This window comes from Cydia fagiglandana, chromosome 2 (assembly GCF_963556715.1).
Source record: "Cydia fagiglandana chromosome 2, ilCydFagi1.1, whole genome shotgun sequence".
In the NCBI taxonomy this organism is placed as follows: Eukaryota; Metazoa; Arthropoda; class Insecta; order Lepidoptera; family Tortricidae; genus Cydia; species Cydia fagiglandana.
The window spans coordinates 20,511,422-20,655,600 of record NC_085933.1 but is presented as its reverse complement, the minus strand read 5'-3'; the positions used below and the strand labels follow the sequence as shown (position 1 = coordinate 20,655,600).

The window sequence follows — 144,179 nt, the reverse complement described above, 5'->3', positions numbered from 1 at the left end:
TCAAAAAAAAGTTTACGGCACAGTGTGTATAAGTTACGCTATGGATGTTTATGGTTTACGATATGCGCTAGCGCTGCCTAATATTGCAGTAATACCACCCATTATTTATGATATAACCCAGATAGACAAAACGCGATATCTTCTGAATAAATAATCCCATCAAAAACATAAATGTAAAAAAGGAGAGCCAAGTTCAATACAAAAATTATGCTTGGCTGTGGGGTTCGCCGCAAAAAGAATGGAGATTTAAATGAGTGCCAAGTTCTATGCAAAATCCAAATATGTATTTATAGGAACAAAATAACATTATAAACAAGTATTAAACTCTATTTCTTTGCTTTATTGGATACCTATAAGAGTTGCTGTTATTTAAAAAAATGCGAGATCTTAAAGCAGGTTAGATTTGACTTGGCCAGTTTTCATTACATCAGTCATTTTATAAAGTTATTCAACATATATAGTTTGTAATTCTGATAAAAACTGGCCAAGCCAAATCTAACCTACTTTAAGATCTCACATTTTTTTTAAATAACAGCAATTGTTATAGGTATCCAATAAAGCAAAGAAATAGAGTTTAATACTTGTTTATAATGTTATTTTGTTCCTATAAATACATATTTCGATTTTGCATAGAACTTGGCACTCATTTAAATCTCCATTCTTTTTGCGGCGAACCCCACAGCCAAGCATAATTTTTGTATTGAACTTGGCTCTCCTTTTTTACATTTATGTTTTTGATGGGATATCAATACTTTTTGTAAAGAAAACTAGGCAGGTATTGAGATTTAATGTTTTTTCTTGTGTTTCCGCTGCATGTTTTTTACTTCTGTTCTTTGTATTAATTATGTGGTGCCGCGCGCCGCCAACGACACACCGTTGGCCGGTTGTTTAGCGCGTATTACAGGTTTTTTGTATGGGGACCCCCCCTATTTTTTAACTTTTTTTATTTTTAGATTTTTTCCTACGCTTACACACAATTACCGAGCTGGATTCCAAATTTCATCCTTCTAGGTCATCTGGAAGTAGGTTAGGTTTAGGTACTATATGTCAGTCACAATAAAAAATAAATTTGTATGGGAACCCCCCCTATTTATTAACTTTTTTTTGTTTTTAGATTTTTTCCTACGCTTACACACAATAACCGAGCTGGATTCCAAATTTCATCCTTCTAGGTCATCTGGAAGTAGGTTAGGTTTAGGTACTTATATGTCAGTCACAATAAAAAATGTTTTTTTTGTATGGGGACCCCCCCTATTTTATAACTTTTTTTAATTTTTAGATTTTTTCCTACGCTTTCACACAATAACTGAGCTGGATTCCAAATTTCATCCTTCTAGGTCATCTGGAAGTAGGTTAGGTTTAGGTACTTATATGTCAGTCACAATAAAAAATGGTTTTTTTGTATGGGGACCCCCCCTATTTAATAACTTTTTTTAATTTTTAGATTTTTTCCTACGCTTTCACACAATAACTGAGCTGGATTCCAAATTTCATCTTTCTAGGTCATCTGGAAGTAGGTTAGGTTTAGGTACTATAGGTATGTCAGTCAGTCTTAAAATTTACGACTTTTTGACCTTCATATCTTTATAACCGTTTGAGCTAGCTTCATGAAATTTGGGCTTCTAGATGTCCTTATGGATATAATTAAACACACGTAGTTTTATGTGTTTACGTTAAAGATGTTTTGAGTTATAGAAGGGTCAAAAGTGGCACCAAGTGGTTCGTGTAATATTACACTTGGCGCTGGCTAGCCAGTTCCTTTGCTTGAACTTGGCTTGACACGCTGCCGCGTGTCTAGATATAAAACAATTCCGTTATTTAGACAGACAGACAACGCACAGCCTATTAAGCCGTTGACGAAGGTATAGGAGCTTGCAATTTGAAACTCGTATTCTTCAAATGTCTATTGTCAGAGCGCCCCTAGAAATATTTTTATTGGAAATTAATCCTCTAAGGCCCACTTGCACCATCCCACTAACCCAGCGTTAAGCGGTTAAACCGTTGACCTAGAGTCAAATTGTATGGGTAACCATGGCAACTCCAGGTTTAACCGGTTAACTCCGGGTTAGTGGAATGGTGCAAGTGGGCCTAAGAGAGTGAAAATAGGGATGATGAATAAGATCGTAAGATCAACCTTAACAATTTAATCAAAGTCGGCTTTCTGGAATGCGAGGTCTAGGTATATAGGGAACATGAAAAGTAAACAATTCAGTCTGCGACACGGCAGCTTGCTGCACCTTTCTCTGTTTTTCTAGTCTATTATTAAATAGGGACGGGATGAAGTTATCGATATATCATAACAAGTGTGAATATTTTTTTTTAATGCGGCATAATGAATGATATTGCATTGCGAGGCCTGCGTTATCCAAGATAGATACGTCTCATCATACAACCACGCGACCACTCTGTCAAGAGTGAACGACTGAGGAGGAGGAATGATGATAATTTTAACAAACTTTTGAGTTTGTGTATCAAAGCTAAATGGGAATATTTTGAAGATAATACATTCAGATTAGTCAAATGATTGTAATTATTTTCAATGACACTTCGTAAAAGACATTTATGTAAGAAAAATATTTCTAAAAATTCTTTTTAAACGTATTTTTAAGACCACTTATTAATAATTGATTAAAAGTGAATATACTTATTAATGTCAAATGACAAAAATTACGATTCCATAATTTGTGATTTGTGTGAATTTGTGATGATAATTGATTAAGTTTATCAAGAAATGCGTATTTCGTAAAATACTATTATAATTGTATTACTAAAAAAATATTAAAATAATCTGTGGGAACCATTAATTGTATAAGTTGTAGTAGACTAACAGAAATATTACGATTTGTTTCACCGTTTCTTTGTAAAATACTACGATTTTTCGATCTAGTGATCGGTTTCTTGAGCCACAGAATAAATAATAGTACTAGGTACAGAAGACTCACTCTCTAACAAAACGCGTCTGTTACGATCAGCACAGATATGGCCGCTAGGTGGCGACAGCGCCACGCGCGGCTTATGGCAAACCCCAAAATTGGGGTCGAACGGATGCACTTTTAGCTACCTGTAGCAAAGCGACGAAATCGCGGAGTGAGCCACGCCTGCTTGAGCCAAATATATATAACGTAGTTAAAAGCTAAAACATTGTTAAAATAATAAGTAATCGACTTTCATAGCAATCGATATGGATAAACGGAATAAATAAGTACATCCCTACACAAAGGAATAAAGCTTAGTGAGTATATTCCAATACGGACAAATACCGTGAACGAAATAACCTTCGACTTAGCAACAGCATTGAGGTACAAATTGAAAAGCAATGAGAGAGAAAATAGTCGCTAGTTTAGATTTAAATTTAGAGTTTTAGCTAGATTTTGACGACCGGTCTGGCCTAGTGGGTAGTGACCCTGCCTGCGAAGCCGATGGTCCTGGGTTCGAATCCCAGTAAGGGCATTTATTTGTATGATGATACAGATATTTGTTCCTGAGTCATGGGTGTTTTCTATGTATTTAAGTATTTGTATATTATATATATCGTTGTCTGAGTACCCACAATACAAGCCTTCTTGAGCTTACTGTGGGACTTAGTCAATCTGTGTAAGAATGTCCTATAATATTTATTTATTTATTTATTTATTTAAACTGACTTTTGTTCTCTTCGTTTGTGGGGATTCAAGGAAGGAACCTCAAAGCAATCTAAAGTACAGAAACGTCTAACTAAATTAAAGCATTCTTTGTCAGTTAGGTAGGTAAGCTTTATTTAGAAACACTATTCAATCATAGGTAGGCGGGCCGATTTTTATTGTCTTTGTCGAATAATATTTTTTCGTCAGATAACGATACAATTTGTTTTTCACCGTAGTTATGCCCTAAAAATTTTCCACTGAGTTACAAAGGAAAAGACGCACATTTTCAGGACGGTTTGTGTTTTTGTCTGGAAAATTGGTTTTAAATTACGTTTTAAAAAAATCACCATGATATTACAACATATTTATAATTATATGTTAATGTTGTTCTTAATTTATGTACACAAAATCTCTGCTGACAGTAAAACGTATCATACTTTTCATATCGAAACATAACTCTAAACTTATTCTCAAGTATTCTCTTCGAGGCCAGCCTGGCGATCAAACGAACATAATCGCCAACAAACTCCCAACACTCGTAGAGGGTTGAAAGTAGTTGAAACATGCGTTGTGCATGGAAGTTGGGCCGATCAGAAAACTACACGCGTTGCGCAGCCAATTCAGGCGATTCCGTTTTATGCGCCCCTCTGGATATGGACCTACGCGTGACCATGAGTTTTAATTTTGGTGGCCAGATATGATCAAATTTAGCAGCAGTCTTTGTTAAATCAATGGTCAAATTTAATTAACGTTAATATTGCCTATACCTATGCCAACCCTTTGGCTAGTGAATTAACCTCCAGCCATAGCGATTAGCTGGTCCGAAGACAGTAGTTAGAAGAATACAAGATCAAGTATAGGGACGAGAGGACAAATCCAATCTCGATATTCATTAAAAAGGTGTCGGAACGTTTGATAGGTGTCTTCTTTGCGCAGAGGTTGAGTCTGGCGGTGCAGAGAGGTAATGCCGCCAGCATTCTGGGGTCTATGCCAGAAGCAGGGGATTTGGGGGAGGTATTTTATATTTAGTAGTAGTGTTAGTTAGTTTAGTTTTAGTCCCTTTAGGTTTTAAGGTATTCATTTTGTATTTTTTTTTAAATATATTAATGTATTTTTGATTAATAAATAAACCAATATTATATATAGAATCTCGATATTTCTTATTGGTTTATCAAATCGAAAATTTTTATTACAATTATAGATCTAGCCGAAAAAAAATGTTAGATTTTCCTATAAATAACGTTCCTAGAAGGAACTAAGGGAAGTCACATCATATATGATACATAAATGGACTGTCACAGATAGGACAGTCCCATTCCGGCCCGGAAAGTCCCGCCGTCTCAGAAAACGCAGACACCCTATCAATGAGGGGTCTTCCGGAGGAGAAGGACCCTAATAAATATTTATGTAACATCGACAAAGTACCTATATTAATAGTTGTGTATAGTTGGATTGTTTGATGTTTTATGAATTTCCTAACTGTCCCTTCAAAAAAATTTTGGACCGAAATATATTGATACCTACTCATCGTTTGGGCCATTGGAAAAGTTTCGTATTAGAGTAAGCTTTCTCGGTATGCTCAGAATGTTTTACTAAGAGAAACGATTTTTTTTGTTTACGGTAAATACAATTATATACGTCTGCGAGCGATATTCCAATTTTATATTAAAGGGAGAAACGGAACCGGCTGGACTCGAACGCGCAACCTCCGCAATCCGTGCGTTCGGTCTAACCAAACCAGTTTGCAGTGTCGGTTTGGTAGGCTTCCGTAGCTCAATTGGTTAGAGCACGGATTGCGGAGGTTGCAGGTTCATGTCCTGCCGGAAGTGTACATTTTTCAATTTTTTCCTTTTTATATAAAAATTTTAATGTAAAGTTGCTTCACAAGCACCAAAAATAATATATTATCTTTTCCTGCTTATTTATCCCGAGTTTACGCCTAAACCGGAAACGGGACCGTTTTGCCAAAAAAACCCTTAACACGCTTAACCCCATAATTTCTCGCCAGCAATATGTAATTTTCCATATTTGAAACAACAGCATAAATTCACGTTAATTATTTCATTCCACCTTGATCATCGGAAAGGTTTCCAGTACTATAATTATTGTAAAGGAATATCGGCTCCCAAAATTTCAGTAGTTCATTATGAAGATATCTCGTATACATGCGTTCCATGAAAAACTATCTTGAGCTGTAGGAAATAGAGCTGAATTTGCCTTCCAACATGTAGATTTATACGAGGTTGTGTAAGTATCATATATGTAATAATAAAGTTGTGCCTCGTTAGGGTTTTCTTTAGGCGTAATATTTTAATTAGTTGGTCCGGTCGTATGTGGGACGGTGTTCAGCGGTAATGAACAAAGTTCTATAATATTAGGCACAGCTTACAATTTAGACCTTATATCAATTTAGTTTAGTCGAATACAGATGTCTCGGACCGAAAATCTTAAGGGTGGCGTTACTTGACCGAGTGACCCTTCATACGGTTAATTAAATCAGTTCTAAGGTGCCGGGTTTAGGGGTCTGAACCGAAAAGCCGATGAGGAAGCGTTATTTCGAGGATGATTTACGGTATACCGTTGCAAATCCGAGACAAGTAGGTATCAGCCAGTTTTCGGTCATTTCAGCCTTTAAGTATGACTCACGCTAGACCGGGCCATGCCTAGGCCGAGGCGTGTAACGTGTCATTTTCTATGATGGCTGATCTGTGACCACGTGGTGCTTTCCATAGAAAACGAAGTGCTGGAAGCTCCGGCCCGGCCAGGCCAGATCTAGCGTGAATCAACCTTTAAGGCCCCTGTACATATTGGGCCAGCGTGGGCCAGACTAAGGGACGCGTTTATGCATTAGAGGGAGCAAGTGATATTGCGATCTTAACTTGTCTTACACGTCTTCAAAGTCGTCTATTTAAAGCCTGAGTCAGGATTAAAAATGTTTTTTTTTTTGACCGCCTGTTGTGTTTGATGCAATCGACCAGCAACGCACGCGTCTCAAATCTCAATACGGCTTAAAGGTCACCTTTTAGCTCTATTTACCAAAGTCTATTAGCCTATTTTCTAATCAAGTCTGATGGGCTTTGACCTATTCAATTTACTTTCTTTGATATTTAAATCAAATATACTTAACAGATTGGAAAGCCAAATATTATTTCAACTATTTTAATTCCAATACCTACGAAGATATTACGTAGAGAGACAAATTATTTATATATTTTATGAAATCTAGAAATGGTCGAGTCGAAAACACATTAATTAGGTACGCTCTGTATTTTACATGCCCATTTTTTTTTCATAAGTTATCAAAGGCTCAAAGCGCCTAAAATACAGAAATAACCTGTTTTAATCAGCTTCCAATTAATTAAGAACGTATCTTGAAAGAATCTGACAAAATAAGAAAAGTTTCCTGCTCACAATCTGAAAAAGCATTTAAAGACCTCGTTAATTTAAAAATAATCCGCCAAAAATATAATCATGCTTGATTTCCTTCCGTGATTCTGTTTCGGGGTAATCTGCTTATCAAATCCTTGTAAATTTAATTTTCTTTTGATCATATTCTTTATAAAATAATCACCTACTTTGTCGAAAAGCTTCACTATGAAATACTAAACCCTGTAAGATCATGATGCGCATCCAAGGACGAAGAAGGCAAGAAAGGTGTATGAAAGTGCGTCAGGTTGCCTAACATTTTTATAAAACATACGTATATTAAAAGAGGTAAAAAAGGTGCAAACACAGATTCATCTCACAACATCACGCATGGGAACTAGCGATAGTCATACTAATAATAAAGTCATGTCTCCCTGTTTTGCATTGTCTTTGAAATAAAATGAATAACTAGAATTTTTATGGGATGCTAGATGCTAATAAGCAAGGAATAGTTCGAATTAGAAAATCGGAGGGTAGATATTGTATTTTTCAAACTCGATGGGTACGCTGACAGATGTCATCTCAATACAATTTTAGATGATAAATTATATGGAGATGATACCTGACATTGATCACGCTTACGTGACGCTTGATGCCCAGAACTCTAGGCCTCTCTTACGCCTCTCGTAACACGCCACGCTCACGCCACTGATTCGGTCAAATTGTGTTTTTTGTAAAACTAGTTATAGCCAGCCTTTTATGAATGTAGTATGATACCTTAGGCTATGGAGCTTTACGCACACTAGCGTCCCTGCCCCTCCCCCTGACGCAACCCCCCCTTTTTGCATGAAATATGTCCCGCTTCACGGTTTTTTAAATTTTTTGGGGAAAGTATACATTTCAGGAAAAAAGTGTCAATGAAAGAAATGATCCTTAATAAATTCTTAATAAAAAAGGTCATATTAATTTTTTTTATATGATGCACCATATTCATGTATTAGCTTGTCAAAATTCGAAATAACATAGTTTTCTACTTAGGGTTCGAAACTCATTTATTATACACGGTGTAACATGAGGAAACCGAATAATTTTAACAGCGTATTCCTGATCATATTTAGAGACAAAAATGTCCTATAAACTTTTTTTAAATTCGGCTAGTGTCAGAGTTAATACCAATTAAAAAAAAAACGAGTTTGTATTGTTACATAGTGCAAAACGCCTTTTTTATGGCGATGTTGCTACTATGGGACGTAGTCTAAATATCTTTATTGATAGATGTCAAAAAGTGACAAGTAACACTTTGCAAAAACTAACTTTTACGAAAAAAAAACGTAAAGATTCATTTTAACTGACAAGTTTACCAGTAACATTTACTTTTTATGTACAAATATATACAAAAAATTAAAAAAAAAACAAACAAAAAATTTTTATTTTGCGAAATTGACCTAAAATCATATTACATTTTTTCCTTCTTTTGACCTCATATATACATTTTAGGAAAAAAGTGTCAATGAAAGACATAATCCCTTATTAAATTCTTAATAAAAAAGGTTATATTCATTTTATAACACTTATCAACTTATTATACAAGGTGTTCTTAAGAAATGCGAAAGATTTTATTTCTGAGGCCAAAAGAAGGAAAAAATGTAATATGATTCTAAGTCAATTTCGCCAAAAAAAATTTTTTTTTTCATTTTTTGAATGCATCATATAAAAAAAATGAATGTGACCTTTTTTACTAAGAATTTATTAAGGATTATTTTCCTAAAATGTATACTTTGTTCAAAAAATGTAAAAAACTGTGAACCGGGACATATTTCATGCAAAAAGGGGGGGTTGCGTCAGGGGGAGGGGAAGGGACGCTAGTGTGCGTAAAGCTCCATACCTTAAGGTATCATACTACATTCATAAAAGGCTGGCTATAATTAATTTGTCTTCCCCATACATTAGAACACAATTTAACCGAATCACACGCTGACGCGACGCTCACGCCTACCTACGCATCGTGTGTTGAGTGCTATACAATAATAGGACAATCTCTTGAGATTTTCGCAAGGGAAGAAATTATGCCCAGAGTTCGTTCAGAACGTTAATACTTACTGAATGAGTTTTATTAACATAAATCCCAACTTTTAAGATTTGAATCTTAATGATTGAAGCTCAATTTGCATTTAAACGGGTGCATCCTAGTGCATCTTAACGCCGTTAGTTCTGACTTCGCTTCACTGTAAATGACTTCACTGGCGCGATTGTACTAGTAAGAGGCGATCGGAGACCCTATTCAAGACGCAATATGTTTTAATGATGGAATGATTTCACCAAATTTATTTATTAAAGGATGACGTTAGACCGGGCCGTGTCCGACCCAGAGCTTCCGGCGCATCGTTTTATATATGGAAAACATCACGAGGTCGCCTGTCATGTCATAGACAAGTAAGCGCCAGAAGTTCCGGCCCGGATACGGCCCGGTCTAACGTGAGTCATCATTCATTCTTATTACCGTTCCTGAGCTAAATCAGTTTTATCTGGACAACCTGGCATAGGTCCAAGCACCGGCAGATCAACCGTAAAAAAGGAAAAAACTATAAGTGGACACCCGGGAAAGAATATAAAGAACAAAAGAATAACGGCTACAGGTGGGTAAGATATCTACCTAAAAAAGTTATGAGAGGACCACCGACACGAAATAGGTAAGTATTACTACTAGAATAAAAGTAGAAGAGATTTTTTTACTCAGATAAAATCGCTGAAACCACGTCTTAAATAAAACTGTTAGTAGGGATTCAAAACGTTTAAAGATTCTGTTTTGATAGACTGAGATCAATGAGAATGATAACATTCTAAGAACGTTTATGCCAACTGAAATGTCGCTTAATAATCGCGATAGACCGCTTGTAAAATGTCGAATCTGCCTCTTTGTGTGAGCAGTAGAATTCTGCAGTTACCTAGTTTTCAGAGAGGATTTACTATGAAGAAACTTGTGGAGCTTTTGTTCATCGATTTGAGTTGAATATTGAAACTGGAATTCCTATAATATATATCATAGTTTTACTCCATTTTATTTAATAACATTTTTACAACTTTATAACAAATCACTAAAACTTATAAATAAAAAATTTGCCCTAAGTCATGGTCCGTAGGTAGGGTGCCCAGAAGGCTGGCCGCATTGCCCCGCTGGATGGCAATGCTGATCCTTTGGGCAAAATATAGGCCAGCCCTCTGGTCACCGGAGGCCTCTATGAGGCGCTTTGATAACTCCCCATAGAGGCGACGCGCGCTAGGTCCCCACGGCCCCAAGGTTTCCACACCAAACGCCGCAAATATGTAGCTACTACCTAGTGTGACATATTTGCGGCGTTTATTTAGGAATTGAATTAAATTTAGTTCCATATTTCAGGAATTTCACGATTTGGTTTGATGATGAATTTCAATTATTAACATAGATAAAATTGTATCATTTCCACAATGACCATGTATATGATATTTAATTATATATACAGTATCAGACGTGTGTTACTACAGCTCAATATGGGTCAAATTTATTTGCATCAATTTATTTTATGATGGGCTGTACGTTCGACAGGTTAAATTTCAAATGTGATAGGTACCATATGTACGAATCTAGCCTACGTAGTACTTGTACTATGTACACATATTGTATTTGAGTTAATATATAATATTAGAGTATGTATACCATATTATATTCTTTGATGTATACTTCTTAGTCGTTTTTTTATTTGGAGATTCAATTTTTATAATACAATATTAATAACAAACTTAGAATAAAAAATAACCTAAAATTAAAATTACCTACAAAACTAAAACTAATACCTAAAAAAATATAGATCTACCTATATTAGAGTTAATTTAGTAAAATCCATTTTGAGAGCCATATTTTCATTCAATACCTACGAGTATTAATATTTTATTTATTTACATAATGCATATCACCGTCCACGTTTCACGTCGCTGCATTTTTGACTGGCGGGCAGGGGCTCACTAATTTGTATATTTTATAATTACAGCAGTGGACTCTCGGGTGCCAACTAGGCGCTTCTGGCAGCCCTTAGACGTATACGTTGCCATTTTTAACCGACTTCCATTTCATAGAAGGAGGAGGTTCTGTATTCGGTTGTGGCAATTTTTTTTTTTTTTTTCTATGTACGTTCACCGATTACTCCGACATCCGTAGTCCGATTTGAGTAATTCTTTTTTTGTTTGAAAGGAGCTACTTCCGAGTTGGTCCCATTTTAATTTGGTTCTGTTCTGATGATGGGATCCATGAGGAATTGAGGGGACTCCTCAATTTTTAAAGGCACATGCATGGTGATTTGGATGTTTTCTTAAGCAACTCGAGCATTTTCTCCCGAAAACCACCACTTTGATGAAGTAGACCTGATGATGATGATTGTTTTGATGATAATGATGATGATTTATGAAATGTAGTATGTTCAGCGATTACTCCGGCACCTGTGATCCGATTTGAGTAATTCTTTTTTTGTTTGGAAGGAGTTGCCTCCAAGGTGTTTCCAAATTATTTTTGGTTCTGGTCTGATGATGGAATCCATGAGGAATTGAGGGAACTCCTCAGTTTTTAAAGGCACGTGTAAAGTGATTTCGGTGTTTTCTATAGTAACTCGAGCATTTGCTTCCGAACACCGCCAATTTGATGAAGTGCAAGTGTAGCCTTACCACGAGTTTGACATTGACATATTCGCTAAGTTAGCGACGCTAATGTCTTCGTAACTTACTTTTTATGCATCTCGCTCGCACTAATATACCAGTACGAGCGAGATGCAAAGAAAGTAAGTTACACACACGCTAGCGAATAAATCAATGTCAAACTCTTGGTAAGCTGGTAAGGCTACTGATCGGGGGTTAGGGTTAGGAGTTAAAGGGGTCGAGTAATGGTGGTTGAAGGGCGTGAGGGATTGGGTCAGTGGCGGGGCGGAGGATGGATTTAGTGTAGTGACGGACTCGAGAAAATTCCAGATTACATATTTATTAAAGTAGATACACGAATTTAGTGTTAATCATGATGTTGTTTTTCATTCACGCGTCGCGGTATTAACAATGCGTTAAAACTAAAAATGGAAAAATAAAAACTTTTTACAAAAAAAAGAAAACCGACTTCAAAAAGGATGAAATAAAATATTATCCTTTTTAAGTCTATGCGTTACCAACTGATATGTTTGAAGTCGGTGCCAAGCCAAGTAGTAAAGAATACCCGTCAAAAATAATCACCTTTATGACTATAAATCCCATTAGAACTGTACCATTAGAACTATTATAAATGTGTAAGTAATTCTGTCTGCCTCTTTGTCGCCTTTTCATGGCTAAACAACTGAACCGCTTTAGGTGAAATTTGGCAAGAACGTAAATTCCTTGAATTGTTTTATATTTTGAAATGTAGTCCTCTGAATAAGGGACGGGAAATAACTTCAGTCCCAATCCCACGCTTGCGTGCCGACAAACATGGTACGGACTGTGCCAAGAAGGTTTGATCGTGTGTTCTTAGGTACAGTCGACGTCAAAGATATGTATTATACACTTTTGCACCTTACTCCTTTGTAATAAGACGAAAAGTGTAAACATATTTTTAACGTCGACTGTACCTACAGAAAGTACGTTCATTGTCGTCGTGTAAGGCAATCCAACGTACATCCTTATCGAATCGCACCTAAATCATGGTATGCTTCAAAAGTTGGCTTGGCACCGACTTCAAACATATCAGTTGGTAACGCATAGACTTAAAAAGGATAATATTTTATTTCATCCTTTTTTTGAAGTCGGTTTTCTTTTTTTTGTAAAAAGTTTTTTATATTCGTTAAAATAGGCCGTGCTAATTGGGCCATAAAGAAAACGTAGTTACTTCGGAGTTATTAGGTAGAAATGTGTTCCAGTCATAATCTTCAATATTACTGGTTCGTATAAGTCCGTAAGGTACTTAAGTATTAATACAGCTTACTAAGCTTATTGCTTGTTCGGGCTTTATTCACTGGATTATAGTATACATAGGTACGGGTAAATAAATTACGAAAGAATAAAATGGTATACTTAGTAATAATTTATTCATCAATTTAATCATATAAGTAGTAAATGTCATAGTTCATTTGCTTATACATATGTATATCGTGTAAGTTATTCTGTATCTGTAGGTAGTTAAAACATAAATCATCTTACAACGAGAAAACACGGACTCCATAAATGTTATTTACTATATAAAATGAGTCTGAACTGTCTCTTCCGAAAATCGTTTTTTCCAGATTGAGATTTTTGCCATTCGCAATTTTTTACCATTTTACATAACACACTCCTCCTCGCTTCGCTCGTCGTCGCACCTATCTATTTTCTGTCTTCCGTGATTGTAAACAAATGAAATATAGTCGGAAATTATGGTTAGAAAACCTATTAGAAAATTAAGCTATTGGAAAATTTAAATAATGGGAAAATATGCGAATGGTTAAATTTATGATTTCGGAAAAGAATGCTATCGAGAAAAAGTAAAATGGAAAAATTTGCGAATGGCAAAAATATCAATCTGGAAAAAATGATTTTCGGAAGAGACAGTACACACTCATTTCTACAGAAATATTGATGAACTCCAACATCATCGACCACTTCGGTCGTTACTATTTATTTTGATGTTGACTGTAGGTACCTAAAAATTTCTACAAAATTCAAAATCCTAATGTATGTTACAGTATCTGTCAACTGAAACCTGGATGTTCAAGAAAGTACCAATAGCCGCAGCTAGCTGGACTTCATTAACCGCATTCGAGAAAGAGCTGTCGCATCTCGAACGCAGGATTGCGAAGTGCCAGCGCAGCGATAAGTCCCGCCAATCGAGAGGGATTAAAATAAAATGGCGGACACCAATTAGAAGGAGATTATGAAATACTGGAAATATTTTTAAAAGGAATTACGTTACGGATAATTTACGGCAGGTAGAGCTATATGTGTGCCATGGGAACACGAAATTAATTTTGGACCGACCGAGCAGGGTTTTACCGCGTCTGTCTGTATGTATGTGTGTACGCGATAAACTTAAAAACTACAGAAATGATTTTCATGCGATTTTCATCTTTCAATAGAGTGATTCTTGATGAAGGTTTAAGAGATAATTTGTTTAGGTTTTGTGTAACCCGTGCGAAGCCGGGGTGGGTCGTGAGTTATAATAATTAAGTATTTTATCAATGAAGTTAAAAATAGTGTACTTACTGTTATTAGAAAACGCGCTCGTGTACGGAATATCTCACAGTTTATTTTGTTATAAATAATGCAAACTAATGACTAATGAAATAGTTACAATTGCTACTGTAATAGGTAATTCTTAGTAACCAACTCATTCCGACGAAGATGTACTACTGTAGGTATTCTTAGTAATTACCTGGAGATAAGATTTTCCGAGAAAATGGCTCGCGGCCAAATATTACGCTTAGTCGCCTACTCGTACAGTTGCTATCAGATATACATGAGTGGCCAAGGTGCTCATAAATAACTGAACACCCTTCTATTGCCAAGATCTTGCGGCTCGCATCCACGAAATTCGTTTTCGGTCCGAAAGTGGTCGGCAAATCTGACCTGGTTGGGATTTCTCGCCAGTACTTGCCAGATCTCCATAGATTTTATTTGATGTTTTATAGCGTGCTCCATTACGTTGCACAGTCAAGCTGGCACAGCAAGAAGACTCTTAAGACGGAAGTCGGTCGGTCAAAAGATAATCTTCTGAGATGGGGAATTGGGCGACAAGGTGATACATCCTGCGTGTGTGGAGTCAGTGAGACAGTGTTCTCTGTGCTCCACGACGTGCAGTCGTGCACTGAGGAAGATCTCCTGAGAACTACACCTTAAGGGCTAGAAGTGGCAAAGCATTGGCAGACAAAAATTTAGTTTTAAGAAGTTTGATCCCACACGAAAAGAAGAAGAAGCAAGACCGGCAACGTCCGATATCGGCAGAAATGGATACAGACTGTCGTTCGAACACATATCGGCATATTACTAGGTTTTGGACGTGTGCCGTGAGCGATAATATAACCAAATTATGCAGGGTCATTTTTGGACCGTTAGCCATATGGTGCGAGGTGATTAGGTAGGTCATACTTAACAACTTTTTTTTTATTTGACCAACTCCGAAATCACAAAATTGTTTTTGGCCGTTTCATACATTTTGGTCGAGTGGATGTTGACGTTTTCTATGGGAAGGCCAAGATTTTTTTGAGATTTCGGGGTTGGTCCCATAGAAAAAGTTGTTCAGTATGACCTACCTACCGAATCACCTCGCACAATAAGTATGGCTAACGGTCCAAAAATAACCCTGTATACATAGTTCGGGCCGGGCTTTGGAATTTCTAGCTGAGGAAGTGAAGGCCGTGAGCCTCACCGTCCACCGCGCTTGGGCGCATGAGGGGCAAACGGAGCTCTTGTATCCTCCTCCTGTATATACATGAATCTCTTGCGTGATTTAATACACTTCATTTGAAAACCTCATTGTAATATTAAATTGGTTAAAAATACGCCTCTTCCGAACAGACAGAAGTTGAGGTAAACTTACAGGTAAGTTTGGAACGCAGCCAAGCTAACAAGAGGTCGCTTAACATTTTGTATCGCATTCTGCCCACCATTGTCTTCTCGATAATTGGCCAGCACTTGCCAATAAAATAAAGGAGATACATCTTCCGTTGGTAGGTACTGTTTTTATTTTTTCTTAAACATGTCCTCTATCGCTCTGAAAGTTAAAAATTTAGGTTAATGAACCAGTTTATAGTCAGTTAAAATATGAAAGGCTTGGTTTATTTTACCACAACGTGGCACGCTAATGCCATTGTTTGTCGAGCTTTAGCATTTTTTTTAAATCAGGTCTACCGTGAGTAATCCTTTATTGGCCAAGGAAATTCTCTTTATTTTAATAATACTTAATCCTTTCCCTGGTATAAATATCTCTAATTTTTAGACTTTGACTTAAAATAACATCTCGCTATATTCGTTGCATATTAATTACATAAATATACAACATTTTGAAACTTGAAAAGCCCGCCGAGGTTTTCAAATTGGCTATATTACAACAACATAGAATAATTTAGAAACCTATGAATATTAATTTGCTGCTTCGTCTAGTTAATTAAAGTACCGATAACATGATGTTGTGGAAATTATAGCTTCCTGTGGCCTACTTCGGGGTGCGAATTATTTCGCTCGGAGATTCGATAGACACACCTAACCTGAGGGCCGATTTTTAAATTTCGAGCGCTCGATTTCGTCTAACTGCCTTCAATATATTATCTCTTTTACTAGCATAGAGTAATATAAGTAAAGAAAGATTGGTAACTCCAGACCTCAGTTTTCTTACAAAAAAGTTATTGCGGAAACAAAAACCGCATGCGATGACTATGAAAAGGGTCCATATTGGGTCGCATAATAATTGATTGTCCTAATGTAATGTTACGCATAAAACTCATTTCGCATAATTGTTATTGTGCTGGAAATATTAACATTTATGAAAAAATATAACACAAACCTAACCTAACCTACCCTATTCTACATAACCTATGCAAAATATTTTCGAAAATACTTTCTGTTTCAGCTGGAGAAAAAATATGCGAAAAGAGATTTATGCGTAACATTACATTATGACAATCAATTATTATGCGATGAGATAGGATCCCCTATGAAAATCGTTGAAAATGACATCATGTTAGACAATATTATGTAGCCTGCATTCTCGAATATAATCTCCATCGATGAACAGCTGCCAGAAGACTTCTGATGAATCCAGTAATAAGGATATAATATAGCAAACTAATTGGTAAGTTTCGTTGCTCTCATTATCATATACTTACCATTGTCCGGGGCTATCTCCCCGTCTAGTACAAATAACAATAAGATAAGAGTCTATGCGGAACCAATACAAACTACGACTCTTTCCGCACAGACCAAAATTAAATATTCATTCGAGAATAGCCCTATAGGTGTACCTACATTAATGTCTGTACCCTTCATGAGTAGGTGTACGAGAGATGTGAATTCATTTACCTAAAAGCCCTTTTAATCCCACGCATAAAATACGTAGGTAATAAACCGGCAAATAAAACATGCTCGGAGCTGTCAACAAAATAATAAAAAGGCTACGTCGTCGTAAGAATACAAAAAAACATCTCAAGTCTAGCAAACGTTTACGCTGGCTATAAAAAAACATTGTACCCAACTAGGTCATAAAGCGTAACTTTTAACGTTAATTTCGTTAATGATTCGTTTTTAACGGGACAACTCTAGCGCAACGGGAAATGGCGGGAAATCGAGAAACTTTTTACACTTCTAAAAAGGTTTTCTATTGCTATAACAAAGGAAAATAGTCTTTATTCTTAGCCGTATAAGGCTTTATTACTACAGTTTTTAGGTGGATATTGAACGCAAATAAATGTTGGGTGGAATTTTATGAAAGCAACACTGTTTACACACGGCGTTGAATAGTTGGTGCTATTAATTAGCCTGTAGGTATTTTAAATACGGCAGTTTGCAAAGTTCCGCCATGAAATTATATAATTAAACGAGTGAAATTAAAATAAGACTTACGCTACGTCTTACGTAGGCGAACAACGCGCGAACGCGGCGCGGCGCGGCGCGGCGAAATCAATCCTTTGATGCCCATAGAAGTGTCCTACGTAAGCGATCTCGTTGCGAACGCGGTGCGGCGCGATTTGCACGCGAATATCAGGCGGCGCGGCGCGGCGCGGCGCGGCGGCGGCCGCTTTCGCCGCGCCGCGCCGCGCCGCGTTCGCGCGTTTTCGCCTACGTAAGACGTAGCGTTAGTTTCTCTCATTTATAAGCAACTTTCAAAAAATGATATTTATTTGTTTGATGTATGCGTCGGATAAAATTTATTAACAGGCCAACACAACCGGCGACTTTGTGCGTAGAAGTCGTTAAAAATATTCAACCCAATTTTCAACCCCCTTAGAGATGAATTTACAAAAATCCTTTCTTAGTGGATTTAAGTAGTAGGTACCTATACAATAATAAGTAAAAAATTCAAGACAAAATTTAACAAAAAGGTTAGGTTGAAGTAAAATACTACAGTCAGGAAAATCAATTTTGTCAGTAGAAAAAAGCGGATGAAAAATTTTGCACACTTCGCTACTGACATTAGTTTGCCAGGCTACGCTTATTAATTAAACAGAACTTCGTCAGTAATATTTATTTTCTACATTTTACCTTTTGCATAAAACAAAGTAAAATGTACATATTAAGGGTTTAATGACATTGACATTCTCTACCAGTCAACCTTTATTTAGTCCTTAAATTAATTATAGTTGAAATTCAATTGAAATTAGTCAAACTGAAACATATTTAGTGTGCTCCGAGCTTAACTTATTACTTTACATTGTACTTACACGAGTAGTTGGACCGTATTTTACATTGTTATTGCGACCTCATCCAACAATATCTCTATGAAAACTAATAACTTGAGGTAACTAAAGTTACCAACTCACGGGAAATAGTTTTGTTTGCTACTAAATAATTAGTCCTGTAACTTAGCTTACATTCAGAGACATCCTTCAATACATACTCGTGTCTAAAAGCGAAATTATGTTTACATTGAATATAACTTGTAACAACATTGTACTGGCGCTTAACTTATTATTTGTTTTTGCGACAGTTCGCATAGGGACATGCATTTCGCATTTCTAAATCCTCAAAACCCGCACCATATTTTGTTTAAATGAAATGAAACCGAGACTATATGTATTAGATAATATATACAATACACTGACAATTGCACATAATCCGCCTAGCTAAACTGGACCTAAGTTTACAATACAACATTTCTGTTAAATTTCTCCACATGCAAGGTGAAAATACCGAAAAGCAGTGTACTTACCTTTGTATAACTCCAGTAAATATTACTCAGGGATGTATTTTGCCTCCGACTTAAATCATAACTCGTCGATCTTAGTCTGTAAAATGAGATGCCTTACGAGTATGTTGTCATTGTACAATTTACGGTTATAACACTTTAAATCCTCAAACAGACTGACACAAATTCTCGCAAACTTTCCACAATTACGTTGCAGGTTCTAAGTTTCCACGAGTGCAATGCGATCTCAAAATCGAGGGATTCCGGTCCGCGAGTACTACGATTAGACCACTCTACGGTTGACCGCACTACGAATAGAGACCGACGAACCGAGATTCCAGTGCAGTGAGATTACTTAGAACTGGCTGTGTTTAAGTTCACATGGCTGGCGAATGCGGGCCTATATATATTAGTTCTTCAACGAAACAATGTAAAGAGGACTTGAAGCACCATCACATTAACCGCAAGTCTTCCTCTAATAAATAAATAAATAAATAAATAAATAAATATTATAGGACATTTTTACACAAATTGACTAAGCCCCACGGTAAGCTCAAGAAGGCTTGTGAAGGCTTGTGTTGTCTAACTAATGGACTTACGGCCTGGCCACGACATTGGTCTAAGGCGATCGGCGGGGCGGCGGGCGAGGCGGAAAACGCGAGCGACCACCAGGCATGCCACGTACTTTCAGTAGCGGCGGCAGCGACTAGGAGCGGCTGGTACGTAGACGTATTTAAAATCATGTTTTTTTTTCAAAAGTGCTTAAAATATATTTCATTGTTTGTCAATGGGTGCATGGGCTAAATACAGGACGACAAATTTATCTAAATCTAGTTTAGTATTTTATGTATTGTATATATAAAACACCCAAAAAAACGAGTACTTACACAAGAATAAGTGCGGAGACGTCACAACATACTTAAATACGCGAAAGTACATTTAAAATTTCAATAATAAACCCTTCCATCTCCATGTCGCTCGAAAAAAAAAATGTTTTGTTCCGCATCGCCCCGCTCGATCCGTCGCACCGCCTAGGCCGGTCGCACCGCTCTTTAGTCGTGGCATCGCCCGCGCTGCCCGATACAAATGTTCGAGTCGCGCCCCTCCCCGCTCGCCGCCGCCGCCGGTCGCCCGGTGCACGCCGCGCGCGTTGCCGCTCAGCGACAAGGCTCGTGGCATGCATTATCCGTCGCCGGGTTATTGTTTTTGCGACTTACCGCCGGTCGCCGCCGCCGATCGCCTTAGACCAATGTCGTGGCCAGGCCGTTAGACTGCCCATGTCCGACCATTACCTGCGATATTTTCAACGTTGTAGGTAGACACTAGGCACTAGACACTTGATGGAGACCTTCCGCTGTTGCGTTTTCAGGCACGCGCTGGCCACTCAAGAACCTTATTGAACGGTGGTCAATAAGCAACCGTCCAAATTACAAACATTATGCCCCGCTTTGGCCCCTTTTCATGACCCTTATCTAGATATGCATAGCCGGACTATGCCCCTGATTGGTGTCCCCAACACTCCAATAATGCTGGGCCGATAGTGATGGAGATATACGACTTCTCATAATTCTCATTTATTTGCGGTGGTCTAATCTATCGACTCATCCGAGCTCGTGCGATTGGAATGACAATCCCGCAGACCACGGCTCAAATTAACCAGGAACTCGCGTTATTTATTTGTAGCTCTCAAACAACTATTCTAATTGTAGCAGTTCGGTTGAATTGAACTAAGTTGTAACTGGAAATTTATACCTCTATAGGTATTTACTCGAACGTATATTAAAGGCTAGCTATATTAATTTCACCAGTGCAATGTGTACGTTATTGAAATGCAATTAAGTTGATTCATGAAAGAGAGCAGTGAATAATTAATGTGTACGTGATTTACCCGCTGCTGTTAAGTCCCATTATGCTCTAGGTCTATTAATTACTAATACACTATAGATAAGGTGCAAAATTATCTGAGCTATACAACCTAACTATTGCATTGTTCTGATTATTTTATTCACTGGGTAAATGAAACATGAAATGTCATTTTGAAATTGTCATAACAATAAATCAAGCTTACTTTCTAACAAAAATCGTAATTATTCCTATACTAACAAAAATTGTACTTTAAGTAAAAACACAAATGTTTCACATGTCTTAATGGAAAATCAGGACGAGTCGCATTGTCCAGAAAAAGAAGATACACTCGAACAACAAGAAGATGATGCAGATAGGAAAATCAAACTCGTGCTCGAAGACGATGCTGGACCTTCACAAACAAATGATCTACCTGGAGCAATTCCTTTTAAAGCTAACCCGCTAAAGCTGTCTAAGTCCGAGCATAGCATTAGACAAATATACACAAACAAAGATGTAGCACCACGTGACTTAACATCTCTAAGCTTCGAGCCACTAGCACGCGATGTAAACATAGCCAATACTAAAGATTTAAACGGGGAAGAAACAAATAGAAACGATTCCATGTTTATAGACGTAAAGAATTTCATGGCATCGTATTTTAGAGTCGATAGAGAGATCCATGTTGCTGTAAGTGAAGTCCAGAACACAGCATTGAGTGCTGCGGGTATGCAAGATGACACCAAGTGTGTCACGGACGCTCAAACGGAAGACAAGTCATCCCCAAGTCATCCACAAGCACCCGCAAATGTGATAGTGACCAACCAGCCTGCACCAGACCCAAACTTATCGAAGTCTGGTTCGGAGAACAAGAAAAAAACTTCGGGAACTCTGTCTGAGAAGTCTGGCTTTGCAGTTGTGCAGAGGGACTCGTTGTCAAGTATTGGATCAAACGTTTGCAGGATTTGTATGACTCGAGGCAGGGAAAGGTTAGTTGTTAAACTAGCTAGAGGCATGAATTAAAACCATTCACGATTAAAGCTAACAATTTACTCTGACTAGTACCAACCGCCAGATTCGGAAAAGACAGTCTTCTTTATTTACGCTATCCTTCACGCATTTTACTTCTCCTTTTCGCTGCGTGCCGCTGCTTGACCTTCAAGCCAGTATGTCTGTGGCATTGGCCACGCCATCTGTAAATTATTATAATATTTGATTCCAGGTTGATATCACCGTGCAACTGCAAAGGTTCCCTGGCGAACGTGCATTTGACTTGCCTGGAGCGATGGCTGAACCAAGTCGGGAGAAACCATTGTGAACTTTGTGGATTCAGGTATGACATCTTTTACTATCCGTCTAAGCTAACTCGGCAACGATTTTGAAGTGTCACTATAAACTGCCACTGTCACGGAAAAGTTGTTGCAGAGTCAGCTTGGTGGTATCCAAAATCGAATCGCCGGATTTTTGTTTCGCCGGATTTTCTTTAGGACGTCACAATTCACATTCCGAGTAATATAAGAGAATCCGATGGATCAAGAATCCGGCGAATCGGGATCTAACCACAACAGCTAAACATTTTCATTATAATATATCGTCTGACTTTCCACTTAATATCCGTACCTGTATCCTTAAGTTAATAAAAAACCCTTTAACAAGAGTCAATATTTATTTAAAGGCATTCGATGTGTAAGCGTATAACATATATTGATACCTTTCCTACACCTCCCAATTTTCATACACATTGAAATCAAAAGAATTTCGGAGTAATACAAATACAACGCACAATTCAAAACATGCAACTTTTATATTGCCCTTAAATAAGTTTATTTTATAATACATTTCGTTTCAAATCTTTACAAATTAGATTAGGTACTTTCAGATATAATGAAACTGAACTTGAACGTGACTTTGACGCAAGGCTAAAGAGAACATTAATTTTGCTCGGCTGTAGTTATTTGCTAAAATCATGCTGAAATTCATCAAAGAGAAAATTATCAAGAATATAACGTTTATTATTTTTGATTTCATAGCGTTTTATCTATTTTAATCATTTTCTTAAATCGATTTTCATGTATAGCGTTCAGACTGCAAAATGTACTATTAAATCATTTTCACATGTTCAAATACCTACCCATTAACAGAACCACGTCTCAAACTAAAATGCTAAATCACCAATATGCAATTTCGCGTATCAATGCACGTTGGTAAAGTTGTTACAATCCTTTCTCTCGCCAAACTAAAAGGACTTATTAACATACCCTGGACCTGTACCATTACCAAGCCGAACGGGCAGGTACACCAGTGTAGTGAGACCTTAACAATAACAACGATGCCAAATTAGAGAGTACTTACACATATACTGGTTGATTTTAGAATTTAACTCGCATGTATCATCCTTAACTGAGCGCAGGCGAGCGTCTCTAGCAAACCATTTTTATTGTGATTTCAAGACCTTTATCAACTGTTTTTAAAGAGATCGCTATTACATTGGTTTAAAAGGCGATGGCTCGCTTGCTCAATGTAAGCTCTGTGGCGTATGCGGTGTTTTAGAATCACCACATACAGCCTTAATATATGCAAGTATGCAAATCGCCTAAATGAAGACAGCAGCGACACCTGTGGGCTTTGAGCCGTTATGTTTTTATTAAGCTTTGTGTCGTATAGACGTCTATATGGAACAAATTGCTTTGTAAGCGAGTTGAGAAAGCAATAAACTAAGACTAAACTAGCTAAGATCTGCTCATTTGCTTCTGAAAAATTATAATAAAAAATATGTCTTGAAGTTTATGGACTTTAAAAAAGCAGTATGTAGGTACTTAGACGAAAAACCATAAGTAAAACAGTGAAACGAGGTGCAAAAATTGTAAACCCGTTAATTTCAACATAATAGCTTAATCCACGCTCGGATATCTCCCCGTTCACACCTGAATACAAATCCAAAAAATTCAAATTGGAATTTTCATGTAATCAAATAAAGAAATGACTGACACAAAATCTTTCACAATAAAATATGAAACACCCATTCGTTGCGATTTATGAATTCATTTAACAATTTTGCGTTCCATATTGTCGGATTGCGTAACGGTACGGTGTATAGAATTCAATTTAAATTCTTTTTAGGGTATCGTGCACAATATGTGCGTATCTATAGGTAAATAAATCTGTATTGTGCACCATATAGCTGCAGTATACAGTTAAAAATACGCAGGAAATTAAATATAGTTAAAAACTAGGTAGTTACAGGCGGTCTATAAACCCTCTTCCAGACAACCTTTGGGTACCTAGCAGGACACTAAGAAGTAAGAACTTACAACATTAAACGGATTGTGCAGATATACATAATTATAATGCAACAAACTGAAGACATAGACATTTATAGATTTTACAATAATAAATCAATACTAATACAATAAAAATAAACACATAGGTTCTATACTTAAACAATCATAAAATAAAGGCATGTTAAGGCAGCGACAGATAATGTGATTTTAAAATATCGCTCCTTGAGAAACACAGTGTCATTAAGCGAAAAACGTGTTTTTTGGGTACAGAGCTTTAAAATTTTCGAAATCTTCTAACGTCTTAAACTGCCGTACTAGAGATAAAGGAAAGAGTTTTTTGCTATATTTTGTTAGATTTTAAACTAATCTTGTGAGTCATTTGAGTAAACTGTGTTTTTAGGGTTCCGTACCTCAAAAGGAAAAAACGGAACCCTTATAGGATCACTCGTGCGTCTGTCTGTCCGTCTGTCCGTCTGTCACAGCCAATTTGCTCCGAAACTACCGGACCAATTAAGTTGAAATTTGGTACACATATGTAAGTCTGTGACCCAAAGACGGATATGTAACCTCAATCAGGCGTAATGTACGGCCAAGATGAGTTTGACCTGATAATGTAACAGCTGTATTGTACGTAGTAAAACTATACATAGTAATTTATTGTAATGTATTCTTGACTAATTGCTATCTTTGTCTTTTGTATTCTTATTACTATCTTTGTCTTTTGTATGTATTAATTTTGTTGTTAATTCTCTTGTTATTCATGTTACCTGTCGTGATTGTTTCACCGGATGGTCTTATCGGAAGATCAGCGCTGGAAGTCGCCAGCAACATGCTGAGGTGAGACCATTTCGTGGCACTTTCTCTTTTTTATGTTTCTCTGTTTAGTATAAGTTTTTATTTTGTGTTTGTGCTTACGAATAAAAAAAAAAAAAAAAAATAATGAATTTTAAACATAGGGGCTACTTTTGGGGGGTAAACGATAAAATTAAAAAACAAAGTTTTGAAAACTATATCGTGTTACATATCAAACAAAAGAGCTCATTTTGGGAATCACAAATATATTTTTGTTATAAATTTAGGATAAAAAAATTTAGAAGTTATTCAAGAAAATAGACAAAAAATTACCATTCCCCCCCCTCTATCTCCGAAACTACTGGGTCTAAAATTCTGAAAAAAATACACAAAATAGTCCTTTACCTAAAGATGACAGGAAAACCTATGAGAAATCTAGAGTCAAGCGTGAGTCGGATTTAAGAACACAAATGCGGTTAACGTTTTTTTAGGGACACAGCCGCAATGGTTTAAGTGAAACGTGATGTAGACAGCTATTGCGAAGGCCATAGGCCGATATCCGCATAAGGCCGAAGGCCCGAAGCGTCCCAAAGTGGCGTTCCTTTAGCTTCAAGCGTGAGTCGGACTGAAGACAAAAAATGCGACTAGGCTGTAACTGGCACATAGCCGCAATGGTACTTGTAGTACAGTCAACAGCAGAAGTTGCTAAGCGGGCGAGGTGTTCAAAATTACCTTGACATGCTCTTATTGTCTTAACTATAAAGTCGCGTCCAGGTCATTTTAAACCACTCACCAGCTTAGCAACTTCTGTTGCTGACTGTACTGATCTCGGAGTAATTAACAACGGAGACGCCATGTCTAAAATTTTCGGTACAAAATAGTCTGCCGTTTTTTGCGGGGGAGGGGCACATCAAATGTATAGGTACGTCATGTCAGATAAACGTCAGTCCATACATATGGTTGACCATTGGCCGCCTATTTTCGACAGAGGGAAATGCCTGTTAATGGCGGCTCCATTGTTAATTACTCCGAGGTACTGATTGATTAGGTTACTATTGTTACGTGTTTTAAAAAGCACTAGGTATACAGGGTGGCTAAAAAATAAACTAAGTGTATTCCCGTTGCCAACGTGCAACCCTGAAATCGCGAGGAAAAATTTGGCTGTTTCATACATTTAGGCTGGTCCGTTTTCTATGGGAGGATACTTCTTTTTTCGCGATTTCGGGGTTGGTCCCATACTAAAAGTCGCTCAGTATAATCCCAAAACCTCCCTGGCTACGGAAATACACTTTTATTTTTGGCCATCCTGTAGGTATTATCTCTCTTCGGCCTTCGCTTTTAAAACACTTTCTGAAGTTGTAGGAAGCGCGACCCGTCGGACGCTCGAGTTTTCACTGTTTTCAGCTCTACGCATTTGAACACTTGTACTATTGTTCGGCATTTAATCTTCAGAGATGTAAAGATATAAGCCACCACGCCAGAAAACTTTATGTTACATCTGGTTTTTGATTGACCCATTCGGGTTTTTCAAGACGTTTCACATACAAAAAAATGTTGAAAATTATGTGATGTACGGAACCCTTGAAAGGCGAGTCCGACTCGCACTTGACCAGTTTTTTTTGTTTAATTTCTAAGATAATTCAATTAAAAGAAAATTGTAATGTCACTATTCCGTTTAGTTTTGCTTAATGTCACATGACGACTTCGCAATATTGATTCAATTTATGGAACAGTGACACTATATCCAGTTATTTGATATAACTTAACGTTTATTTCAAAGAAAAAGCGCAAATAGAATCATTTTACATGGATGTTAATTAATATTTACTAAAGTAAGCGACTTTCAGTCTTAAAAAATTAGCAAATATGACTAGTTTTTCTTTAAAACTAGAGTATTCTTAGCTTGTTTTGTTTGGCTATATTTTTACGATCAAAAATTACCAAAGTAAATAAAGAAAGGGGAGGATAATATTTGGGGGATGCGATGCAAGGGGCCCGAATGTCATGTAACGGACCCCAGACCAGCCTCTCCTGCACGTGGTCACCCTGTGGAATACCAAACAAGCCTCTGGCGATCCACCAACCCGCACTGAACCAGCATGGTGGGCTTATGGCCCAATCTCATTTGACATGTACGACTCCTCGTTACTGCGCTAAGTACCCTGTAAAAGTGGTGCTAAGAATCCCCGGGCGAAAGATACCCAAGTCATCATCATCCTGCTAGGCCTTGTTCTCATTTACTTGGGGTCGGCCTTCCCTGTTCTTTTCCTCCATTCTGCACGATTGAGTGCAACGTCGGCGTCTATATTGAGGTCTTTCAGGTTTCGCTGAACCGTCGTCAGCCAGGTAGCAGGTGGTCTTCGACGTCCTCGCTTCGTCGTTGAAATATCGAGCGCTACCTTAACCATGTAGTCTACAGGACGCCTCTGTACATGACCGTACCACCTCAGAAGTTTTTCCGTTAGCTTTTCTGTTATTGGCGCTACTTTGAAACTACCCGGCGGAAGATACCCACACGCTTTGTCGTCAAAAAGAAGTGGCAGGACAACATTGTCGGATTATCAAATTACTCCGACAAGGTGGCTGTGTTGACGTTAAGCATATCCCAAATCCCAAAGCTGTATACCTACCTTAACCGCAATCAAAGCCTACGCATCAACATCTACACATTGCGATGATAAGATTGAAGAGTATTACGAGATTATGACCCTCTAAATAAATCTACTGATGAAAAGCAGGAAACATGGACCATTGTCCTTGGTGAAGTCAGATTAAGCACACATACATAGTCGGACCACATATGGCCTTGGCAGCAGAAACGACCGTAGTTCTAGGTCTATTCCATTTGCCTTTGGTCGAAACATGAACGTAGATAAGTAATTCCTTCTTTCTCAAAAAAACTTCAAAGTCGCTGGACCTGGACTTCGCCTGGCGGAATATCACACACGAAATTGACTACTTATATAATAATATTTTCATCTGACAAAAGTTTAATTAGATATTTATTTATGTAGGTATTAGGTACATCAATAGGTTTAAATTTAGTTCCGATCACAGACCCGTGAGAGCAAAAATAAAGTTTAAGACTTAAATCCACCGTAAGCAATTAATTCATAAATAGGCAAAACACCTAAACAGAAACACACTCTTATTTGTAACCACGATCAGTTTAACTTAGAATTACGAAGTAATTTTGACACCTTACAAGAAGAGATACCACAAATACACATTCAGAAGTTCAAATTCAAAATAACAACATTATAAATACTTTAGAAACAGCCAGTAGCAAAATTAAACCAACCCGGAAAAACAACAAAAAACTCACAAGCGACACATTACGTTATTAGAACTAGCTCTTCTGAAGGAGGTACGAATTCTTCATCATCATAAGTATTATCTTTATTAACAGTTTCAACTAAAACAGTAGTATTAACTTTATTAAAATAGCTTTAAACTTTTTTGTCATTCAAGACACATTGAGACATTTTCTACTGTAAGAGAACAATAGTTTTATGGGTAATTAATAGGTAAGTACCTACCTAGTGATAATAATAATTAATGTGTGTTTTGTGTCACCTTGTCAGAAATAAAATTGGAACATAACAGACATCACAAAAATAACTTGCTAATTTTGATGAATGAAAAAATATCACACAACACATAAATAATATTCATCATCATCATCATCTCAGCCTATATACGTCCCACTGCTGGGCACAGGCCTCCTCTCGAGCGCGAGAGGGCTTGGGCTATAGTCCCCACGCTAGCCCAATGCGGATTGGGGACTTCACATACACCTTAGAATTTCTTCGCAGATGTATGCAGGTTTCCTCACGATGTTTTCCTTCACCGAAAATTTTTATATTTAAATAATATTATATTATAATGAATAAATATGGGAATCTTACACATACCAACCTAGTTCCACAGTTAGATCAATAGGGCTCGTAATGTGGCTATATCTATCTAATTATAAATAGTCGTCTAGTAGGTACCCATAATACAACTCTATTATGAACCTTATAGAAAAAATACAACACAGTGACATTAAACAACGAGTGACATTCATTAACCACACCGTTATAAGCGTTCTGTACCAGTTGCAGTGGCTTTAAGCTTAAAACGACATTTTTCACTTAAGCATGCCAACTGTCGCTATGGTAAACTAAGCTAGCATATTGACACTACACAGATAATGACGATCGACCTGCTAAAACTTCTGTCAGCTTCTTAAAATCACAATGTCACTTAAAGTAAAAGAACAGTACGTTTTTATTTTTAGTCAGCATTATGGCTTTAAGTTTTAAGCAAAACCGTCATTATAGGTATAATGTCACTTTACTTATTTCAAAACGTTATTCTATTCTATTAAATTCAAAAGTACAAGTGTCCTTAAAGGGAAAAGTACGATATTGCTTTAAATTGAGTTTTGATTTTGATACCATATTATAAGTTTAAAGTGACATAGTACGTATAGATACACTATTTCTTATGTAAATTGACGTACTTACCATTGAATCTCATAGAAAACCGTCACTAAGCAAAAAAATACAATTTACTTCCCTTTAATGACATTGTTCCTATGAGACGGGCACCTATTCCCTCTATTCGCCATAACGACATTAGCGCCCTCTGGCGGTTCTAATAGAGCTAGGGCGATAGGTGTCTTCGTATTGCGTGCGTTACGATCATACGAGCTAGATGGCGTTATTAACTCAAAAACCCCATTTTTTGGATAATGACGTTATGTTTCTCAAGGAGCGATATTTTTTTTATAATGGAAAGGGATTTAGGATAGGTACCTGATGTCTACCGGTAACGACAAAGCATTAGAAAAGTAATTCGATTCGGAAAATGAATTAAATCTCTACTAGACCTCAACATGTTACGATATGGATAATTTAAAGATATTTGTAAGATAGATATGTCAAATTTGACGTTTCCGCGATTCTGGAGGTCTTCTTGAACGATTTCGACAAGTTATGACTTAGATATCCAAGTCACATCTAGTCGATATCTAATGTAAATCTAGTTGATCTCTATATCGTCTCTAGATCTTGTGATTATCTCGTTTCCCGAATACGCGTGATAGAATTGTTATACAATTTTGATGAAGAAGAATAGTTAGCTATCTCAATTTACTTACAATTAAATTACAAATTATGTGCATACCCTACAGGCCTACAGGAAACCTAAAACAAGATTAAGTTTCCGGAGTGCCCTATTTAGAACCCGTCAGTTTGAAATTTTTAAGCCCATTTTGAGATTCCGGCTATTAATTAGGCAAGGTGGATTTGTCACTGTTCAAGTTTAAGACTTTCAGACAAAAGAATTTTTGATGCGGTAAAAATGTTAGACCTATAAAAGTGAGGTTTTAGACACAACACAAAATTTATTTTTGTACTTAGTTCCAAACGGCGGTCATTAAAATTCATTTTTCAAAAAGGTCGGACACAAACATTAAACGCCTTTTAATAGTTTTAATCCGTTATACCGAAGTACTTAGTACCTACTTAATTTTTCGATTCGACACTTTACCTGACTTTCCTCCTCGCATTCAAAATAGTTTTCATTAATATATGTAACTTGCAACTGTAATCTGCACTGGCGACAGCTACTCGTAGGTAGGTAAATCTGTACGTGTGTGTGACACTTAACCGTTCCGCAGCTACCCGGCCATCCGCACGCCTCGCTACACGGTCCTGCAAGCCCTACGCCTGTGGTTCGGGAACCCGCGGAACAGGAGCCATTTGCAGGTGAGACTAGGCGTAAGGCACGGTCTGCTTTTACTTCGTAAAATGTCAGGTAAAAATACTTGATAAAATACTAGGTAATATTTTCATCCGTCCATCCGCACGCTGCGCTACACAGTGCTACAAAAGCCCTGCGACCGACTGTGGTTCGACAACCCGCGGAACAGGAGGCAATTTTATTGCAGGTGAGATGAGGCATATGCTACTATCACGCCTATCACTTAGTAAGTATATGTAAGAATAAAAATACTTAGCAGTGGTAATATTTGATTAATTTTGGGAATAAGATGGGATAAGGTTCTGGAGAAGGAAATGTAGGTATTTTTTCTTGTAATGGTTTAACTATAGGTACACCAGCGGTCGGCAACAGGCTATCACTTGCGGCCCGCGAGCCTCCCTGGCTATTTTGTATGTAATTTTGACAAACGACAATGTCTGATAAAGTTATAAATATTAACAAAGTGCGGCCCGCGTCAACTTCGTTTACTAGGTATGTGGCCCTTGGCTGCTAAAAGGTTGCCGACCGCTGCTACACACCTATACACCTTAAGTAAAGTATGTACCTGTTTATTTTACTTCCTCTTGTTATATACCCCCATCTCTACACCGACATCCATTTGGCTGCGGCCATTTGGGTCCAGCGGACCATCAGGCGATTCGTCTTCACATTTTTGCCCCGATTTTCAAACTTTTTTGCACATTTTTCGACGATTCAAAATCGGTGCGCGCTTTTAAAGGCCCATTTGGGTCGTAACTGCTTGTTTATTACTCCCGTGCTGGTCGCGGTTTATTGTTAACTTGTGCGAAACTTTTCCGCTGTATTGCTCAAAGAAGTTGCCATTTTCTAGCAATATCTATGTTCTCAAGTGTTAATTAGGTTGTTCAGATGGGATTCTTATTTTTCAGTCAATAAATTAATGGTGACCTTTTTTCTTTCCTAATTCGGGTTGTTTCCGATCACTTCTGTATAAATTTATCTGTTAAGTACACGCATATTATTGTTTATTAGGCGGTATTATGCAGTTATTGTAAACGGTCATTTAGGTAATTGAATGATGGATAAACGCATCGTTACTATTTAAACTATCCCTACCTTATATATTCACATACCTATCTACTCGTCTTATGTAGGTGTAGCCTTTTTCTTTTGTTTTTAATTAACAATAAGTAGGGCAGGGCCCAAGCTGCCGGTGGTCAGGGCCGCAGGGACTATCCGCGCCGTGTCCAAGATCACCGCCTTCTGCATCTGACCCTTGATCCAACCACCTAGCGAGAGTCTCTCGAGATGTCGGTCGAGACTCTTCGCTATTAGACCGTTCACTATTATTTAAATATTTGTAGGCAGTCTACACAACAACTAACTAAAATTCAATGTACCGAAAGAAATGTTTGATCACTTTAGAACCTAAATTGTTATTATCCACCTTCTATTCAATATTTGTTTAAACTCCGGATCCCGGGATGATTGGGCTGTAATATTTGTATAATATATAACTATTGGTTACCTACTGAGCTCAATATCCCAAAATAACTAGAAACATAATTGTGTGACCTCTAAAGTTCGTATAAATTAAGCCAAACTTATATGATATCGTAACCAATTAACATACTTACCTATTCGCTAATTCGTAACTTCGGAACTTCAACTCAATTAAAACTACTTTGCTAATTAATTGCCAATTAGTAACACGATATAATAATATTGTAAAAGTTCACTCTATAGAAAATTAAATCGAAAATACAATAGATCATGAAAATACATATTTTACAAGCTTTTATTTAACTTGCCTTGTTAGTACCTAAATATAAATTTGTTAGTTGGTTAGTTAGTGCGTGTCATATCTTTAAAGCTTTTGACCCCTTTCTCGATTTCCGATTGAGCTGAAAATGTTCATACATTTATGTGAAAGTCGGATGACAATACAATATTATGGTACCATCGTGCTGCTCTGATGATGGAGACAGGAGATGGCGATGAGTATTAGTTGCCTGTGTTAAGAAAAGTACAATCAGCGAGAAAAACTTGTACCAAAAATGTTTTATTTCAGTTTTTAATATACCTACAATACCTACATGTATACATCTGTCGATCGTAAACCTGGACGCAACTGAGGGTCTACCGCGAACCACGTTCGACGTGTTGCCTCTCTGCTGTCCGCTTGTAAATTTGTACGTAAGCTTAATGCCTACGTTATGTAGCGTTAGAATCTAAAACGTATATATATTTTCCCTAAAAAACGTTGTAATATTAAAATAATGAGGAAAACGGAAAAACACTCGAAAAACTCGAAATAAAATTCGATTGAGCCGTGTGTAATTGAGTGTCGAATATGTGAATTATTTTGCTTCATTTTGTTTTCTTTCTTACTTTATCGCCTTTCCTTTTAAAGGACCTTTTTGCCTGTAGTCTACTAAATCCCCTTTTCGTTATGCGTGTTTTGTATAAAATATAATAAATTACTGGGTCTTTTGTGTTTTCAACGTTGGCGTAAGATGAGACGACCCGTGTAAGGTTTGCACGAGTTTGTGTTTTTATCCATCTGCCACTGTACAAGACGAGAAGGTCATACGTCATACCTAATTACCCGTGACATTACATGTACGTAGAAACATGGGTGTAGGTATTTTCGATTGTCATTTTTAATGCCTAACTTTATAAGTATGCTAAAGTGAGCATTGAGCGCAGTTAAGGAGTATAACTTCCAAACTAAAGGTTTCAAACTCTGACTTGAAGTAACTCATTGGAGTTACTCCAAAATCATAATATACTTATGGTATTTACCGGTAACAACGGCATTAGACCTTTTTTAGGGTTCCGTACCACAAAAGGAAAAAACGGAACCCTTATAGGATCACTCGTGCGTCTGTCTGTCTGTCCGTCTGTCACACCCTATTTTCTCGGAAACTACTGGACCAATTAAGTTGAAATTTGGTACACATATGTAAATTGGTGACCCAAAGATGGATATATTTTTTTTTAATTTTAAAATACATAGGTTAGAAGTTATTTAAGAAAATAGCCAAAAAATTACCATTCCCCCCTTTATCTCCGAAACTACGGGGTCTAAAATTTTGAAAAAAATAATCAAAATAGTTCTTTACTTATAGATGACAAAAAAACTTATTAGAAATGTGCAGTCAAGCGTGAGTCGGACTTATGTACGGAACCCTAGAAACGCGAGTACTACTCGCACTTGATCGGTTTTTTTAAGGGGCTCCCCTACGCCAATGACCTTCGATCTGAATCCCTTAGTTTTCTAATGTTTTTTGCAGCTTATCATATTAACAGCAACGGCTTTAAGCAATATAGTATCCCATATTTACTTTAAAGTTCATTGTCTTCGAGATATTTGGCATCAAAGTTGAAAAATTTTAGGCTAAAAAGCTTATTTTCTGGCCATAACTTTTGTCTTAATTAGTTCAAAATGAAAACCTTGGACACGATTTTCGAGACTTCAAAGACGAACCCAAATATGTAGATTTCGTACATGTAAGATCCTTCACTGCAAACTAGATACGAAAAAAGTGTTTTTTTAGACAATGTTTAAAAAAAATCATAAAAAAATAAGTATTCATTGTTTTCGAAATCCGGTGGACAAAACCAGAGATAAAAGATTGAAGAACCGATAACCGTTTGTCTTATAATTTTATCTGTAGTACAAAAAAAGGAGCTACGATTCAAAACTTGTCAAAAATCGATGAAAACCTCGGGTAGCCCCTTAAGTAAGTGGCTTAGGTTCTATGTCGTTAAGGTAACTTCAATCGATTCTAAGTACAGTCAACAACAGAGCTATGAATACAGCCAAAGTGTCAAAAATATGTATACAGTACTTTATTGCCTGTACATTAAGGTCGTGTATACATATTTTTGGCACTTTGCCTGTATTCATAGCTCTGTTGTTGACTGTACTTCTGTGTATAACATCTTGAGTAATATTAACAATTAACCTTTTAACCGCCATAGATTTTTTCAGCGAGCGTGCTGGTGTCGTCGACAGTACGAAGTTACACGAAATCTTGTCTTATTTATCAGACAGCGGCAAAATTTGCCCGATTTTGTACGAGGGGCACACCGAAATGATCGGGAATAGAGTACTTTAAACTGAGCTACATTAAATCTTTTTTTATCACACGCGTACTGGCAACTGACAGTCACGATGCCGTTTTCACAATTTAAAAAAATAGCGTCATATTTTTTAAATTCCATTTTCAAATTGACAAGTCGCTGGACGAAATGGAGCTCACCCGTGAAAATTTTCGTGCCATTATTTATCACAACTTTCGCCGAGGGTTATCTCCAGATAACTGTCTTAATGAGCTTGTTTCTATATATGAAATGGAAGCACCGAGTCAAACGACTATATATCGTTGGTATGCAGAGTTTCGACGGGGTCGTGCCTCTCTCAGCACCGTGCCTTCAACAGGTCGGCCGAAAACAGCGGTGTCGCCTGAAAACGTCGCGGCTGTAGAAAAAATACTGAAAGAAGATAGACATGTGACATACGAGCAGATTCGGGCATCCATAGGCATTGGAATGACTGCAATCCACACGATTTTGCATGGTGAGTTGGGTGTCAGAAAATTGATTTCCCGGTGGGTACCCCATAATTTGTCAGAAGAGCAAAAGGCGGCTCGTGTCGATTGGTGCCGATCTACTCTAAAACGCTACAATGGAGGAAGGTCAAAAGCCGTTTATAACATTGTCTCGGGTGACGAATCCTGGATTTATTCCTATGAGCCTGAAAGAAAGCACCAGTCGGCAGTTTGGGTCTTCGAAGACGAGGTCAAACCAACGAAAGTTGTGCGTTCCCGCAGCGTGTCGAAGAAAATGGTGGCTTCGTTCGTCTCAAAAAAAGGACATATTGCCACAATTCCTTTACAAGAACAAAGAACGGTTACCGCTGATTGGTATATTACAGTTTGTTTGCCTGAGATGCTGGCCGAACTTCGCCGAGGGAACCCCACACGACGTGTCATCTTACATCACGATAATGCGAGCTCCCACACCGCCCGTAAAACAAATCAATTTTTGAACGAGGAAAACATTGAGTTGATGTCCCATCCTCCATACAGCCCTGACCTGAGTCCAAACGATTTTTTTACATTCCCTAGAATTAAAGATTTATTGCGTGGTCAACGGTTTGAGAACCCAGAAGCCGCCGTCGAAGCCTATAAATCGGCCATTTTGGCAATGTCGAGTTCAAACTGGAATTACTGTTTCAATGACTGGTTTAAAAGAATGCAAAAGTGCATTGATTGTAACGGAGAGTACTTCGAAAAACAATAAAATATAATTTATATATCTAGTGTACTTAGTTTTTTAAATTTCCGAGCATTTCGGTTTACCCCTCGTATGTCTTATATATCAGTTTACGGCGGATAAAAGGTTAATTAATATCGGGTTACCAAGATGTGGGATTACTGTTAAATGTTCCGTGGCTCAAAGTGTAAGTTTTATCCAATTTCCCGGCCCGCGGTGTCGTGTTGGCGAAGCTAACGATGTGTACACCCACGGCGTCGTTTGCAGACGCCGTTCTAAGCCAAAAAGCTATAGTTTTGACATTCAAGCCTTATGCAAGAAACTAAAATCCATAGATTCTATATTATGCCACGTTATGCAGAATATTATGCCACGTTATGCAGAATAAATATTATGGCACGTTATGCACGTCTTCTTTCGTCGAATCTTTTCTCATCAATGCCAAATTTCCTGTACTTGCATATTTAGGACGGATAATGACGGCAATTAGCGTCAAAGTTTAATTGTTGAACCAGCAATAAGTTTATAGTGAATTAATTGCCTGATTATGCTTTGCTATTTGTCAGAACTAGCGTGGGGACTATAGCCCAAGCCCTCTCGCGCTCGAGAGGAGGCCTGTGCCCAGCAGTGGGACGTATATAGGCTGAGATGATGATGATGATGATGATGATTTGTCAGAACGTTTACTCTTATCTCAAACTCGCCCTTAACAGTCTTCTAACTCCTACTCTGGTACCGGAACTAGTTCTAACTTGGACTTCGGTTCCGATTTCGACGCCGATAAATTGAATTTTAAAGTTCCGACATCGAAAAAATGTCGACAAATCCTTTTCCGTAACATCCCTAATTGTTACCTTTTCTTCTAAAATATATTTTTGCCTTACACGCGATTGCAGGAGAAGAGGAAACCCTTAGTCGTAAGTGTTTATTTTTCTATTTTTGGAGTCTGTTGACATTAAACATAAACAGTATTAAAGATCTGGAAGAATATTTGTTGGTAAACTTAACTTGTTGTAAGGTATATTAGAGTTATTCCGTTAACGGGATATTTTCAATAGTATAGACGCCATATTTACCTACCTACCTATTTGACTACCCGTCGTTCGCTCGGTCGCTACCAGCATCATGTGCTGTAATCATAAATCCGAGCCAACCAATTGTTTAGGTACAGTAATGGCTCCAAAGTACCCACGTCGCGTCGTCTTACTAATTGTATAGGAAAGTAGATACCTACCTACTTAGCTTAGAGCACTGACTACCTTACAAGATAAGAAATATGTTATACAATACACACCTGCCTTATGTTTTTTAAACACGAATATTTTATTTACCCAATGATTTTTTTGGCAGTACTCTCATAAAGCGTTAAGCGATACGATATTTCGAATTAAACAATAACTTCATCAGTTTTGATGTGTATTAGTTCGGGTGGATTACAAATAACTTCCCAACGGCAGATCATTCCGAAGATTCTCCCGTTCCATCATATCAGAGTCCATTTATTCGGAATTAACCGACATTCTTTGATTCGGTATTACTCGATACACCTTTATCCTTTATTCAGGCAAACACTAAGTATATATATAAGTTTACAGTTCGTAATTTTTTAGCATTAGAAAGAACTTGGAAGAAGATAAGTGATTTTGACATGTCTTTTAATTCAAAAACGCTTTTTAAAAATCAGTAACTATTACTTATGGAAGCAAAAGTACATAAATGATCGTATTAGATTCATAAATGTTACAATTTTACCGTAACTTATTTTTAAAATGTGTTTTTCAATTAAAAGACACACCAAGATTGTTTACCTTATTTCTAATGCTAAAAAAACGAACTATACAGCCATGACACTTATACTGATAGGGTCAGTATCATAAAATTAGTAGGTACACGTGTATTACACATTACCTTAAGCTGTTTTCAAGTCTAACTAGTGAGATTTATTTTATCTGAAACAAATAGTACCTATCGAAATATCCCCAATGCACTTTACTTCTAAGAAAGGTAATATTAAATATTAATAAAAATAGTCCGTTTTTTTTTTTTTTATGAATGGGCTTACTCATGGCCACAGACTAGCCGAGGCGTAGACGTGGCCTACGATGGAGCGAGCTCGCCCAGAAGGTGCCTGTTCACTCTTGATTTGAAGGTTGCCGGGTTATAAGAACACGGAAATATAGACGCCGGCAAGGAATTCCATTCCTTGGCAGTGCGCATAAGGAAAGTAGAAGCAAAGCGCTTCGTGCGAATTGGTGGAATATCTACCAAGTAAGGATGGAAATCGGCCGTGTTTCTTATCTACACGTGTTTCTTTTCTTCTTCACGATTGACATTCTACAAAATTTATTAGCAAAACAAACAGGTATCATAATATTTACTGCTGATAAATTTTGCTCACCTGAAGAAGAAAAGAAACACGTGTAGATAAGAAACGGACTATTTCTATTCATCATCATCATCATCATCATTCTTCTTCAGGTGAGCAAAATTTATCAGCAGTAAATATTATGATACTTTACCTGTTTGTTTTGCTAATAAATTTTGTAGAATGTCAATCGTTTTTATTTAGTAGGTAGGTAGGTGTTTGCTACAATGTCAAGGCGGCGAAAAGGGATGTGATATTTACTTATTATGGAAGTGGGTTATGAAAGTGTTACTCTCCGCCAGATGATGTTGAGGGCAGAAGTTAGTTACCTATATTATGCTATTACTGCTATTAGTTCCATAATAAAGTGAGCAAGTAGGTTGCAACCAATACATTTTCGGTCAAATGTCAATAGTTGAACATCTTCAAGGTTTGTCAATGACAAAATATATTGCTTGAAACACGGAATGTGGCCAAAATTCAATCAGTTGTTCGTGCTGCGACGATATTTCAACGGCGGGACTGACCGCAAGATGCTGCTTGCCTTTTGCACTTTTGTAGGATTGGCAGGGTTCTGTACTAAAAGTTGCTCGTAAGATAAAGATAACTGTACCTAATATACTTACTATACACTTCGTTTAATTGACTTTTTCCAGAGTTTTCAGTATATTTTCTGTTTTGTTAGATATCTTTTTGCATATATGTTGCAGTGATGATTGATGGTGAATGATGTTACATGACGATGAAACAAAGGTTTTTTTTTTATTAAGTACTTAGAATGACTGAAAAAAACTCGTGATTCTGAGTACGAATACAAATGAAACAAATCTAGAGTACCATCACCCATACTGTTAACTGACAGTTCGTAAACCTTATTACAAAAGGCATAAGGTCCACCAATGGACTGTTAAGAGTGTTGCTGTTTGTAGGTACTTGGTATTGTAATACTCTGTTGTAGGAAGTATTGTGATTATATTAGCCCAGCTTGTTTAATTCTATTTATAATTTAGTAGTATACCTACCTGTTTTATTCATCTAGTCTATGTTCGCAAGTTGTAGTTTAATTATTAGAAAACTTATATGCATCCATTCATGTCTTCTACCTATTACCAGACGCCTTAATCCCTCAAGTCAACTTTTCTTTGCAGAACCGTTATAGTGTCGATGGGTACCGAGGGCTTAATTAACATTCGGTGTTAATACCGAACATAAAATAAAAACAAAAATTGTACCATAAGTTAGAGACCGTGTAGCCATAAAGGCTACTTTCTATTATTGAATTTTAGAAACCTCGATATCCAAAATGTGCCTAAAAGGTATAGTTTAGATCCTGGTCACGGCACCAAAATGTAAGGTCCTAACCACTAGATCAGCGGTCGGCAACAAGGGACCCGCGGGCCGCATGCGTCCCGCGAACCTCTCACTTGCGGCCCGCGAGCCTCCCTGGCTATTTTTATGTAATATTGACAAATCACATGTCTGGTAAAGTCCAATGTTTGATAAAGTCATAAATATTAACAAAGTGCGGCCCGCGTCAACTTCGGTAACTACTATTTGGCCCTTGGCTGCTAAAAGGTTGCCGACCGCTGCACTAGACAATCACTGCCGGCAAGGATCCATTAGGAAGCTTTCCTTCGCCACTAAAATGTTAGTTTTAGTATTGAAAAATGAAAATAGTTACTATGTAATAGGCATTTGGCCAGTCACAACTGGCAATCCAGTCAATCCCATGCCGATGCCCTAACCGCAAGCGTCACCGTTGGCGTCTTGCGTTGACAAGACACGAGCATATTGGATTTCTGTCACTTATTGAGTCACGGTGAAACATGGCCCGCTATTATGGAGGTAACAAAATTAATAAAATGTAATTCCCTTTACCGGGAATATTACTTCCTGTTCATTTTGTGACGTTATTTTAACTCGTTGCTGAGCATGCTTGTGTTAATTAAAGGTTTATTCAATAAAATGGAGCGGGACACGATTTGATTTACCCTTTAATATAACTTTGCCCACCGTGTCACTATTCAGTTAAAGCGATATAACTTAAAAGTAGTTACAAATACACTTTCTTCAGAAAATATAATTCATATATAATGTTATGTTTTCTTCATAATGTTTTATTTGACTGACGGCTCGATTCGAACTTTAAGATACGTCAGAAAAGATATGGATTAGATATGTCAGTGTCAAATGTGACATTTATTCAAACAAATACGTCACTTTTGACACTGACACATCTAATGCATATCGTTCGTAGATCTATTAATTAACGTATCTTAAAGTTCGAATAGGGCAGTGTGACGCGGTGAGCAAAGTTATGTTAAAGGGCAAAGTTTTATACTTTTACGGTATAATACAAAATGTCAAACGTGTAGATCTATATGTTTTATATAATATACATTTTAAAGATACTTCGCTTTTAAAAAACACGAAGCGAATACATAATATGTAACATTGTTGAATCTGTTGTATTTTTTTAAAGCAGACCATGGAATAAAAACGGGACTCATAATAGTACATTATTGCAGAGGCCGGGAAAGGGCAATTCGTGGATGAGTTTCGATTTTGTCGGACGATGCGAAGCGGAGTCCGACAAAGAAGACGAATCCACGAATTGCTGTTCCTGCCGAGGCATATATAGTGCTTTTCTCCAAACATGCGAGGAAATAAGCTAAAATAATTATTATTTAAGCATCAAGCATCACTCAAATCAAACCTTCACATCCAAAATGTCAAAAACAATTTCCCTCTTTAGTTAATTTTTAAAAGTTAAAGGCACAAACTTATTCTGCCATTCAGTACCATTCAATATTCGTTCATTCAATATAATTGCGCAATATAGTTTGTCAAACCAACTTTTCAGTCAGTAAGAACCAGGAAAACTACACCCATCCTTTTCTTTTGGGTGCTAGTACTAGTGTAAGACAAAGATAGTATGATTCTCTTTGTCTATGTTTGAAATGAGAAAGTCCTTTGACAAACTATGTAAGCTTTATGAACACGGATGAGATTTAAAAAAAATATAAAAATAATCTTTGATTTTATTAAGCAGTATTCGCACGATCATACACGTGAAATGATAGCTGATCGGGTCGTGTAGAAGCGGCTCACGGCAATAATAATTGGCTGTTTGCGTTTTTTATTATTAAAAAGTAAAAAACACTACAGTAATAAGTTATTACTGTAGTGTTTTTTTACTTCCCGTCCGCTAGAACAGGACAGCGATAGTTTGATGTTTTTTAGTTAGAGTTTGACATTAACGAAGAACTTCCCGTACTATTTTTGCTACAGTAAGGTGAACATTTCCGAGCATATTGGAGAAAAATCTTTTTTATTCCAGTCCGACTGTTTAATATTTTGGCTGCTATCCACCGTGACCGCAGGCCTGCTTGCCGTCTGCATCGTTGGCACGCAGTACTTCGTCATTGAGGGCAACAAATTTGGTAAGATACACGGAATTGCCCGGAAAGAGGAAGGTGTGTTTTTGTTTTTTATTTCTTTTTTCTTTATTAATAGACAAGGTTTAGCACTACTGACCGGGCGAGTGAAATGCGCGCGTGAACTACCAACCTCTTTCTAATCAGTACTGTGTGATAGAAAAAAAAATGTTTTCGAAAGCTTGTCAGTTGTGCTAACCCTAGAGTAGAAACCTTTTAACCCTTAACTAATATGGCAAGACATGAAATAATGTATCCACCTATCTCTTGGAATGGTTTTAGGGATAGTAATTAGTTAAAAAGTACTATATTTATACGATCACTAACATGCACACAAGGCGCTCTGTCACCGCACAAGACGCTCCGCACATTATTTTACCATGAGAGCGCAACTGCTCATTTCAGTTGCGCGTGGTTGCGTGGGTAGGTACACGTTTTTACCTGTACCTGTGTACCTGTACCTAAAAAAATGTCCAAAATGGCGCATGATATACCGCAATACAAATTCACAGTGTTGAACCCTGAATTAACGCATCAACCGGTTAATTGTACTGGTAAACATGGTAACTTCAGGTTAAACCCGGTTTAGTGGAATGGTGCAAGTGGCGTTTATTCTTGTACTATATTGTGCTACTTTAGAAATTGTTCCAACGCTCTTCGTATAAGTTGGTGGCTGCAACAAGCGCGTTCATCAACGCTTTAGTGCGAACATTCTGGAGTGTTTCGAACAATCTAGAATGCTTTATTAATTATTAAAGTACTAGCAACGCGCTCCGGTTTCGCAAGGGTTACATAAAACCTTAACAAATATAGGTACACCTAAACTTTCCTCAAGAATCACTCTATTGATATGTGAAAACCGCATGAAAATCCGGTCCGTAGTTTTTGAGTTTATCTCGAACATACATATGTACACACAAACAGACAGACGCGGCGGGGGGCTTTGTTTTATTAGCAGGTGTAGTGATTTGGGATGATCCTTTATTACTTACATTAGGTATAGTTAGGCCAATCGACATAACGCTAACCTCTCATATTTAAAACAGCAGTGCTAACGATCTTAGGTAACGGATTATTTTCGCCTTAACTAGTTTCGTATAGTTAATAACCAAAGATTCTGTGTTAGTCGTGTTATAACCCTGCAAATAAAACAAAAAATTTTAAAAATAGTTTTATTTAGCGAGAGAATTGCGCGAGACGCGATTTTAACATTTTCTCTAGAAGAAAACGAGTTAAGTAATTTTGAAACTTTCTTTCGGTAAAAGAAGCAGTTAGGTACATTTGTTTCGTGTAAAACTCGGACCGTACACGGACCACTAAGTACAGTAGTGCGGTCTGCGACCGGTATTGTACGAAATGGCCACAGTGACGTCACTAAATGTGCACAGATGATCGCAACGTTGCAACCACAAATGAAATCTCGTTCACAAGTGTATTTAACCGTTATATCCGCAGGCATATCGCACCGCATAACCGAGACCGCAATGGATTTCTTCATGGCGATAGTGCTGTGCGGGTACTCTGTGACGGTGTACCTGCTGTGCAAGGACCACTACGTGCTGTGGAGTCGCTGGCGACGCGCTAACGTGCACGTGCGCCTTCTACTGTCCGCCGACGCCGACCCGGTGCCCTTCGCGCCGAGGCCGTACAACAATATAGTGTGAGCCGCGCCGTTAGTTTTATTGAACTTTTGAATGCTTTATTAGACGTAATGTTACATTTTGACATCATGTTTTATTTGATTGAACACTCATTAGGTGAAATGATGTGACCCGATCTCGTTCCGCCTAAAATTGTGTCACTGCCAGTCACTGGCAGCCAGTGCTACGCGCTACGAGATTAGTCGACAACACAGTTTTTCCCGTTTGTAGCGAAGAGCGCCTACGACAGAAGCTAATCCGCTTAGCGGGTCGCTGGCAATGAATCTTAAATAATTAGAGCTCTAATGCTAATTAACCTCAGGCTTTATTTAGGTATAAGATACATTATTCACTCAAATTATTTTTGCTTAAATGTCCAAAATGGCCCATATACCGCAATACACCATCATAGTGTGAGTCAGTCCGTTTAACAGAGTCGAATTTTATTTAATTCGGCACGTTATTAATTAATAGGGCTTGTTATAATGCGTGTTACAGCTGTTATCGTAATGTTTAATTTAATTAAACCGTAATAAGTGTAATAACTGTTTGTTGTTCGTGTTGACTCGAAACAATATTGATTGTAGTTTACAATGTGTCATATGACGTGATGTGAGAAAGAAAACCGATAGATTTTCCTCGTAGGCATTATTTCTGGTTTCCAGAAAAAATATGGTAAGTTAACATTTGATAATAAGGCTTGTTCGCTGCTGTAATAAAACTCTACTGACTTACTCGTACTCAATTCTTAGCTACAACATTAACAAACATGGCAGTGTGTACAAATCGAGAGGACAGAATGTTGGCTGTGTGTTTATTTTACTTTTGCTCGCAATCCTTTAAACTTATCCGTGTACTTTACAAGTGATATATTCTGACGAATCACAGCAGTGATATTAGCAACAGTAATTTGATTTCGTAATCTTAAATTTAACAGTTACGTTCCTTTATCGTCAGATTTAGAAGTTTATAAAAATATTAGTTCAAGTTGGCGAGTGAGGATCAATTTGCAGTTAAGGTGACTGGTATGGTAATTTTTTTACGCGTTTTTTGACGTGAAACGTCTTTAAAAAGCCGTAGTAGAGGTGCCGGACCAAAAACCAAGTGTAACGAAAAGTTTTATGGCGCGGCGGCTTATATCTCAGAAACTATAATACCTACAAACATAGTTTTGATATAGATATATAGAAAAAAGTAGCCATTACTCGGAACAGTACGTGCCGCTGACATAAAATGACCCCTATTTTCAGTGTTCATTTAGTAATGACTCATAAGCCCATTAACCGATTTCGGTAAAATTGGTGTCATTTGATAGATCTTATTTTATTTTAATGAAATATGAGTAACATAAAGTACGTGGAATTATAATAAGCTGCTAAAACATAAAAATGTGACAGTTTTTACAGAATTTTTATCACTGCTCTTGTTTGAGGCCACCGTGTGCAAAAAATAGGGCGCAAAACTGACAAAATATACCTGAAATAGTAAGATAAAGCAATAACGGTTCTTTTAATACCACATTCACCGTAGTAATACATGCTCATCTCCTCAAATAATGCATTAGCATCTAAGGCGGCGCGACGGCGCGAGTTACTTTGATAGTAGAACACATATAACGTATGACGGCTGCTTGACAATCCCGAGTTCCTAATGCTAGTAAGTATATAGTAATCTTAGTTAGGTACAGTCAGCAGCAGATATACCTGAGCGGGCAAGGTGTCCAAGAAAACATATACACTTCAATCGTCACAAAAATAAGGTCATCTAAGTTGTCAATTTAGCGTAGGCTTTCAGTTCGTCACATATATCTTAACTTCTGAGTTTTTCTTTAACACATACACCCTTATTTAATCACAATGACAATAACGGTTAGAAAGTCAGTGGTAACTGAGCACTCAAATTCAAGCTGCTGTCATTAATACCTACACGCACTGCCAATCACGTACGTCAGCAGCCAGGGTGCCACTAGTTGCTAAGCAGTTGTTATTTCAATGGTAACTAAGCATCAACATTTTATCTGTTTAACTTTTAACAAAATACTGTAGCAGCTACGAATTGACACCTCCTTTCTTAAAGAAGTATTTTTTCGTCAAGTGTCAAACTTAGACAATAACTAATGCCGGCTACATACGTAACGATAAATCGTTGCGATAAAACTGTGCAGTCCGACTGTGCAGATAAATCGAATTCCAATTATTGTTCCGCGTTTTCGGGGTTGGTCCCATAGTAAAAGTTGCTCAGTATGACCTAAACATTAATGGGTCTCTTTCTTGGCCTTTCGTTCTGATACATACGGTATATCATTGAACTTATTGTTAGTATAACCTAGTAGTAAATATCAAATGGCATTCCACACAGGAGTAATCTAAGGAACGCCCACTGCGGGTTCAAACCTACAACGTCTTGTTAGAAAGTCGTACATACGCTACATGTGACATATCTTCAAAAAACATATAATATAAAACCACAAATTAATAATAGAAATGAAACCCAAAAAAAAAGCTGTAATCTCTAGGTGCATCCAACTGAGATTTGAACCCACGGTCTCTGCTTTGAAAAGCAAACGCCTTAGTAACAAGACCACAACGTGCCTTGACAATTGGTTCTAAATTCGGCTTCAGTTAGCTTTCGCTATGTGTCACTCATTCGTTTTGAAGATTCTATTATATAAAAGAAATAGTTTGCAGTAAGTTGACTGACAGGCCCCTGTCAATGGTTGAAGGGCAAAACCTGAGATAGATGTATGTGATGACAAGACTGTACTGCTTTCGATGATTGTCAAAACGCTTTACCTGAAATTAGCATAGCTATTATTCATTCAATATACGACCATACATGTATGCTTTAAACGTCTATTTTTCCATATTGTTCAGATATATTTGACACGTTGATCGCTTAGGTACCAGTGGTTTTTTGACAGCTAAGGTATCAATGATTTGTTGCAAGTGTAGAAATTAATGAATAGCGACTGTTAAGATATTTGTGACATGTTGAGCGCTCACAAGTAAATGCTACCATGACAGTAAAACAGACCAGTGATTTAAACGTTGACCTCTCTTTGAGCACCTGGAGTGTATAGCGACTTCTGCTGCTGACTGTACTTTCTGATGTAATAAGTAAAACATAATTTAGAAAAAGTCCCTTCTGTGGACAATAGGTACTATAAAAGGTAACGACTGTGGTTCATATATATCCCGTTTTTCTCATTTGAGTCTCAAGTATTGAATGAAATATTCTGCCTGTAAAGGTGCTGCGTAAAAAAATGCTTTTAGATTCCCTTAAATGCGATGGCTACAGGAAAGACACGAACGACTTTGCTATAAAACGTGTATTACCCGTATAAAATATCTATTCTCGTAATTTTGGTGTGTTATTTACAAAAAAAATTGTACCTTCATCGTTACATTCATTACTCCAAAATGAATTGATCATTTAATTATTTAAATAGGTGTGACGCTGTAATTAATTATTTTAAAATTACCCATCAAATGCTGCATTCAAGTTCATCTAGATACAGTGAATCATTATGACCCCAAATAATCTTTACAGATAAAATTTAGATATTATCCAAAATTATTATAATACATCACGCATTCGCGAGATGTGTGACTTCGGTATTCAAACACAAAGCAATAGTACAAGAGTCTAACTAAATGCGAAGGTCGAAGGCTGCGCTCTACGTAAGGCCGAAGGCAAGAAGTGTCCAGGATGTCAGTGCTTTAACACAGAACAATATTACAAGTGTCTAAATGCGAAGGCCGAAGGGCGAGCTCCGCGTAGGGCCGAAGGCCCGAAGCGTCCAGTCTGTCAGTTCTGTGTTTAACCACTGACATCCTGGACGCTTCGGCCTTCGCATTTAGACACTTGTACTATTGTTCTGTGTTATAGCACTTAAATCCTGGACGCTTCGGGCCTTCGGCCCTACGCGGAGCTCGGCCTTCGGCCTTCGCATTTAGACACTTGTATTATTATTCTGTGCTAAAACACTGGTGTCCTGGTCGCTTCGGGCCTTCGGCCCTACGCGGAGCTCGGCCTTCGGCCTTCGCATTTAGACACTTGTACTATTGTTTTGTGTTATAGTGCTTAAATCCTGGACACTTCGGGGCTTCGGCACTACGCGGAGCTCGGCCTTCGCATTTAGACACTTTTACTATTGTTCTGTGTTATAGCACTTAAATCCTGGACGCTTCGGGCCTTCGGCCCTACGCGGAGCTCGGCCTTCGGCTTTCGCATTTAGACACTTGTACTATTGTTCTGTGTTAAAGCACTAACATTCTGGACGCTTCGGGCCTTCGGCCCTACGCGGAGCTCGGCCTTCGGCCTTCGCATTTAGACACTTTTACTATTTTTCTGTGCTAAAGCACTGGACATCTTGGACGCTTCGGGCCTTCGGCCCTACGCGGAGCTCGGCCTTCGGCCTTCGCATTTAGGCACTTGTACTATTGTTCTGTGTTATAGCACTTACATCCAGGACGCTTCGGGCCTTCGACCCTACGCGGAGCTCGGCCTTCGGCTTTCGCATTTAGACACTTGTATTATTGTTCTGTGCTAAAACACTGATGTCCTGGACGCTTCGGGCCTTCGGCCCTACGCGGAGCTCGGCCTTCGGCCTTCGCATTTAGACACTTGTACTATTGTTTTGTGTTATAGTACTTAAATCCTGGACGCTTCGGGCCTTCGGCCCTACGCGGAGCTCGGCCTTCGGCCTTCGCATTTAGACACTTGTACTATTGTTCTGTGTTAAAGCACTAACATTCTGGACGCTTCGGGCCTTCGGCCCTACGCGGAGCTCGGCCTTCGGCCTTCGCATTTAGACACTTTTACTATTTTTCTGTGCTAAAGCACTGACATCTTGGACGCTTCGGGCCTTCGGCCCTTCGCGGAGCTCGGCCTTCGCATTTAGACACTTTTACTATTGTTCTATGTTAAAGCACTTAAATCCTGGACGCTTCGGGCCTTCGGCCCTACGTGGAGCTCGGCCTTCGGCCTTCGCATTGGCGGTCCACACCACGTTTCACGTCAGCCATAGCGGCTGTGTCCCTGATACAGCCTCTCTCATTTTTTAATAGTAACTACCTACACATACACAGCCCAATATTTTTTTCTCCAAAATTACGCTCTCCGATTGGCCATATCGCTTCCTCGCTCACCAGAGCGGCGTTCAGAACGTCACATGTGGTTACATGTGACGTTCGCAGTTCGTTACTTACATTTGGTTAGATAGCAACATAGCATGGAAACTCCAACAACTGAAGGCAATATAGGTACATAGCTTCTACATCCAATTAGGTAGCTTTTAATGGGTTTCCTGACAACTTTCCAGACAATTGTTGAGACGAGAGTTAGGTTTATCCAAGAATTTCCAGAACGGGTGAGCTCCAAAACACTTCAAATTAGTGTTTAATCAACTTCAACAAGTTAATGTTCTGGATATAATAACTATATTGCGAACGCGTGTATCCTGACCCGCCTTGCAAGTATGCCGAAGTTCTTATCCTTGAAAAAGTTTCTACATACATTACGAAACTCGGAATTTCGGTCTTTATGCTTCAACTTGAAACAATTTAACTGAAATGCGACTATTTCCACTCGGGGCTTCAATTATTTAATGGCTTTCAGTGATAACGTATTATACAATAACTTCTTCGTAAGTCAGCAAGCTTAAGTCGGGCTTAATGCTGCATTAACGTGAGGCCGAACCTAATTTGAAAATTTGTTACGGTTTTGATATTGTTTTGAGACGACCTTAATGATAGCTCACGTTGATTGGTGCGAGCAAAAATATACGTCGGTGTCACTTGTCATCTCGCTCACGCTTATTGGTGCGCGTGAGATGCACTGAGAGTCGTGTCAATACTGTCAATAAAGTCCGTCTAACTAAGCTAATTTTGCACCGACTTCAATAGGCCAAAGTGAGTGTTAAAATACGTCATATATAATATATTTTTATAGAAATTTGACATTAATAATTAGATACATTGCCACACTGTCACCGCATACCATGCAGACTTATTTTGGTCCGATTCTACAAGAGATCAAAATCAATATTAAAATCGTAACAAATTGGTAAAATCAGAATCTGCCCCCAAGACAGTGACAAACAACAAACATCCATCAGGGACACAATACATTCATCTCATTCTACCGCATTAAGTGCGTTCTGTGCTCATTTGGCAGAGGTGGATCGGTGTTCCAAAGTCGCTTTCCTTGTTTTCTTTCGTTTAAAAATTGCTTCTTTATACTCGTAAGCAGACGACTATTTAAAGAACAACTATTTAGATATAGGTACCTGCTTATCTGAAAAAGGAAGAATTGTATTTAACTTGGCAAGATTCACGACACGAATCTAAAAATTACAATTTTAAAGCATAAGTACCTAAACTCGGAACATGGAAGTGGAAGCTTCTTCCTATCATAGGGGGCATTTTGATCGGTGGTTCTTTAGGTAATATAACCACCCAACCAACCAACCAACTTTGGTACCAACTTGTACCCGTACTTATACCTATTACCTTCGAAATTTCCAAAAACCTGAGGTTTGTGATTGTGCAAGCGAAATGTTATAGGTATAAAAATCCAAAGTATGACTCTGCTTGGCTTGTTTACACGTCGTTAACATAGGATAGGCATTGGGGATAATTTGCTGCCATCGCTTCCGCTGCTGGCAACCCGCCAGACCTACATTCTGGGTAAAGAATAAAAATGCAGAACTGGATCTTTGATTTGCATCAATTTTGTTTTTCTTTTTACTTTTTGACTTGTTTTAACCGCAACGGAAAAAGACTATTTAGCACAGATAAGATTAAATTCCTTCAAGTCATCACAGCACACCAGCATTTAGGTACTAGTAAACATCTTGTGAAATCTCGACTAATCTCAATAAGAACTAGGCTACCCTCTGCCAGAAGGGAAGGTCGGGTCACAGAATAGCGATAGTGGTTTTCCTAAATGGGTCTGCTTTCATTCTTAGGTGTAGATTTCCGGGACCTAAGTAGACCCAGGCTAAAACTACAATAGATGAAAAGAGTAGTAGTAAAATCCTTCGACACCCTTTTGAGAGGGTGTGAGTGGCCTCTTCCGCCGTTGGGCAGCGGAGGCTGTTTCTGGTCGCGCCCCACAGGTGGGGCGGTCGATCGCACGTCGTTTTGTGGACGGCAGTGTGTCTAATTGTGGGCCAGCTTTTTCGCCACCGGCCGTTTATCCAACCCCGCGACCCCTAGCCAGGTGATACCGTTTGAGCGGGGCCAGGTAGATGAAAAGAGCTCTACAGTTATAATAAACACGAGAACCGAGGAAGCGAATTAGGCACATAATATGTCCAAACGCTACCACGCCAAATAGCCAATCAGAGCGCACACCTTCCCGCTTGTCTCCTAGAATTCTGGAGCTTCAAACAGGCGGTTTTCAAACTGGAGGTGAATTCGTACGCCGCTCGCTCAAGTATGCGTAAGGGACATCGCTATATATGCGCATAGCGCTGCCACGCTCTTACACCGACCAGCGACTGCGCTGCCACGCTCTTACACTGGCCGACGTGTGATTTCGAATCATAACCTCAGAGCGGCTACCGCGAAAACCGAAATTTGCAAATTGCGGGGATCTTTCTCTTTTACTCCAATGAAGGCGTAATTAGAGTGACAGAGAAAAATCCCCGCAATTTGCGAACTTCGATTATCGCGGTTATAGCCGATCATAACCGTGATGAGCGTGTGGCGAACCGAATGACGATATTCTCCAAGGACATCGTTTTCCTGCGTCCACATATTCGCGTTAGTTAGACAAAGAAAAGTCTGCAACGATTTTGTTAACACACGCAATTGTTATTATAAACGTCAAACTTCTATGAAATTATGACGTAGGTGTTGCACTGTGTATGCAATCAAAATCGCTGCAGACTTTTCTTGGTCTAACTCTAGCGACTTGTCTCAGGATATGTAAATGCGATATAATATAATATAGAATGAGGGGGGCTAATCAGTAAAGTTACGTGTCTGCTAGTTTTATTCTTACAACTCCTGCGTTCAACTGGCTAGGTAAAATTTTAGTGGAAGCTTTTGTCATTCATTCAGCACGGATCCTATTGAATTTTGTGGAAGGATAATTTATCAGTGACTTAACTGAATTTACATGCAGTAACTTGAATGAGTATCCATGCAATGTGAATATCCAAAGTAGCAAGGTATACAGGGTGATTCAGGAGACGTGAGCAGGACTAACACTGCGCATTTCGTAAATTATAAGCAACTGTTTCCTATCAGTTAGTGAGGTTAACGTTAATATTCTAGTCGTGTTGAAAAAAAAAGTTATTAATTTATTTACGACATGGATGGTCACCCTAACATTAAAATACTAAACTACCGATATTCTGTGTCAAATTGAATGTCATCACTGTCATCACGGTCTGGTTACTTTCGAAAACTCGTATCTCACTCAGGTTTGACATTTTATTTTCTTCGTAAAAGAGGTTTTATGTTTATTAATTAGTTCTTGTAGGGTAACCATGATTGTAGATAATTAAATTTGCCGTCACCAAAAAGTTGAAAAATAGGTAAAAGTGTGGTTGTTTCACCTAAAAACGACGGTGATCGATCAATTATCAGTTACTGAGTGTGCAGGATTAGTCCTGCTCACGTCTCATGAATCACCCTGTATTTTACGGTACTTAGGTAGGTCATTAAAGAATCGGGAAAGAATGGATTGGGTACTACTTATACTTTATACTCGCGATATAAGTACATAATATAGCGAGTATAAGTAGTCCGGGAGTATTAAAATACCTCAGTATTCTCCATATCTATACTAACTTCTGCATTCGGCTCCTAAGAAGTTCGTTGAACCTTGCACTCATGGTCCTCCTGTCCTGGCAGAGAAGAAGGCTGCTATCTACAAGAGTGAGAAAGTAATACAGGTACAGGTAGAGTTAACTATTTTACTCGAGATTAAACCTGCCTCCTGCTCTTGCCCAAAGGACCGCTAGCTGAACTAATTTATAATTAGTGAATCAATGGAATTACTGGTGTAGAACTAAAAGGATTATAAGTAGGTACCCGGAATTGCTAGCGCGTTGGACTGGCTATCCAAAGATGTGGGTTCGAATCCTACGTTGGCCAGAGTTACTTACGCATGTAGCTGGTGCAGGCGTTGCGCAGATGCATATAACCTGAGCAAGTATCCCGACATGAGCATTTTACATAAAAGTGTGCAAACGCCATAAACATGCAATGCAATCATTTGCCAAAGAAAATATAATCACTGCTGCGACTCTTGCATTGCAAAACCGAAAAGAGTACTGTGTATATAGGCTTTACAATCAACATCAATTTATGCTTGGCCAATAACCTAGAATCAATCTCATTCAAAAATACAGTAACGAAAAAAAAGAATGCGCCAACTGTCAAAAGTGTCAAATTCACCAACCGCCAGAATCGCGGACTCTTTATGTTGACAGAGTGGTGAAATAATATAATTGACTTTTTTTTTGCATATTTTAAAGTAATACTCAAAATTCACTACAGGTTAATTAAAAATATACTGTTAAACACAACGCGTGACAAATATTCGTGAGTTAAAATTTGATCTAGGTTCGAAATCATGTCACTGTTTGGATCACCAGCCACGACTTCCGCAGGAACCTTCGGCACTGCTACGCCTTCTACAGGTATAAACAAATGATCAAAATTATATAATTTATCATTTCATTAGTAAATAATGTGATTTGTCAGAAATAATCCATACACAAACATTTGAACATAACCTCTAAATGTGCTTGTCAGCAAAATAAACCATAGTATTTTCTTTACTTAGGCCTGGGGCCTGATAATCTGGCATTCTATCCAAAACAAATATGAAAGTGTAGAGTTCTTACATGTTAATATTTGTTATATAGCAATTTTTTAACAACTAATCACAATTAAATACAATATTGATCCACAGATCCTGGTAACAGCATTGATTTGTGTCTTTATTACTAAGATTTTACCTTAGTTATTAATGTTTTCTATGTAATTAAGTAAAAAATATGATCTAATGAAAAATTACTTTCAGGCTTTGCATTTGGCGCAACGGGTGATAACAAATCAGTATTTGGATCAGCAAACACAGGTATGTTATGCTTTTACAATTTCTTTGGGTCCTATATCAAACATTTTACACAAAAAGGTCTTGCTCTTCCATTATAGGGCAATAGGTCAAAAATCATAAGATGTCCATAAGTATCAATATAGACAATGTATTTACTTTTAGCATCCGGCCAAAATTGCCAATGTCATAGATATTTTTTGCAAAGATAGAAGATAACTGCGATAACTGCTCACAAACCAAAACCTGCCAATACAAACGCAAATTTCATTTGTTATGTTTAGAAAGTAAAGTTGATATTAGCACAGTAAATTCAAACATACATTGAAATGTTGCAGGCTTTTCTTTTGGTAGTGGTGATGCGGCAAAGCCCACTTTTGGAGCAGCAACTACTGGTAACGCCACCGTGTTATATGTTGCTTGTATAAGGGCTGATTTAGATGGCGCGCGAACTCGCATGCGACTTTAGTTATATTGAGGACTTTTGTTTATGTCCAATTCAACCAACAGATCAAAACTGTAATGTAGTGAAACTCTCATGCGAGTTCTCGCATCGTCTCAATAAGCCCTAAGTTAAGAGCTTAGGTATTATTAAATTTTCTTCTAGTCCATTTTATTTTTAGTGTGTATGTTGTAGTACCATATTCAATATTTCACTTGGATTATCCCTCGTAATCAATATACAATTTTTTAATTTTTTAATTCTTGTTGGTAGTGCCCCTGGCTAATAGGCATGGATGTTTCAATGTAGATAAGTATTTATATACCCCTATTGTATTATATGTATATCAACGTCAACACAACCCTTACTTACTGAGCTTACAGTGGGACTTGATTGATTTGTATAAAATTGTCCTTATAATATTTATTTATATATTTTTTCCATGCCTTAAGGGGACCACAGATTACCAGTTCGCCAGACGATATCAGCACAAAACAGATAGGTACAGAAATCAATCTACATACAAAGTGCGCTCGAGCAACGCACACATAGACACTGCTCACGGACACGATATCTCGGACCGGTTGGGACTACTGCGACCGCGAGTACCATCCGCTTGAAACACGCGTCTGTGAACTTTTTCGTGCAATAATGGAGAAACAAACAAAAAGTTATTATAACTGTTCAGTTCAGTGGACGGTTGTTTAAATTCAACATTAAACGGTGAATTGACGTTTTTTAAGCTACTTATCAGTGGTTTCAGAGATAATGCGAATTTATTACATTGTACATGAAAATGCGAATTTATTATATTACACTTTAAAATATAATAATCGTGCTTTTCGCCAGTCTCGAAATCATCGCAAGATATTTTCTGTGACAAATTTGTAATATAACAATGACATTAAAATTTTAATATTTGAGTTATTAATGTCATTATTAATTTTTATTTCTATTCTTCCCGTTTCATCCTCAACAGCAACTAATCAAACAACTAGATACGAGATACGATACGATAGATACGAGTGCCACTAGCACGATAGTTTTTTGTGCATAAGCCATAGTTGACAGCGTAGGTATGAAAAGTAAAGTACATACATGTGATTGACTTCTGTACCTATCTCTTTTGTGATATCAGCCTGTCAGTTGTTCGGAACTGTCATCTTTTGCATTTAACTGATAGGCTGATATTGTCTGGGGAACTGGTAATGTGTGGGCCCCTTTATACATACTAGCCATGGAGCAGTCTCTGAGTATGCAACATGTTTGTCCTTGATGAGTTTACACTTGAACACTGAGCCAAACTAAAACTTTGTGGTCTACTTCAACTAAATCTTTCAGTAACAGGGCATACTTACAACAAACTTTCTTTTTTACCAAAAACCAGACATTTGTTACAGTCAACTGTATTCTTATATGGTTATCTGTTTTATTGTTATATTATATCCACACTTAGTTGTTCATCAGTGTTGGGTGATTCTGCATGGTATGCCAGCTAGGTGTTTAGCCAGCATAATTCCATCCTCCTATATCCTTATCCGTATGTTTTTATTGAAGATCTAAATTGTATTTCAGAGAATAAACCAGCATTCAGCTTCAACAGTCCGACCAGCAATGCACCAGCATTTGGGGCCAGCTCTTCATTTTCATTTGGATCAGCAGCTAAAACTACTGCTCCCACTTCGTCATTATGTAAGCTCATTTTTTTACAAAAAGGAACAAATGAACATGGGAATTTTGAAGCAAAGTAGGCATATTTTTACGGTATTTTAGCCATCAGCAGATAAAATAGTGATTAGAATATGCATTATTCCCCCTATGTCTAGAAGGTTGAGTACGGGTAATTGTAGGGAAGTCACTTTACATGTGTCTTTCTGGCACAATATCCATACATTCATTGCAGTATCACTTATTTCTTTTTTATTTTAGCTTAACATTTATGGAACTAGTATATTCTTAGGAAGAAGTATTACGCTGCACTTAATGCCACTGTAGTAGTAGTAGTAGTAGTAGTAAACTCTTTATTGTACAAAAAGACATATTAAAAATAAGATACAATTAGCAAGAAGTACAAAGGCGAACTTATCCCTTTGAGGGATCTCTTCCAGTTAACCTTTGAGTAGATGAGAGGAGAGAGTGAAAAGAGGGTGACAAATGCAGCAAAATGTACAACAAGGTACCAGAAAGATAAAGGATATAAATACATACAAAATTTATAGGATAAACATACATGTATTACATAAAGAGGAATGGGGAAAATACACTAAAAATCGGAAAGAATTAGAACGATATAAAGCAACTATACAATAGAAATATAGACAAATTAATCAGTCAAATCAGATAACCACTGTATGTGTAATATTGATTTTTTTTTTGTAACTATTGTGATTGTATATTCTTGTAATACACATGTTTCTTGTAGACAAGATAAATAACTTTACGGCAATCAAAAACTGTTTGTTTACAGTTGGTTCTCCTAGTACAACAACCGCAGCACCGGCCTTCGGAGCGAGCAAGCCTCTCGGAGGCTTTGGTGGGTTCTCATCCCCGCCCAACCAAACAGTTGGGAGCCCCGGATTTGGCCAACCAGCACAGGTATGTATTTCAATTTTAACCAAATTAAACAAGTAACCAAAGAGAACAGAATTAATCTAAATAGTGTGACGGCACCAATCATGGACATGTTAAGCGCACTAAATTAGAATTTCGTTTAAAAATGGGATGTTTTTTGACGATACAAAAATGGTGATTTTTTTTTCGGCACTTAAATACATGAGGAACATTTAAACAAAACCAAAAATTCTGTATGTTTAATACATAATTAATAAAAAATATATAAATTGAAATTTACGAAATCACCATTGATGGACATCAAAAATTCAGTAATGGACACCCAGTCATGGACATGGACCCAATTATGAACATCCATTAATGGACACTTTTGTATTGAACACATAAATGAAACAAATGATGTCACAAATCAACTTTTATTAACGCTATTTGAACTTTCATTTAGATTTCTAAGTTATACTATAAGAGTTTTAGTCCGGTTGCCGGCTGCATGAAACAAACCTGATCAAAAAATAGAATATACCTACCCTGTAGAGGTACCTGACATTTAGTACCTTCCAACTTTCAACGCACTTGGTCGGCCTAGGCTTAACCTGGCAGATTTTGTACAAATGGCAAAAACGTTGGACAAAAAAACATCAAAAAAATACCTCATCGAAAAATGGAATGAAACTTGTATGGTAGGATACCTGACCTTGGGGGCAGTAAAAAAAAAGTGGTCGGCCTCACCTTAGCCTGGCAGTTTTTGCAGTCCGACCAGATTTATTGGACCACATGACACCTACAATTTACCTCATAGCAAAATAGAATTGTTGACGTATGTCTTGGTCGGCCTCACCTTAACCTGGCAGCTTTTGCAGTCCGACCAAATTTATAAAAAAAAAACATGAAAAAGACCTATCGAAAAATCGTATGAAACTTGTATGGCACGATAGCTGCCTTTGAGGACAGTAAAAAAAAATGGTCGGCCAAATCCTGTATTGGCCGGCCGATTGGCGATTGGGTCGATCAAATTTGTGGTACCACGTGAGAGCTACAATTTACCTCATCAAGAAATAGAATTGGCAGTTTTTGCTGCCAGGCTACGAGTTTTTGCAGTCCAACCAAATTTGTGGTACCACGTGACAGCTACAATTTACCTATAGGATGAAAAAAACGGATTATAATAGCTAAAATAAACCTATTGACATATGGCTTGGTCGGCCTCACCTTAGCCTGGCAGTTTTTGCAGTTCCACCAAATCTGTGGTACCACGTGACAGCTACAATCCCTACAATTTACCTCATCGAAAAATAGAATGAAACAAACAGATTATAATAGCTAAAATAAACCTGTTGACGTATGGCTTGGTCGGCCTCACCTTAGCCTGGCAGTTTTTGCAGTTCCACCAAATCTGTGGTACCACGTGACAGCTACAATCCCTACAATTTACCTCATCGAAAAATAGAATGAAACAAACAGATTATAATAGCTAAAATAAACCTGTTGACGTGTCTTGGTCGGCCTCACCATAACCAGTCAGTTTTTGCAGTCCGACCACAGTTATAAAAAAATCATCAAAAAAATCTTATCGAAAAATCGTATGAAACTTGTATGGTACGATAGCTGCCTTTGAGGACAGTAAAAAAAATGGTCGGCCAAATCCTGTATTGGCCGGCCGATTGGCGATTGGGTCGATCAAATTTGTGGTACCACGTGAGAGCTACAATTTACCTCATCAAGAAATAGAATTGGCAGTTTTTGCTGCCAGGCTACGAGTTTTTGCAGTCCAACCAAATTTGTGGTACCACGTGACAGCTATAATTTACCTTGTCGAAAAATAGGATGAAAAAAACGGATTATAATAGTTAAAATAAACCTGTTGACGTATGGTTTGGTCGGCCTCACCTTAGCCTGGCAGTTTTTGTAGTCCGACCAAATTTGTGGTACCGCGTGACAGCTATTATTTGCCTCATCGAAAAATAGGATGAATAAAAAACGGATTATAATAGCAAAAAAACCTGTTGACGTATGGCTTGGTCGGCCTCGCCTTAGCCTGGCAGTTTTTGCAGTCCGACCACATTTATCCATCCATCTAAGACAAAACAAAGAGCCCAATTATGGACAACTAAAAATACCCAGTTATGGACATCGTCCATTATTGGAAAATAAAGAGCAATCACAAAATCAACCCAACTCAAATGTTTAGTGCAATAAATTAAATAATTTAACACAATAAACTAAAAAAGTAATAAAAAGCTTAAGCTTGGACACTTGTCCATTACTGAATTTCATAAAATATCGAATCCAGTAATGAACAAACCCCACAAAAAACTTATTGCTGTGATTGGACATATTCAACTTAGCTCAATTTACTTGCAATATAGTATTATTCAGTAAAAATAACATTAAATCTCATTACAACATAACACAAGATAATACCATGCACAAATATGTACTCACCTCCTTAACGATTTCAACAACAATAACGGATTTTTATGACCACCGCCCGCAACGAGATTTTACTTCGCAGCCATCTTAGAACAAAACGGCTGATTTTGGTGACATGTGTCAAAATGACAGCTCAAACGTCTATTGGTTATGCTTTAGTGTTGCCAGTTGAAAAATGTTGGGACAGTTGCTTAATAAATTCGATCAACGTAAAAAATGTCCATAATTGGTGCCGTGTCCATTACTGGTGCCGTCACCCTAGATGAGTATTTTGCCGTAATTAAGCATCCATGCCTGTCTTAATAACAAAACTTCCGTGAGACACTGACATCATCATCTTCCTCGCGTTATCCCGGCGTTATGCCAGGCGTGCGAAACTCCTGACTTCGGCCTAACTCGGCTCCGCTCGGCTCAGCATTGCTCCGAGCAATTTTTAGGGTTGGCACCACTTGACTTCCTTTTGCGTGCACGACCACAGATAAGATAATCACTTAAATTTTGACAACCCTAAATAGCCGAAAGGGATAGTGCCATATATTAGAAAGGGATAGTATGATTCGACCCTGAACCGCTGTCAAACTTCGGTTTTGTAGGAAGCTTCCTTTCTGTACGGTAGTACTATTATTTATTCTGTGGTTATGCCACGGCTCATGAGAGCCTGGGGTTCGTTTGGCAACTAATCCCAAGAATTGGCGTAGGCACTAGTTTTTACGAAAGCGACTGTAAACTAGGCCTTATTGGGATTAGTCCGGTCCCAATCCGTCCGGTCCGTGAGACACTGACATATGATAAATGATACCGCGTCAATAGCCGGGTTCACACAGAGCGAGCATACGCGCGAGGCAATTTCCTCATATATTTTTTCTTGTTACTCAGACTGGAGGACAGAGTTCACCGTTCGGCGGTGCCACGCAGACACCCGCATTAGGACAAGCTGGGCAGGCCCAAGGTAATGCCATTTCCTGCCTATTCTGAAAGTTCAAGATACTTGTTTTATGTGTGGCCAGCCTCTAAGAAGTCTATAATAGTCAATGATTATCCAAATATGACATTGTACGTAATATTTGCTGTATGACCAAAATCTGAATACTAGACATATTAACCTTGAAGGGAATAACCATAACAGTAGTATAACCATAGCGTTTCGTATCCGTATAATATTGGTTTGTATTCTGCCCTTCGTTTCTGTTTGTTTACAATTTCAATTGAAAAGAGTAAAAGACTATGCTGATTTCAGGGTTAACATTCGGCTCGCCGGCGAACGCGAACAAGCCTGCCAGTGCGTTCGCATTCGCTACGCCCACGTCAGGCTTCTCCGCGCCTCAGCCCGCCGTAAGTATTCATTGCTTGTATCTAAAGACTCATTTTGTACGAAAATTACCATCTAGTACAATAAGCTTTCATGACTACGCGGTTTTGCTTGACGGTCATCATAATTCTTTCATATTACCAGTGTCGCTGGACTATTCGGACGCTATCGGCTCCGTTCTGCTCATTGGTCTTATATTGTATACTTACCCCCTTATTCATAAACGCGCTACAATCCTTAATTAGCTAATAATCGTTTGTCCTTATCTGTCATTTTGACTTATGTAATTGTAAGTAAGGGATAAAAAATAATTTAAACTTGACAACCCCAAATTAGAAATGGACAACATGATTCGTCCCTGAATCACTGTCAAATTTCGGCTTTGTAGGAAGTGTAATTTTTGTATGTTAGTACTATTATTTATTCTGTGATATTACTAAAATACGTCAGTCATTCTCATTACATAAAAGCATTGACAATAATTCTTTTAACACTTTTTTCTATGTTTGCTAAAGGCTACAACCGCGCAGGCTCCAAGTTTCGGCGCCGCGACGCCGGCGGGAGGCTTCGGCAGTTTCGGTACCACTACTGCTGGTGAGACTTATGATGTTATTGCTAGGGTTGATATTCCACTTGTCCAATTTCTTGGTCCAATGTAGTAGTAGTAGTAGTAGTAAACTCTTTATTGTACAAAAAGACATATTAAAAATAACATACAATTAGCAAGAAGTACAAAGGCGAACTTATCCCTTTGAGGGATCTCTTCCAGTTAACCTTTGAGTAGATGAGAGGAGAGAGTGAAAAGAGGGTGACAAATGCAGCAAAATGTACAACAAGGTACCAGAAAGATAAAGGATATAACCTCCTAAGGCCCAGCCATACAAATGAAAAATGCAAAAATAGCCACAGAAATTTGAACCTACAATGTAGGAAATAGAGTTGATTTTGCGTTGTTCAAAAACTGAACGAAACAGAGCAAAAGCAACTCTGTTCCAATCGAATATGATTTAAATTTCTTTGAACTGAATAAGTACTATAGGTAGGACCTTGGGCCTTAGGAGGATAAATACATACAAAATTTATAGGATAAACATACATATATTACACAAAAAGGAAAGGGGAAAATACACTAAAAATTGGAAAGAATTAGAACGATATAAAGCAACTATACAATAGAAATATAGACAAATTAATCAGTCAAATCAGATAACCATAGCTTCTTCAATTTTCAATTTTTTTCAATGTGCATTACGTCTCACTGTCTCACTACGCAAAATGTGAGACGCAAATACACAAAGAAACTGGACAGGTGGAATTTTTCCATATAAAGCTAGCCTATCGTAGCAAAATAGTAATGGCTTTATTCACGGAATAAATTTTGACTTATGTATTTGTAAGAAGGGATAAAACATAGTAAGTTACTGAGGCTTGTAAAGTTTTACGAATAAGGGGTAGTTTGGCGAGAATAGTTGGCGCGAAGTTTAGTATTTAAAACATATGTTTATGAACACAGTTTATGCCAAGTTTGGATAATTTTAAACAGCGTTTTCGGCATATTTTCCTGCAGCACCACAGGCAGCGGCGACAACTGCCACTGGGTTCGGGTTCGGCCAGACCTCTACTCCGGCGCAGGGGCTCAACCTGACCCAGCCCGCATCGGGGGCGGCCACGGGGCTGAGCTTCGGGTCCACCTTCGGGAAGCCCGCAGCGACACAACCTGCAACCGGTTTAGGTGAGTCGTCTAATAATTACCAGCCTACTCTTTCTGATCTAAAAGCAAGTATGCTGTGGAGATAGGATAGGAGTAGTAGAAAAAATGTACGAAAAAGAGCGAAGAGCACGCGCGGCTGACATCATTTAAATACCATTTAATGTCATTACATTGTGATGTAAGTCTAAGCACCATTAATACAAATTATAAGAACACTTCTGGAACTAAATTGTCAAGTAACATTGACATAGATATCTGGGGACTGGCTTTACGGGCAATAATGAGGCATGACAGGGGCCAATACTACGGTGTGAAACCGCTACAAAGCGATTGGTTGATGAGTTCGTATCACGCGCGCGATTGGTTGACGAGTTCGCATTACGCGCGCTATTGGTTGCAACTAGCTGCACGATTCGCTGGAATTCGTGAGTAACACCGGTAGTACTATTAGTTATTCTGTGGTAATACCGCTGAACTAGTACCATTTTTGTGCCCCATTAGCTCGTCCTTAGATATTATACGTCAATGTCAAATAACTATTCAAATCCGCATCTTGCACTACTTCACTTTATCTACAGGTTTCTCTGCGCCACAAGCCACCCAAGCTTCGAGCCTCGGTTTCGGTACAACTCCAGCGACAACTCAAGCAACGGGACTCGGTTTCGGAGCAGCACCGTCAACTCAAGGAACTGGACTGAGTTTTGGAGCCGCACCAGCATCTACCCAAGCAACTGGGCTTAGTTTTGGAACAACACCCGCGTCAACAGGCACTGGACTCAGTTTTGGAACTACTACTTCCGCTACTCAGGGAACGGGGCTTAGTTTTGGAACAACTCCAGCATCAACACAAGGAACTGGACTTAGTTTTGGTGCAACTCCAGCTTCCACACCAGCGACTGGTCTTAGTTTCGGGGCGCCGGCTTCCACCGGTACTGGACTTAGTTTCGGAGCAACGCCGGCCTCGAGTGGAACTGGGCTTAGTTTTGGAGCTGGATCTACAGCTCAAACGACGGCTAGCCTCGGTTTTGGAGCGGCTTCAACGACCGCGACGACGGCCGGGCTCAGTTTTGGGACGACGTCGACCGCGGCCACTTCAGCAGCAACTGGGCTCAGTTTTGGAACTGCGACTAGCAGTGCACTTGGTTTTGGGAAAACTCCGGCTAGTACTGCTGCCACTACTGCCGCTAGTGAGTATTATATGTTCCATTAAATATATTTTTGAAGAAACATAATCTCATGATCATACGTTCCGTTTCGTTTACCTGTATCACAGAATAAGTAATAGTATTATCATACCTGTGTAATATCAACAAAAGGAGAAATTTGAGCATAAAATTTTATTTATTCACTTACAGTATTATGTTTTCCAAATTTGATATATTAAGGACGGGTCATCCACGTATTTTAAGTTGAAAAACGCTCGACATGCTTCACTCTGGAGTGTCATCAGGAGCTTGCGTTGACGGTGACGGACCGGCGCAGCCTGCAACATGTCGAGCGTTTTTCGACTTAAAATACGTGAGTGACCCGTTCGTAATATATTTAACATGTCTGTGTCTCACCACAGAATAAATAATAGTACTAGGTAAACAAGCACAGATATGGCCGCTAGGTGGCGACAGCTCCACGTGCGGCTTATGGCAAACCCCAAAATTGGGGTAGAACGGATGTACTTTTAGCTACCTGTAGCAAAGCGACGAAATCGCGGAGTGAGCCAAGCCTGGTCTCACGGAAATGTTGTTATTAAAATTCCAAATTTGATGTTATCATATCTTGTTAGTTTGACATCGCGCCTATCGTGTACGGCGCGTCACGCACTACGCTACGCTCGTCAGTTGACGTCTTTAACCCTTTGATCGCGGGTTAAATAATAACTTAATGTTTCCAGCAAGCTTCCAGCTCGGCAAACCGGCCACAACCAGCGCTGGCGGATTCAGTCTCACCTCGACCGCCAGCACACAACCTTCATCCGCGGGTATGTACAAAAAATAACAAACTGGCTAGTGTCCTAATAAAATTAAGAAAAAAACGTGTCTAATGACAAATACTTGATATTTCGTATTAAAATTTATAGATAAATCGTAAAAAATATTACAAAATTCTAGTTGATTATAGCATCGAAATACGTCTTCGCATGTTTGACATTCAAAGTTCGGGTCTGTATAAAATTGTTATTAATTTAAAACGTACACAATGCTTACTAGCACCATACACAACAATTAGCATCACATCTCTCATGTGGACATACCCAAAGTTACGGGCGATAAAGCCTAATTTTGTGATTGATCCCTTGTCTACAAGTGTTTTTTATATAAAATTTCTGTTCATACACTTATTACCAAGTAAAAAACATTGACACTTAGTAGACATCTGCTCTGCCAGGGTAACTTAATACTTTAATTTTATTAGGCACGGGTTAACAAATTATAAACCTAAACCTTCCTCAAGAATCACTCTATTGATAGGTGAAAACCGCATGAAAATCCGTTCAGTAGTTTTTTGGTTTATTGCGAACATACACACAAACAGACCCGCGGCGGGGGACTTCATTTTATAAGGTGTACATACATACATACATATAATCACGCCTATTTCCCGGAGGGGTATGCAGAGACTACGGATTTCCACTTGCTACGATCCTGACATATCTCTTTCGCTTCCTTCACTTTCATAACATTCCTCATACACGCTCGCCGGTTTAGGGTGCTCTTGACTTGACCTTTCTTCAGGATTTGTCCAATTTGATCAGAGAAAGTCCGCCGAGGTCTACCCCTTCCAACTCTTCTTCTTCTCCCTTCTCCCTTATACACTCTCTTTGTTAGCTGTTATAAGGTGTAGTAATATTTTATCTTATTTATATCTTTATTTTTAGCATCCACGACAGCACCTTCCGGCATAACAGCGTTAGGAAAAACCACCGCCGCCACTACCATGCCGTCTCTACTCCCTGTAACGTAAGTAACATATTTGAAAAGAAACATACTAGTCCTAAACAGATTCACTAGTCATATGCCCTTTTCGGAAACGACTGGCAATGAACGAAAATTTATAGGATTGTTTCAATAAGAGGTAAAGTATAATAATAATTTTCAGTCTATAAACGTCCTACCCGGACCCGGGTATGTCCTTAAACTACGTCCAGGACCCGGGTATGTCCTTAAACCACGTCCAAGACCACCGGTGGACGGGCAGCAGCGTCCCTCAAATTCGGTGTACTCGATTGCGATCGCCAACCCGCCAAGCTTGGCGATTATGGCATTCACCCCCCAAAAAAGGGGGAGGCCTATGTTCAGCAGTGGACGTCTTATGGCTGAGATGATGATGAAACGTCCCACTGATGGGCACATGCCTCCTCTCATGCGCAAGAGGGCTTGGGCTATAGTCCCCACGCTAGCCCAATGCGGATTGGGGACTTCACATACACCCTTGAGTTTCTTCGCAGATGTACGCAGGTTTCCTCACGATGTTTTCCTTCACCGAAAAGCTAGTGGTAAATATCAAATGATATTTCGTACATAAGTTCCGAAAAACTCATTGGTACGAGCCAGGATTTGAACCCGCGACCTCCGGATTGAAAGTCGGACGTCATAAGCAGGCCACTGACGAGCCTTCCAAATGGATGCCGTTACAATGGATTCATGCAAATGGACGGCATCCTAATATTAAACATTGTACGTTTTTGACATTCACGGACCGATTTTGGATTGGAGCCACGCTATTTGGACTGTTGGAAGGCTCGTTAGTGGCCACCTATATCCACTCAGCCACCACCGCTCCAAAATATATTACATTTAATATTTCCTCCCCAGGACCACAGCAGCCGCGCCGCCTCAGCCAATCACCTCGATCACGTTCGCGCAGCTCGAAGAGAACATCAACAAGTGGACGCTAGAACTTGAGGAACAGGAGAAAACGTTCATCAACCAGGCCACGCAGATCAACGCGTGGGACCGGCTACTTATTGCTAATGGAGAAAAGGTACACATCAGTTATTTCCATGTTTAAATTTTAGTTCCCCTTTGATTATAACGGTAGAACGATGATCGTATCTTGAAGATAATTTATACTCATAGGTACAGAAAATCAGAAGTGACCTGTTCCCGAAGTTAAAAATATTTGTTAGATACCAACTTGTGGTTGTGACTTAATCGACCAGAATCTATTATTTTCATTATTTTCACCGACTTTGGGAGCTGATAAGATACATAAGAAGCCGGGTACTGACTGAGCAAGCAGCCTCGCGAGGCAAATCCTCGGTCAGTCAGGACGTGCCTCGCCCGAGGCTGTCTCGCGAGGCTGCTCGCTCAGTAAGTACCCGGCTAGATCCTAGCACCCAGGCCTTTTATTAAAATTTAAAAAAATAGAACAAGCGTTAGTCACCTTCGTAAGATTGATAGTGACAGGAGTTGGCCGTCTGTAAAATACTTCGACCGGCCAACTCCTGTTCGAAGTTGTCGCAAGCACTGATGTAACCCAAGTAACCTAAAATCTGATGAGGTTGAAGCGTCAATGATAATTTTACGTTACGTTTCAGATAGTAGAAGTAAACGACACCGTGCAAGCCGTGAAGAACGAGCAGCAAAGTCTCGAGTTGGAGCTCGACTTCGTGCTGGCGCAACAGAAGGAGCTCGAGGACTTGCTCGCGCCGCTCGAGAAACAGCTGCTCGAGTCCGGGGACAGGCCGCGAGATCCCGAGAGGGAGCAGATGTGAGTAAAAATTCAAACGCAAGTTTCAATTAGTCTTTCTGCACTCTCGCTTCGCGTCGTCCGTCAAAATCAAAACTCATCGAATAGGAAGTATTACTGCAATATAATATTTTAAACTTTCGCGTTTTGAATACATATTAACTCACATTATAGACGGGTCTAACGCGAATTATATTCAATTACCTTTATTTACCGACGTTTCGACACAGGTTTCACTGGTCGTGGTCGCGGCTGACTGATTGTCCCAGCGAAATGTCAAAACAGAGATTTGTGCATCTACCCGACGAATATAATTCGCGTTAGACCCGTCTATAATGTGAGTTAATATGTATTACTGCAATGTTCTGCCGCCAGAGTGCAGCACTAATTTGTTTAGTAAACCATAGAGTAACTTAAACATACTAGGCCTTTAACAGTTTTCACTTTGACATTGATGCATCCAGGAGGTTTGTTTACAGGTGGCCTACCGCGAAACGCGCAAATCGAAATTTCTTTTATCTGCCTCTCTATCGAGCGAATAGGCAAGAGTGAGAGAGAGGTAGAAACCGAACTTTCGATTGTCGTGTTTCACGGTAGGCCATGTGATTGGCCTAGGACGCCCTCTACGCAGTTTTGCGTAATATTCCCATTCCCGGCCTCTGCAATAATGTACTGTTAATTTATTACAGGTACAACTTAGCCGAAAACCTAGACTCGCAGCTGAAGACAATGTCGCAAGACTTGAAAGAAGTTATTGAACACCTCAACGAGACCAATAGAAGCCAAGACAGTAATGATCCAGTAAGTTTTTTTTTCCTACAATTTTGGTAGACGTTAGACGTGGTGCCCTAAGCAAGTGCTTAATTTGCAAGGGTTAAATGCCACGTTTTCATTTGTGAAATTCCTAAAATCCTAGTCCTAAAATCTCAATATATTTTATAATTTTTCTTTTGATTAGGATCTAAAAACCTTGTCGTCATTTTGAGTTGGAATGACATAAAATGTATAAAAAATAAAAAATGGAAGTTTTAATACTCAAAGATAGTATAGCATGCGCTATCGATCGATTAATTTATCTTCAGCCACGAGACATTTCACACCAAGAATAATGCTTGCTTTTTTTGCCATGCCATTGCCTCTCACTCTCTCATTAAAGCAAAATGTGAGACGTAGGTAATACACATTGGACAAATAAATTGGATAGATAATCAAATTTTATTTTATTTTATTACCACCCTTACATAGGTAACATTGGCGCGACAGTATTTCGCCGCCAGATAGATACCAGATTACCAGTCTGTTTGTATTGATTTTGGCGGGATCTTGCTCAGCACAGGGAGGAGTGGAAAGGGAGAGGGGAGGCCAGGAGGGGACACACACATAGGCTAATAAAAAAAAATATTAAAGAGGGACGGGTAATTCTATCTCGCGGCGAGATACTGTCGCGCCAATCATGTGCTAGCCCGGCTGCTAAGGAAAAATTAATCATCAATTGTTTGATTTCAGATCGGTCAAATAGGGCGCATTCTAAACGCACACATGTCGTCAATGCAGTGGATAGACAACTCCATCGCTCAGATATCAACCAAACTGGACCAGCTGAAAGCCACCCACGACACACTGAGGCGGGACAACGAAAGATCGTTTCATCTAGCTTATAACTAAATTATTTGTTGTTAGGCTTACTATTAATAAAAAATTCTGAGAAGAGACTTAAGTACTGAGAAAATAAGATAAACGAGTGCGTTTTAAATAATGTAGTATGGAGCGTAGCTAGCACAAAAGCCAACTGCAAAATACAGATGTGATGCAATTGAATGCAAGGGCCGGTTTTTTAATTTCGTGACGCGACGACAACCAAGCCGCATACAGCCAATAATAATATAGTCCATTTTAGCAATTTGTTACGTTCAAAATTCAAATTCGTACAGAGCGGCGCGTTGGTCGATATGGGACCGGGAGTTCTCCCGGTTGTGTCTGTTCATACATTACATACATACATACGGTATTTTTACCCTGTTGAGCCAAATGAATATTTTTGAAAAAAATATATGTTATAGAACATTAGTTTATACATAAAATACCCAAAATTCGTGGGTGTCCCCTATTTCGGAAATAATAAAAAAAAATTTGAAATATTAAAAGAGAAAATATTACTAATTATAAGGATATTTGGAAATCCATTTTTTTTTAAATAATTCATCTAGATTACTTACATAATGTGTATAAGTTACAAAAAAATCGGTTCGGTAGTTTAGTTAAAAAAAAATGAAAACCAATTTTCAATTTTTTTAATTTTCTCAAAAACCTGCAGCATTTTAGGGTTATTTTTTTTGTGAAATAGCATCTTACATCTGGCCTAATAAATTGGCAAAACAGCAATCAATTTGGCTTCTGGGGCCGATGCCCCATACAAACACGGCTAGACCCTTTATTTCTAAATATTGGAGAACAGAAGGCGATTCATAATTGTATTATTGAAACTGCAAGAACATTTTCCATCATTGTTATACAAGAATAAAAGAATTTTCAATGTCTTAATGTTTTATTTTAAAATATATAACAAACATTTTGTAATGGGTCTCACGGCCAGCCGCGGTGTTATAACATTAACTTTTTTCAGTCAGGTCAAAAGTTTAACCTATTAGAATACAATACCAGTGATAAAACACTGTAACTTGACATTTTCTTCTGTCTGCAAACATAGAATAACTAATTTCTTATGGACTATACTGCACACGGTCCTGTTATGTGAGATTTGATCTGCACTCAGAAACATGGATAATTTCTTTGCATCTACACGGCAATAGCAGATGTGGGACATGTCTTCGTTTGCTTGCGTTTCTGTTTCAGAATCCGAGTGCTCTATGGGACCTAAAATAGAAAAAAAATACCTTCTTACTAGAGTCTGTGTGGAAAGAGAAGAGTCGTGGTATGTAAGGGGAGCCCATACATTCTATGACTCTCCGCAGTCTCTATTTTAATTTATTTCCTCAAACAGATATATTTGTTTAGCCCGCGTCTTTTCGAATCTTTTACTTGCTCGGGCTAAATAAAAACTTTGCCCCCTTATAAAACATATACTAGTAACTATTGCCACTTTGGCTACAGGAATACAAACCCTCAAACGCCTCCACCCTTAAGTCCTTGAATCTGGTGGAGACTTTGCTAGTATCCGTCTTAATCTGCAATGTCAGTCGGCCCTCGGCGGAGGCTCGGATCATCACCTCAGCAGCCATTGTCCTCATGCGGTCTATAGTGGTTCGCAGCTGCTTCAGTGCTGGCAGTTCTATTGATATCTGAAAGATTTATGGAATGAAGTTTGGCAGCAGTTTAGTTTTGAATGTAACATCATTCATGGTACAATCACCATCAGATATATCGGAGTTAACGAGGTGCTCAAAAACATCTGAACACGCGCTCTAACATCTTGACACTAGAGACGTGTTCAGATATCTGGGACCACCTTGGCCCGCTCCAATATATCTGATAGCGATTGTAGAAACTGCCAAGGAATGGACTTCGCTCCTGATAGATACTATCAAGGTATCTCTCTACTATATAAAAGTATGTACAAGAGCCCACACTGTTAACTGATAGTTCGTAAACCTTATTACAAAAGGCATAAGGTCCACCGATGGACAGTTAAGGCCCACTTGCACCATCACTCTAACATGGGGTTAAGTGGTTAAACCGTTAACCCAGTGTCAAATTGTGCTGATAACCATGGTAACTCCAGATTTAGCCGGTTAACTCTGGACTAGTGGAATGGTGCAAGTGGGCCTAAGGGTGTCAAGGCTCGGAACCGGTATTTATTCAAAGCCCCGAAATAAATCAATATTGTTAACCTTTTAACCGCCAGCAATTTTTGATCGAGCGTGCTCGTGTCGCCACCGACAGTAATTGTACCACGCAGAGTAAGGTTGGCATAGTTATGGGAGTTATAAATGTGCTGTAAAAACCAAATCAGATCTTTGTCTTATTTATCAGACTGTGGCGAAATGAGCTGGATATGTAATGTCTTATATATCAGACTCTGGCGGTTAAAGGGTTAATTATTTTATGCTCTTTATGTAGGACTGAATCATAATATGTGGTTAGGTAACAACTTCAAATATTTGATTGTTCCACTAAAAATGAAATAATAAAACAAAGAACGTAATTAATGTAATAATACCGGTATTTTTTATATGAAGAAAAAACCGGTATGAAACCTTGAAGACTGTTGCTATTTGTATGTGCCAACTTACATCTGGTTTGGGTATCTTTGGCTCTTGGAAATCTGACCATGACTTCCTTGGGATGACCTTGACAGGTATGTCATGAGTAACTTGCCGGGTCTGCTGTGATGTTGATGATGGCTAAAATATAAATTCAGAATGGTGTAATACAGAGCTCTCCAAATTTATTGACACAGGGCCTGGCTGTGGAGCCAGGACTCCACTTCCTGTTCAAGGAATGGTTTTTATGAAATTAAGATACTTTTTCGCGGGCAGAATTAGCACTAGCAGGCTTGTGGGCTGTACTTTGAAAACCTTCGGAAGTACACTGGCTCTTCAAAGTAGCCAAAAAAGTAACAGTTAATAGATTTGTACTATAGTTGACTCTTCTAAAAAGCTTTGTCAACCCCTGAAATTCTATTATTTTGTGAAATATTATTACTACCACTAGTACCCTATTTTTTTTCTACACAAAATTATGGTGCAGTAAAAGAAAATATTGTTTCTGACTAACAACCACAACTTGCAATTCTGCTTTGAACTATTATTTCACTGTATCTTAGCTTCTAACTTTGACTTTATCTGAATTTTTCTACCCTATTTTCTTTCCCGGCAGTGGTGGATTTACCCTAAAGCCCAGTCAGCCCTGTTCTCCGGGCCTCAAACTATCTCCATATAAAATTTTGTTTCAATCTGTTCAGTTGTTAAGTGTGAAAAGCTAACTGGCAGATAGTTACTTTCCACTTATAATTTATTTCACACACTAAGGGCCAGTACAGACAGACTGCAACCCAACTGCATGCCGGACTTTACAGTTGGTATGCAGTTCCCATACAAATTGCTGTTAGGTTGCTGTCCGTCTGTATCGGCCCTAACTTGTAAGTGGTAATGATATTTTGCCTAAACCCAGAATATTTATTGGTGCTAACCTTATACATACCACTTCAATTTCTAATGTAAGGCATGGGCATTGCTTCTTCGTTAGCTTCATTTTTAAAGCCTTTGCACTTTTTAAGGTTAGCAGCGACCTTGCTAAATTTGCTGGAAACAAATTATTTATTACATAAAAACTAGCTTTCAAATGAAGACACAATATAATTATGTATTATCACTTGATAGATTTTGAGTACCTAATCAAATATACATTTTCATTAAGCTGTACAAAAACTAAAAACTCAGAACTATTTATCTTTGAATATAAGGGTTATTTTAATAACTAAACACTTAATATTTACCAGAAGTGAATTCTAAGTATATATCCTTGTGATCCTCATCTAAACCCACCATTTGGTATTCAGAAAAAAACATAGCTTGTGGAATTTCACACCATAATATTGGTGGCGCCGGGCCACTATTTTCATCGCTAACAATGAAATAAAGTTGATCATCAGCTATTCTCGCGACACATTCCTTAGAAAGCTTCGATATTGTGCTAACTATATCTGAAAAATTAATAAACCTTAGTGGATATCAAAACAACGACTACACTAATCGAACGTCGGTAAGTTCAAACTTATTCCGTACTTGTAAATTCTCGCATTGGACCAGCATCCACCATTACTGCTCGAAACTTCATTGTTCTTACACATCCACAAGAAGTAAATTCCAATATTTAAAGTTAACTCAATGCAGGCAGCTCTACTGTTGTTTTTATTTACTTTGGCGCCAAGAGAAATGCACGGTAAACACAAAAGCAATGCATTTTCGAGTCAATGACATTTGTTGACAGCTGGTTGCCATATTAAAAAGAGTAAATCCCTCCAATGATACCATAGACAATAAAAATATTTTTCATCACATTTGCTCTTAAAATGTGTTATAGTCCAAAACAAGTCTGCACTGTCTGCAGTGATTTTGATAGCCCACGCAGTGCAAGTGTTGTTTATACGTGATAATTTCACAGAAGTTAAAGGATTAAAATAACACTTGCACTGCGTGGGCTATCAAAATCTCTGCAGACTTTCCTTGGTCTAACTCTATTACACGTAGGCGATGCGGATGCGGTCCTTATCCGTAATTTCTAAATTTCGACCTAGTGCTGTGATGTACATATGAAATTAGCAGAAGCCTCTTTTTTGTTCATTTTTGTTCAAGTGTGATGAAAAATACTTATATGTGACGTTTTCTATGAAAAGGGACATTATTAACGATGCTCCGATATAAATACAATTCCGCGCGACGCTGTGTGATGTAAGCGCCATCGACAATAAGGTCCCTAAGGCCCTTTTCATGGATAATGTCCCAAATATACATAAGTTAAAAAGTACATTACATTACGATAGTCTAGTGCTAAGTTAAAAATATCGCAACGAGTGACGATAGATTAAAACACAACCAAAGGTAACAACCATGATATTACTATTTCACGGAACGGAAAATTGCTGTAAAAATTCTGATGGAGATTGCAGACTAGGATGGTAGCATCTGTTGACTGTTCCTTTCATCCTTTCTTATAAAAAGTGTCCGATAGCCGGACCTCAAGAGTTGGCAACTTGGCACCACAAGGGTGGAAAGTAACAGAAACTAAGCACTGGCAGGAATCCACCCTTTCATTAAGTTTCGGCCTTCTTTAAAAAGTCTCTTGAAATATCATAGACGTAACTCTTTAGTCTTTGAGAGAGGCTGCATTTGTGTAACCACTAACCACTGAACGGGGCAAAACATCACCCATTAGTGCCTAAACCTACCTTTGGAAACCCACCATTTTTCTAATGATGTTAGGTAGATTTACAGTAGAAAATCAAATCCCACCAAAAACATTTTTATGTAAAATATTGCCAAGACGACCCCATAACGCTCGTACTGTCAAAAAGTTATCAGATCTCTTCTAGAGCCAACCTTCTAACTCTACAAGTCCTAACTTCACAAACTCTTACTACACCTTAGTCAAAATATGGTAATTGGTATGGCCGTTTCGCTACCTTCACATGTGCGTAAGGTGGAAAATATATTCACTATTTATTATTTTTTATTATACAATATTTCTTGTAGTATCAAAACAGCCAAGCTACATATCGTTTGAAACGTCAGGCCAAATTTTAAACGTAGGTACGTAAGTGTACGCTATTAAGTCCCGATTCAGATTTATCAACTATGAGTGAAAGTTGTAAGTAAATCGTTATTTCGAGGTCGAATTCGGCTTGGCCACGCCCACTGAATATTTCGTTTCACGATTTTTTCTGCATATAAGCATTGTTTTTGGTACTATAGACGGTCAAGTAAATCTAGTCAGTAGAAAAAGGCGCGAAATTCAAATTTTCTATGAGACGATATCCCTTTGCGCCTACAGTTTTCAAATTTGCCGCCTCTTTCTACTGACAAGATCTGCTTGACCATCTATAATTAAACAAATATGTTTGTTTGCGAATCCTTTGCTTTCTAGAATAAAATTTGCAAATAAAAAAAATCCTTTTTCAACCGTCGTGAATCGAAACATCTTAAATCAAGCCTTTTACGACTGATCAGGATTTCGCTTGGATTTATTACCTTTTATTTAAATGATTGCATGGTAATAATATCAGAAAACCCTCCGATTTAGGCTAATATTTTTTACGCTGGCAACATATTTTTCATAGACAAGAAGCGTAACCCACTTCCTATCAAAGATGGCGCTCGAAGTAGAGTTCTATTTACGTTGCATTATTAGCTATCTCTTTCAAATACAGCACAATTCTAAACAGTGTGTAAGAGATAGGTGATGTTCTCTTTTGATTGTAACGAATGCTAACGAATCGTGGTTATTTTATACATCAAGTAGATTTATTTATTTTAATAACTTGTAGTGTTAACGGATATTAATAATGTGACCCTATTTCCTGTTTTATGTATACCCTTTTTTAAATGATTAAATTGGTCTCGAGAAGATTACATGGCGTATAATGAAAATTCCAGGTATGTGTACAATCGATAATGTCGTCATTCCGTAGTTGTTATAACCACAAATTTCATTTGTCCGACTTAAATTGTGACTGAAGGACATCAAATTTTGACTTTAATGTAACTTTTACGAGGTTTAACGACGAATTTAATGACTCTACAATGCCAGATCCGCTTAATTATTTCAATTTAAACCTCAAATATGGATTACCGTTAACTCAACGTTTTTCCTTCGAATTCGATCTTTAAATATTTAACGGATTCTTGTTTTGAATGTTTTTCGTGTTTTTGCAATTGCACAGGATGTTAAATAAAGACTACAGAAACTGTTTTCTTTCTTATCATGCTGATTTTGTCGCGTGATTTCTATCAAACGTGCATTTATTCGCGTATTTGGTTCAATGTCGTCCATGATTATGCAATGAAAAGCGATGCCATTTTAGTCATGAGGGTTCTTGAAAGCAATAATATTTGTAAAGGGATATAAACCCAACCAATCCAATAAGAATGCTTGCGATTGCTGTAAATAATGCAATGTAACGTTTTCGCTGCGCTCGAAGAGGTTATTTTCGCTTGAGATACGTTGAAGTGTAGAGTTGATTCGCGTTCGCGTATTGTTATCATTAACTGTATGATGACTATGACGTCACTTGAAAATCCGAGCTGTGTTATGGTCTCTTTATTATTTCTCGTTTCAAAGCGGTCAAATGAATCGATTTAGGTACCTACTTATAGGTAGGTAAGTGATAGGATTTCTTCAGAGGTCTAAACTCGAATAGGTACCTATAGCGCATCGAAAGCTTTTACTCCTCGGTTACGTAGACTTAACTAAAGGCTCTAGACTAGATAGTAGACACTCTAGCTAAGAGACCTTTCCATACCTGTCAATCCTGCTATTATCTGAAAATCGAAATGTAGAGTCCTTGCTCTACAATTGGCGTATTGAGTCTGCTTGGACTACAATACGAAATGACTACAGCACAGCTAACGACTCAAAAGTAACTAAGCGAGTGATAATGATACTGCTAAATAAGTCAGAACGAGGCACATGAAGTAGGTAACCAAGTAGTTAAATTTATTACCAAGGTGTTCTTGAGGGAGCTTAAAGGGTTGTGCATAAATCACGCGAGGTGTTTTCGGCTACTTTTTGACCCCCTCCCCCTTGGTGATATTTGGTGAGGTTTTTGGCTACGGGGGGGCTCACAAAACCTCACGTGTATTTTTTTTGAAATTTTTCCATCCGACCGGTCAAGGCACGCGCTCCAAAATTTCGTGAAATAGACTCGCTATTTTGAAGTGCGGAGGGAAGATTTATGTTTAACGAAACTGAGAAAAAGTATCTATACTCATGTGATGTAAGTAGGTATTTTTTTTAGTTTCGTTCACTGTAGGAAAATACACCTGAGATCTCCTTATACCCCCTCCCCCAACGTGATATTTCGTGATTTTTTCGTGACCCCCCCACCCCCCTGTCGAACCTCGCGTGGTTTGTGCACAAGCCCTAATTAATAGTAGGTAGGTACTTTAGACACTAGGAATTTATTATACTAGGAATCGGTGGTAGAGTTTATTAAAAAAGTTGTATACCAAAGTTCTATGTTTATATTGATAGCTAATAAAATAACGGATCAATCAATTGGGATATAAAAACAAAGTATAGGTACCTACATGTATTTAACTAAGCGAATAAACCTCATATATGACGGCTCTGGAGTTACTATATGCCTATGTAATTTATTTTATAACCGCTTCGTTGTAGATAGGGCATGCAGTACCGGTCCCGGTACCAAGAATTTCATTTCCCGGTTCTGGGCATGGCCGGAACCGGGATTCCCGGTTCTTCCCGGTTCTCAGGCATCTTTTGATTACTTTTAAGAAATTGTTTCTGTTAGCGTACAATCTTTATGAATGACTTATTTTCATATAAATAATTGCATAAGAATTAATAAATGACTTATTTTATTATAAACAAACACTCAATTGGCGTTCCAACCTATTTTACGAAATTAACCGGCACACATTGCCTCCGCCTGGGCCGAGCCACACGGCCGTAGCGTAGTCGATGCACTCAGCACTATATGACGGCACGGCCTGCCTGCACGAATGCCTGCTTTACTAGGTTAGTTTGTCGGGTTATTGGGGTCCTCCGTTTCATAGCACCATTATTAAATGTAGCGGAAGCACGGCGGTCAGCATCTGCGTTATAAGGACGTGCTCAAACGACACCTTAACGCTTGCAATATCGAACCTGAACGTTGGGAGGAGCTTGCTACAGACAGGTCATCTTGGCGGTCGACCATTTTTAATCGCATCAAACTGTTTGAGGAAAACCGCCTCAACATCTTAGATGCAAAACGCCAACAACGTAAAGAGAGACCGAAGCCCTCTTACATGTATACATACAACGCACGCGTCTGGCCAACTCTATTGTAACACCTGCAGAAGAGTCTTTAAGACCAAGTTCGGCCTGACCAGCCACATTCGGGCCCATAACAGGCGTAATCAGTAATATTTTTTTTTGAGGTCGCCGTCATCGAAATTGTTGAGGAGGACTATATATATTAAATGTTATATAATGTTCCGAGCTAAAGTACTAAAACATTACTACTATTGAAATGGGAATAAATAGTCATATGATGAGAACCGGGAAGTACCGGTACCGGCTCTTCAGTACCGGTTCTTTTGACACCATAAAATTCCCGGGAATTCCCGGGATTATGAGAAACGGGAATTCCCGGGAGCATGCCCTAGTTGTAGAGACATGAGAAAGAAAAAAACCGGGCAAGTGCGAGTCGGACTCGCGCACGAAGGGTTCCGTACCATAATGCAAAAAAAACGAAAAAAAAGCAAAAAAAAACGGTCACCCATCCAAGTACTGACCACTCCCGACGTTGCTTAACTTTGGTCAAAAATCACGTTTGTTGTATGGGAGCCCCATTTAAATCTTTATTTTATTTTGTTTTTAGTATTTGTTGTTATAGCGGCAACAGAAATACATCATCTGTGAAAATTTCAACTGTCTAGCTATCACGGTTCGTGAGATACAGCCTGGTGACAGACGGACGGACGGACGGACGGACGGACGGACAGCGAAGTCTTAGTAATAGGGTCCCGTTTTACCCTTTGGATACGGAACCCTAAAAAGGTGTCCTTGTGGCTTATTTTTTATTTACGATTATTTTATGATTTAGTTAATTAAGATACAAGTGTGAAAAATAGGAAAATCGAGTTTTAAATCGACACGAGTTGCGAATTACCTATTAGTATTCGCCACGTTGGCCTTTTAAATTTTCGACTTATTTACGTAATTTGCTTAGCACAGGGTGTCGTAATGGAGCACCAGATAGTACTGTAATAGTAGTTTATGTGACTGCTACATAATGAAAGGCATTAAAACACGAGTGTGGGTTTAAGAAACGAACGAAGTGAGTTTCTTAAAAGGATCACACGAGTGTTTTAATGCCTAATTATGTACAGTTACATACACTACTTTATCTACACACATATAATTCCCACCTTCTTTTATACATTCACTAACCTTTCTTTCAACTTTGTTAATTAAGTCTGTTTTTTATGGGGTGACATATTCGTTCAATCGAAAAAGCCCCTTAATAAAGAAAAAAAAAAACCTCATATTTCAGCCGACATCCATCGTTACCTACTCTCTGGCGGAACTCGCAGATTTGAGAGGTGCCGTCTCCTTAAATATCTTTTTATCACTAATTTTACATGAAACTCTTGCTTAAAACTTGTTTAAAAACAAGAAAACAAATTAATTTTATACTTAAAACTAATTAAAAGATAAACTGTACGTCAAATGGCGGTAAATGAAAACTTTTTTCACACGTGTCACGTATCGTAATCCGTAATCACGTAATCCGTAGTTTTTTTTTAATTCATAGACCAACGAATGAAGTCCCTGTTCTCATGTCACTCGAGATAAAATGTCGTACGGTTTATATTAAAAAAATATACTGAATTGACGTTTCGTATCGATAATTGTTTTAATATCTATGGATACTAGAATAGACACCCACTTGAGTTTTGACAGCTGTTCCAAATTTAAACTCATAACCTTACAAAAATCTATAAAGTTATAACTTTAAAGTACAGATTTTACCTACTACCACAGATAAGAAAGTACTCATAGTAAAATTGGTTGTCATAATGCTAGTCATTTCCTATGGTTTCTGAATGCATTTTAGAGCATTAATGATATAGTTGGTCAAGCAGATCTTGTCAGTAGAAAAAGGCGCGAAATTCAAATTTTCTATGGGACGACATCCCTTCGCGCCTACATTTTTCAAATTTGCCGCCTTTTTCTACTGACAAGATCTGCTTGACCAAGTATATGTGCGAAGATAAAATAAATTAACTGACAGCTTTTCTAGTATTACTAGTATATGTGCGTTGTCCCTTGTCCCGGCATTATTGCCAGGGCTCATGGGAAAAACTGATTAATACGAGCCGGGGTTTGAACCCGCGACCTCCGGATTGCAAGTCGCACGCTCTTAATGCTAGGCCACCAGCTTGTCTGAAATAATATGTAAATTACTAATGTTGTTACAGCTCCAGTATGCAGGATGACCAGTCGAAGGCGTCTCTGCAAATGCAGATAGAGCGCCTTCAAGTATTGCGGGCGAAGCTTAACACTGTAGCAGAAGAGGATTACGTCATCGTAAAAGAAGAAGTACAGTAAGTAGATGTTTTTGTGAATTACAAAAGGTTCATTTTCTACGATGCTTGAGAAAATTTGTAACCAAATGCTAATCTAGGCATAGAGATCAAAGGAGGTCAAATATTTTCAAACTGGAAATAATAAAATTGTAATGGGAAAACTCAATCTAGTCATCACTTTTCTGAATCTGCAGTTGTGTTATTTTCTAAATTATAAAATGAATTGAGTTAGACCAAGAAAAGTCAGCAGTCACGCAGTGCAAGTGTTATTTGCACGTCATCATTTCACAGGGCAAGTGTCACGTTAAAAATGACACGTGCACTGTGTGGTATGGGCTATCAAAATCGCTGCAGACTTCTCGGTCTGACTCTACATACATATAATTGTCACATAACTTTTTCTGTGCGCTTAAAGTTCGGTGGACCTAAATTGGGTTTCTTTTCCTGTGTTTTTAATGACAAGAAAAAGATTTGAAAAAAATTATGTAAAGTTTGTGGGTTATGTAGGTATATTTGCACCACAGAAAAAAAAAAGAATGTAAACTACGGGGCTGGCCGAACCGGTCGGCCGTGGTATATTTTTATTTTACACAGCATTCGCATTATGTTTTTTTTAAGTTATGTAATCTACAACATCAGGAACGCGAAATGATTTTTAAAAAGATCTATTTATCTAAGATGAGTAGATGGACTTAACATCCATCCTGATCTAGATTTATAAAAGTGACAAAGTAACTGCATTTTTTTCGGTAATTCCTGACTTTAATTTTTAATTGACGCATTATTTCTTTTATTTAATGGCCCATAGACCATCACAGCCGGCCTAGCCAAGGTTACAATCGCTATCGCTTCGACAACGAAAAGCATTATGTCTCTCTATCACTCTTCCATATTAGCGCGACAGTGATAGTTGCGTTTCGATCGCTACGGAGCGTAAGCGATTGGCATCTTGGCTACGCGGCCAGTTTCTTTTTTCTTAAAGTAGGTACCTACCTACTTTCAAACAGTAATTTCAAGCAGTGTGGGTAGGCACCTATCTTCCGACTGTTTGAAACTTATTAAACAAGTACTTACTCCAAAAATATAAATTAGCACGGTACCAATATCTTACCTCTTCGTTCAAATTGTATCTGATCTGAATAACCTACCTGTACACACCTCAAAAAGGATCTCACGTCTCATCCCACAATGAAATGTGAAATGCATAGGCCATAATAAAACAACCCAGGGCGAGACAGGGAGGGCTTCAGCGCCGGTTCCCGCGCTCGTGACGACCACCGCGCACCCCGCTGCGTTCAGTCAGTCCGGCTTCGCGCGCGTTACGGCCGAGATTCATCGCGTCGGGGACCAATGAAATAAAAAAATCTAAATTAAAAAGTAAACAATTTTTGTCTTTGATCCTTTAGGGCATTTAGGCGGGAATTTTACGATATGTCATCTGCTGACACTGACAAGAAGTGAACGTATTTATTTTATGTTTCGTAACAATGATACTAAAGTTAAGTAATGAAAAAGGTGGTTAATTCAGTTGTTCGGTTTTGTAATTAGTGAAAAGCGATGCAATATCAAAGCAACGAGGATGACGATCTGCAATATCGTATTTTTGGCGACTCCTTCAACTTTCCAGCTGAGAGTAACAGTTCGAACACCGGCAGCGGTCGTCGAAGAAAGTGAGTTTATTACTTTACTTTCGTTTATTTACAAAAGTTTATATGATTAAAGTGTACCTCTATCCATTGAAATTCATTATCATTTAGGTACATGGCCTTAGCATTTTCAAGGTTATTGTAAGATAGACCTATAAATATAGATGTACCTATAAATGAAACTCAGTTTTTATCGGAACGGAATCCTAGCATACCTCTTCATACAACTTATGTTTAAACTTTAGTTTCAAAAGAACCTAAATCTGCATGAGACTGGATTTATACTACTTTTATATAGGTTTGATGCCTGAATTTTAACAAACCACATGGTGTTGCTAAACTAAGTATGTTTATTCAGCTGGATAGCATAGTTATAGTAAATTTAATTTAATTGATTGACCTCATGTCAGAACCACATGGATGATTCCATCACAAATGATGTGAATAAATTTATACTAATGTATTAATTTAGGTATATCCAGCACTGTGGTGGTGGTATAAAAAATTACCATAGTACCTAATATACCATAGTGATGACATAGGTAGTCGTAGTAGTAGTAGTAGTGGCATTAGATTAGAACAGTAATAACCCAAAACAAATGTTACTTTGTTTTATGAGTACAATTCGGTACAATTTTTGGAGTAAAACATCAATAACTCCAAATATTATATCATCAATAACTTGTATATTATTTTTAATGGATAAAACATCTCCATCATTGTGTGTATTACACATGTTAGAATTCAAAAATTGGAACAAAGTGTACATCATACCATAATGTAGGTTGCAAAGTGCAAAGTTGCATGGATACATAAATGGAATTCATTCACAAAGTGGCCATGCACTTTTGCAGCTGGGTCTACATAGGGCCTTATGAGGACAGGTTAGCACACGAGAATCATTTGACTGGAATGGAAATTAAAGAATTTTATAATAGTTTTTTAACATGGGTCCTAACATTTCTATATATTATAATAAATTAATTACCTACCTATTTAAACATCAGCATAAATTTATCTTTACAACCTAAGAACTTGTTAATGAAGTCATTCATTAATTTCATTATTATTTTCTATCATCCGGCTGTCTATTGATATGCTATTTATAAGCATGTTGTTATGGTTGAAATCATCTGAGATGAACAAGATTCAATAAAACTAAAACGGTCCATTTAAATGTCTACCTTAGTATCTAGATATTAAGATCCGAATTTTAACTGTTGTTTTTGTAATTAATGGTTATTTCATGTAATTTTGACTTCATTAATTTAGAATAGATTCTCATCACTGAATTATGTGTCAATGGTTCACATCAAATGCTTTAAATCATTTAAAAAGGTTAATGAAAGAGGTAGTAATGTAAATTAAGTCTAAATATAAAATCCCTCAAAAAAATTACAGTAGGTATCATCTATATAGTTCGTTTTTAGGGTTCCGTACCCAAAGGGTAAAACGGGACCCTATTACTAAGACTTCACTGTCCGTCCGTCTGTCTGTCACCAGGCTGTATCTCACGAACCGTGATAGCTAGAGAGTTGAAATTTTCACAGATGATGTATTTCTGTTGCCACTATAACAATAAATACTAAAAACAGAATAAAATAAAGATTTAAATGGGGCTCCCATACAACAAACGTGATTTTTGACCAAAGTTAAGCAACATCGGGAGTGGTCAGTACTTGGATGGGTGACCGTTTTTTTTTGCTTTTTTTGTTTTTTTTTTTGCATTATGGTACGGAACCCTTCGTGCGCGAGTCCAACTCGCACTTGCTCGGTTTTTTTAGCATTAGAAATAAGGTAAACAATCTTGATGTGCCTTTTAATTGAAAAAATATATTTTAAAAATAAGTTACGGCAAATATGTAACAATTATGAATCTAATAGAATCATTTATATTCTTCTGCTTTCATAAGTAATCGTATTTGATTTTTAAAAAGCGTTTTTCAATTAAAAGACGTGTTGAGATCACTTACTTTCTTGCAAGTTCTTTCTAATGGTAAAAAAACGAACTATAGTCACCTAGTGGGTTAAAACCTATCTAGGAATTATTGCACTTACTGAAAAAAAAAAACTGAATTAAGAACTAAATTGGCCGCACATTCTTGGAGGTAAATAGGAACACTCATTACTTACACATTCTAATAGCCTCTGGATAAATGCATATTGGTACCAGCTCTGTCCCATAAGGGTTACAATTAGATGCTTATTTTATGGGGTATCACAAGCAGGTATACAAAAATTGTGAATCCTAAAGTGTAAGTAGGTAATCAAGGTTAAGGTAGCATACATTTAAAAGGTCTGTCTTCTTTTTCTTTTGTTTCTTTAGAGATATGAAGGTGACTATTGAATCGATAACCATAATTAATTTTTAGACAAAAAATTTTTTCCTTCAAAAATTACTACACATAGACTAAAGACATATTTTACCCCTCATAACAATTAGTAACACATCCGCTAACACTTCATTCCTATTCTTTGTATTACTATAATCTATTGCCCGATTTGAATACGAACTCCCTCGACCTTCAACTTCTGGATTATCCTGCGTGCTTTAAGAGACCTTGGAACGTGCCCATGTACAAGGTCTCACACACAGACCTCCGCTAAGATAAGATATGAATCTTATTGCCTTGTAATAAGGCGAGCAATGTATACCCGACCTTACAAGAGGTATGTAGATCGTAGGTACCTAAAGCCTTCAAATATGTAGGCGGACGAGTACAGTCAGGCTTAAAAGTCTTAAATATTTTTTTTATAAGATAGGGGAGACAAACTAGCAGACGTATCGCGTGCCTGTTGGTAAACAATTACCGTTGCCCATGGACACCCGCGGCACTAGAGGGGTTGGATTGGAACTGCGTTGCCGGCCTTTAAGATCGTATCGGCCCGGAATTAACTCCGGCGGCAGTTCATTCTACAGTTAAAGTGACATTCCATTTCCAACTGCAGCTGCAATACTGTTAATTTTCTATGGAAATTGACAATGACAGCGACGCGTTTCCACAGTAAAATGAACAGTATTGCAGCTGCAGTTGGAAATGGAATGTCACTCTTAATCTGACTGAGGCAGGAAGTGCAACCTAACTAGCGATCACGTTACAATCTTCAAGATAATAGTGAGATCATAAATGTTATTCTTACTACGTAGTAGACAATAGACCCACAGCTCTGTTGATCAGACATAAGAGTGGTCCTATAAGGGTTCCCAAACAGGTACATAAAGGTCATCCACCACGTGTCCTACTCCTGCTACACTCAAGACTCTAAGAGCAATTAAAATATAGATATTTACGGTTATATTTAAGTGTTATTCGTAACGTGGTATAGGTACCTATATTTTAATTCGCCATCTCAAATTGCGTCTGCTGTTGCGTCTGTTAACTAACACACCGGTAATTCGACCGCATGAATGACGGTCGCATTAGGCAGTGTACAAAATCGTTCATAAAGTCTGTAAGTACCTATAAGTAATCATTTCTGTTCGTGATTGTACGCTACGCTGAATGAAGCGCGTCGGTGTCATTCAAAGACTGGACTAGTCGCTATGGAGATTTGCGATTACAACTCCCAGTTAAATTGGCGAAAAGTTCGCATTTAGGTATTGTAGTAGATTTATCTACTCACATTGTTATGTTCGAAAGACTAGGAGGCCTGCAAACTTCAAAACCATGCAGACTTAAAGTTTCGGTCTAGATTTAAAGGAAATTGCATATTGCATAAAGATTGTAACTTTGCCACTTGACATGCGAAAAAGAAACCACCCTTTCTTAAATAATATATGCAACTTGTTTAGATTCTATGCCGCAGTAAACCGAAAATAACTACTTTTTTATGAGGAAAACTATCAAAAGATTTTTTCCGAATTCGACATGGGTTGTTTTTTACTCCTTGTGATGACCTCGAAACGCGTATAATTAAAATATCGGGTCGCTCAGCTCACAGCAGGCACCTACTATTTGAAGAATTTCGTAAATAAGGGGTTGTGTATAAATCACGCGAGGTGTTATCGGCTACTTTTTGACCCCTCCCCTCACCCTTGGTGATATTTGGTGAGGTTTTTGGCTAACCCCCTCCATTACAACACAACCTCACGTGTATTGTTTTTAAATTACTTCATTCGACCAAATTTTAAGATAAGTAGTATTGTATATAGAAAATCATGTTTATTTTTCTATTTTCTTTAAATGGACTCGCTATTTTGAAGTGCAAAGTGAAGATTATTTATGTTTAACGTAACCGAGAAAAAGTATCTACTCATGTGTTAGGTTTTTTTTCTTAGTTTCGTTCACTGTAGAAAAATATACGTGAGGTTTCCTTATACCCCCCCTCCCCCAACGTGATATTTCGTGAGCCCCCCTCCCCCTATCGAACCTCGCGTGATTTGTACACAACACGATTTGTAACATATAACCGGCCGTGAATTAGGTAGCGCGAGAATGTAGGAAGTTTTTTGTCCAACCATATGGATGGTTAGCTAGTGTTTGACATTCTATAAAAGTTTCGCTAGTCAGTCTTATTCATTAGCCTATTTACCTACTGCAGTAAAGGTCTCCCTCTATTTTCTTTCACGTGTCCCGGTTTTTTTTCGAGGTTTGGTGGTCTGCTACCTCGAAGATGTGAACCAACAGAGATTCTGGATTCGAGTTTATAGGACCCAATTGAACCTCATAATTCCGTAATTCCAGCATGCAACATGCCTTAGACTGACCTTATTTCCATTTAAAACCAAACATCTATTTGTATTGTATTTATGTCCCATTTTTACTACCCTTATACGTTCTCTAGAGTTCATGTCCAAGTCCTATTAGCTCAACCTTTACCTCACCGTGAGAATTAAAAAATGAGCAATGACAAGCTCTGACCACTCACCCTCTGAGGTAAACGACCAGGAGGGTGGCACCCCCGAGGCTTAATTGCTTCACGTGCGTACCGGCAGATGGTAGGCAAGGTGCAAGACAGTGCTGGCCTCCTGTCGATGAACACATAAACATCCTTATCGATGGGTCGATAAAATTAAGGAAGTAACTATGACCTAAGTACACATTAACATTGTAAATGACATCATATATTGAAATGAAATAGCATAAAAATGCAAGGTGCACGTGGGCAAGTGGCTGTCGTGTGTGTGTGTCTTAAAGCAATTGGTCGTGTCCTTATCTAACGTTTGATAAAACTACTACTTCATAAAATGTTATATAAATAATAATTTATAAAATAAATATTAAAAAATGGGCTGATATAGTAGTATTTCAGCACTCATAATAAGGTGTTAAACGCAGTTATGAGTGGTTGAGTGGAGAATGTGTTTCTGATTCAATGCTTGTCTACTTTGTCATATAAATGCGAATGACTAACTGGAAAGTGAGTTTAAGCTAACTCTACACCGATTTTGCATGCCACAGACGAGTATGTCACCATGAGTCAAAGTCCCTGAAAATATGACGTTTAAAATGGCGCTGCCATGTCCGTGCACGGTTGGGTTAGACGGACTTTATTTTTGTAACTTACCGAAAATAATTTGCGTCTCATTGCTGTGTCCGCATACTAAAGAAAACATTATCATCATTCGCTTGCCCTTATCCCATTCATTTGGGGTCGGCGCAGCATGTCTTTTTCTTTCATACTTCTCTCTCTCCATTCTCATCTCATCATTCATTTCATATCATCTCTCGCACAGTCCATCCATCTTTTCCTCGGTTTTCCTCTCCCGTTAATTCCCTCAACATCAACATCAACATTTTTCAGCAAATATGCCACAAGGGCACTTTTACACGTCAACATTTAATTTACATACAAGCAAAAATAATAACAATACATCAGGGCTATAACCGCGAAAATCGAAGTTCGCAAATTGCGGGCATTTTTCTCTGTCACTCTAGTTACGCCTTCATTGGAGTAAAAGAGAAAGATCCCCGCAATTTGCGAATTTCGGTTTTCGCGGTAGCCCCTCAGTTCATTTCCTCCACATTCATTTGTAATACCTTTCTCGTCGCATGATTTTCATCTCTCCGCGTCACATCGCTAGCCGATTCGCTCTTTCTTTTTCTTTTCCGTACCACGCTAGGCGATTTTATCTGACTTCTTAATCGATAATATCGATTCTAATGACCAAGGCCCATCACTACTGTATCTAACATGGCTTTGCTATGAATGCCGATGTAATTGGGGTGAGTGTAGGACGTAACTTTCACACGATTGCAACTGCACTTACTGCACTAGGCTCTAATAAAGAATGTTTTATGTCTTTAATAAACTTTTTGCTTGGTGTTAAGTTGACATTTCAGGAAACCTTTTTTTAATGCTTTGTTGCGAACTATGAATTATTTATTAATAGGTACTATTTAACTAAGTCGCATATTTAATTTGGCACCTTAAAATTGCAATTTATGATAGCCCGGGCTTTTAATCCTTTACTATAGGTATAGGTACCTTCTTGTATGGTATGAAAAAAGTTATTTTTATGTGGTCCATCAAATCTTTTATTTTAGGGTTATTCAGTTGAATTTATCTGTAGTAAAGGGTAAAAACGGGATCCTATTACTAAGATTCCACTGTCTGTCCGTCTGTCTGTCACAAGGCTAAAATAGCTCAAATTTTCACAGATGATGTATTTCTGTTGCCGCTATAACAACAAAACTAAAAAGTACGGAACCCTCGGTGGGCGAGTCCGACTTGCACTTGTCCGGTTTTTTTAGGACAGTCAAGTGATTATCAAGTTTCCAGTGGCGTAGGGTGAACTTATCTAGCCGTGGGCGAAATTGCATCTTCGAGGCCCTTTTGTTTCACTGTGCCCAAAGGGACCTCGCGCGAGGCCTCCCTTGTGACGCACGGCCGTGGGCGACGGCCGACGGCCCACTTCGCCCACGACGCCTAGCTAAGCCACTGCAAGTTTCCGCTATCAAGTGCTGCAAAAGCTCTTCAGTAGAAGCTAATTTACCATTACATTTTCTCATTGAGAATCTTGACTTTTCCATATTTTATATTTCTCTCGCCTAGTCACACTTAAGTACCCTCAGTTAATATGTAGTACAAGTCACCATAACTATGTGCCTACCTCAAAAAAATTGTCATGTATTATACTCTTGATTAGGTTTATGTGTGCATGTGGAAATGGAAATATTTTTAACTAAGAATTATTTAGCGGTAAGCGGATAAGTATACCTCTTTAGGCAAAAAAATTGTCTTGAACTTAGGTAGTTAAAATGTAGCTAAGGTATAATTTTTATCAGGACAGGAATTTATGGAATTTCGCGTGTAACCTTTGCAATAGTGGGCTTCCAAGATCAGGGTATTGTGTATGACATAGGTATAAAGCTTCGAAAACGATATTAAATCTTCGTCTCGCCTATTGAACATGAACTGGTTTGGACTTTGGACTTTTGGACGAATTTCCGACCACGTGGTCGCAAACAACCCCAGTTAGCTTAAAGATGTTTTCAAAAAAACATTCAATAGACCAGCTGGTTTGACACCCGGTAGAAGAAATATTGTATACATTTACAAGGGGAGCTCAAGATATTGGGGGAGAACATTATTTCTTACCGTCTGTCGAATAAAAAGGCTTTAGGTACGCGCCTAGCTTTTGTTAGTGACGCGACAGATTCGCAATGGTCGAAGGCCCGCGTCAGATGTTTTTTGCGCTCATGAATTTTGTAAATTGTAACACCATTCGGCCTTGTTCTGGTGTCAAAGTTCATCACGACCTTTTTGAGATGTTTTAAGGTAAAATACATTTTACGACCCTTCATATATTTGATAACAGTAAATCGAAAAGAGATTCTGGTTAAAAAATTTAATGGCATATTTTTAAAGTATTTTCTTACTGTGGAATATTTAAATGTTATTGTTTATTGAAACACATTAACTGGTATACATATTTATCACCTAAACCCTACGGTACCTACTAAGTACATAAAGAAGTTCAAGACTGAGTTAGAAGAAAATAGGATTATCAATTCTAAAGAAAGTAGAGATCAAAAAGTATCTAATCGTTTCCAAAGACAAATATAGCCCTACCTGTGCAAACATCTTTATTGATTCGGCTTTAACAGCTCGACGTAGACAATCTCGCAAAAAATCGATTGTTACAATGAATGAAGCGATTCGTCGTGTGGGAGTTCATATCTCCGCAACAGCTGCGCGGCGCGTGCGCACCGCACAATGCTCTAAGAAATTACTTATGCACCCGTACTCCTATATTCAAATTAGTTTCTTCGTCGGAAATGCAGCTTTTAAATTACATTTCTTTTACCTATCTTAATCATAAGACTTGTCATCGTCGCGCTTATTTGTTCTATTTTTGAATACTTAGGTAGAGTAGGTAGGAGGTAGATTCTAATTGGAATTGAATGAAGTATTTATGTTATCCTTATTGGGAACAGGAAAACCGGAAAGGCATATTCACCGCTTAGCATAATGGCACATACACATATGAATATATAAGGCACAACATATGTACCTATAGGTTGGCTACCTCGTGTGTTTCTTGAATTTCTTGTAAATATTTCTTGGATCTAATTTTTCATAAACTATTACAGGAAGAATGTCTTTGTTTTAAAGTCCTCTAAAAGATTCACACTGCCTTTCAAAACCACAAGGAAAGTATAAAATTTAAATAGCTAAGCACCTTTTACCTGCAGCATGCGGGTAAAATATTAAAAACAAGTTCTCAAGGGGGCCGACCCCTATGAAACATAGATTATACTGTTTTAAGGAAAGGTACCTACATTACATCGTAGGCACCATTATCATGCATGGGGGTTTTAAACAGTTATCAATACACCATGTTTCCACTGACATATGGCGATCGTGTTTGAAATCGATTTTATGGCCTTTGTTCCCTATTTTGTTACGTTTTGGATTATTAAAATTGAAAAGTTGATTCTGATGGGAGAATCACATGTCACTTTCGATGTACCTTGGTAGACTTTTGAATCATGAGAATTATAGACAGATGTCCAATTTTGTTGAATGGTAGTACTTAAGCCAATTTTGGATAGGAAGTATTTACAATGATATATGTAGCTGAAATAAAATGAATATTGCTTAAGTGCATACATTAAATGAAACCGTCGTATATAGTGATCCAAAAAACTAGAGCCTTTTAGCTCTTTTTTTAGGGCTCGCCTCATCTCTTAACGCCTAAAAAGGCTAAAAGCCTTTTCTATTTCGAGCTCTAAAAAAAGACCTAAAAGGCTCGAGTCTTTTGGATCACTAGTCGTATATTTGTCTGTAGTAAATCATGAGGTTACCAGAGCATGTAATCGGATGAATGATGTGAATGCAGCTAATTAAACGAATGTTAATTTCCAGTTAACCATCGTTTAAGTATCAGCTACCGTGACGGCCATATTGCACGTGAGTCATTTCACACCCGGATGGATAAGACATCAGGCGAGGGTGGGAACTGTGTCTGTTTACATTCCATGTTGTCAATTTATGAGTAAAACAGCAAAAAAGTATAAAATAAGTTTTTTTTAATTTGTGGTTAGACTGACAATTTTTCGGTCAGATAAACAAAACTATCGGATTTCTTAAGCTAGATATCCGAGCGCTCGTCACTATCCCAGAACATGTCACCTTTAAATTTTAGTCATTATCAATAGCGGTGACAGCGATGTGCCATCTATTGGGTATTAGCATGTCGAGCACTAGGAAGTTTACCCTAGTTCGGAGTCATAATATTAAACACACAAGTACTTTATACGCAGACAACTCAGTAAACTAGGTAAGGTCGAAATTCTGTTAAAATACTGAAATAATTTAACAAACTTATTCTACGTAGAATTAAATTAGAAAGCAATTAAGTATGTAAGATGCGAGACTCAACAAAACTAGTATTTTTTTTATAATTTCACTATAGTTCGTTTTTTTAGCATTAGAAAGAACTTGGAAGAAGGTAGGCGATCTTGACATGTTTTTTAATTGAAAAACATGTCTACGCCTCGGCTAGTCTGTGGCCATGAGTAAGCCCATTCATAATAAAAAAAAAACGCTTTTTAAAAATCAGTAACTATTACTTATGAAAGCAGGAGAATATAAATGATCATATTAGAGACATAATTGTTACATATTTGCAGTAACTTATTTTTAAAATGTGTTTTTCAATTAAAAGACACATCAAGATTGTTTACCTTATTTCTAATGCTAAAAAAACGAACTATAGTTTAATCACAAAGAAATTTGATATATGGTAATGCCTGCATCGAATTACCCAATCACGCGCGAACGAAATCAAAATACTGATTGTAATTTATTGCACTTATAATTAATGTAAGGGTATGTACCCTCGGACAGGTAACCATAGAACATTCCCACGTTAAGTTTGAAGGGGCTCGAAAGAGGGGCAAGTCATTGGTGCATGTCCTCCTGATCTTTTATTCCAAATTTGTACAGATGGGATGAGTCCGTGTTTTTTAGAAAATGCAGTTCCCATGCGACTTTGACCCCTCATAACAATGCATTGTGATCTAGATGTCTCGGAGATAAGATTGACAATAAGCTGATTAGAGTGGTTTAATTATAACTCTAACTGTTTGTAAAGATGTGAATCGGTAGATTATTTATGCAGAACTTGGGGCTTTAGACACGTGTATAGGTGCCCGAATGATGCGTATGGTTAGGTCTAGGTCACTAGGACTCTGTTATTTGTTTATTCTTGATATTAATTATTTAGCAGTAAGTATTACTTACATTACAAATGTTGAAAATTGTTCATTTAACGTTTTATAGGCTATCAAAAAGGCTTCCGAAGAGCCGAAAAGTAAACTTTCTAACTAAAATAACGTTTCAGGCGGATTTGACACTTTATCTCGAAGGTTATCTTCGTTCCATTCAATACTTTTTAATTTATCTTTTTACCAGACTGAAGTGTGTCTCACCATTATCTTTGTTTACTCCGAATATTTCACTGAATGCAAAGGTAGGTATAATAATTTCGCACACTTTCACATTACAATATAAACGTATTAAACTTTAATTAATTGTGCTCAAACCTGATTTTGACTGCAAACCCCTACTTTATATGAAGGGGTTGTATTGTTAAAGATTCACAGTAGTGCAATGCCCTTAAAATGGGTCATTTACACTTGGTTTTTGTGTAATAGCTTTTGTAGTGTTTGTTCTCTTAATTTCTTGTTATGCGTGAATATTAAATTAACAGCTACCCACCTGTATTTTACCCCTACGACATTTAATATTTAAGACAATTTATTATATTATAGAAAGTCAGAAGAACTTTGAACATGGCTCATAAATTAAACGAAAACCCTAACTACTCTCTTACGAATATTTTTTATTTTAAAACGCTCGAATCTTATTCTTTTGAGCTTATTTTAAAAACACATCTCTTTTGCTCATTGAAAGTTTAAAGTACAAATTAATAAACTAGATCTTTAGTCCATAAGCTTTGTATGTACACATAGTCATGGGCGCGCATCCCCCGGTGGCATTGCGCGGACGCAGCTGCTGGCAATCAACGCGGCTTTGTGCGTGGGGGGCAGATGGCGCTCCCGCCGACTTTGTTGTTGTAGATCGATAGAGTTAGGTCATTTGAGTTTTTGATAAGTGCAGTTTTGCGTTTATCAAAATTATTATCATATCTATGATAATAATTAAATATGTAAATAAATAAATATTATAGGATAATTATATCAAATTATCATGTAAAAACCAAATGAGTTCATCAGTTTACATAATGGTTCCTTGGAAGGATGCCTGATATACGCTGCTGAGACCGGTGACGTCATCTTTTTCAGACTAGTTTTAACTTAGGTACTATTGTAATAACATATTACCTTTACGAGTATAACACGGTGGATCACGAGTTTATCATGGAAAGCTGTCATATCAAAAATAAAACAATCCGTCCCAACAATGGGCCCGAGATTTGCCCAACAACATTGAAACTCCTAAATCACTACAGCATGACAAACAACCGCTAATCTTCCTTTGTTTAACTAAATCGAAAGCCCAATTAAAAACAAATAAAGCCATTAACTAACAAATCGAAATTCCCATAAGAAATGCTTTGCTTAATCAAATTTGCGATATCGGTGCGATCGGAGCAGTAAATTCGTCCATTGACACGCGTTAAAGGCCAGATGGTGCATCACCTGCCTGGACGCAGTGCCAGACTTTGCGGAACTCCTTTCGGGACCGCATTCCTTTTCAAAAACAAATTCCCGACACTACGCACGGTCATTGACTTTTATGCTCGATTTTTCAAGTTGTCACAGTGCATTTTAGGATTTTTAGGTAATAATGTGGCTTGGACATAAATCATTATGAAAAATCGACAAGTATTGTAAAAAAAAGTTGAGCGGATCTTGAGTGTTTTCCGGATTTAGGGAAACGAAATGCTCTTAAATAATAACCGGATAAAAGATGCACGACATTGATGGCACACGTGGGCTCTCCCGTAGGTATAATTCTACCCTAGTGAAGCTCTTAACGTAGAAGTAGAATCAAGAAAATCAAGAATTTAAAAATACATCCTGTTGAAGTACTTGATAAAGGAGGGGCAACCAAATATTGTACCCCTTCTTCGTTTTCACATGACTGAGTACCGTGATCACTTTTGTAACGCGATCGAGTCATGTGGGCTGAGGACCTACGACGAACATCAAAAATCTTAATTTCGTTATCTGCCTCTCTTTTGCTCGAATATACAAGATCGATAGAGAGGCAGATAACGATTTCTCGATGTTCGCTGTAGGCTCTCTGCCCTTTGCATGGAGCCACAAGCCCTCCCGCACCACCAGGCCCCTGTTTCACCAACGTGACAGGTGCGACGAATTGTAAAATCACTGTTGCTGACGTCACAGGCATCCATGGGCTACGGTTACCGCTTACCATCGGGCGGGCCGTATTCCTGTTTGCCACCATCATTGTATTATTAAAAAAAACTTTATGATATCGGAAAAAAACAGATATTTCTCTTGCTAAGTTTATGACAATTGTCACAAGAAACACTACAATTGTCACGAAATTCCGACATATAAGTCATTACCTGTCAAGAATTACCTACAATTCTTCTAAATCTTTGACAATTGTCAGAAACTTCGCAGGAGAAATATCTGTTTTTTCTGATATAATAAAGTTTTTTCTAAATAATACAATGATGGTGGCAAACAGGAATACGGCCCGCCCGATGGTAAGTGGTAATCGTAGCCCATGGATGCCTGTGACGTCAGCAACAGTGATTTTACAATTCGCCGCACCTGTCACCGATGTGAAATTGGGGCTTGATGGTAGTTACCAGTCCATTGGTGTGCTCTAGATTCCTCTACTAAACCTAAGTAGGTTAGAAGTATGATCCCCTACGACCGAATGCTTGTCCTAGCGCGTAATACCTATATTACCCACGGAATCTTGGATGGATAGGAATCTAATACTGTAGCATATGTCAACACTGTTCAGAACATTAAAGTTTAATTTCTAATATGTTGCTAATTTATTACTTTGACAAACGCTACATAGGTACGAAATATGCAGTTCCGAAGTAACAATGTAAGTACCTACTAAGTTTTGTGAACAGGAATTCGACTTCATAACTAAGGCAATTTAGACTAGACGTTTGGAACAATGACCTCATATAATAAACACAGGCTTCCTTTCAAGAGGCCCCTCGGACCCAAATGTATTTTACATAAGCTTCGTTTGTGCTATCAATGTGACTTCATTTGCCAACAAAAATGTCTTGAGATTCAAACTGTTCCAAGTTGATTCAAACAGAATGTTTGAGACTTATTTTGAGAACAACGGCAAGTACACAACACAAGCTATTTGCCATATTTTTTACGGTTTATGTGTTACATTTAGAACCGAATGTAACCTTTGATTAATACCTCGTCTAGAAGCCAGTCGCTTAAATCTCGAAGATGTTTTGTGAAACTCGATAGTACCTTTTTATGCAAGTATCTACTTTCGTTTTGATGCTTACATCTCAAAAGTGAAAAAAAAAAATAATACCCTTAAATAGCTTTCTTGTAGAAATAAAGGTAAACAGTCTTTGTTCATTAGCGCTTTCTCTAAACACCTTTCGGGCGCGTGCTGCCTTATAATTGTTAGACTATAATAAGGGGAGGAAGTAGAAAAAATATATACGGAGTTAAGAAATGTCAGACCAGGAGCGGGGGTGCTTTTGTGTTAGGTCGCAAGACATTAATCTTGAAGGGAGGCCAGGTGAATACCCTAAGACCTTTTCAATAAAAAATATCAATATCTAAATATTAAGAAAGCAATTTCTTTGCGTGCAATAACAAAGTGCAACTTGAAACATGTCCAGACAAGTCTATCGCAATGTTAATCACTTCTGTAGGGAACAGCTGCTGCTCGTGCCTAACGCTATGCACCCCACACATTGCTCCCTCACTAATGCCATCCATGCAAAAACCTACTATTAAAATGAGTCTTTGTTTCAGTAGCGACTAATAACTCTTAATTAAATGCTTCGCGTACCTACCAAATGTCGCGTAAAAGTAAGCTTTTATTTTTTATCAAATTGATGATAACTGAAACGATTTGGCAAAGAGCCGCTAAGTGTCCTAACAAGCAAAAAGTTCACACATGTCTTGTAAATGTGTCATCTTTTCGGAATAACGCCATATGGTGTTTCCTTGCCCCTAGTTAAGGCGGGGTATCTACGAGCAGGCAAATAAAATTTTATTTATTTATTTCGATTATATCGAGCCAATTTTTTGCCTTGGTTTTATTACGTAACTGCTTCTCCATGCCCCGCCTGATTTATACACTCCGAACAGCGCCCTCGTGGCTCTTCCCAGAGCATATCCGCAACTTTGACCAAACTTTGCGAAATGGTCTGGAAATCATTCTCAACGTCAGCTTGAATGATTCCCAGTGGTCTCAATCGTCGCTGCCCATCCGATATGGTGGTCTCGGGATTCGTCGAGCACACGATGTCGGACTAGTGGCATTCATAGCCTCTGCTCACGCTTCCATGGAACTTGTCACTCGAATCTTACCAGTAAACGGTGGCAGTGTCCGAATTCCTTTTTTGGAAGAAGCCTTTTATGAGTGGAAGGCTAGGTGCCCAAATGACGCGAGGCCTGAAAATTTGAAGCTCCAAAGATCCTGGGACGACATCCTTAGTAAGAAAACATACGATGACCTGCTCGAAGCGGCCGTGGATGTCGATGTGGCGCGTTTGAAAGCAGTGGCATTGCCTGAATCCGGAGCATGGCTGCACGCGCTACCATCACCACACTTGGGCACACTCCTTGATTCTGACTCCCTTCGCATAGGTGTGGCACTGCGACTGGGCAGTACCGTTTGCGAACCCCACCAGTGTGTGTGCGGGGCTGCAGTCCAACCAAACGGTCACCACGGACTAAGCTGCGTTCGTTGCGCCGGTAGATTCTCCAGACACCAGTGCATTAACGAAATTATTCGTCGTGCACTGGTGTCTGCGAATGTGCCTTGTGTCTTGGAGCCCCAAGGCTTAAACAGGACCGACGGAAAAAGACCAGACGGTCTGACGCTGATCCCTTGGGAGCGAGGACGCAGCCTAACTTGGGACGCGACGTGCGTAAGCACATTTGCCCCTTCCCACCTCAGCTGCACGGTACAAAAAGCTGGAGCTGCTGCTGAAAACGCCGCCAAACTGAAACGGGTCAAATACTCAAATCTGCAGCCAACCTTTGATTTCGTACCAGTAGCCTTAGAAACCAGCGGGCCTTGGTGTTCTGATGCTAAAAAGTTTATTAGAAAGTTAGGTCAACGCCTACGGGAGAAAAGCGGCGACCCCAGGTCCGGCGCATTTTTAATCCAGCGTATTTCGCTAGCCGTGCAGAGGGGAAACGCCAGCAGCGTGCTAGGTACATTTAGCCGGGTACCTATGGCCTAATAGCATATAATACCCTTAATTTTTATATTTACCTAGTTATAAGTTTGTAAATTTCTGTATCTATTTACATTTCATTTCAATATATATTTTATACAACAAAGTTTCCCCAAATAGGACATAAAATTAGGTGTCGTTAACTCAGTACAAATCGGCTGATCACTTTGTTTTAATTCATTCATAGCTTTCAATTTTGTTTTATTTTACGCTGACCCTCAAAGCTGAGCTAAATTTTGACTAACCTACCTATTATTATGCAATAATTACCCCAGTCCTTCCATAATAACTATTCTAGTGAAAAGTTTTGCACATGACTCAATTTCAGAGCTTCTTTTGTTCGCGTGAGAAATATTCTTTCAAATAATAGCTGGGCTTAATTCACTAGATTTGCTTTTCTATCCCCTTCAGTGGTTGTCTATTACTCTATTCTTTTTAGCCCTTTTATCTCACGTCGTGGTTGAAACCTGTTTCGTAGGTAACCCTCTATTTATTCTAAGCTTAGATAGAAGGGCTTTGGAATGTCTAGCTGCTGTATGCTTTTGCTAGTGGTTATTAATTTTTATTATTTATAATATGTCAACGTCAACTTTGTTAGCAGCCACATATTCGCATTAGTAGTAGTAGTATTTCAGTCTGCCGGTGCTTCTAAAAAGCTAAGGGAGGATAAATTTACATTATAAAGGGATGAATATCTGTCCTCCTTGGCCCTAAATACATTATACTCACCAACCGCATTGAATGACAGACAATAATTCGTTTAGATTTTAGACCTGTACTTGTTACAAATGCTGCTATTATTTGCAGCTAGGTACCTAATTAGTAATCCATTCAAATATTATAAGAACTCCCTCATTTTCTGACTCAAGGATGAGAGTAATTAACTCCGCTTGATCGATTCGGATACAATTACGCGAAAGACCACCAAGTAAACCACTTGACGTATTTTTTAAAGCTTTTCTCATGACACGGGTTGATTCCATCCGGTGTCCTATTACGTAGGACGAGGATATTTTCTGCCAATCACGATGTTCTTAAAGAAATGTTGACTTCAACGTCATCTCAATCTAGTAAGGATTTATTCATTTATGTTTCGTCAACAAGGCAACCCGTTAAATGAAATTAGAACCCAGCTATTTGTCTCGGTAGGTCCACTGTTCAAGTGTTCATTTGACTCCGTCTGAAGCCCTGGCGACTCAATGGCGCTGGAATTCTGTCGTGTAACTTGAGATTTGAGATACTTCTAGGAATTCGCATTGTAGCACGGGTATATAAAAAAAGGTGATTTTAATATATTACTGTTGTTCAAGGAAAAAATGATGTCTACCAAAACTAGTGCTTACCTAAATTAGTTGAGTCTTCTATAAATTTGTCGATAGTTTTATCTAATTTTAGAAACTTTGACGACAGTGGTCCTCATCCAGATCCAGACGATTAATGACATCACTCTAATTATATAGTTGCTAAACAAACACCGACACATGATTCCGTGACCCCATTCTTTCTCGCTAGCGCTCAGCTTATCAATAGTTACATGCGCGAGTCGATAATGCTGATAAATTCGTCTCGTTGAATAGTATTCGACTATATTTGTGAACTTTGGAGTTGCTAATAAAGAAAATAAAGGGGCACAAGACAGGAAGTACGCCCGATGCGTGAGTTAACACGCCGCTTCCTCAAGGAACCCCTTGTGGACATTTTTTTAATGTCAGTGCTTTGTCTAAGGAAATTGTCATTTGCCCTGCTTTATAAGGTTGGCCTGTAATTAGGGACAGACCTGTGATTTAAACAATCATAGGGTTGATTTTGTACTTATAGTATATGTCAACAATGTATGCCCTGAAATGTGAGACATCTGAGTGCGGACGACCTACCATCGAAGTTTATTTTGTTACTTCAGCGGATCGGGCTTGCACGCAGGTTTGCACGTAATTTTACTATAAATATGGTGCCTCATAAGCTGACTTGCACAGTATAAAAATAAATAAAAGATGTCCGTAGCGGTGGCCGGTCCATTATTAAAACTATTTCATTTGTAATCGGGCTTCAATCAAAAGCCCTTCAAAGATGGGAGATTGCTTGAAGACAGGTGGAAATGACGACAGGTAAACGACTGACTTCCTCCTTTTAATTAGATGCCATTTATGTACTTACAGTTAAAATAAATGCAGAACATATTTATACCTTATATGCCAGGTATGTCTCCTTATTGGGAATTAGCAAGAGCTCACGTTTTCATTAAGTGATTCAATTAAGCATGTCAATTTAGTATTATGATGATCTTGTTAACTATCAATTAGTTTCAGAGTTTATTGTATTAATGGAGTGCTTGTACATAGTTAAATTCACTAAAAATAAAAATATAAACACATTCAAATAATAATCATCTTATTGCATAAATCTACTGTTGTGAGCTTGTGACGCCGATTTTTATGTAATATTTTTTTCACTGTTATCCCTATAATCATTGAACTTACATTGCTAAACAATAATAAAAAAAACCGGAAAGTGCGAGTCGGACTTGCCCATCGAGGGTTCCGTGCTTTTTAGTATTTGTTATAGCGGCAAGATAAAATAGAGAAATACATAAATAATCTGTGAAAAGTTCAACGAAGTCTAAGTAATAGGGTCCCGTATTTGCCCTTTGGGTACGGAACCCTAATAAAACAGGAACTTAGATATCCATGTGAAAAAGCTTAGCTTATCAAGAGATCCGTCGGTATCTGACATTGCCCTGAAATTATTTGATTCATAGAAATATCTTATCATATGACAGGAAATGAAAAAAAAATACGATGTTCATTTAGGTAATGTAATATATTTACACAAGAAATTTGAATTAGCAATTATGTAACACTCGATGGAAAATGAAATATCTCTCTGTTTGTCGCATGTTTTATTTCTCTAATCGAAATACAATAGTATCTTTTTAAATCTAAATTAAAAATCATCTTACTTTCTAGCTCGGTTGAAACGGAACATGGAGTCCATGTTTTGATTCTATGTCAGCTGATTCTGTAAACATTTCCAGCTCATTCAGTCCCGTTATATCGACCGTCGATCGAAAGTTGCAAAAAGTTCCCGGTACAAAATTAGATTGGCATCCGTAGCACATGCGGTCCCGACCCTCGGTTTTTGCATTTTTTTGCGGTGGGCTTGCAAAATTTCCTACCCAGTGGGACTGAAGTTTTTGGTCGTCTTGAAATCCAAGCAATATGAAAATTTTAAGTTCATATAAAGCGTCAGTAAATATTAAACCGTATTGCATTCAGGTACCTATTACTAGACATACATACACATACACATGTTAATTTATGGGTATCGTTAATCGCTACTTTAATTTTGATACGGCTTAGACGCTGACCTATCCAATACAACAATGAAATCGATTTCTCTTTGTTCATTTTTCTATACCAGCTTACACCTGCCTAAATTTGCCTGTGTTGCGTCACACATTCTCACAGGGCGTTTGCCTCCGTCTCTTTCCTGCACGTCTTTAATTCTATCCTTGTCCTTTTCGTGGCATCCCTTCCAGGCACCTTTATTCCTGCATTCCCTTCACCCTTATTACGTGTTGCGTACGCGCCTGGTGTAGGTGTGTTAGTGAATATTACAGAACCATTATGGGAGTGTGGGAACAGGGACTTTAATTTGTTACTTCTTTAAAAACGTAGTGAGTCTTCGGCCGCGGGATGATGGTGTTCAGAGTTGTTTTGGCGGGAAATATTAGTTGATAGAACATGTATTTCTTGTTTGTTAAAAATGTGCGTTAATAGAAATGTTTGTTGATGGAACACTTTGCAGTTTGATGAAAATGTGTGTTTATTTGAAGCTGAGTGAATAATGGAGACCTATTTTGGATTTGTACGTAGTCGTCGTGTTTCTTCATGGATCCTTTTAATGTCATGTTATATGAGTAAGTTTTTATTTTTAAGTTTATACTAAGTACATATTGTGAATCTTCTTTTGTATTATCATACAGAAAAAGCTATAGGTTTTAAAAAGTTAAAATTAAATTGATGACTAGGTACTTCAATTTATATGAGGTGGGTAGACCGAAGTAGGAAAAATTCGTCTCCGTGCTATAATCTTAGCAAACCAGTTTGAGCCCATCAAGTATTCACAACACTGCTGAATGAGAATAAAAACACGTTTCGCTATCAGCTGATGGCAGACTCTTGGTATGCATAAATTTATCGTTCCAATGTTTTTTTTTGTATCACTCCATCCGGTTTTATTTTAATTTATCAAGAGTTATACTTTCATTAACTTAAAGTGAGGAATAAAATCCATTTCAGATAATACCTATTTAAAACTCAGGTACCATATCTTACCTCCTAAACATATCTCAGTTTGTGACTTGAATCGAGAGCATCAAGACTAAATCAAACCGTTTGATTTTCTACTTGATCTCATCGTGGGTCACTTTAAGGCAATCATCACATGCCATAATGACCTGTCGTTCCTGGTACTAAGAGATTTTTTCTCTTAAACAAGTAACTCAAAAGATTTGAACAGTTTTTTTCCAGATTTACTTCACATGAATACCACAATACTCCTCTCATTGAATTTTAAACTTTCAGTCCAAGCAATAAGGTTTACTATCTTTTGCAGTACAGATATAAAGAGCGGTTTCTTTTTTGCCGGAGGTACCTCCATGTCTGCGAATCGAAGAATGAACTGGCGCCAGTTTCTTAACGAAACCATATTGACTATTGATTTCGACCTTGGTTTCGTTTATACTTAAAATGGTATCACGTTTTAGTACTTTTGGCTTTATAAATATATTACATACTTATATACATATGTACCTAAAATAACAAGATTGTTAGGGAACTATACTCGTTCTATGTGTACATTTGTACAATAAACTCATGAGCATGTAGTTTTATTGTTATGTAGCCTACTCGTAGAGTTAGGCGCGATGACGCGAATCGCACGACTAAACCGATTTCCGATGTTTGACAGCTAAGTTTAATAAGTTAACCATGTTATAAATCGCATAGGCATTTTAGTATTATATTATCCAAGGCTGGCATTATATAGGTATGAACAAAAATAAAGGATTACGTCAACGAACGTGATGGCGTTCAGGACACAAACAGGATTCCGGTTGATATCAAAGATACACGTGTATCATTTATCTCTGGGCGATATTCATTTAAATGTCGCTGGGAACGAACATGTCATATGATATCATCCCTAGCCTCTAAAAACTAACAAAGTCTTTTTGATGTGTATAAATAGGTACAGGTATGATTCTGGCTATTTTTATGGTGTTCTGCATCGGTGGCCCTGCCGGCCTAGCCAAGGTTACAATCGCTATCGCTTCGACAACGAAAACCATTATGTGAATTATGTCTCTATCATGCACTCTTCCGTATTGATGATGATACGAAATTTTATGCTAAAATCAACTTCAGATGTTTTAAAGCAGGAAGCAGAGTTTTATAAGTTAGGTATCTAATCTATGTCAATGTTTAAGTAGTAAATTAGACATTGGCATAGCCATACTGATTTTAAAGGCGTACTACGCCCTCTCTTCAGTTACGATTTTGTGACATAAAACATGCGCTTTTTCCAAATAATATTAACTTATATTCCTTAAATGTGTTTAATGGCCAGGTAAACGCTAGCAGGTATTTGTCTTCAATCAATCTTGACATACCCTCATATGTTATATAAATACATGAATAATGCAGATTTGGTGCTCATTATTTTCTTGTTAGTTTAGCCACTTTTACTTTGCCAATCAACATATCCAGTACTATTTGTTTTTCTACTTAAGCTGTCCACAAAATATAGGTAATAAATACAGAAGTCTTACCCGTGCCACTGCGGAACCTCTTTGGTAGTTATAATTGGTCAAGCAGATCTTGTCAGTAGAAAAAGGGCGGCAAATTTGAAAAATGTAGGCGCGAAGGGATATCGTCTCATAGAAAATTTGAATTTCGTGCCTTTTTCTACTGACAAGATTTGCTTGACCATCTATATTTACAATTTTCCGTCTTTAGCAAGGGCTATAGTCAGACCGTAAAAAGTCTGCAGCGATTTTGATAGCCCACGCAGTGCAAGTGTCATTTTAAACGTCAAACTTCTACGAAATTATGACGTATAAATAACACTTACGCTGCGTGGGCTATCAAATCCGCTGCAGACTTTTATTTATTGGTGCGACTATACTAATTTTGTATTAAGATTGCTCAGAACTTTCTTTTTTTTTTCATACGATTTACGTAAATTTTCCATTGCCAACAGACGTAGCGGCTATGAGTCAGAGAGTAGCGAGTATTCAGAGGACTCGGCGGCGGCCTACGAGGATGTCACGACTACAACCAAAAGCTCTGGGCCGAGGAAGAATATCAACAGGGGCAGATGGACGAAGGAGGAGGTAAGGAGAAGCTTGAGAGAGAGAATATGATTGTAATATAAGTAGGTTTACTTAGTAATCATCGTTTACGGCGAGCTTGCTGTGATCCAATCGTTATATTATCGATGCTATATAGATACAGTCCAGCTGAAGCATCTTTTGTTTCTTAAAAATTCTCGTGTTGACAATAGATTCAGTGGTAGTCTTTTAATGCACTGGGCACCCATCTGCAGCGCAGCTACTACGCTTCCTTATGATATGACATACGTTCCAAATTTCACACCAAAACATTGACACTTTCTCAATGTTTACAATTTCACCTCGACAATTTCGTTACACAAATATTAACAGGATGGTGTCACTCAAACATAAACCCTATTTCCAGGACAAAAGGCTCAAGATGTACGTGAAGATGTATAACGAGAATTGGGAGCTGATCGCGTCGCAGTTCTCAGACAGGTCCGACGTTCAGTGCCAGCAGCGCTGGACGAAGGTCGTCAACCCCGAGCTAGTCAAGGGACCGTGGACTAAGGAGGTGAGATCTCACGTTTTCAAAGATTTGCCTGACTAGTCGGCACGGAAGAACTCTCGCTTCTACGCTAGTCAGGAACTGATTCCATGCCGCCAAGTCAGGAAAAGGCCTATGTTGCTTCCTTACTGCTGAACATGGACTCTGCTTCGCTTATAAGTTTTTAAAATGGTCGTTTTTAGCTTTCCCTGGCACTGGCTTCATGGAAAACGTATCTTAATAGGATATCTATTGAGGCATAAGTATAATCTAACTCCTGCTCAGTCGCCCAGGTATTTTGGAAAAATTGTAAGTGATGTAACGAAGTACTGCAGACTTACTGATTAAGATATAATGTGATACTCCTACTTGTTATTGCCACAAATAGCTGCCATCACTAGCATATTGCTATTTCATAATATACTTACGTGTATTCTCGTAACGAGTTATGCATAGTAAAACACATTCACATTTTATGAATGGACGTCCAGGCATCGATCGCCAATCTGTCTAAAAGCCGAGTAACATTTGTGACACGCATATCTCTCACTTTTGCCATTTAAAAAGCGACCATGTCACCACGGGCTAGAGATTCATTTTCAAGTTAAATTGAAACTGTGTGCAGTAATTGCGAAAGTTATCCGATACGCAGCAGGACGTATTACGAGTGACTCACAAGTTACCTACATGCAGGGAATATCTGCATAATTAAGCAGTGAACACCATCAGTTTAAGCCATTGTTATGAGTTGTCTTCATTCCATTTTAAACCTTACATAATGATCCATAAGGCTCTCTTTACCTTTATTTGGTTCATAGAATTTTACTAGTTTCCCTTGCGGGGTATAAAGTTAATACCATTGATTGTTTTGTAGAATTCACTTCGACTATTTCGCATGCAAATGGGTCCAGCCTTCCTCATTCCTTCGATAAGAGAATTATATGTATTTTGTTTTGCATGTTGATTTTCTGGTATTAGTCTTTTTGTATAGTTTAAATTTGAACACCAAAAAACTAGCAAGTAGCATTTTAAACGTTAGAGTACGCAAATAGATCGAGATTTAATGCTCGCTTAACTAAATTATCTTTCTTATCATGAATCGGATCAAAAAGTTTGGCCAAAGTCTCTGAAATCATAAATAACAACACTATTTGACTACTAAACGCGAGTGATGTAATATACATTCTTGACCTAAAGAACCATTAATTCGAGGAACGGCTGAATATAAATTATGGTCGAAACTCACGGATTATAATAATACCTAACCATTGTGATCCCTACCTAACACCTTATGAATGCAAATTATTCTTATGGAACTACTAACTTTTACGTCATAAGGTGAGATTTAGATTTATTAGACGAACGTGATAGTACGTGCAAGGCAGGCAAACCTGTCAGAAATTCCATTAATATTTACAGAAGGTCACTACCACGTGAATATGTCGTGGATATAAAATAAGTCTAAAGGGGTTTAAACATCCTACACCTGTAGCTATGTAAACTTATTTACTTTGTAATTCTCAAAATGTAACATAATAAAATAATAATTATGTTATTATAACAATGCTATCAAAAGAGAATAAGGATAGGGTATGTTACGTAGGATATAAACAAAATAAGTATAAAAAATACGAAATCTCGAGTCTTTGATAAAGTTAAAACGTTTGATAATATAGTGTTTGAAAAATCATGGATGAAATCGAAATTCATACTTTTTTGGACATTTTATTACGTATTTTAAACCTTAAACGGGTCCAGGACACTATAAATACTTATTCTCGTCCCAAAAGTGGTGGCGCGGTGGCCCCAAGAATTATTTCTGTGTAAAATACGCTCAAAGTTTATACACGGCTATATGACACAGCTGATATTCTGCCTATAAGTATTTATAATTGTTGAATGACGTCACCACAGGCGCAGCTTATCGGCTAGCTAGGCCCAAACCAGTCCGTCTCAATGAATTATTAACTCGCGTATTTAGACCATGACTCTGACCTCGACTCGGTCAAACGCTTTTTGTCTGTTTGTCTGTGACCACACGTGTTTGTTTGGTTAAAATTTTAAAGGTTGTTCTTTTTTTTAAGGACTTCATTTTTAAGTGGCATGACGGCGTGAGAGACGTTTGATGTCATCGGAAATGAAATGATTCACTTTGTTGATCTAAATTAGGAATACACTTTATTATTATTATTCCTTATGATTGTGGTTACAGATGTAGTTGTGGGCCAGGCATTTTGGAAAAAAGTATTTTACATAAAGGGATTGGCTTGAAAAATATTGGTCGTAACACCCGCTCGCTTTAGCCAAATGTGTAAGCGCGACAAATTGATAATTAAATTCAACGATTATTTAAATACCGAATTAGTTATTATCGCTCTTGGCTTTGATTTAAACGGCAAAAGTATGCCTGGAGATACTGGAGATTATTTAATCTGGAAATATAAAAAAAATCTGGAAACGATTTCCTGTTCTTTAACCACTTCATGTGTAATCATCGCCTCAATTTGTTATGCGTACTTACTCCGTTCATTATTACTTAGGTATTTCATTCAACACGCGTGGCTAAATAAAAATTAAAATAATTGCCGTTTTTAGGGTTCCGTACCCAAAGGGTAAAACGGGACCCTATTACTAAGACTTCGCTGTCCGTCCGTCCGTCCGTCCGTCCGTCCGTCCGTCCGTCCGTCTCTGTCTGTCACCAGGCTGTATCTCACGAACCGTGATAGCTAGACAGTTGAAATTTTCACAGATGATGTATTTCTGTTGCCGCTATAACAACAAATACTAAAAACAGAATAAAATAAAGATTTAAGTGGGGCTCCCATACAGCAAACGTGATTTTTGACCAAAGTTAAGCAACGTCGGGCGTGGTCAGTACTTGGATGGGTGACCGTTTTCTTTTTGCATTTTTTTCGTTTTTTTTTGCTTTATGGTACGGAACCCTACGTGCGCGAGTCCGACTCGCACTTGCCCGGTTTTTTTTGTCCCATTTATCGATACTTGAATAATTGCCCTAATTAAAGGCCTGTTCAAAAAACGATTCAATTCAATTAAAATCAACTGTCAGTTAAAGCTACGTCAGCGAGATTTTACGATTTCAGCTCGACTTTATTGTTATGAGAGCAAAGCCTGTTGAGATCATTTTGAACACCTCTCCCGCGGAGCTACTTGTGCTGCCTACTATACTTGTTTTTGTTGGTACCTCCTATTTTAAGTTTATTGCTATCACGCGATGGTATTTTCCATAAGAGAATTTAGCGCAAAAAGAGAAGTAGGTAAAACTTATTAAAAAAAAAACTTGAATTAAAATGGTCAAACAATTTGTCCAATCTCGTCAAAAATCTGGTATACTGTTACATAACATTCTTTTCATTTTAATGTAAGGGCTTTGAATTACGCACTTGGTATTTTTGTTCCGTATTCATATACTACGCCAATGTATATGACAATGTAATATTCATAACTAAGCTTGTCTGATTTAACTTAATCTAATTAGGTAATTACATATTTGCAGTCTGTAGTTTCCAGCACAAGTTTATCGTTTTTTTTTCCCGTATCAACTAGTTTGGTGGTTTATGGCGTTTAAAAAATATTAGGCAATTTTTATCTATTGATGTTTTCCAGTTATGGAATGATCGTAGGTATTTCTGATTACACATTTGTAACTTATCAATCATTAATTCCATGAAGTATTTTTTAGGAACTACATTTCATAGCATTCATAAAATCCGGAACTGAACTCTCGAAAGTAGACGACTCTAAACGTATACAAATTCGTATTTTTTACGCCACCCACGCAACCAGCTCACCTTGTGTAGTAACGAATTTTCGCACGCTTCCAATCAGATTGGTCATTCTTTTTTTGCCACCCATTGTATTGGATTGAGGATCCTTAAAGGATGAGAAGGCAACGTATGTCTTAGTTTTAATTGATGGGGTTTAAGTAGGTAGTCGACGATATTATCTGCTATCTTAAGTGACAGAGCAAAGATTATGATTAAGATTAAGCGAAGGGCACCCTTTTGAATATTAGCGTTAGATCTTCCGTTCCGTTTGCTGAGTTTTGGTAAATTTGTCCTTAAAATGTCGAATCACATTTTTATGTGCGTATCGTCCGCTTTTAGCGTCAAAAGTAATTATACTAAAAGCTTAACGTTCTTATTTTTTGTTTTTACAGGAAGATGAAAAGGTCGTAGAATTAGTCCAAAAATATGGTCCTAAGAAGTGGACAGTTATCGCGCGACACCTCAAGGGCAGAATAGGAAAACAATGCAGGTAAATATAATAAATTTTGCGTAGAATAATACCTACAAAATGATAGAAGAGCATAATAATTACAATAAATTGGAATACCTTACATCGACATTACGAGTAACACTGTTTATTTCAATAAATTAAGAACGAATTTAACCTTCGCATATTTAAAACACTGTGCAGCATAATCTGGCGTCAAATTCTTTTACCATTATAAATACGGCCTACAAACAGTCTGTCACTGTTCAAGTGTTCGCTATATTTTATTGTATGGGAATGTTCATAGTATTCTGTTGGGTCACGTTGATCAGTCTGTTAAGTGTGGTTAGTGCAACTGGCCCTTAGTTCACTAGACTTAACGATAATCCACTCCAAACCCCCTTCCTGATTACATTTAATAACCGAATAGTGGTGTTATTTCAGAGAGCGATGGCACAACCACTTGAACCCTTCTATAAAGAAGACCGCGTGGACGGAGCACGAAGACCGCGTCATATACCAGGCGCACAAGCAGCTAGGGAACCAATGGGCTAAGATTGCCAAACTACTGCCGGGCAGGTGAGAACACAACATTGTCTGACATCCAGTCCTCATGCAATAGATCGTCCAACGAGAACATAAGATTAACAATCTTGTCCAAGGCAATTTGTCGGTCCCAGCTTCTGGAAAGGGGGTCATATAAGTCGAGGATAATATGGATTTTTATGGCGGCGGGCAGAACAACCTAAAATAAATAAATTAAAATACCTAGGACAATATCTACAAGCCTACATAATTATATAACCATTCGAAAAATCTATATCACTATAGTTTAGTCGTGCAAAGCTTCTCTACCCTGGTTTTGCAACTACTATGGTATTTTTATGACTGAACACACTAAGCATATATTATAATGGCGTTGTTCATAAACGCGTTACTCGCTTGAATTAACTATGGATTGTTTGTCTTTATCTGTCATTATGAATTATGTATTTGTAAGAAAGAGATAAAATATAACTTTACGTAACACGTAAAACTTAAGACAAACCACGGGCGTTAATTCGTAAAGCCCCAGATCGCATATTTATGGCTCTCACTTTCGGTTCGGGCCTCCGATCTGGAGCATTTATGAATTCACCTCTAGGTATGTAATGTACTATAACTAAACCAGGCCTGTAAAGTTTTATGAATAAGGGTGTAAGACGTCAATACATATAATACACACATATAATCACAACAATGTTAACTTCCAGAACGGACAATGCAATAAAGAACCACTGGAACTCGACGATGCGGCGGAAGTTCGAGCCGGAGCTGCTGGACAGCTTCGAGAGTCTGCGCCGGCGGGGGCGGGTAAAGCGCGATCCTAACCCATACACTGACCAAAGTGATACACTGCAGGCGGTGCAGGTCGCATATAACGATGTTAGTCGCTTTTTATGTTTTCCGTTTCTTGGTTATGACATTTTGGTGAAGTTAATTCTTAAGGGCCACTTGAACCATTCTCTTACCCGGGGTTAACTGGTTAAACTTGGAGTTACCATTGTTACCAGTACAATTTGACACTAGGTTAACGGTTTAACCGCTTAATCCCGGTTTAGTGAGTTGGTACAAGTGGCGCTAAGGTGCGTCCTGATCTGATCACTTATGAATTTTCTCAAATGATTTTTACGCCTAAGACCCTGATGTATAATGTAATATGTTTTGGTAATGTTGGACGATCGACCAGCTCAATGAAGGCGAGCGCTCATATTATGACATACATTTGAACCTTAAAACCACCACTATACAGTCGCTTTTTAAACGACATTGGTGCTTTGCCACGCGCTCAACACGGGAGCCTGCACAAAAGAAACAACTATATTATATATAAAAGTTGTGAATAATGAAGAATTGAATTAAATACATTTTAAGAAAATAATTACTCAAATAAACATGTCAAAATTGAACTAGAACCAATATTTTTGTGTTGTCTATTCGTATATGTTATTAAGTTTCTTCCAAAATGTCATATCAATAAACTCTGTTTTTATATCCCAGATATACAAGTGGCAGTTCAGTTGCCCCAATTTGTCATTTTATACAAAATTGGTACAAAAGTAGTCGCTTTAGTATCAGGGGTATAAACAGAGCTTAGAAGGTTAATATTGTTTGTGTATTTTATTTCCTCCAGCAAAATAGTAAAAAAAATACACAATCAAAATTTACCTTTTATTTCTTTTTCTTTGCTTTCATTATCTTAATCTTCATTTCAACTTTTGGTGTTGTGTTCTCATTATTAGTGCTCTGATCCATAACTTTGCTTTATTCTGCCATGTCTGGATAATGCCAAAATGCCTATATATTATCAATATTCTCATATTTATCATTCTTTATGTTGTCACTAACTTTTTCTAACACAGGACTTTTTATGAAAGATTTTGCATAAATGTATTTGTAGCATTTGATATTTATTTAAAAACACATGGTTATAGCTTGAAATGTAACAGTTGTATTACAAATCTATGTTACTAATAGTAATATTATCAAAGAATGTTGCATTCCTGAATTAAACAATATGTAACTAACTTTTTCTACATTCTTTGCATTCTTGTAATGGTCTAAGATGTTAGGAAGACAGAATAATTGCTTCTAGATAAACACTTTAGCTGTCTCCTTTAAATCATGGATAGTTTTTTTACAACAAAAAATCACGTTATAACATACCTATTCATTCGACTTTCATTTGTTTGTGTCATGATGCTTGTTGTTTTTTTTAATTTATGTGTTTGCTTCATTGTTTTTCTTTTCTATCCATAAATAACTTTCGGATTCAAACTTACTTCATCATCATTATTTAATTAATAAGCTATTGGGTGAAATAAAAGTGTATTACCTTGGTCACATATTTTTAACGTTTAATTAGGAATATGTAGTTATCATTAATGTGGATTGATTTTATAATGAACACATTAGGCAATGGTATATTATACTTACTCAATATCAAACAAAATCAAATTCAAATGAACGTTATTAAATATTTATCATTCAAATTCATCACTTAAAAGTCAATTCTACCTGCCAACATAAGGAAACAACTCAAAATTAACATTCGATTACTTTGCCTTACATGTGGACAAAACGCAACTTATTCATTTTTGAACAATCAAGAGAGAATTTAGATTCCTGAGAGTTGCGGACTTAATGTAGTTGTAATAATAATGCATGTTTGAAGGACTGGGACTCATTCAACGACTCGAGCCAAAGCGGCTCAAGCCAGCCGGCGTCCAAGCAAGTGATGCGGTTCCGACAGCTGTTGAAAGATCAGCTCAGCAACATCCAGCAACAGACGATGGTGCGGGTCAAGTCGCCCGACCGCGGGAACCTGGTCGCGGCCGACGTGGAGATCTGCGAATCGCCGTTCAAGTAAGTTTCTCGCTATCTTTATGTCTAGTCGCTGTTAAAGAGTTCGCCAGCGCAGTACTCGTTAAACTGTCACCATCACCATCTTAACGTGGCACGGGAAAAGTGGCTCAAGCCAGCCGGCGTCCAAGCAAGTGATGCGGTTCCGACAGCTGTTGAAGGGTCAGCTCAGCAACATCCAGCAACAGACGATGGTGCGGGTCAAGTCGCCCGACCGCGGGAACCTCGTCGCGGCTGACGTGGAGATCTGCGAATCGCCGTTCAAGTGTTTAACCATCATGGAACAATTCACACAACAACACGTAGAGACCCTTTTGACATTTTAATGAGATGTAAGGGGTACACCGAGCGGATGCTGCCCTTGACCGTCTCATCATGGGCGATTTTAATCTAAGTTTATTTTTATAACTTGTAATGTACTGTCTGTATAATTTGCATATAGTGTATATTCTTGTTGATCCGAAAGTTATGGAATGAGATGTAAGAAAAGTACTTACAGCGTTACAGTTAGTTATGGAATGGACTGAGTTTAAGATTTGAAGTGAAATTTTTATACGATAATATTAAGTTTGCTTGATAGACAATCAAATACGAAGTACCAAAAGGTACTATTAGAACAAAAAATAATATTTTGTACTAATAACAATGTAATAGTTTTCGAAAAAAAATCGCTAACAAAGCAATTTACTTTCAGATTCATCAACCTGGAAACGTTGCCCACGGATTCACCTCTCAAAAACTACCTTTCTAACGCATCTGGTACTTCTAACAAGGATAACGTCGGTGAGTTGTTACACGGTATATTAGACGTTAAAAATACGGTTTATTAGAAATGTTAGAATCATTAAATAATATAGATACACAGTGGCTAAAAAAATAACTGCATTCCCGTTGCCAGGGAAGGTTTTGGGATTATACTGAGCAACTTTGACTATGGCTATGGGACCAACCCCGAAATAGCAAACAGATCAGATCAGACAGATCTCGAGCGAATTTTCGAGATTCAATCTCGTCAGCATGAAATCTCGATTTTTGTAATTTTGACTGAGATCTGTGCGCGCCGTTGGCCGCTACAAAGCGAATAAAACGTGATATGGGCTACAAGCGTAGCGCGCTGGTAATGAATGTGTTAAGCAAGCAAGAAAAGACTCAAGATTGTCTGTATATATCATATATTAATAATTGTATAAATTCCAGTAACATACGCCGTTCAACCCGACTCGACGCGGGAGATCGTGGTGCCGTCGTCCGTGTATATGAGCCCCAAGAAGTCCTCGGTCACCAGCAGCCCGCCGCCCATCCTCCGCCGGAGGAACAAGAAGACCAACACGATCACGCCTAACCATAACGTGAGTTCATGTATTGTATCGTGTCATTCATTTTAAATGTGGGTCACTTGTAAACGCGGGTTCCACGCGGGAGATCGTGGTGCCGTCGTCCGTGTACATGAGCCCCAAGAAGTCCTTGGTCACCAGCAGCCCGTCGCCCATCCTCCGCCAGGGGACCAAGAAGACCAACACGATCACGCCTAACCGCAGCTTCTGCAGCTTATTGTACTTAGCTCAATTTTACAGACTTACATTGTTGGTGAAGCTGATAATGCGTCATACTCGTCCCAACTGATGATTTAGAACTACGTTAACTATAATTATCTTTGTGTTTATTTGCGCGTCACACGCGGAAAAATAAAACAAAAATCTGATCTTTTTCCGTAGGTTTAGGATACAAGGAAAGGATTAAATTGTATCTGATATCGCTCAAGACTTTCCCTAACGTAGGTTCGTGCTTAACTTAAATATTGGACATTTGTATAACTAAAGTGTACTTAACTATTGCGTATAGAAAAGATAAATTAAATTAGTCCCTAAATGTGTGCTCTATTACGCTATTGCGACATATTTATTTCTTGCAGCTCTTATCTATAAACTTTTTACCTTCCAGGCCTGGTCAGAGACCATAAACAAAGCGATGGAGACGACCGGAGCGACGCCAATCAAGGCGCTGCCGTTCAGTCCGTCTCAGTTCCTCAACTCGCCCGCCGCGCTCTCTTTCCCTCCGTTTGAAGCCACGCCCTCCTCGCTCTCGCAGCAGCTGCATACTAAGGTTAGATACGATTTCTTTTATTGGAAAAAGTTTTGATACACTTTAATTTCGATTTCGATGAACAACCAAAAGTAGTAATTCAGTAGGTATGATAAAATACAGATAGCGTTTGGTGTTATCATTGCTAGGCCCCCCGTTGCTGTAAAGATTCGATTTGTAACTTTGCAGCCATGCTCTCGGTCTTATTATTTTTAGTGATGAGTTGCCTTAGCAGCGCTTTGCAAATGAGTCGCTCAAAAGTATCAATACAATCTGTTTAAGAAATACTATATTGTATTAGTACCAAAACTCCTACCAGGCGTTTGTTATTACAGCGATTATTATTACGACGATATTATTGTTATTACGACGTGGTATAAAAAAAATTTCAGCATTTCCTTCCCTTTCTCTAGTCTTTCTTCTTGTTCTTTGATGACCGCGCGGTCTGGCCTTGTGGGTAGTGACCTGTGGAGCCGATGGTCCTGGGTTCGAATCCTAGTAAGGGCATTTATTTGTGTGATGACACAAATATTTGTTCCTGGTTGTTTTCTATGTATATAAATATTTATATTTTATATAATTTATATATATCGTTGTCTGAAGTACCCACAACACAAGCCTTCTTGAGCTTACTGTGGGACTTATTCAATCTGTGTAGGAATGTCCTATAGTATTTATTTATTTGACCTTTCTAGAAAGAATTGTTTGTAATGAGCAGTATTATGTTTCAGGATTGGGGTCCACTGGCGAGTCCCTTGCTACACACGCCCACGCCCGCGCTGGGCTGCAGCCCCAACCTCACGCCCATCAACAGCCACAGCAAGCACAGGAGTAACACACCCAAGTAAGTGCTATCATGGATGTAGCTTTAGTAATCTCGCATTTTAGAATAATTCTTTAGACAGTTATTTTAATTAAAAAGGGTCTTAAAGAGCCTGACCTTGTTGAGTTGCCAGCTATACCATAAAATTACTTTGTGAAACTGTGTATGTATGCAAAATTTGCTCAGTCGGACACCGGGGAGTGGGTCAAATTAACTCACAATATTTAATTACAGGCACTGGGATAGATGAAACTGAACAAATCAAATAAAAATTGCTATAATAAATATTATTTAGGATAGCACCATGCAACAGCGTTCTATCGAATTTAATTTAACATGTTATCAGTATCAGTAATTGATCAAAAATTGTGTTACCTACTCGTTGACGAATGGTTTAATATAAAGGATCCTATTGATACATGAATACTATTATATTTTAAACTAATCACTACACCTTATAAAACAAAGTCCTTTGTCGCGTCTGTCTGTTTTGTGTGTTTGTATATTGACGATAAATTCAAAAACTACTGAATGGATTTTAAATTTTCATGCAATTTTCACATATCAATAGAGTGATTGTTGAGGAAGGTTTAGGTGTATAATTTCTTAACCCGTGCAAAGCTCGCTAGTATCTAAAAATACTTCTTTATTAATTTTCAGAACTCCAACTCCCTTCAAAATTGCGATGGCGGAGATTGGCAAGAAATCTGGTATAAACTACGAGCCGTCAAGTCCGGGTGTTCTCGTGAAGGACATCACTGAGATTATCGAACGGGAGGAGTCCGACAGCACGGTGCAGCTCAATGACTCTATGCTGTCGTCCACGGCTGATCAAGACGGGACCGCTGTTCAGGTATAAATGATTAAATTGCTTTTTCTCAAAAATGGACGGCAAACTCGACTTTGCCGTCTAAAAAATAGGTCGCGAAGCGCGTAGTTTATGGTCAGTCAAAAATTTAAAAGTTAAAAACATTGCAGTCTCGATTTTGGGACTGCAATGTTGCATACAAATTCCATTATTTGTAGAGTTCCAAACTTTTTAAAATTTGAAATGCCATATCAAATGAAGGCACAGGCCCATTAAACAGCCAAACAGATGATTAGTACTGCGACTATGTATTTAGCTGTCTCAAATAGGTTGGCGTATTTTCGGCAGAAAAATACACTTCTATTTTTTTATTAAAAAAATAAAAAGGCGGCAAGGGCTTGTTTCTGTGAAAATGTATACGTAAAGAACGTTGCTTTTGTAAAATATTTCTATGATATTTATATTTATTGCACCATTTTCGGGAAAAGCACTATATATGACTCGGCTGGAAGGCTACTTGCTGGCTTCGGATTCAATTAAACGGACTCCCAAGGTCGTCCGTTTAAAACGAATCCTCAGCCTGCAAGTAGCTACTTCCGAGCCTCGACAATAATGTACTATTTTTTTTCTTAATCTAAAGCCAAACTACTGCTCGTGAGCCGCATGCTGCTCTTTGGAGGTACCATTGCGGCCTTTAAGCGCCCGAAAAAATTAACAATTTGTGTTCTAAGACCATTAAAAACATCATTCGCGGGTTTTGGAGAGAAGTAGAACTGTTGATTGGCTTTTCAAATGTTTACCGACTTTTTCGACTCTTGAGGCATAAGTGTAAAGCTCGGTTTTCCTAGGATAGCGAATACGGCAAAATATGGATGTCGTAGTATTTTCTACGGAGACGGCCGCTATATGACGGCACCGCTATCCTAGGAAACCAGAGCACAAGGCTTCGAAGCGGAACGGTGCGTTCGGCGGGGCATGCAGCGTGGCGTCGGGCTCACCAGTGATATGAGCAGCGTGCACTAAAGCCGCTCCTATACGTTTGCATTTGTTTAACATGCCGCCACACGCTATGCCCCGCTGTACGCCCAACTCGAGCGTCCATTCAGGCCTCACTACAGACAAGATATTCTCCAGACTGAGCATAGGAGCTCTACCCCCTCTGCCACAATATACGGTAGTTCTACTCCATTTTCGAGTCGAAAGTGTCTTTGTGTGGACGTTCGTGTCTTTGAACGGACCATTCACGGTGAGCGTGGTCCCACCACGCTCACCTCGTCCCCCGCACCCCAGTATTTTTGGCAGCATCGGTTTCATGAAATAATTGCTCTAAACTCCGTCTAGAGGATTCCTAGTGTATGGGCCGTACTAATGTGTAAACATCCCGTCCGTTATCCAGGTGAACGATTCCGGCATCGGCAGCCTGAAGCGGCGCGCGTCCGAGCAGGGCAAGGAGAACCAGCCGCGCGCGCTCACCGTGACGGCGGGCCCGGGCGGGGGCGGCGGCGGCTCGGGGGGCGCGGGCGCGGGGCACAAGCGCGCGCGCAAGGCGCTGGCGCACGCGCACGCCTGGGGCGCCGCCACCTCCACGCCCACCGCCGCCCGGGTGCCCGACGTCGCCTTCATCGTCGAGACGCCGGTCAGTGTCCCGCCCTCTACTGACGACCGACCGTATAACGATGTCGCTGGGTCGACCGTTTATCTCAGCCGGCATGTAAACAAGTTGCGCGGTGATTTTCTCGTAGAAAGTAGCGGGCTTTGACACTAAATAGTACTGGTATATTAAATTTTTACGTAACAATGCACATAAATTACGGCGAACTGAAAAATCGCATGGACACATTAAGATGAAATTAATTTATAACGTGGGCTGAGCCTTCGACTGGTCCGTATCAGATCATAATAACTTCTTACCAACCGCCCTCAGTTAAACGGTAGGCATAGACCTAATGTAAATTTGACTCTTCGATCTTCGACGTTGGTTCACTTTGTTCTGAAACTTATGCACGATAGACATTTCTGTTTCCGATCACTGCTTAATCTCTGAACTAACGTGCGTGTTAGTTACATTCGTATGTTACTACCGAAACTCATATTATCCATTTATCATAGTATTGCATATTTCTTAAACCCCACCTTTTGAAACCAAATATTATTTGTCATGCGTCGTATGATAACACTAATGCATTAACATTGTGTAACATCCATCTATGTATAGGCATCGTAGTCTTCTTCGAAGCTTAAATAATTTGCTTATTATGCAACACCCTATTTCCGCCTCACATAAACTTCATTTGAACCTTGTAATTTTGTTTCAGAGCAAAACTCTTGCCGGTGACAGTTCAGTGATGTTCTCGCCGCCCTCCATCGTCAAGAACTCGCTCGCCGAAGAATCCACCAGCCTGCACAGCCTGATGAGCGCCGAAAACACCCCCGAAACCCTCAAATACGAGGAGCTTGATATTGAAACGGTCGAAAAAACAAAGGTACAACACAGGTCCTATCTCCCTACTAATCCCTTACCCGACGACCTAGACCCTAACATGTACTACTACGTAACTTCTGAACCTAGCAACCCTACCGTCTTTAGGAACATAACTAATATAGAATCCCCTAGAACCTTCGCGAGGTTAAACGCGGATAGGCTAAAAACTATCACTTCGGGAAATGATTTGTCATGTGAAAATAATTCTAATCTGATTGCTCCCAAAGAGGTACTAGCTAATGCTCTGGCGGACCATATTTATAAAGTGACCAATCAGAAACCGTCGACGTCGAGGATAGACGAAATTTTAACCAATAAAATAATGAGTAGGAGCGCCGATTATACGCAAAAAGAAAACCAATGGTGGCAAATGGAAAACAAAGATTCAGGTCAAACTGATGAAATGTTTTCTAGTGATTATTATGTGTTCTCCGACATGTAGATTCGCGTTAAGATTTTTATTAACTCCAATAAATGGATAATGAATTTATATTTAAGGTACGTATTAATTATTTTTATGGACTGCGTAGCTAACGTGATTCAAAAGTTTAAATTATGTCGATTTTAAGCGAGTTTAAGTACGTTTTAGGGTTTTATTAGTTGTAAGAGCACCAAACAACGTTTAACGAGATTAGAACGTAGGAACCAAAGATGAAAACTTCATCAGATGAATCGTTGTGAATTAATATATTGGTAAAACTTTAGTTGTAAAAATTAATTATAAAATAATGTAATATTAACGAAAAATATACCTCAAGTTTACCATGCACCAAATTATTTTAGTGTTATTTCGGTTAAGAATTTCAAGTATTAAGATAGGTTTTAAATGCTTTGTTTTTGTATAAAGTGGAATTTCGGGACTTCAAATAAATGGGCTGTTATCACAGTATTCAAAATACTTAAAATTAAAAACATTAGCCAATAAAATCTAATAAAAAAAATCTAAATGTTCAAAAACACGCGAGTTAAAAACGGTATAAATACTAACATATCCCTTTAGGCGTCCCCATCCTGTCCTGTATTTATTTATTTAGGATTTGTTAATAGCATTTTGCTTTGTAATTTTGCGTACAAATATTGATTAACGTTTTTTTATTAATTTATCTAATATTTCGACTAAAATCGTCTCACTGACGCGTTGGTTGTGGAATTGTGTAAACTATTTATTTCTGTCATCTTTGTTAAAACTTTAACAATTTTAAATATAAATCGGCAGCTATACTTAACGAGTACTTTATTTGAAATAAACAAATGACATTACCCCGTATACCCGCTCCTCGCCCACACCTCACCTCACCACAATATTGACAGACCAGTGTTGTTTTCTTATTTAAGTATAAAAAACTTATTTATCTTGTTAAATTGTTTTTTTTTTGTTATTATTTATATTCTTTAAAATGTTTTAATTTATTTTATAGTCGTAGCGCCTCTGTATTATGGCAACATTTTGTATTAATTTGCGTATTTTTTTTGGTAGTTTAATGTCACTGTCAATATTGTATATTGTATTTCCACTCCACTGTCCAAAGAGATCCAATGTCATTTTTTATTTCAATAAATGTATTTTGCAACATTAATCTGTTGATTTATTTTTAAAATAACCTCTCATGCTCTGGAAACAAAAGGTTCTTAAATAAAACAAAATGATCTGAGCTCTAGATTAAAAAAAAAGCTATTTGAGTAATTTGGTTTATGAACTGGGGAACCTTTTATTTCGAGGCAACACCGTACTTGTACATATACCTGCAAAAGTGCATGGTCACTGTATGAATGACTTCCATTCTCTGTACATGAGCAATTGAGCAGGGTTAATATCAGGTTGGTAGAAACGCAAGTGCTCGTCAGAAAAAAAATCTCCCCTAAATTGAAGAACTAAAGTAAACAAGAAACTGACAATTGTTTGATCAATTGCGTTTCAATGTGATATTATTACTCAATTTATGTCTCTATTCAGTAGTAACAATTTAATCACAATTATCACAGGGAAATATTAAATTCCTCCATTTATTACATTGAGGAGTATTTCGCATATTTATAGTGATGGACATTTGACTTTTAATTTGCTACACAATGTATGTAGGGCAAAAATTTAATGGGTGTTATTATGATTTAGTAGTTTCTATCAGTATTGCACCTAATAGGCAAACTAAAGAAAATATGAGGAAAAATGCATTTTCACTTCTTGCGAGATTAAGTTTAGAGGCAATTTTTATATTTGCATAAATAAAGAAAAAACCGGCCAAGTGCGCGTCGGACTGGTGGACGAAGGGTTCCGCAAAAAATAGTATTTGTTATAGCGGCAACAGAAATACATCATCTGTGAAATAATTATCCGCAAGAATTGGATTAGATATTCGAGGGGCAGCATGATATATATTATAACTATAGTTATGGTATAAACTAACATAATCTATCATAATTAAAGTCTAAGACCAAACTCCACAATCGTCACAAGTTACCTTTTGGACGCCAATGACCTATATATCCGCACCGTAGGTCCAACGCCAAAGACCGATTAATCCGTCACAGACTATAGAGCAACAACAGACCTACGTGCATATGCATAAAGTTCAATTTCAGTTATAACATTTCTGTGACATGGCGTCCGAGTGACAGCTTTTGTGTTTGAGACGGCGTCGAAAAGGTTAAGTAAGAGCTTCAATTTTCGAGCGAGTATAACCTATCTGATAGTTATAATAATATTATCATTGTGGGGCATTAGAGTTTTTAACACAATTTGTTCGATAAGAAGGCAGAGATTGCATAGAGCTGGTATTATAGGTCCGCCGCATGTCCGGAGAGCCGGTGGTGGTGAAGAAGTCCGCCGTGCGCTCCATCAAGTTCGAGAAGGAGCCCGAGGTGAAAGAGGAGCCCGTTGAGTTCATACTGGTTAGTATCGACAAAGACATATATAAACTTCGTATAAGATAATAGTCTAAGGAAAAAACGTGCCTCGGAAATCAAGAAATAAAAAGTCATTCTCGGATAGATGCCGCACACGTCTTTAGCCTATCCTCGGCTAGATGGCGTGACGACACCGTTTCAAACTTAACAATTTTAACACATAGATATCAGTGAATGAACATGGATCAAAATGATATAAAAATAAAAAAATCATTTATCCCTATATATACATTTTTTTGATAATTTTATACGTTTTCATTTTGAGTTTTAGTCGTGTGTCGATATCGAGATGGCAGTAAATTTACTGTGACTACAAAATTTACAATGACAGGACCCCTCTATACTATCTATTATTTTTGGTATCGACATAAGTAAAGAAACAGTGGGAACTCCATACATCAGGTTTTATTACCAAAACAAATTATTTCGTAGTCGACATCTAGCGTCAAGTAGTGGAATGTATCAGTACTGTTAGTCGACAATAGATGTCGCAACGAACGAAAACCCTAATGCTCAACAATTCTCAGCTAAAATTATAACCGGATTAACTGGACTCTATTTTCAAGTCTTTCTGCATAGAATGAGGAAACTAATAGTTATGATTTATGAAACGTATTGCTTCTATAACTGAGCGTTTCTTTGATTTTTTGCTATTTTTATATATTGTGACCTTTTATGCCACTTTTGTGTTATTTCTACTCAGAATCACGAGCTCTTTCAATCCTAATGGGATAAAAAATGTCCCATACAAATCTCATCATCATGTCTGAAATGACCGTAGTTATGCAGAAAACGACCAACTCAATTTTTAGGGTTCTGTACCCAAAGGGTAAAACGGGACCCTATTACTAAGACTTCGCTGTCCGTCCGTCCGTCCGTCCGTCCGTCCGTCCGTCCGTCTGTCACCAGGCTGTATCTCACGAACCGTGATAGCTAGACAGTTGAAATTTTCACAGATGATGTATTTCTGTTGCCGCTATTACAACAAATACTAAAAACAGAATAAAATAAAGATTTAAATGGGGCTCCCATACAACAAACGTGATTTTTGACCAAAGTTAAGCAACGTCGGGAGGGGTCAGTACTTGGATGGGTGACCGTTTTCTTTTTTGCTTTTTTTTTGTTTTTTTTTTGCATTATGGTACGGAACCCTTCGTGCGCGAGTCCGACTCGCACTTGCCCGGTTTTTTTATCATTGAAGAAAGCGACCAAAGCTACTGAGTTAGGGTGTAAGTCACTTTGACAAAAATAAAAAGTTGGTCGCTTTCTGCAGAACTACGGTCAAATGGGCCACACAAAGTACAATGTTACCATTTCCCCATATACCCATCCAATTTGTATGGCGGCAAAAAGGAAAGTTAGAAAAAATTATGGAAATTTTAGAACACTATTCTTCTCCCTATAAGGATGAAAAGGGCTCGCGCGAAATAACAGGCAAAAAAGGTCACAATATATAAAAATGGCAAAAAATAAATGAAACGCTCAACTAATACTACTAATAGAGTGTTATTTTCCAGAACGACGGATGGAAGACATACGCTTGCGGCAAAACGCATGACCAACTGGAGCTGACCAAGCTAGCCCACCAGTACCTCAAGAAAACTGCCCTCAAGCCGCGATCCCTCAACTTTTGATAACACTTTATTAGAACAGAATCGTCACAATTTTTTTTTTTACATCGAGTTTTTTTTTCGTGTTGATATCGTTTTATAAATGGTGAATGGAATGCATATGCATGTAAACTAGTAAACGTTCTACAATTCACTTTCATCATAGCTATCACTATAACATTTTTCAAACTCGACGGGTAGGATGACATGACAGGTGTCATTTCAATTCAATTTTGCGAGATTTGGCATTTTACAAATTATGCGAGGTTATAAATTATGTGGAGATGACACCTGTAACCACAGACAAAACATCCTCCAGACTTTTAGTATAGTCGCGCTACCCCCTCTGCCACGCATACGGTAATTTTACTCCATGTTCGAGTCAAAAGTGTCTTTGTGTGACGTCCGTGTCTTTGAACGGACCAATCACGGCACGGGATCTCGCTCACCTCGTCCCGCGCACCCCCGCATTTTTGGCATCATCGGTTGCATGAAATAATAGCCCTAAACTCGGGTCTAGAGGATTCCTAGTCTAAGCCTGTAACCAACCCGTCGAGTTTGTAAAATACTATACATGATACTACGTATATTTATATTGAACAGTGCTTGTGATAATGTCAATAATTTTTGTATGATTCTGCGCTTATTATGTCAAAGGTTTAAATCAAAGTTAATGATACCATTTTGTAGTTATGTATTTTGGATTAATAGTCAAGAGTTCTTCCATTTCCACAAAACTTATATTCAGGCTTACCATCTTTGATAGCTCCTATCATGTGAATACATTTGATTATAGTTATTTTCTAGTATTTATATAATTTTAAGGTTCCTTTTTTTAGATATTTGTGTGTGAACACGTCATTACGCTTTTAGATTATCGTGTTAGTTAAGTATTTCTATTACAATACTATTATGATAACAATATCTTGATTTCACTTGGATTTATATTGGAATTCTTTACAATCATTCAGAAATTTCATGTTTAAATTGCGTGTTTGTGAATGACGGTTCAAGCGATATATTGTTTTAACTATAGTTGGTCAAGCAGATCTTGTCAGTAGAAAAAGTCTATCGTCTCATAGAAAATTTGAATATCGCGCCTTTTTCTACTGACAAGATTTGCTTGACCATCTATAAATATCACTCTTGTACCTTTTCCGAATATGTTTAGGTGTTATTGACACCAAAGTGCACTAATTTGGGTTCCGTGCTTTAATTTACGTTTTATACAATTCTGAAGATTTCGTATTTAGTGTTCGTATAAGTAAGTTAAAATTTCGGTCTAAGTTTTTTGTGGTGTCATCTTTAATTTAAGTAATCTTGTGTAACTTTAAGCTAAATGTACCGTGATTTAAGTGAAGCAATATTTATGTTCGATTTTATTACGTTAATTATAAAAAGTAACTTTATTTTATGTTTTTCTTTGTAATGTCTATTATTTTAGTTTCGATTTTGTTTAGTAGCAGAATATAAGTTTAATTCTTCAAAGAACATAATGTTATTTTGCTTATTTTGGTATTTAAAATTTACAGCGAAGGAAAGCTATTTTATTTTATTTTTTATCCATTGACACCTAACTGGAGATATTGTTGAATCGAAAATTTCCTATTAAAATAAAAAAAATATGATTTATATACTTGCATGCATCATGTAAGTAAGTAATAAACACTTTATTGTACGAAACAGGGTTTGGTTACATCAGATATATAATTTGATATTACTATGGGTGGTATTCCACCTGTCCAATTTCCATTTCCATTTGTAAAATCTTGGGTATTTAACGATTTTAGTAATCACATGTATTTGATCTATTAAAATACAACTACATACACTACTATTATCAAAATGTGTAAACGTGAAATCACGCAATGAAATACATGTACAATATTCGTAGTATTTATTTTCCTTGTGATATAATGATAGTAAAGTTATGATTGATTAAAAATGTGCATTCGGAAAATCATGAGAAATACATATTCTCAAATAAATAGTCCAGGGGCCTATTTCTCGGACAGTAGCAGACTAATATTACTAGTCCACAAACTGTCAATTCGTATGGGTTTCCATGACAAACTAATTATGTATTTAATAGGCTAATATGGTTCAAGAAATGGGCCCTAGTAACCTTACCAAGAGAAAATGTATCAGCATGAGAGATGATACGGAAAGTGGCGTGACTATTTCCAATTTCCATACATTATCTAAATTTACTTTGGCGTTTTCTATCAACGAGTATCATATTGGCTAGGCCCCCAGGAAGCAAAACACTGAGTTAGACCAAAAAAAGTCTGCTGTGATTTTGAAGCTGCAGTGCAAGAGTTATTTATACTTCATAATTTCATAGAGGTTTGACGTTTAAAATAACACTTGCACTCCGTGGGCTATTAAAATCTCTGCAGACTTTTCTTGGTCTAACTCTATGCATGATTTTTTTCGTGGGGTTTTTTAATGTCTCACAAATCAATGTTCTCTGCTTCGTCACAGTGCACGACATCTGTACCCGTGTCCATCAGTACCAATACCTGTGTCAAAACTGACATAATGGGCTTATTTAGACGATGCGAGAAATCGCATGCGAGTTTCATTACATTGCGGGTTTTGGTCGGTCGCAACAGTCCGCAATGTAACTAAAATCGCATGCGAGTTCGCTCGCCGTCTAAATCAGCCCTTATTCTATGCAGCCAGCATTACCTCATTAATGTCATTAATATCAACATGCACGGTCTCTAAAATCGTTTTACCTTTGGCTTAATACCTAGGTAATCTAATAGCTTATTTTGAGCGCCGCAAGCATAGTAAGAAAACTGTTCTGCAATTAAAATTACAATATATTATTTATTAAAGCTAAGCTTAGGTGGCCAGAATTTTCGGTAAACACAAGGGAGGAGTGGCTTTTTAAAATTAGCAAATTTAATTTTTGATTATCTGCGAACGGAAAACTTATTTCTAAAGCGTTTTTAGTACAGCTCATGTTTTTAAAAAAATCATTCCTCAGATGGTTCACCAATCCGTCGCGTGCCGGTGTTTTATTTGGATGACTTTATTTTATAATTTAATTATGTTTTATTCTTTGACACTCCACGTGTGAAGGTTTCTATTGTACATAATATAGTTTAGAAAGGTTTGTAAGAAATAAAGGGTTCGAGAAAAAAGGTTGTTTTTTTTTACCCAATATAATTACTCACTCCAAATCACATTTTAGTATTTTTTTTTTTTAAACTTTGTTGCACAGTAAAAATTATGTACAAATGGCGGACTTAATGCCTAAAGGCATTCTGTACCAGTCAACCATGCCCTTGTTCACCTTATTACATACGAGTACGACGTAGAGATTTTGTTTTTGGTGGATTTGACACATTGCACGCTAGATGTCGCTGTACCGTAAAGTAAAATTTCTGAATCGCGCTGTCGACATTTTCCTCGAAATTATGACCCCAGACACGAACAGATTTTGTTTAGTTTTAAAATTTTATGCTAGATGTCGCTGTACCATAAAGCAAAATTCCTGAATCGCGCTATCAAGATTTTTTTCGGAATTATGACCCCAGACACGAACAGATTTTGTTTAGTTTACAAAGTACACGCTAGATGTCGCTGTACCGTAAAGCAAAATTCCTGAATCGCGCTATCAAGATTTTTTTCGGAATTATGACCCCAGACACGAACAGATTTTGTTTAGTTTACAAAGTACACGCTAGATGTCGCTGTACCGTAAAGTAAAAGTCCTGAATCGCGCTATAGTGATTTTTCTCGGAATTATGACCCCAGACATGAAGAGATTTAGTTTAATTTGCAAATTTCGCGCTAGATGTCGCTGTATCGTAAAGTAAAATTCCTGAATCGCACTATAGAGATTTTTCTCGGGAGAATGACTCCAGACACCTTCAGATTTAGGTTAGTTACGAATTTGTACTAATATTTTTGTGTTCTAGTAAATGCTTCGAGCAACTTTTTTCTTAAAACATTCCAAATCCAAAGAGGTAGGTATCACAAGTTGTACGTATTTTTAGGAGTAGTTATCTCTATTTTTCGCCGTTTTCAGTTTGTCGAGTAGATTATTACAATGTACCTAATACATATGGTGATGTTACTAAGTCTAAGTCCCTGTGTTTATTTATTTCGCCTTAACTCACGTTGACACAGGCACACTTACCTAGGGTTAAAATCATTGAAATCCTTACTTACCTTTAAAATCATTGAAAATCTCATGGTAAGTATATTCATGTATAAAAACAAGACACGTTCCTAATGCTACCATTATAGCCTTAATTTGTTTTCACAAAGAGACTTACATAATAAACTGAAAATTACAATTAATGGCACAATAAAGGCGATATTACATTTTATAAGGGATCCAAGCTGTGTACACAGTAGGTACACAGGCATGTTAGGTACTAGTAGGTATAAATTAGGGAATGCTCCCGGTACTGAGTTTGTATGGCGAGAACCGGGAATTCCCGGTTCCGGTACTGTATGTGTATAGAAAACCAGTACCGGAAGCACTCCCTAGTATAAATATACCTATGTTCGAGGACCGCCCCAAGCTAGCATGTAATGAAATATATTGTGCAAATACTATGCCTGTACCAACTCTATGCTTCAATAAATATACGTACTCGCAAGGGCCTGACCCCGTTCGACGTTCACATCCGGCACATTTACCCTTCGCCGGAAATTAAACACAAATGTTGGGTAGGTACCTATTAGTGGTGGATCGAATAAACATTACCGATCAGAATTGTTTGTATATACATTACAAACTACACTTATGTATAATTGTAGTACATACGTAGGTATATCGATTAATACTAATTAAACTTCGTCATGGAGTTCATTTACTAAGTTGCTTAGCGATATCGATAGGTAATGGTGTTTAATGAATTATCAATATTAAGTATGGGATATTATTTAACGCATTCAAAACATTAGTGCTGGTGGAAACCTTATACACTAAACACGACGTTCCAATACTAACAGTGCTTACTCGGAATAACTAATATGTAATAGTACGAGTATATCCCTTATGACACCCTGTCTCACAGCTATATTAGACCTTACTAATTGTTTTTATCATGGTAATCTTCTCCACGATTACCATCAATCGATCATCATCATCATCATTGTTTATGCCAACAATGTAATGGTGCTATCGATTAGTTAATCATGTATAATATTAATAACTTAATACTTAATATAATAACTTAGTATAATATTAATGTATAACTTTATACATTGCGTGACAGATTTTGATGATCTCACGAGCGAAATGAGGTCATAGAGGGCATACATAGACACGATTAATGTGGGTACCTATCCTCCGTGAGGATTTACACTGAACTGGTTGCCAATTAGCGTTGAAGTTATTGATTTATTTTAAAGCTTCCTTATTTATTATTATGTTATGCTATCAGATTTCTTGAAACTAGTACACATTTCTTGTTTGATAAAGATAAAGATATACATATATATATTTAGAACCATATTTTTTGTGATATTACGGATATATAAACTGATATTTTAACATTAGCTGGTAATTTTGTGAATCTCTTGCTACATAAATGGACTATATATTACAATTATTATACTTAACAAACATAATATATGCATAGGCAGGTAGATATATAAAGTAAAACGTCCAGATAACATGCCGCGCTAGTTACGGGGATTACTTCTTATCACTTTAAAGTTCATTCAACAGGGGAAGTACTATTAACAGGTCATGATCATTTAGGTCCCTATATTATATTTTGCACGCATGTTAAGATGAATGCTAAAGGATTCCCCTTTGGTTCTGGACTTGGTATAAATAGGTACGCATTTGAGACTCGGGTATCATAAATCTGCTTGTGTTCTTCGAAGTATCACTGAAATTATATCAAATTTGGTAAGTTTTATAAATTAAATAATATTTATTTTATGTTGACTAATGCTTCCTCTGATTAACTTGCCCATGAAATACAAAATTTCATTACCACTTTGGCGTCGTCATAGCAGAAATTATGTTTACTTAAGTGTAATATTAAAGCTACCACCAAAGGACTAGTTTTTGTAGAAGCCAATTTTATTATGGTATCCTGGCGGCCTAGCCAAGGTCACAATCGCTATCGCTTCGACAACGAAAACCATTATGTCTCTCTATCACACTTCACATATTAGTGCGACAGTGACAGTTGCGTTTCGATCGCTACGGAGCGTAAGCGATCGGCATCTTGGCTACGCGGCCTGATTCCTAATCCAGAAGGAAAACTAGACCTTCTTGAATTGGATCGTCTCTATCGTTGCGGGAATAGTATTACATTACAAGTAGTTAGTTATTCTTAAAGACCTCATACTAATATTAAGTTAGCAACAGTCTTATTAGGTTAGAAAGTTTTCTTACTACTTCTTACCCTTATACGATACGATCATTTGAATGAATTTTTGTAATTGCAGTAAACATGAAGCTGCTGTGTATGTTCGCTGCCCTGTTGGTGTGCGTGTGCGCTCAGGAGTGGTACGAGGGCGACGAGCAAGCGTTCGTCGACAACAGGTGAATTCAACGAATATAGGTACAGTCAGCAGCAGAAGTTGCTAAGCGGGCCAGGTGTTCAAAATGAGCTTGACGCGACTTTATTGTTAAGATAATAAGAGCGTGTCAAGGTAATTTTGAACACCTCGCCCGTTTAGCAACTTCAGCTGACTGTACACACACATCGTCTTCTGTGTCCCTACAATGATAGCGATAATTATTTTACCAATGTATCACTTATGGGACTGAACAAACTTTAATATCAGTATCACAAGCTAGGTATAGAGCAAAAGACCTTACCCGCCACCGGTTGTTTCAAGAATTTACCTAGATGTGCTGTAATCTTTACCTCTATCAAGTTAAGTTTCATAATGAGCTCTACAAATCTCTGCCGTCACGTCAGTGCCGTCTAACGCAAAAAATAGGGTAACTACAACACCCACCGCAAAAGCATGTTATTAATTCAGTTCGAATTTTATATTTACTTTACAAAATTATACAAAGCCCATGCTTCCATTAGCAACCGCCCGGAAGCTTCGAATATTGGGTTACTGATATGCGATGGATGTAGCTTTACTTTTAATCTGCCTTTTATTCAAATTGTGCACCTGCACAACACAATTAATATTAAATTTTATCGTAGAAATACGGAACTGAACTTCGAACAAGGTTCAACTAATGTATACCGTAAAACGGGGTGAGTAGGTTTTGCGGGGAGAGTTGGGTTATGAATGGGGTGAGAAGGGATTTTAAGGCTACTGCTACAAAAATAATGTATTCCAATTTAAAATGGAGCTACAGTAATACACATAATAAAAAAAAATCGATTCAACAATCTTCCAAAATCACTTTTGTATGAAAACCCCTCTCACCCCATACGAGGCACTATGGGGTGAGGTGGGTTTTCCTCTTTATCGTCAAAGTTATGAAATGGAACTACCCAAAATAAAATAAAAACTAAAATACAAACGCCCGGAACACTTATTATATACACCATTCAGTTTTCATATGAAAAAATAAAATGTTATCGAGGTTTGAATTTCAGTTTTGACCCTACTCACCCCATTTTACGGTATCCCTTCAAATTTCAATCATACCGATACGATTATAAACTGCAATCTACACGAATTGATATTATGATCGTCTAGGAAGTAAGTCAATTAACATTTTCTAATTGTAGTATTTTTTTTTACTTTAGCGAGTATCAATATAGACTGGATCAGCTGAGGAAGCAACGCGACAGGAGACCGAAGCGTGAGGTCACGGGTTCTATCCCGGTCGGAGACAATGGAAAACTTATCGGGACCCTTGGAGACACAGCCAAGGGAGGACTATACGTGAGTACAATATAACATCACATAACACATTACCAGCTAGGTATCTGATTACCTATTAGGCACTATACAAGTAGGAAGATGTGCCATTAATGTCACCCAAGTAGTTTGATAAGAGAAATTTTGGTACCGGAAAACAAATTTCAATTTTATTCACCTGAAAATTCAAGTGACAATGGCATTTTCATATTTAATTACACAAACGGGTCTACCGCGATATAATTTCATTGTTATTCCTCTAATTCCGACGTTTCAGCTGAGTTGCACCAGCTGTGGTCACGGAAAGAACCGTAGACCCAGGCGGTAGACCCGTTTGTGTAATTCAATATGTGTACAAAACGCGTTAAAGTGTTAAATGGCATTTTCACTTAGGTGAACGCTTTTGACCGATCATTAGAGCTCTGTCCTTCCATATTCATATCTAGTCAACAATTTACATGCAGCTCCCACACGATTTGAGTCGGCTAGTCCGCATTTGCTTATCCTACACCCTATGATTGATTAGTGTGTTGTTGTATCAGGGCACCGGCGCCTACGAGCATACCCTCATCAACAACGATGGCGGGCGGCTGGCGGCGCAGGCCTACGGCACCCGGGTGTTGAACCCCAACAAAGACTCCACCTACTACGGCGGCAAGCTTGACTGGACCGACTCCAACATGCATGCTTCCGCGGACGCGAGCCAGCGGATCGGAGGACGCGCTAGAGTGAGTATTGTACTCTAAAACGACTAACTTAACATGAATGAATGAATTATTATTTATTTATTACGAATGGGCTTACTCAAGGACACAGACTAGCCGAGGCGTAGACGTGGCCTACGAATCCTACGATGGAGCTCGCTCGCCCAGAAGGTGCCTGTTCACTCTTGATTTGAAGGTTGCCGGGTTATAAGAGCACGGAAATATAGACGCCGGCAAGGAATTCCATTCCTTGGCAGTGCGCATAAGGAAATAATAAGCAAAGCGCTTCGTGCGAATTGGTGGAATATCTACCAAGTAAGGATGAATGATGCTTTTATTCGAAACACACATTAAAGGATGACTCACGTTAGATCGGGCCATGTCCGGACCGGAGCTTCCGGCGCTTGCTTTTCTATGACATGACAGGCGATCACGTGATGCTTTCCATAGAAAACGATGCACCGGAAGCTTCGGCCCGGATGAGGCCCGGTCTAACGTGAGTCATCCTTAATACCTACTGTAGAAAACTCGGCTGGGGCAAACCAAACAAGCAGCCAAAATACCGATAGATACGGCTAGGCTAATTAACCGTGACTTAGAAACACGGAGTTAAATAACAAAACCAATGTATACAGGGCGTCCCACGGCTATGCCACATGGAGGGAAAGTACCCTATAAAATTTTTTTTTTCTCGTGCGGCGGGTTCGATTCCCGGTTCAACCATGTAATTATTTAAAAATCTATGAATGCAGTTTAAATTGTTTTTTAAATTAAAATAATGTCTTCTTTCAGTAAAATGTTCCATCTACAATATTTAGGGTACTTTCCCTCCATGTGGCATAGCCGTGGGACGCCCTGTATAGTTAGCTACTAATTATTTTGACGCGAAAGTGTGAGATAATCTCGGGCTTACTTCATTTGTATCTTACTAGATTGTTTGTCTCCAGGTGGATTTGGAAGCCGGTGGTAGATGGGAGCCCTTCAAGAACTCTGATCTGACAGCCGGTGGCTACTACAGCCACCGCGAGGGCAGGCCGTCCGACTACGGTGGCCGCGCCATATTCAACTATCGTTTCTAAATTGCCAGCCTGTTCTAGTGAAGAATACAGGTCGAACTTATCATCATAACCCAAATAATTTATGGACAATTCGTATATTTCCGGCAATATTCACTAATTTTAAATAAATATCTGTGATGGTACTTTAATGTGCATTTAAATAGTCTTTGGAATTGTTAAGTACTTTTACGTTACTATTAAATAAATATGACAAAAACTAGGTACTTTATTGTTTTGATTATACAAGTTTTAGGTAAATACAAGAGGTAGGTAGACCTCAGGACAGGCAGGACTGAGGCTGTGACATCAGCACCGTCAGTGGGAAAAAAATCCTATTTTCTTATGATTGACAATCACTTCACACACACACATACACTCACACAGTATACCATAGGGCCTATGGCATAGGCCACAAGTTGGATATTTGAGTTATATTTGAAAAAATCGTAAGTAGGTACTTATAGGTAGCTGCAAAATTGCATAAATACATTATGAATGAATTAATTTTTAAAATGGCCATGTATAATATTGGGGTGTCCCTTTTTACGATAGGGGTCACGGATATATTCTAGAATTCACATGTTATTCTGTATAGACTTTTTTTCACTTGGACAGATGTATGTACAGGCGCTTATTTCCTCGGCATCCAAAAAGCCCATGATTATGAAACGCTATAGTAATTGGAGTACATAATAAGTACTTATAATATTGAGATATTGAAAATAAAGACAAAAAATAAACGTTATATCAATCTTAAAATAGAACATTGGAACATCGGGGTGCTTCCCCTTCTGTTGATATTGTGCCAACGAATTTTCGTGATAAGGAATAATTCCCGTTTTAATTGCAGTAAGTTACCGTTTTCCTTCCCCGTTGTCTTTTTCATATTCAAGAGAATTCATTAATAATAAGGTTTTTTGTTTAGTAATAATGGAAAACGGATGCAATACTATGACAAAATTGAAATAAAATAAAATCTTCATAATCTTTCGTTGTCCCGGATTTTTGTCATGGCTGGCTACGAAAGCCTGGAAAGCTAAAGGGAAACTAGGCCTTACTGGGATTTTCCGGTTTCTATGGTAAATATCTCATTAAAATAAGATACCTAAGTATTCACCGGAATATCGACTCGCTCGTTTTTAGAGCAGCTGAACTGGTAACGTAAGTGTAATGTATATATTAACTATGTACCTATAAGAAACCAGCTCACTACTAATAACTACTTGCTCCCTGTACTTACAGTACAGTAGCTTGCTTAATACCTACCTATTGGAGTACTCGCCAATAATTTCTTTCTTGTGTCAAGGGGGCAAAGGTCGGACGGACAGACTGACGCACGAGTAATCCTATAAGGGTTCCGTTTTTTACTTCTGAGGTACGGAACCCTAAAAAGTCAGCTGGCTGGAATTGAAAAACTTCCTCAGCAATTAAGGTAATAAATTTAATGAAAATTGTGTATGTTTTGCTATAAATGGCTAACAAACTTCGCAGAGTCCGATTTATGGCTGTAGTGCTATTAGCAGACGTCGGAGAGACACAGGTTGGATGCTTACAGTAGTTTAACTTTAAATCACTTTGTATTTCTTCCAACCGAAAACCAGGAACCCAATATGGTGCACGTAACCCCTTGCCTGAGAGAAAAGACCTAACGGCTCGATTCTGAAAATGTATTAGATCTCTACAAGACCTCAACAAGTTACGATATGGATAATTTAAAGATATTTGTAAGATAGATATGTCAAATTTGACGTTTCCGCGATTCTGGAGGTCCTCTTGAACGATTTCGACAAGATAGATATGTCAAATTTGACGTTTCCGCGATTCTGAAGGTCCTCTTGAACGATTTCGACAAGTTATGACTTAAATATCCAAGTCACATCTAGTCGATATCTAATGTAAATCCAGTTGATCTCTATATCGTTTCTAGATCTTGTGATTATCTCGTTTCCCGAATACGCGTGTAAGAGACTCATATATGTATTTATTGGGGGTCTAGCCAAGATGACAATAGTTGATAGAAAACGCCAATCGAAACTTAAATAATGTATGGAATTAGTCACCTGACTTTTCGTAACATTTGTCATCCCTATATATTATTATTCGATTAGGCGTTTGTCAATACGATTTTCATCTTGTCCGAGGGCCTACCGCGAACCACGTTCGACGTGTTGCTTCTCTGTCACCTCGTAAATTCGTTCGTAAGTGTGACAGGGAGGCAACACGTCGAACGTGGTTCGCGGTAGGCCCCAGGACTCTAGGACTATGTAAACACGTAATAATTTTAGCACGAGGTTTTATGTTTTGGTACGAGGGTCGACTATCGAATGCAGCATAACAAAAGGTCCAGTGTACCTACTTGTTATCATACTACTTACACACTTCTTGACATAATTTTCGTGGTCATGAGAAGTCGGTTATTGCATCAGTCGCTAACGTGTTGAGCGCGCACTGTCACTGGGTCCTTTGTTCCTGTGCTGTAAACCGCTGCGGTGCCATACTGCGTCACCCGTTTTGCGTACCTTCACCGCGCAGATGTTAAACTGGGCTTATATCCGGATAATCCGCTAAGTCCGAATGGACGCTGCATGTATAAACGTAAGCGAGGGCCAGTTTATGCTCTTTATTATACGAAAATTTGGTCAGTTTATAATATGCATGCGCTGGATGCGGGTGGCGCAAGACCGGTCATTATGGCACTCTTTGGGGGAGGCCTATGTCCAGCAGTGGACGTCCTCTGGCTGATATGATGATGATGATAATATGCAAGTATGCGTTGTAACAGAAGTTACTTCAACACCTGTATAAATAACCAGTGACAAATTACTTAATTTAATTTATTTAGGAAGTAATTTCATATAGCTTAAATTACGACATTGCTCTTTTGCCGTATGCCGGCTGTTTCGTTATTTGCCTACGATGTGTATGTGAGTATTTATATATGAGATACTCCCTAAAAAAACCCATAGTTTTTACCAATCTATTCTTCTGCTTTTGTGCGGCAGCATAAAACTATGGTTTAAGTTCGTACAAAGTAGTAGGTTCTAATTCAGCGTAGCAGAACAGGCAGAGGATAGTATAGTAATATTTTGAGCTTTATCGCGCATAGAGCAGTCTATAATAACTGTCAAAATAAATCATGGCCCGGATCAAGGGTTTTATTGCCATTTCCTAGTGTTACTCGCACCCAACTGTGATTGTGGCATCGCTCTGTGATAGATAACTAGATTACATTTAACATTTAATTAAGCTTCTCTTGTTTCAAACGATTCTTGCCAATTGTGGTTTTACCTTGTTTTTTAACCGACTCCGAAGGAGGAGGTTCTGTTCTGTACTCGGTTCTGGCTATCTTTACAGCCGGGCCGTTTATTGACCATCAATAATAAAACAGTTTGCTTGAAAACGACCCATATAGGTAGGTACCTACCCACTTATAAAATATTTAATTTTGCAGTAGGTAGTAAGTAGTTTAGTAGTACTATTCCACATTCCCAGGGCATACATGATCAAAGGTATATTCCCAAACCAATACCTTAAGCGAACCCCGAACACAAGCGCACCCATAAATTAGAGTTGGTCCAAATCTAAATTTAGGGCTGACATGCAATCTTAATTACTATGGCCGATGTAGCCCGAATTTACAACCCCTGACTCCGATATATAACAAGTCAATCTATCAACAACCGTATTGCGTTATGTTCTAGGTTGAATTTTGTTTGTTCAAATGGGTTTCCAAGGATTGAGGATTGAGCTCCAGTGTGGGGGGAAAGCGGAAAATGCAGAAACGCCAAACATTTTAAGCCTAGCTTTGCATGTTCCAGCTGTTGGGATTGGATTGATGCGGTTTCGGAACTTCTATTCTTAGTTTAAATAGCGTTTTCATATTTGCTATTGGAATATAGGGATGAATCGGTTTCATGTGGTTTTTGGCGAAATAGATTGAATGGGTTGTTGTGAATGATAATGATAAAGTATTGACGTTAGTAAAGCAAAAGCATCGATATACAGGATGTCCCAAGACTATGGGACATCAAGGGAAAGTACCTCAAAATATCGTAGATAGGATATTTTGCTGAAAGAAGACATTATTTTAACTTAAAAAACAATTAAAACTGCATTGATAGATTTTTAAATTACATGGTTGAAACAGGAATCGAACCCGCTACACGAAAAAAAAATCACCCTGTAGTTTTATCATACCGATCGAAAGGCTTCATCATAAGGATTATGTTTTGCTAAATAACATAGTGTCAGAAATAAAAGGAAGACCATGAATTTTAACATTTTAGCCCTGAAGCTATCAACACGGCGACCATGTGACGGCATCAGACAAGAACGGTCTTTGACGATTATGCTATATAGTTGTGTCGATCTGTTCATCGGCGAATATTCGCTTCCTATTATTTGAACAAAGAATAAAGATTGACATTCCTACGTTCCCTACGCTCGAACCCAAAAAAAAATGTCAAGGGACCGCCTACGTCTCGTGCGTAAGAGGTATTTTGCGTGAGCTGAAGTAAGCACTTCATTCACATCATGCCGACTGACTTTATAAGATCACCAGGGGATAGGTACCGGTAAACCATGATAGAAGAGAATAGAATAATTTATTCTCAATAATATGTATGTACGTACTGTATGCATAGTAAGGTTTGATAGCGAGACAAATAATACCTCATTTGCACTTACCAATACGCGTTCTATCTAACAAGTTGGTATATATTGGTATTTTTATATTTATGTTAATAAATAAATAAATAATAAGTGCGAGAGTGAAGAATATCACGATAAAATTATAACCATCATATCTGTACTGATTTACACAACGCGAAGGTGGGTAAGAAAACCTCCTAGTGCTCGACATTCTAATCCCCAATAGATGACACCCCGCTATCACGGACTTGAACGGACGTCTACCTTAACACTCTTAACAGCTGCTATCTTTTTGTAAGCTCTCTATCAATCACGGTCTCTGTTTTTGTGTCAGTCACCGGTATCGTATCTATCTATATATATTTTCCATTGCATACTTAATTCCAAAAATGTACATGTTATATACTGTGTTGCACATCGTTAAATTCGAAAATTAACTGTTTGCAATAATCGATTAAAAGCTAGTTAACTAGTTAGTTATGTTATGACTAGCGGCTCGAATTAATGTAACTACCCCCGAAATTGCCAGACGTCTTACTGGAATTGCCTTCTAGTTCAAACCTATTAGCATGAACCGGGATTAAATCAGAGGGCCTACCGCGAACACCGAAGCTCGCAAATAGCGGGCATCTTTCCTTGTTACTCTAAACACGACTTAATTGGAGTAAAAGAGTAAGATGTCCGCAATTTACGAACTTCGGTGTTTGCAGTAGGAGCTCAGACTTAGGCGGCTGTTCACTTAGGATGGTAGGATATTGGCTAGACGTGTTACCTTTGGATATTTAGCTGCGGCTTTAAATACAATCATACGTTAGCCTATATTTATTTCAGGATGAATTCTTGACGATATATTAATTTTGGACGTTTTTATTTGTCGAAAACCTTCAATTTGAGATAAAAAAAAAGCCATTTTGCATGGTAGAAACCCAATAATTATTTTCGAAGCTCTCCAATCTTAGGACCCGAAGCAAAATGAGGTCTGTTAAAAAAATCTAAGGTAAATGTTTTTATTCGGTAGACTAAAATGACATTTCATAGTATGAAATTACATTTTATGTTCATACTATGAAATGTCATTTTAGTCTACCGAATAAAAAAATAGACTACTCTATTGGGGACTGGGGTACTTGAAAAAAATCGCTTATTTGGGCCTCTAGTAAAGTCTATTACCGCCTTGCAAAGCCGCTTACTTCCATCTCAAAGTGCAGATTTTTTCGTAATGGCTATATGCCTATTATAGTTAGTTTTTTTAGCATTAGAAAGAAGTAGCAAGAAGGTAAGCGATCTTGACATGTCTTTTAATTGAAAAACGCTTTTTAAAAATCAAAAACTATTACTTATTAAAGTAGAAGAACATAAATGATAGTATTAGATTCATAATTGTTACATATTTGCCGTAACTTATTTTTATTAAAATTTGTTTTTTGATTAAAAGACACATCAAGATTGTTTACCTTATATCTAATGCTAAAAAAACGTACTATAGGTTCTCTCTATTCTTACCAAATAACATCATGACAAATGCCAATACATCCTCCCTTTACATCATCTTCCTTTTCAGATCTGTAAAGTGGAAAATGAATACTAAATGCCATTTTTCGATTTGGTACGGCAAAACCAAGCACAAACTAGAAGTAATTGCACCGCTGTTGTTAATGTTGTTTTGTTGCGTAGTTTTTGGTCCTAAAAGTAAACGTTGTGCCGAAAGTGATGTTTGCGAATATTGCGAAGAGATGAAATGCACAGTTTTTTTCTTTTTCTGTGGCATTTTTCTGTTACAAAATGTTGGCAGAAATATTGTTTGTATTAGGCAACGTAAATATAGAGTAAAAATCGTTACATTCATTCGTTACGTTCTAAACAAGTCATTTATTATAAAATGGGCTTTTAGCTTGCTTTCATTTAATACCCATATTGCTATGGTAAGAAAAAACATAACCCCCCCTTATATTAATTTGCGGGCGTCATTTTCAAAATTTATACCTATATCATAGCCTATGTCACTTAGCACAATTCTAATGAATTCAACGACACCTATGTCAAAAACCGTCGGTAATGTTTTCTGACGCAGTCGGATAATAATACAGATTTTACTCTCGTTACTTAAGACTGCATCGAGCAAAATCAGCGAAAAAGGCAGTCACCGTTTAGTCGCTAGCGTCCACATCTCTTGATAAAAAAATTTATAATAAATATCATTATTATCCCAAAGAGTGTGTTTACAACGAATCACCCTTGAAAATTTGAAATCTTTTACAATATAATAAATACACTCATGCAAAGTTGTACCTAAAACGTGATGAACGAGTGTCAGCGTTTAGTAAAATTTGTATAAAAAAATCGATGCTCATGTTATAAAATCGAGTGATTTCGAAAGCCAGATAACTGGACTACAACGAATCAGGCTTTTCCTATTTTTCCTCTTAAAGGATACAGAGAAATTCAATCGTAAACGTAAACTTTCGTAAAATTTCCATACATCCGCCATATCTGTCAAATTCTCCTTCTCGTCAGATGCCCGCTGTGGGCCGTTGGAAGCGGACGCGTACTTGCTCTTCCCAAGTTGACAGTTCAATTTGGCATATATATTGACAGAAATTCATGTCCGTATACGAATGATGATACCAGTGAAAAACTGTGTTCAAAATAAATAGGGTAAATGAATAATGTCACACGGAGATCCAGAGTCATTAAAATTTTGATTTGTTTTTATTCATAAGTCATAATACTTTAAAAATATAACAAATTATTTAAAAAATATCCGAACACAACCAAATCAGTGTAATTAGTTTCTTCCTAATTCACTAAAAATGAAAAAAGTTTGAAGATTTGTTTTATCTTATTGGAATAAATTTTCATTGTGCTGGCATTCATATTACGTCATTTTAAAAACATATATGACATAATGTCAATATACTAGATAGACAATTTATCAACAAATTTCTTCACATTTTAACGTAAACAATATAAATTATTAAAATTTTATTTATGAAGACGAAGCAATGTTGTTCACATAATATTAGCAATAAAATTCTTAGTTTCAACCAGTTTTGTTGCTATTCTGAGAGCTATCACGTGCTTTGAAAGTTAATTTAATGATATATCATCAAGAAATTGAAATCAAGACTCGACCTGCAGTCTCAGCGAGTTTTTGTGGCTATATTATCAGTTGAAAGAACGATATTTCCATCGCAATGGTCTGGTTTACGAGTACCTATATTGGTTTCATGTGACGATGTTTATATAAATGTATCTATCAAATAACAACGTGCTTTTATTTCATTGATATTCGTTGCAAAACGATAACTCAGTTAAAATTATCAGAAATGCCTTTGGTTTTTTTCAGTGAACGTTTATATTTATGAGGTCTTATGTCTTACGGCGCGATTCGGAAAATGAATTAGAGACTAACTAGATACGATATAGTAAAGATATGTGACGTCCCACGGAAAAAGGTACCTTATGGTGGTTGGCGCTTACGCTATTATTAACGCCGCTCCAATATTATTGCTGCGCTATGCGTAAGCGCCAACCGCCATAAGGTACCTTTTCCCGTGGAACGTCACATATCTTCACTATTTCATATCTAGTGAATCTCTAATTCATTTCTCGAATCGCGGCGCCAGCCACCATAAGGTACCTTTTGCAGTGGAACGTCACATATCTTTACTATTTCATATCTAGTGAGTTTCTAATTCATTTCCCGAATCGAGCCGTTATTCAGTACAAATTGGGTGAGATATTTCCGACATAAAACCTAAAGGTAAAAATACAATTTGCTAAGTAAACTGTCAATCTACATTAATTATAATAGATAGACTCTTAGAGGTCAGCTTACTGAAGATTATGAACAACATATAGGTACTTTCTAAATAAAAAACAATTTGTTTTTCCATGACTCATGTAGGCCTAATTTTACTATAGACCATTTTAAATTGAAGATGAAATTAATTCATGATAAAAGGTAATAAGGCCCGGTAATATTTTCTGTTATTCTTGAACTTGTACTACGACTAAGAAGGCCCACTGACAGTGCAAGTAACAATGCCCGGTTCCGAACCAACATGGTATGGTTTATTTATAAAACGTGTATTTTTCAAAAGCGACGGAATATTTTTATAACTATTTTGGTATATGAAGAAACATGAACAAATGAGAAATCTATATTGAATTGAATTGGTAATAATATCCTGATTTTATTTTAGTTAAAATAAAGGTGGGCCTTATATGCTCACCTGACCTTATTCGTTCACATTTAGATTCTATAGCTATATTTGGTCACTTTGGCCGTCACTATCTATTTGATGCCGATTGTACTAACAATTAAAAGTACAGCTCATATGTACTTTTTCCTGTACTGAAACTTAAGCATTTGAGCGTAATTAATGATGTTCACTGATTATTAACATTACGTGTTAAAGAACCGAGTCCCGATTTGGGCCATGGTGCGTCCATTAATGAATTGCATACTAACGGATAGAGGTTTACGAGTATATTCACGGAAAAATAGTTTCATTATTAATTGAAGTGGGCATATGATTTATATGCAACTCAATACTGGTGGCTTAATTGCCGTTTATAAATCTGAAGATTCTTCATGGATACCATATCATCATCATCATCATTTCAGCCTATGTACGTCCCACTGCTGAGCACAGGCCTCCTCTCATGCGCGAGAGGGCTTGGGCTATAGTCACCACGCTAGCCCAATGCGGATTGGGGACTTCACACACACCTACGAATTTCTTCGCAGATGTATGCAGGTTTCCTCACGATGTTTTCCTTCACCGAAAAGCTAGTGGTAAATATTAAATGATATTTCGTACATAAGTTCCGAAAAACTCATTGGTACGAGCCAGGATTTGAACCCGCGACCTCCGGATTGAAAGTCGGGCGTCATATCCACTCGGCCACCACTGCTTCCATATAGATACCATATAGATACTGTCAAATCTTATAAAATATATAAATATGTCTCCCATTTCTGTTCATAAAATAAAATAAATATTAAAAAAATAAATAAATATTATAGGACAATTTTTACACAAATCAATCTAGTCCCACGGTAAGCTCAACAAGCTTGTGTTGTGGGTACTAGACGACGATATATATAATATATAAATACTTATATATGTCGGAGCGTGACTCCAGGAGGACGTATTGCAGCGTTATAGTTCAGTTTTAGACGCCTGTAGAAAGTCGATTAGCAATGTTTGGCTACGTATTACTGGGTTGTAACGAAATTCATAATGTGGCGTAGAGAGTAACGGCATCTATTGGCGTGTTGTTGAACTAAAATGACAGGTAGAAGGCTTTGGAACGTCAAGAGGGTTCTCTTGGGTGAAGGTAGGCACGAGTTGGTAGTTTTGTCGTTATGTTGGTGGACCGGTCGAGCAGGTGTGCCTGCTCGACTTAAAAGGCGGGAGCGGTGAGACTCCGGAATCAGACTTGATTTGACCGCGCTAGAGATCGGACGTTAGCCAACCTCGTGCCTAATTCGCCACGTTCCTGAAGGCTTATACCTGAAGGATTATTCTGAAAGCTTATAGAATCCAACTTTCTTTAACCATTTAGCTAAGTGTTTCATTCAAAGTGTTATTTTGATTTCTTACGTGTGATTAGAAGCTTACCTTTGTAAAGAGAAGAAGTGTTGTTTTGAAAAGATGTGAATAAAAACTTGAACGATTTTATGTGATCCTTTTATTTGAGTGCAATCCAAATACATCCCAATAGCGACTAGATATTTTAGTAGGCACTAGTATGGTTAACAAGTCCGAAAGTTTATTTCATGCACTTGTAGCATACTGGGTTAGCTGTGAAGTAATACATTGAGATACTACGCCCACCCGCCATCCTGTGTACATACCCCATGCTGCCTGGTGCCCTCCGTCATATACATAGAAAACATCCATAACTCAGGAACAAATATTTGTGATAAACACACAAATAAATGCCCTTACCAGGATTCAAACCCGGGACCTCCTGCTTCGTAGGCAGGGTCACTACCGACTAGGCTAGGAGGCCGTTAAATGAGGCCGTTCATGGAGGTTTTATTAGTTGTGTTAGATGCCTTGCGTGTCTTTATTAGCAAATAATGGGCTGATTTGGCCCGGTAGCAACGTGATCGTACCGTGTACCAAAAAGAAGGGAAGAGGGGAAATGGTCGGCTCCCCAGGTCCAATCTATGCTATATTTCTTCATGCTCTTAGCAACTAGGGCAAGTTGTATATTATTTTTGTATAATTTAGGGACGGGGAATCCAGTTTTTAAATAATCATTATACCTTTTCATACAAACAAACTGATTTTTGCACAGTAAATGAAAATTATATGTATCTTTTTAGGACAATTTTGGTCTTTACAACACACACACAGTGTGGCGATTTGTACTAAATAAAAAATTGTAAAAAGTTGCTCATTTATTTCTCATTCTAAAAAGTATCAGTTAAAAATAGGCACTCATATATTTTTTGTGAATAATAATTAATAGCGCGTGGCGTTGATGAATGTGATGATTTCTATTTAAATTGAATTATGGGCAAAGTCAAACATTAAAAATGTTGAAAAAAAACTGAATCTGGCATTTGAAAAGTGTGAATATAATGTTTTAATATTTTACAGATAAATTACAGGCGATAATTTTACAAATGAAATGGGTTTCTGCCAGCAGTGCCAGCCTATTATAAAGCGGTATATTTTTTTGCTAACAAGGTATGCCCACCAAATACGCTCATAAGAACGATATATTCTATCGATATAGGCTATGAACTATCTAATGATATACAGGAAAGTTATTAATGTAATTTTACTCATTGGGTAACGCACTTTCGATATCAATTTGAAGTTTTCTGATATCAGTTGTATTTACGGAATTATAGCCTGGCTACACTTAACGATTACACCCTGTATAAGTTACTACGGGACGCGTCATGGTCATGGCCCAGAACCCATACTATCCGGGACACAGTTCTTTAATATTATGTAGGGCTAAAAAGGCCCTCTGTCAGTGCAGGTGACAAGGCCCGGTCCCGGGCCTTATTGAACGCATGAGATGGAATAGTAAATTTAAATATTTTAATATAGGTATGGGTTTATGAGTTCTTTGATTTCCCAATAAGTTTTAAGTAAGCATCACTTACTGACTTACAAAAGTATAAGCGTAGTACCTGAATTTTATTAGATGTTTTTAAAGTCTTATTATCAATAGAGCTTTAAAAATTAATTTATAAGTAAAATATAATAAGCGTCTTTAGTTGTAAAAAACATGTTACAAGACCTATAACTAATGAAGGGATAATTTTAGATATAGTCCACTTTTTTCGAGTAGGTAAAATAGACGATTTATTATATCTTTAATAAAAAAACTCCTAGGTTTAATTCGGTCTATGTTTACAAACCGCATACCATCGCCCACCACCACACTGTTAACTGACAGTTCGTAAACCTTATTAAAAAAGGCATAAGGTCCACCGATGGACAGTTAAAAGCGCCGCCGTTTGTACCAATCTTAATACAAAAGTCAACAACTAAAATAAATAATTACCTAATACGTCACATACCTATGACATGGCATGAACAAACAAGGAAAGCTATATATAAAAAATGTTATTTCTCTGTCTTCTCACAAAGGAAAGCTTTGACAGTTTAAATTCCTCAAAGAAGGTCAGTAGTTAACACTAAACTCGAAACAGCACCTTTAAAAAAACATTAGGGGTCACTGACCTGTCCCAGTAAATTGAAGTAGTGTGCGTGAGCTGCGTTTGTGTGTGAAATGGGGTAATTTGACAGAATCTGAAAATTTACCCTCCTCTACGCCCTCTTAATGGGATTTTAAGTCTTCCAATCTGCTGCCAGTAACTGCACTTAGATAGGTACCTACACAAATCTAATGGCAAATTTAATTTGTAAGTAGGTATTTTTTATTGTTGATACTGTGACAGCTAACTAAAGTATGCGGTCCACGGAACTCGATTACCATCGACTTTAGCTTAAGTTCATTCAAAAT

The 144,179-nt window shown here is 37.8% G+C and overlaps 5 protein-coding genes across 12 annotated transcripts; 4 read left to right on the top strand and 1 right to left on the bottom strand.

Moving 5' to 3' along the window:
* Window positions 1–20,897: 20,897 nt before the first annotated feature.
* On the top strand, window positions 20,898–43,298 carry LOC134678354 (uncharacterized). 2 transcript variants are annotated; one of them, XM_063536909.1, is made up of 5 exons: window positions 20,898–21,677; window positions 21,911–22,021; window positions 30,430–30,517; window positions 41,480–41,582; window positions 43,032–43,298. In XM_063536909.1, exons 1-5 carry the CDS (start codon window positions 20,992–20,994, stop codon window positions 43,238–43,240), a joined length of 1,197 nt encoding a protein of 398 aa, XP_063392979.1. In that variant the 5' UTR covers window positions 20,898–20,991; the 3' UTR covers window positions 43,241–43,298. The 2 variants fall into 2 exon arrangements, with proteins under 2 accessions (XP_063392979.1, XP_063392970.1); XM_063536900.1 differs by having other exon boundaries at window positions 41,480–41,615.
* A 9,356-nt stretch (window positions 43,299–52,654) lies between these two features.
* Window positions 52,655–68,978, top strand: LOC134678330 (nuclear pore glycoprotein p62). 2 transcript variants are annotated; one of them, XM_063536863.1, is made up of 16 exons: window positions 52,655–52,874; window positions 53,261–53,317; window positions 53,632–53,688; window positions 55,311–55,427; window positions 56,203–56,330; window positions 59,613–59,685; window positions 59,974–60,068; window positions 60,561–60,639; window positions 61,613–61,777; window positions 62,335–62,943; window positions 63,645–63,731; window positions 64,629–64,710; window positions 65,566–65,734; window positions 66,291–66,463; window positions 67,132–67,243; window positions 67,949–68,978. In XM_063536863.1, the coding sequence occupies exons 1-16, from the start codon at window positions 52,808–52,810 to the stop codon at window positions 68,105–68,107; spliced, it is 2,229 nt and encodes a 742-aa protein (XP_063392933.1). In that variant the 5' UTR covers window positions 52,655–52,807; the 3' UTR covers window positions 68,108–68,978. The 2 variants fall into 2 exon arrangements, with proteins under 2 accessions (XP_063392933.1, XP_063392941.1); XM_063536871.1 differs by lacking the exon at window positions 53,632–53,688.
* A 53-nt stretch (window positions 68,979–69,031) lies between these two features.
* LOC134678345 (checkpoint protein HUS1) lies at window positions 69,032–72,362 on the bottom strand. Of its 2 annotated transcripts, XM_063536882.1 has the most exons (6): window positions 72,187–72,362; window positions 71,898–72,104; window positions 71,603–71,703; window positions 70,693–70,803; window positions 69,564–69,741; window positions 69,036–69,316 (listed from the first exon to the last, which is right to left on the bottom strand). In XM_063536882.1, exons 1-6 carry the CDS (start codon window positions 72,236–72,238, stop codon window positions 69,087–69,089), a joined length of 879 nt encoding a protein of 292 aa, XP_063392952.1. In that variant the 5' UTR covers window positions 72,239–72,362; the 3' UTR covers window positions 69,036–69,086. The 2 variants fall into 2 exon arrangements, with proteins under 2 accessions (XP_063392963.1, XP_063392952.1); XM_063536893.1 differs by lacking the exon at window positions 71,603–71,703 and having other exon boundaries at window positions 69,032–69,316; window positions 71,947–72,104.
* A 2,010-nt stretch (window positions 72,363–74,372) lies between these two features.
* On the top strand, window positions 74,373–121,977 carry LOC134678308 (myb-related protein B-like). Of its 5 annotated transcripts, XM_063536853.1 has the most exons (17): window positions 74,375–74,553; window positions 79,108–79,233; window positions 102,979–103,111; window positions 103,476–103,625; window positions 107,776–107,873; window positions 108,276–108,410; window positions 109,085–109,256; window positions 111,046–111,236; window positions 111,928–112,016; window positions 112,431–112,582; window positions 113,175–113,336; window positions 114,047–114,159; window positions 114,799–114,991; window positions 116,343–116,582; window positions 117,262–117,429; window positions 120,210–120,317; window positions 121,850–121,977. In XM_063536853.1, exons 1-17 carry the CDS (start codon window positions 74,531–74,533, stop codon window positions 121,964–121,966), a joined length of 2,370 nt encoding a protein of 789 aa, XP_063392923.1. In that variant the 5' UTR covers window positions 74,375–74,530; the 3' UTR covers window positions 121,967–121,977. The 5 variants fall into 5 exon arrangements, with proteins under 5 accessions (XP_063392904.1, XP_063392885.1, XP_063392923.1 ...); XM_063536834.1 differs by lacking the exons at window positions 120,210–120,317; window positions 121,850–121,977 and having other exon boundaries at window positions 74,373–74,553; window positions 109,085–109,184; window positions 117,262–119,005; XM_063536815.1 differs by lacking the exons at window positions 120,210–120,317; window positions 121,850–121,977 and having other exon boundaries at window positions 74,373–74,553; window positions 117,262–119,005.
* A 5,740-nt stretch (window positions 121,978–127,717) lies between these two features.
* On the top strand, window positions 127,718–131,575 carry LOC134679675 (gloverin-like). The gene is made up of 5 exons (XM_063538625.1): window positions 127,718–127,826; window positions 128,375–128,471; window positions 129,649–129,787; window positions 130,306–130,491; window positions 131,415–131,575. Exons 2-5 carry the CDS (start codon window positions 128,380–128,382, stop codon window positions 131,544–131,546), a joined length of 549 nt encoding a protein of 182 aa, XP_063394695.1. The 5' UTR covers window positions 127,718–127,826; window positions 128,375–128,379; the 3' UTR covers window positions 131,547–131,575.
* The last annotated feature ends 12,604 nt before the right edge of the window (window positions 131,576–144,179 follow it).

What these genes read in the sequence shown, in the direction of transcription:
- LOC134678354 (XM_063536900.1), top strand. Translation starts at nt 20,992, where the DNA reads ATGGAAAATCAGGACGAGTCGCATTGTCCAGAAAAAGAAGATACACTC. An exon ending in TGTGAACTTTGTGGATTCAG is followed by an intron (nt 22,022 to 30,429) that starts GTATGACATCTT and finishes ACCGTTCCGCAG; the next exon opens with CTACCCGGCCATCCGCACGC. An exon ending in GGAACAGGAGCCATTTGCAG is followed by an intron (nt 30,518 to 41,479) that starts GTGAGACTAGGC and finishes TTTTTATTCCAG; the next exon opens with TCCGACTGTTTAATATTTTG.
- LOC134678330 (XM_063536863.1), top strand. Translation starts at nt 52,808, where the DNA reads ATGTCACTGTTTGGATCACCAGCCACGACTTCCGCAGGAACCTTCGGC. An exon ending in ATTTGGATCAGCAAACACAG is followed by an intron (nt 53,318 to 53,631) that starts GTATGTTATGCT and finishes GAAATGTTGCAG; the next exon opens with GCTTTTCTTTTGGTAGTGGT. An exon ending in GCCAAGACAGTAATGATCCA is followed by an intron (nt 67,244 to 67,948) that starts GTAAGTTTTTTT and finishes GTTTGATTTCAG; the next exon opens with ATCGGTCAAATAGGGCGCAT.
- LOC134678345 (XM_063536882.1), bottom strand. Translation starts at nt 72,238, where the DNA reads ATGAAGTTTCGAGCAGTAATGGTGGATGCTGGTCCAATGCGAGAATTT. An exon ending in TTACATTAGAAATTGAAGTG is followed by an intron (nt 70,804 to 71,602) that starts GTATGTATAAGG and finishes TTTATATTTTAG; the next exon opens with CCATCATCAACATCACAGCA. An exon ending in AAGGGTGGAGGCGTTTGAGG is followed by an intron (nt 69,317 to 69,563) that starts GTTTGTATTCCT and finishes TTTCTATTTTAG; the next exon opens with GTCCCATAGAGCACTCGGAT.
- LOC134678308 (XM_063536815.1), top strand. Translation starts at nt 74,531, where the DNA reads ATGGCGTATAATGAAAATTCCAG. An exon ending in AGAATAGGAAAACAATGCAG is followed by an intron (nt 107,874 to 108,275) that starts GTAAATATAATA and finishes GTGTTATTTCAG; the next exon opens with AGAGCGATGGCACAACCACT. An exon ending in GCCAAACTACTGCCGGGCAG is followed by an intron (nt 108,411 to 109,084) that starts GTGAGAACACAA and finishes GTTAACTTCCAG; the next exon opens with AACGGACAATGCAATAAAGA.
- LOC134679675 (XM_063538625.1), top strand. Translation starts at nt 128,380, where the DNA reads ATGAAGCTGCTGTGTATGTTCGCTGCCCTGTTGGTGTGCGTGTGCGCT. An exon ending in CAAGCGTTCGTCGACAACAG is followed by an intron (nt 128,472 to 129,648) that starts GTGAATTCAACG and finishes TTTTTACTTTAG; the next exon opens with CGAGTATCAATATAGACTGG. An exon ending in GGATCGGAGGACGCGCTAGA is followed by an intron (nt 130,492 to 131,414) that starts GTGAGTATTGTA and finishes GTTTGTCTCCAG; the next exon opens with GTGGATTTGGAAGCCGGTGG.